Source organism: Phalacrocorax aristotelis, chromosome 3 (assembly GCF_949628215.1).
Source record: "Phalacrocorax aristotelis chromosome 3, bGulAri2.1, whole genome shotgun sequence".
Taxonomy (NCBI): Eukaryota; Metazoa; Chordata; class Aves; order Suliformes; family Phalacrocoracidae; genus Phalacrocorax; species Phalacrocorax aristotelis.
Window position 1 is genome coordinate 115286813 of NC_134278.1, and position 138438 is coordinate 115425250.

A 138438-nucleotide genomic window follows, 5' to 3' on the forward strand; every position below is an offset into this window, starting at 1 on the left:
CCATAGTACAAACGTAAGGGGGCTTTTTGAAAGAAAAGTGAAACACGCTAATTAGGTATCAGTATTATCACTCCTTCTATGACAGACATCTGCATTCCTGGCATTCTAGCAAAATTTCAGTCAGCAGAGGGTATTTAGCCAAAATGAAAATTCAGTCTGTGTGTCTAATAAATGCTGCTGCTGCCCAGCCTTCCATTTTTTGGTCAGCAAACAGCTCTGCTGTTCTCTGTCATGTAACAGTCCTGTCCTACCCTGAAGACAGATGCACTTGAGTGGTGTTTCTTTGCTTTTTCTTTTTTTTTAAATACAAGATAGCAGTGTTTCTAAAAAGCTTTCTTGGGTCAGGACAAATGCTACTATGCATATATAACGCTGTGATTAGCATCTTGCAATGAATTGGCTAACACACACAAAGTGCTATCTCCTGGTAGATCAAACAGCTGGCTTTTCCTGCAGCTGCTTTAGCACAGAACTAGTGTTTGGGAAGTAAGCCCCAAGGACAACCTGAAGTTCTCGGTGGTTGTAACGTACAGCAAAACAGCGGCCCTGTCGGTGCCTTGCTTTTCTGAGAGATCACCTTCTTCCTAGGTGAGCCCAGGTCCCCCGCAATGCAAGAGCTGGCCTGGAGCGGCCTGAGCAGCGCAGGAGCTCAAAGCAGGGTCGAGCTGGCTCCCCTTGGGGGAAACCCAACTGGTCAGTACGGATTTGCCCTCTGACAGGCCCAGAAGGCACGCCCGGCCGCTCTGAGGGGTGGAGGGGCAGGACAAGGCAGGCCTGGGAGGGGCACAGAGCAGCAGGCCCCGCTCAGGCTGCCGCTGGCCACCCTGCCGTACATCGTTGGCTGTCTTCAAACCGTGGCAAAACGCGCTCACACGGCCAGAACCGCCGCCGCTGCCATCCCCCGGCTGCCCCACCGAAGAGGGCCGGGCTGAAGCGCCCTCACCAAGATGGTGGCCGCCTCACAGCACAGCCCCTCACAAAGATGGCGGCAGCCGTGCGGACGTGGCCGCGCTCGGGCGATGTCGCAGAGCGGCTGCCTGCGCATGCGCGGCTGCAGTGGTGCCGGGGACCATGGGCAGGAGGCGAGGGGGGCTGAGCCTAGCCCGGGAGGTGAGGGGGGCTGGCGGCGGCGATGGTGATGGTGCGGGGCATGGCCGGGCTTGGCAGGGGCGAGGTGGCCGCCACCGCCGGAGCAGCGTTTGCCTGGAGAGCGGTGGGTGTCGGGGAGGGCCGGGGCAGCGGGGGCTCAGGGGCGCCGCAGGGGCCAGGCTGTGCTCTGCTAGTGCTGGGCCCGGCCGCCATCTTAACGTGCGACGGCAGCGGAGGCAGGACGGCCTGTGCCGGGCCCTCGGAAAGCTTGGCGCCCCGCCCTCAATCCCAGGCCTTTGACTGAGAGATGGTGTTTGGTGCCCTTGCTCCTGAGCCCTTGGGCCAGTGCAGGGGGAGGCAGTGAGTGCGTGTGCCTGTGGGAGGGTGCAGTGGCAAACTCTTGGCACTGACTGGCAAATCTGTGCACAGCCTGGCTTGTGTGCCTGTGGTGGTGAGGGTCAGCAGTGTGCTGGGCACAGGCTGCTGCTTTTGAGGAAAGCAGCGATAAACCAGCATGTGAGGTGCCTGTAAATCACAGCAAGAAGGGGAAGAGACTGGTTTCTGAGAATATGCCTTTCTTATAAAGCTGCCTTTTTTTTTTTGTTGCTCTTGGGTGTTTTGTAATTTCCTGAGTGGCACGAGGGCTGCTGGTAAGCTTTGTTTAAGCTTTATATTTCTATTAACAAAGTGGGGCATGTTAGTGAAGGTCTCTCAGAAGCACACTTCATTCCAGGTCCTGCACTGAACGGTGCTGTCTGGACTGGATTGGAGGAGTCAGTGGAGAGCCTGTAGTTCAAGTCATAGAATCATAGAATGGTGGTGTGGATACTTTAGGGATAATAAAAGCCTGAACCTTCCTGGCAAATGGCTAAAATGGGGCAGAATCAATCCAGTGAACCTCACTGGTCGCCTCTCTGTCCTGAAGTCTTTGACATGAACATATGCACAACAGACCAAGATAGAGTAGAAAGGCCAGGGAAGGGAGTTGGGGCTTGTCATATATGCTTCATCAGCCAATAATGTAAGGGTGAGTGTCCTGCTGTGCCATATGAATGGGAGTTAAGTTTATAGTAGTCTTCTGGTCTATTTCATCTAGTTTGGCTTTCATTAGAGAAATTGACATTTCTGGGCACTCTAACCCAAATATAACCACCAAAGGGAGTTGAGAGTGGAGTGTGCTGACTGTCCAAGCTTCTCTTCAGTGAGACTGGTGGGGAGAGTAGAAATAATGAATTTGTGGTGGTTGTCGTTTGAGATGCAACAGACAAGGAGAGATGAGATGGTAGAATCTACCTTGCAAAAAGAGAGGTGGTAAAAAGGGTGAGCCCGTCAGGGACCTGCTGGTCACAGAATGAAAAGGGACTGATTTTAGCTGTCCACAAAATTTTTGTAAAATGTCTGGGGACTTGTGGTAGCTTTAGATTTTTTTTTTTCAAGTTGTCATGATAGAACACACTACTTTCGGAAGGATTGTAGAATTACTCTTCTTTGGTGTGTTATAGACGAAAACAACCTCTCAGTGCAAAGATACTACTAAAAGATAAAATCCCTCCCCTTTGCAGTGGTGAGAGAGGTACTGCCCCCTTGCAGTGGTGAGAGAGGTACTGAGCAGAAGTTAGGGATGAAAAAAACAAAATCCTTTAAACCAGAGGAAGAGATGGCGGTGTTTCAGGTGTCAGAATGCATGACAACTAAGATATTAATTTCATAATACAAACTTTTATTCAGTTCAGTATTACCTTCTGAACTGTTATGATTGTAAAGAAAACTTTACAAATAAGGCTTAATATGACATGAAGCGTGGCTAGCTTTGAAAGGCCTAATCTAGGTAGAGTCATGCTTGCTTAACTGAAGTCATGATGCTAAATGAATGCAATTTTCTGTATGGACACTTATCAGATTAGCTTGCACTTACAAATTGCAGGTGTAATTGATATGACCTGGTTTAAACTGATATAAATGTGTCTCCATAATGTTGTGGTTGTTTAAACTCATGCCACTTTTCCTTTCATACAGTCTTTCAACAGGCAGCCCTATTGACAATGCTGAGCTGCATAGAACTTCCTTGAGAATGAGAAAATGCATCAGGAAAACGAAACTGGGAAGACTGTTCCATTTTGTAGCAAAGTAGTGAAAATAGAATGAGCTTAAAAGAGTGACAAGGATGAAAATGGAGTGAGCTTAGGAGAGTGACAAGTGTGGAAAACTTCTATTTATAAAACAACTGAGTATACCATGAAAACATGACTGCAAGGAGACGCAGTATAGGTCTATATCATCTGCATGCTATTTGTAACTTTAAACAAAGAATGACTGTTCACTGTCAATACAAAATTAGGGCTAACGAATGAAACTAGCAGCTGACAAGCTCAGAACAAACAGGAGGGGTTGGTTGTTCCCATAACCTGTGGCTGTGTTGTGAAGCTCCTTGCCAGAGGATGTTGTAACCCTTGAACACATACTTGTGACTCAGACAACAACTGAAGAAAATTCGTGGAAGCAAAAGAGTGGGACTATTAAATGCAAAGAGAACGCCCTGCGCTCAGGCAGTGCCTGAGCTGCAAAATGTCGAGTGTGCATTTGGCAAAAGTATTGTTACGTGTGTTGCTGTTTCTGACAAGGCAGTGGCTGATCAGTGTCTGTGCAAGAGCATAAAGAACAGGGAAAAGGTTAACCTAGTCTTTACTGAGTAAAGCTGTTCTTAACAGGATTTTTCAAAAAGCTGAGAGTGGTGTTGTGTGGTCACATCTGTGTGCTGTCCTGCAAAGCCACTGACATGAGCTGAGGCAGGGTGGGCTGACTAACTGGATAGTCTCTGCAAGGCTCAAGGAGGAGAGGCAGGTAGGATCCAGCCCTTTCTCCTTAACCAACACAGAAGGCTGATCTGCAGGATTTATCTTAGACTTTGCTGGTGGATCATCCTCTGTTGTGTAGTAGCTTGCCTGGTAAATATTGCCAAGCATGCTGTGGGCACAGCATTTGCAAAATGATTTGCCAGCATGCAAAATGATTCCAAGAGCGTGGTGAAAATGGAAATGTGTCCATGAACTGCAAGTTAGCATTTGAATTTAAATAAAACTCATCTCTGCTGGACTGATTTTAATAATCCAGCCAAATTTGTGGATGCAGGAACCACTAATTCTTCTGCGAAAAGAATGGCTCGAGTGTGCTAGCAGGTGACAAGGCATGAGAAGACTGCTTGGGAAAGTTGTGTGGGGTTTTTTTTGTCTCTACCTCTTCAGTTGGCTTTGATCTGTTTTATGAGGGTCAGAAGACGAAAACCTCATTACCTAACACTGTTGGATATAGACGTATGTGTGATATGGCTCTTTGCCAGTATCTTAATTAGGGAATTCATAAAAGCAGAGGGTGGATGCCAGTTCTTGAAAAGCGCTTTTAGCCTTTCTGCTGGAAAGAAAGCTTTTATTAATTCATTACAAAATGTATTAAAAGGGATCCAGCTCAACTCTGTAAGCAAAGCTGTGTCTTTTTCTCTTTTCCCTTTGTCTCAGCCTTCATGTGAACCATTTCGGGCTCCCTGCCCAAGATGGTCCCAACAAATGAGATTTATAATAAGCATGTAAGTCAGTTTGGATTGAAATCCGCTCCAGGTCTCTCTGGTTTAAAAAGGTCTCCAGATTGGGAGTGAGTGTTGCCAGAATTAAAAAAAAAAAAAACAAAAGGCCCAATGCCATGTCATATCTTGTGGAGCAAGGGAGGCACGTGGTCTTAGGTCCCTGTGTGCGTCCAAAGCTGCTGGTACTTGACTTTCTGGAGTGGCTCCTGAGGAGCAGAAGGGCAGCTCTGTGTACCCCAAGCTGCTGCCTGGATGTGAAGCACCTGTTTAACTTGCCCATTTTAACTGACACTACTTAAAGATGTGTCTGCAAGTGAAGTCCTATGTCCCTGCTACAGGCCACGTGAACCTGAGGACCTGTCATGTGAATGTTCTGCAAGCTGCACTCCAGCTCTGTCCCAGAGGATCCTTTTCATGGAAAGGAGAGCCAGAAAGAGCGAGGGTTTGTCTTTGCAACTTCTAAGCCACTGTGCTGAGATTGCCACTAGAAAGATAAGACAGTGTGAAGTGCAGTGATGGTTCAGCTAAGTGAGCTTGGCTCTTGGTTTTTCATGCGGGCTTACAGTAGGCCTCTGTACATACCCCAACTAACCTTCTCATGTATTAGTAGAAGGGAAAGCTTTCCATCCGCAGCTCAGGTGTGCACCTGCTTCTAGGGCTGCTCTCCTGGAGAGCTGCTGCAGGGAATTATGCCAGAGCTCTACAGGTTTTCATGTGCTACGGCTTTACAAGCTACGGCCCCCACTGGGAGTTTCCTCAGCAGCCCAGAGAGTAATCAGTAATTCCCAGGCATTACTCTGATTTCATCCTGTGCTTATTTTCTATTCTTCTCTTTCCTTTGCCCTAGAGTGAAGAGTTACTTGGGTGGCTGGGCTGCTGAGAGACTCCTAGCTTGCAGGAACAGATCCCAAATCCTAAGTGAGGCAATGGCACTGACACATTAAGATAGTGCTCTGCCCATACTTTGGGTTGGTGTCTGAGGCTCTTTGTGTAAATGAGACACCTCCAGGAGGCAGATGGTATTGCCCTGATCTATAAGTAGGGAAACTGAGGCATGGTGTAACATTTGGGATGTCCTTCCTTACAACCCCTAATGCCCCAGACTAGACTGAAGAAAAGAAATAGTGAGATTCTGGAGGAAAAATATTTTGCTTATTCAGCGATCTGTTCCTCCTTCCTGGCCTTTTTTTTTATTATTATTATTTTCTGTCCCTTGTGCCCCAGCTCAGCAAAGCTGATGGTGCAGTTCTAGGGCATTTGGTTTATTAGCAAATTACTGCTCTCCAGCAGGGGACCCAAACTCTGGTTTTGATTTAAAAGCAGTAAAACCACTTGAAACTTTCAAAGTATTATGTGGAATCTGGAGATTTTTAGTCAGCAGAAAGTAAAAGCATTGGCAGAGTTGGGCAGAATATCCTCTTGTTATGTCTCATGAAATGACGGAAGTATGGGCAGAGAACTAGTGAGAGCAACTGCAAACCGAGCAAAAGGAACAGCTCGGGAGGAGAGGATAGGAAGTGCAATGACATGGATAATTTAGTGGTGTGGTTGGCAGCTCACTAACCAAAGCTCTCATTAAATTTTATTATTTAACGTGATTTTTAAATGTGTTTCCAGAGCAAGCATGGTTCACTGTAATAAGCTTGCTGGCTAAGAAGGAGCCAGGTAACACATGCTGAAGTACCTCTTGCTGTGTGTATATGTGAGGTTTTCCAACAGATAAGGGAGCAGAGATAGAGTCATTTGTAAAATGGTAGGAACTGGTGAGGGAGATGGTCATTCTTAAATTGGACTGGACAGACACCCCACCTCCACTCTACTGCACTCTGCCATTAATTTAAACTTGCTCATAAGGGCCACTAAGTTGGTGAAGGGCTTAGAGGAGAGACTGTATGAGGAGTGGCTAAAGTCATTTGGTTTATTGATCCAGAAGAGGAGACTGAGGGGAGACCTCATCGCAGTCTGCAGCTTCCTCAGAAGGGGAGGAGGAGGGGCAGGTGCTAATCTCTTCTCTTGGGTGACCAATGACAGGACCCGAGGGAACGGCAGGGAGATGTGCCAGAGGAGGTTTAGGTTGGATATTAGGAAAAGGTTCTTCACCCAGAGGGTGGTGGAGCACTGGAACAGGCTCCCCAGGGAGGCAGTCATGGCACCAAGCCTGACAATGTTAAAGAAGCATTTGGACAACGCCCTCAGAGACATGGTGTAAATTTGGGGCTGTCCTGTGCAGGGACAGGAGTTGGACCTCATGATTCTTGTGGGTCCCTTCTAACTCAGGACATTCTATGATAAGCGTGGTCAAGAGCTGACTTGGGTGAAGCCCTTGGTTGGTCCTGGAGCAGACTGGGCCAATGCATCTCACTGACTAAGCTGTAGTGGATGACAGATAGTGATGAGCAGCTGGAGTTACCATTCTTAACTGGCACAGCTGGGTATAGAGGAGGACAATTATCTTTGCCCTGACCAAATGCATTTTCAGCTAGCATGCTTCAAAAATATCCATGTCCCCGTCCAGGCAAACTCAAACATTGCCAAACACAGAAATGCCATTCCCTGTGTTTGGGATCAGGTGATGGCCTTGTTGCTCCCCTTAGGCTGAGGGGAAGCTGTGTAGGTGCCTCTGGGGAGCTTGGCATATCAACAGGCCTGGCAGAGTTGCCTAATAACGAGGGACTTCAAAATTGCTATCTGGTAAGATGGAAAGATTTATTTGAGCTTTGTTATATGTGCCTCCCCTCCCCAGTTCTGCTGTGCACCTTGCAGTGAGACTATTCAGCTGACTGGCTACACTTTTCGCAGTCTGCCTTGTTCTTCCCTTTACATCAAGCCCCTTCTCCCATCCTGCTTATTTTTAATGCTTGCCTGCTTTTCCTGGGCAGAAGGTGAGAGATTGCTAATGAGTGCAGGACGGATCTCATCCCCAAAGCAGCAATAATTAGGGATCACTACCTTTGATTTTGTTTCCCATATCACTTTTTATGGGAGTGTTTGTGCTCTGGGCCACCACTGAGGCTGATGTCCAGGCAGCTAGTGTCTCATTCTGCCTCGGTACTTTATCCAGCACCGTGCTGCCTCTTAGCTTCTGGTTCGTGAAGGCTCCCACCACAGAGAGGCCATGCTGCCAGCCATCTAGCCAGCCTTGGCCTTGCTTGGAGAACCAGACACAGCATGAGTGTAGCACTAAGTAGCTAAAAAGAGAGGTCATTGCCACCGCAGGGCACTGAGACCATTTTCTTTCAGGCTAAGATGTTGTGTTCATATCTGATTAGTCCTATTGTTTCCCTGTTGGAAGCAAGCCTGAAAGACAAAAGTTTTCCAAAAGATGTCTGTGCTCTGGTTGCCAGGCAGAAAAGAGGAATGATTCCCAGGAGAACTGTTGTCCATGGTAGGCTTCCCTCCTGGGCAATCCATTTGCACACCAGTAGATCAACCCTCTTGTACTTACCCAGAGTTATCCCCTCCACAGGAAGACAGAGGTGGCTGTTAGGAAGCCTGATGAGGAGACACATGATGATCAGTGTTTTTCTGCATGGGAACATGTTGCTCCCAAAACTTGGTGCATGTCAAAGGTGTGGATGCAGTGGTGAACACTCTTGAGCATACTGTGCAGGTTGCTGTTGAAGATTTAGATGGGTAGAAGAGACAGTAGGAATCAGTGTTTTCCCTTTGTCCCCTCTTCACTCAACCAGAGAGCTGAGGGTGTTTTTAGTCATGTCCCATGAACTTCTGCATCAGTTCACAATACTAAATCAAGACATTGTCCCTCAGCCTTTGGCCAAGGCCAGTCTCTCTCATTTTATCTTTTTTTAATTGCATGAACATGTCTGTGATCACATCTTTGCTTGTGGAGCCACGTGCAAAGAAATGAGAACAGGCTGGAACAGGGTCAGATCTTAGCAAAACGGTGCTGGCCAGCCACACACGTGGGAATGTTAGAGTTGGCTTTGCTGTGTCTGGGATTACAATGTCACAGTTGCCTGGGGTATAATACAGGCTCGTCTGGGAGGCAATGGGCCCTCTGTGCAGTGATCTCTACACAGAGCTGGGGCTGTTCCTCCCTTGGTTTGGGGAGAAAGGAGGTGAAGTGGCTGAGCTGCCACCCCTTCTGAGTGCGGGCAGATCCATGTTAGCTGGGAAAGGAAATGACAGTGAGTGGTGTGGTGTTTTTCAGATTGATGGACTGGAGGAGAAGCTGGCATGTTGCAGACAGAGCATGGAGGAGGTGGATCTTAAACTGCGTAGGGAGAAGCTCAGCCCTGAAGGAAGGTATTGATAACCACCTCCTTTTACAGCTGTGGCTGTGTACTTCAGCCAACTGTCATTCTGAGCAAGGGCTCTTGAAGGGATGGGAATGGATGGTTTCCCATTACAAGACTCTCTTTCCCCAGCTTGGAGGTTACTTGGGGAACTTGCCAGGGTAAGATGTTCAGTGGTACATTGAGAAAGCTTTATCTTACCAACAGCCTCACTCTCCGTTCTGCACCACAACCAGCCAAGCAGTGCCTGAGACTTGCCAGTTCATTTCGAGAGCTGCCTCCTGGCATGCTAGGAAACAGCTTTGTGAGTCTGGCAAAGGTTCACTGCACACTGTTACTCGAGCCTTGCCTTACCAAAGCTGCCTGAGTTTAATCAGGGGAGATGTGGAGCAGCTACTACTGAGGGCCAAACCTGGGATGCAACTGCAAAAGGGGCTGAGGGAAATTGCTCTCTCTGTGCCTTTGTGGCAAATGTGTCTGGATGCAGGGATGCAGTGACACACTGGCTTTCCTTGGGAAAGGGAAGAGGGACAATTCCCCTGAAATCTGTCACAGACATAGAAGAGGCAACTGTAGGCTTCGAGAGCTGGGACTCAAGCAAGGACTTTGACCTGGATTTTGTACCAGACACAGGCAGAACCTGCTGTTTCTCTAGAGTGTGAAGCAAGAGATCCTAGATTTCCCAGCTGATTCTCCAATATCTCTGCCTGAGGATATTCTTCCACTCACCAGCATGCTGCTGCTCCTCTGCTCCTAGCAAAAAAGGCTAGGAAGCTCAGTCGCAGGGCCAGGGAGTGGTCCTGTTGGTCCTGGTGTCTGCTCTATCTCCTATAGAAACCAGTTAGAAATGATCCTAGCAGCAGTGACGTCTCCATGCTGATACTTACCAGTCTCAGCTTAACTTCTTTGTTCTTCCTTTTCTCTCTCTCTCTCTCCCCCCCGCTTCCCTTGCCTGTACTGGGGTTTGGACATATTTAGACAGGGTCCCATCACCTCCTGTCCCTTATCTCTCTAGCTCCTCATCTCAACAGTCCTTTTCTACTCCTAAATTCTTCTTATGTTTACTGTCTATATTCTTTATGTGGCACTTAAGTGGCCAACCATCAAACCTACAGTTGTGGTAACTCAACAGGATGGAATGTATCTGTATAATTTCTCCCTGAAATATAAGGCCTAGAGCAAAGAATTAGGAATAGGAATTTCTGAGCCTTTTATGAATCTTACAACTTGTATGGAGAGGGAAACAAATTCTGTTGCCCTAATCCAGACCATTCAAAAAACCCCGGAGGAAGGTACAATGATCAAAACTATTGATTCAGTGAGTACTACACAAAGGAGAGCTCGGCTTTCCCATTTTGAAGTTCAGTTGTCATGGTTTCTTCATGTCTCATTCTCAAAGCCTCTTCCCTTGACTGTCTTCACAAGGCAAGCTTCTAAGTAGCAGCTCAGTCGTGTTGGTAAATCTGTCTTCTCACTTCCTCCTGGCTGCATGCCACATTGCCTTTCCCCAGTTGCCTTTAAGAGGCCTTTCCTCTCCTGCTGCCCTGACGTAGCTTGCTTTCTTGCCATCCCTTACTTAACTAGCTGTACACATAGATTTAGATCTCTTTCCTCCTACAGGTTCTTGCTCTGCCCCAAGGGAACAACAAACTGTTACACTTACTGCTTTCTCTGTCTGCTCCAAACCAGGAGATAATTGCTAGTGCATGTTTATTTATATGCATACAGTCTGAAAGGACTGACCATGTCCTCACTGCTGTAATGGAGATGCTGCTGCTTTCAGGCAATTTGTTTTGCACTTATATTTTAAACTGTATATTAATTAATCATCTGCAGTTTAAGACAAGGGATGCGTTGGCCTGACTTACTCTTTATTATTGTTATCCTGAGTCTTCAGTCTAATAACAGGTTGTTTAACTGGTGGTTACTGGGCTTGGATTCGGCTTGTTTCCTTGAGTTGACCAATCTGTGTAAATTGGATACCTCTGGCAAAGGGATCCCAGCTTCAGTTGTTGAAAAGAATTAGCGTTCCAGCACTAAGCCAGATATCCTGGAGGAGCAGGGTCCTGCCCCATTCCATGGCTGTGGCAGAACTTCCTAACCCACCTGGGGAAACAGAGTAGGGGGCTCTGACACATAGACCACTTTCTAGCCTGCTTGTGTACATCAACACTGTCCTGAAAGGAGAGATATGAAGCAGTTTGGGGGAAGGAAAAAAATAACCTAAAACTTCTGCATCTCTTCTCTTGCATAGCTGGGGGTTTCTAAACTGTCACCTCTTCACAGTGAAGGGCAAGGAGCTCATTCTGTGAGCACATATCCCTGGCAGTGGGATAGTCTCTCTTCCATCATATAAGCAAAGAAATAGGCTGTGTTGTGCCTTGCAGGTAATGAACTCCTCTTCTCATTACAGAAAGTCACTGGAGAGAGAGAGAAACTTACTAATGACCAAAGCTGACAAGTATGGTAAGAGCTTCATTAAAAAATGGTCCCTCTGGGCTGGATGGGATCAGTGCTGCAGCTTAGCTTCGTCTTCAAGCTCCTGGCACCTCTGACTTCTGCCTTTGAATTTAGTTTCAACAAAAGGGAGCTAGGCTGAGGGAAATCTAGTCAGCATGTTATAACAGGAGTCTGGATCTTCCTGCTTGAGCTGTGCTATCAGAGGCAGAAAAATAATCATCAGCTAATGAGGGGGGAAAGATGTCCCTTTCACGTTCCCCAAATTACCAATCTTTAGATATTCTTGGCCAACAGATTTAGGGTGGCTCTAAACATCTCCCCCTCTTCCCCTCCTCCCCCTTTTTTAATAGAGGCTTGCTAAACAAGCTGGCAAGTGCTAACTGGAGTGTAGCAAAGTATACCTTCCTTGGGGAAGGTTCTCACTGCATCAGTTTCTGGGCCTGTTCAGCACACAGGCATAGGGATTCACGCTGATGTGCTGCCTGCAATTCCAGAGAGCCAGGGTGTCGTTGCTGTAAGTCATGCTTTAGACAGTTAAAATGAGAGTCCCTCTGAGCTGCTGCACATTTCACAGCACTTCCATTCCGCTAGGGATGCTGCTTTGCATGTCTTCAGGCTCCTGGTGTTGATCAGTGTGTTAGCTGCTTGACAGCACTCTGCAGCAGTGCAAGCACCAGAGCTCACACGAGGGAAAGAACCACAAGTGTTCTTTAGGCCTGGAGAGTTGAAAGCTGGGGTATGGCCAGCAAATCTGTAATTTGAACTCATGTTAAAGGACTGTTTCCAGAACACTAACAGTTACTTTAAACAGATTCAAAGCTGTTCCCTAAGGGCCTCGCACAGGAGACAGCAGAAGACTGCATATCACTTGCCACCCTTTTACCAGCAGTCAGACATCACTGCTAGCGTTAACAGCACAACCTGACAGGCTGCTCAGGCAGCAGCAACAGCCTCACCTAATGGTGATGGCTGCTCCTCCTGGCACAGGACAGTGAATGTGCATGCAGTCTTTCTAGATCACTGCCATGGCCTCTGGGTAAATCTGCTTATTCCAGCTGACACACTTGAGGCCATGAACTGCAGTTGCTGACAATGGCATTACTCCATCTGTTTAAGCTGGCAGAGCAGTCCTTGGGGTCATGTGACCTCCTGCCCCTACCACCTCCTCTCTAGCCTTGTGGATTCAAGCCGTTTGCTCTGTGGTTGCATGAGAATGTACTAGATGAAGAATGGAGGCAGAAAGAACAGCAAAACGCCTCTTGATACCAGCATGGGTTTGGGGATCTGCAGCACCAGGGCATTCCTGCTGGAGGCTGCTAGTGCACATTGTAGAGGCAGTAACGTGTGCAGTCACTGCAGCTGCATTCAGGAGCAAGAGCAGTCTGGCACTGGAGACAGTCTGCACCCAACCTTGCCCTTCAAAATAATTATTGCTGTTTGGCCATGCAACGTGTAATGCTGTAGGCTTGACTTCTTGCCTATACCATCTAGCAAAGTCTTGTGGAACAGAACCAGAGAGAACAGGGTTCTCATCTTTGGTAAAGGGAACAGAACAGAAATGGACAGCAGTAGGACTCCATACTTTTGGTAGCCACTTCCTCTCTCTGCACCTGTGTGGTTTTTTTTTTGTAAACCAGGGCCAGAGAAAGTGACCTGTCTTTAAAAAGCTGCAGACCCCAACAGAATGAGTGTCCAGGGTCAGACCTGTTCCCGACTCATCCTTCTGGGGCACAAGGAAATCCAGATTCTGCAACATTCAAAGATGGCCACGGTTATATTTAAGCACTAGGAAAAGGTACCAGGCTGTTACATCTACAAGACAGTAGAAATAGCTCTCTACCCTCTGTCTTCTTCATTCTCTTAGGGAACAAGCAATTATTCTAATGACCCGTTCTGTCCTTAGCAGGGTCCTAGGGCAAGGTCATTTGCAAACTGGAACTGGCCTGACACTGAAGCACTCCCAAGTACAGCCACTGAGATTCACAGGATAAGAGTTAACAAAGGAAAGGGTGCTTGCTAGTTTACTTCCTGTTCACCACTTCTTATAATTGGCAGCTTTGCATACTGATCCCAAAAGAGCTGCCTGTGGCCAAGGTAGTAGTGTGCTTTTAAGATGGTTTTGAAAGATGTAACTGCAACACAAAACATTCACAGGCAAGCCTTCTGTTTGTTTCCCAGAGAAAGAACTGAGTGTGCTTCATAAGGAAAATCGCAAGAATGCTGCCCTTGCTGTGGCCATGGGGTTGCTGATTGCTCTTATTTACACCTGCTGGACGATGTGATTGCATTCAAGAGTTCTCCCTGCTGACCAAATGACTGTCCTGCAAGGAGCTCTTTCTCCCCTCACCACTGTGCCTCCTCCAAGGGTGAGAATCAACATTTCAGATGGCTGTTCTTGTGTATCCTCTCCAAGCCTCATTGTAGGGAAGCTTTTTCTCTGAGAACTGAGGGGGATGGGAGACAAACCAGAAATCACAGCTCATTTGTGGTTGGAAGTCAGGTCAAGCAGAGCTCAAGGTGGTGCTGTCTCACCCAAAACACAGTCAAGGCCATCAAGCTTGATGCAGGAAGGCAATACATCCTTGCTTCTGAAGAGGACCTCTGTGGTTGCAGACAAGTGCTCTCTGCTCAGCCCAGTTGGAATACATGGCACCTTCTTGGTTCCTGTGACTCAGCCATAAGCTGAAGGGACACCAAGCTCCTTGAATCAAAGGGTAACTTGGGTATTGTGACCTAAAGGCTCCACCTGTTCCCAGAGGTGAGATAAAGATGTTTCCTCCTCCATGCTGACTTACAGGACCAAAGGAATCCTACCTCCACAAAAACGGGAGGAAGGTATCTTTCTGCATGCAGGTTGCATCCAACTTCAGATCTGGGTGCTTGGGCTTTGAGAAAATCTACCTACCCCTCCCATGCATCAGAGCTTAGTAGCCATTTTGCACCTCTGAGAATCAACACTTGAGAATTTACTATCAACTCCCAGGGATGGAAGTGCCTCTGCAGGGCTTAAATAAAATAATTTGACCTTTTAACGTCTTGTTTTTCTTTTTTTCCTCTTTTGTAACATGCCTCAGACACTGCTTTATCCTCATCCTACCATCTCCCTGCTGGCACACACTGGACCACAGTAAGCCTAGACTGGTTAGGCACTTAACATCCCTGGTCAGCAAGGTCTCAACAGTTGGTGACCTGGGATCTGCTTGAGTGTTTGCTACCTTTGAGTGGAAAAGCAGCCTAGTGTGCTGCAGACTGTCCCCTGTAGTACCCTCTCATTCTGATGCAGTGACATACTCTAGGTCGCCCTCAGCATGCCCTAATTTGCCAGGAAAGCCTTTAAAAGTGGACTGCAGAAAATTTAACTGCGCAAGGTATTTCTCGGTCTCCATGCTAACACACACACACTGGCCAGAATTTTGTGGGAAGCAAAGTAAACAAGGACTGTTGTGAACTAAAGGGGCTGTATTGGTAATAGACAATGAAAGCAGAGAAGTCAACACAAAATGATACACAGCCTAATAACAACACATTGTGCAATTAATGTACATAAACATTTCCTTCAGCAAGACGTTCTTCAACACCCCCCCCTTCCCAGCATAATCCCTTTGTATTTATCCTGCAGCAGGGAAGCAAGTAGCATGGCAGCTTATGCTTGCCTTCTTTAAGGGGGATTCAAAATCAAGGTTCAGTGCATCAACGATAAAAATAAAAGCAAATTAAAATCAGGAGGAGCTAGAGGCAACTAGTAAACAAAAAGTATCTGTTCATAAAAAGCTAGCCTGCAGGCTAACCAGGTTTTCATGTACCCTTTTGTAAGAGGCCTAGACTCAGCCTAGTGTACTTCCTAGTCACCCTCTGTCTGCCAGCCCGCAGGAGACCAACACCCTGAGTGGAGGGGACAATGCTTAGCAAAGGAGCCTGGCAAAGGGAGTAGCATGCTTTGCTGGCATTGGAACAGCCTCAATGCAGTCCAAAGCAGCACCAGAACTGAAATTACTTGTTTTAAAAAGCCAACTGCACATAGGCCTGGAAACTACAGATTTGGGAGGTTCTTTATTTCCCACTGGGAGAGATTCCCCCTCATTCCCCATGGAAGTGCCTTTGCCAAAACAAAACTGCCAGTGACAGGCCTCTTGTTCTTTGGCTAGGGAAAGGCCACCATTTCTTTCATACATGTTTTACTGATGCTTGAGAGCAGAGTGGGTCTGCAGGTTAGCAAGAGGCTGCATTAACTGCTTTGGTAGACCTGTCTGGGGACTAACAATCACCAGAGTGGAAAAAGCAGCTCTGACCCACTTCACTTTTGGCCAGAGCTTGAGAAGAAACAGAATAGCTCCCCTGTACAATATTCAGGGCTACCTATTTGTAAGCCAACCTCCCATCCACTCCTGAGCTTTGCCTCTTCCAGTTTCCATTGACCAACAGACTGTGCCAACTCCTGTGCTGCTCCCTTAACCAGGGGCATGGGTCCTGCAGTGATCAAGAATGCATATAATTTTCTGTGGTGCAAGAAGTTGCAGGTGGTAAGTTCATTTATACCAAACTGTAGAGAATTAATACATGGTTACATGGAGACAGTTTGCTTGAAGATATGGAAGTGCTCCAAGCTCAGAGAACAGAGCTGACTTGTAGGACGAGATTCAGCTGTGTGCTGCGAATGAACACAAAACCTACAATTGATTCTGTGGGCTTTAGAGGGTGAAGGTGGGACTTCTACAACATGCCATCCTTGTTCTGGCTTCTTCGGGTAGGCTGCAGGGCACCCATGCACCTACACACCTACAAGTGAAAATTTCCATGTCTTGCTACATAAAGCTTGTTCAAATCGTACATATGGGCGTGGAGAGAAAGAAACAAGAACTTAAACAACCGCTATAGATTCTAGAACTATAGCTTTCTTTAAGGCACAGTTCAGTCAATCCCTAAAAATCAGCTTCCTCCCTACTGCCAATCTGTCTTTAAAAACAAGCCAAGAACAACAACTAAAAAAAAGGGGGGCAATTTTGCTGCTTGACCAAAAGCAGTCAACTGTGTGTTATTATCTTCTGATTTATATGGAAGACCTGGCAAAAGTGCCACGGAAGCCAGAAGTGAAGTAGAACATGCAACAGAAGACAACTTTAAGCCCAGCACAGAAGTGCACGGAGAAATCTGTTGACACACAAATACCATGCCAAGAGTTTCACAGCTCTGTGCCTTCACCCCAGATGCAGTTCTGGGGCCAAATGAGACCTGGAGGGTTTCAAAGCCCACTCTGACACATTTAAAAAGGAAAGTCTGGTAACCTTTCCAGTGGGCACAGTCAGGGGACGGGATTTCTTCTGATTAACCAACATGGTCAAAGTCAAGATCTCTTTTCACTGAAGTCCTAGAGTTTTTAAGTCAGACGACACTCCCATCATTGCCTCCAAAGACCTCCAGCATCCCAACTTTCCTGTGTCTTCCCTCCCACATCTGCTTTTCTCCCTGAAGATTTGGGTAATACTGTAGAGTACCAAGAATCAAAGCACCTTGGTCTCAGAAATACCACAAGGCACAGACACGTTCACCAGTTAACCCCAGGCTGCTGGCTCAGGATCAGTCATGACCTGGAAAGGGGAAATCCCTGTCACAGCAGCTTCTAGAGGTCTGAGAAATCCCTGGCACTGAGCACATCAAATCTGTGCCAGGAACTCTACTCATCACCTGTGTTGGCCTTTGTCCAACAGGATACTATCACATCAGAATTGCCAGTGGCCAGCCAAGTGCCTTGATAAGCAGAAGTGTTGGAGACACCAACGAGAATACATACTTGCATCCCAAAGCTAGCATTCCCCAATGAGTTAACACCCTCCCCTCCACTGGGTAGTGTGGGCCTTTGACAAGGCCCAGGAGACAGACAGCTGCCAGGAACGATGCAGGGCTGCTTCAATGTGCTGTTGTCCAGCTCTGCCAGCAAGACATCTCTGCTCCTTCCCACACAAGCCTGGAGAGTTCTGGCACACACAATGCTCCACAAACCTCACTGAATATTTGAACAGGAGCGAAGAAAGCTGCCAGCCCCTTGGCCTCATGCATGCAGTCAAACAGGACAAAAGGGTGTTAGGCCTTGGCTCCAGGAGTCACCATGGGTACTCTGGCAGCAAGCGCTACCTGGGCTGTACTCTTATATACACTGCCAGGGCAGGGCCTTGTCCTGTGCCTTCTGCATACCAACTCCTGGTTCGATCACCTCCAGGAAATCAGCTCTGGAGAAGACCAGGATAGAAGTTGTGGAGCCTCCCCAGTCTCATCAGTCCCTGAAGAATCCAAGCTGGGCTCAGCCCCCCAACCCCCTCAGCCCCCCAACCCCCCCACCCCTCAAGAGAGCAGGGTTAGGGGTAGTGCGCTTGGATGAAAGACAGGACATCCTCCTTTGATAGCTTCTCTGGATCTTGCCTTTTCTGAGAGTCGTGCACTTTGACACCTTCCCCCCACTCCCAGAAGAGGCGGCTGTAATGGCAGATGCTGTGGGCAGAGAGGAGAGTAAGATTAGTTTAGCAGGGGAGGGGAAGGAAAACACTGTCATCCTAGCCGCAAGGTGCGCTACAGAGCCAGCTGCCCTCAGCAACGGAAGCCACACAGATATTCTATCTAAAGGCCAGTGCATTCATTCACCTTACAAACTCCACAGCCCTTAAGGTACAGCAACTTCCAAGCCTAAGAGATTTCCATGGAAACAAACTTGTTAATTCTAGCTTCACTCAAGATTCAGTTCAGCATTTGCTGGAAGGAGACAGGGCATTAGGGAAAAACCTACCTCCCCCCCCAAGTTTTTGAGAGGATGAAACTGTCATTGCAGGCAATGGAAAGGCCTTAGTGAAGAATTGAGAAAGTCTGCCAGCAGCAGCAATCTAACCACTCACCACAAACCTACTAGAATCAGTAACAGCTGTCCTATGGCGCTTTGCAAACAAACAGCGCTTCACACTGTATGAAAGCGGCTAGGATCATCCCCTCTTTCCCCTCGTGTGAAGTAACCAATCTCCACTTGGCTGCTGAGAGTTCTGGTCCTACAACGCCACCTCTCACTCCATCCATCAAGCACAGCCTTCCCTCGCTGCATCAACATAGTCCCAGCCATAATGAAAACAGAGCTGCTAATTACTGCCGACACAGCAGCCTTTAGTTTTGTCAATTACTGACACTTAATATTCATAGCTTATTTAGTGCTACTGTTCTAACAAAGCGGTACTAGCACAGCGACAAAAGCACACGTCAGTGGCTAATTATAGGCACATTAGTACTCACTAACCACAACACACACATCCCTTCTGGAGTCCCACACAAGCGCTCCCTCTACCTCCTCAGTTCAAGCAGGTTCATGCTGGCCTAATTCTAAGTACATAGGCAGAACTAACCACATCCTGACAGAGGGAGGGAAAACACATAGTGTGCCTCTGCTTTTTAAGCCTGTTCTTTCATTTTTAAGAATGCTTAAGCTTTCCTTAACCAGCTAAGAGCACTGCTGTAGGGTATGTAAGGAGATGCAAAGTAAGAAAATCAGGAGCCCTATTTCATATCAAGCTCTTGCTCACAGGCACGGTCATGGGTAGTGGTGGTGGAGGGCATCTCTTGAGACTACCTGAGGGCAGTGTGCGCAGAAAACCTCCACACATGAGCCCTGAGGTGTCACACAGACTCAGAATTACTTAAAATGTGGCCTTAGCACTCAACACACACAGATGGGGGTCAGCAGCTACAGTGTTAATGACTGTCCAATGACAAGCCACTCCATCCTTTCCCAAGGAGCTGCTGCTTTTGTCTCTCACTCTTTAAACAGCTCCCAGCTGCCTACAGCCTATTCCAGAGCCTGGGCTAAACAAATTGGGATTTGCTTTTAAATCAGTAACTTCCAACCAAGCATCTTAAAATACAGAGATGCAGCAAATTACAGCTGCTTGGCTCGATTTCCATTTCCCTGTGTGCAGGGAGGTTCAGTAAGTTGTATTCTGCTGCAGACAAGGGAACAAAGTTGTAAGATGTGTGTTATTCATAGCAATTAATTGCACAATCCACAAATCCAGATCAGCAGTTTCCCGAAAGTCTGAGAAGGTGCCAGCTTCTGCAGCACACCCTGGTGACCAAGCTGCACTTGCACTGCAAACAACTGCAAGAACATTGCACAGCGTGCCTGAATGCCCTTCCAAACACATATGCAAAACCAGACACATATGCAAAACCAGACACATATGCAAAACCAGACACATGCACACGCAAAGGAAAACTCACACACAACTATTCTTCCATAGCCTCAGCTCTGGCTTGTACTCACTGAAAGGGTGCAATGGATTCAGAAGGGAGGTCGTATCTCGCTTCCTTGGTCATTTTGTTGAAGAAGAATTTCCTCTTGGAGTTTTTGCTGTATGCCATTGTCCAGGGATCTTGCAGAAGAGTCATAGGGTCAGACAGAAAGTGGAAAGGAGAAGAAAAGCACAGTATAAATACAGATACAGTGCAAGTAGGGAGGAGGAATCTACAAAAGTAATTGTGATCCTTCTCCTACTCCTTTTTCCTTCCCTCTCTTAAGACCACCTGCTTCCCAAGCTCTTCTTTATTCACTGAGAAAACCCCCTTCTCCCTGCCTTTAAAAGCTGACATTCCAAACAGGATATTTCCATGTACTGTTACTCTGGAAAATATCTTATTGATGAAAAATTATCTCATTAAGAAAGTCATCAGTCATGTAAATAAATGGAGCTACCCACAAAATAGCTAATCAACCCACAACATAAAAACCTATTGTATAAATACCCTAAACCTTATCCAAATCCAAGCTACCCTCATTACCTGAAAACAGTCACTCTCTAGTCACTGGAATACTCCCATTTATTTTTACCAAGTTAGACCAGGGGCAATCCTGGTCAACACTACTTACTTGAAGATACAAAAAGAAGTTAAATAAGAGCAGAGACTGTCTCTTCCTACCATTCACAGTCCGTACAATGTAGAGTCCTGTGGGCACAAAGTGCCGGTCGTCTCGGCCAGTGTAAGATAGCCGAGGTATTCCTCCTGAACTCTTGATGATCTTCATCTCTAACCTAAATGTTAAGAGAAGGCAGTGATAGAGGGTCCCTGTTTCTTCCTTTACCATCCTGGTGCACACAACATGACACCTGCACACCCACTCCGGAAAGTCACAGTGGAAACTGACAGCTCTGCTCATGACAGGACAAAATCATCACATCCTGGAGAATTCAGTCTCTGGCCTCCCCCACATGGCTAGAGAAACCAGCCAGAGCTGTCTAGATCAGGCAGCAAACTGAGTGTTGCAATGAAAGATCTGTGATGATCTACCACACAATCCAAATGAGGCTCCCATTTCAGGTATGAACTCTTAATCTTTCAAGCCACTGACACTTCTGCACACAAACTCAAGCACCATTACTACTATTCCTCTTGTAAAGCACATTGGCCACATCTACAGCATTAGAACTCAGCAGGATGATGCTCTCGGTCAGCAGCATTTCTGAAACAGCAGCCACCAGCTGCCCGAGCTCTAACAGCTCTTTCTCCAGGACTCCTCAAGCATAGATCAGCACATCCCTCCCATTCCTGTCCATTGGTGGCTGACAACCTCTACGGGCACCGAAGTCTCTCATTTGTGCCAGCCACTTACCTCACAAAAATCTTCTCCATTTCCTCCAATCTGTACACTTCCTTCACTCTGGGGGGAAAAGACAAAACTGTGGTTTGTTTTTTTTTAAAAAAGTTAACTGTCCTCTTTTTATGTCCCAGCTACAGGGAGTGGCCAAACAGTTCATTTTGTACAGCATGAGGTGGTCAGGCATGAGTGAGGTTCACCCTTCTCTCCTCAATCTTCTGCTCCAGTAATTTATTTCTCCTGGCTTGAGAAAACCTGACATGACACCTGCATGCTCATGGCTGGGTTGCTGTAAGCAGCATAGAGGCATCTCACTGCTAAGGAAGCTGTGCATTTTTATCTCAGGCTGAGTATACAGAAGAGGAAGAACAATGGAAGTCAGGTGTTTTTGCTTTACAATGAGGTGAATTCACCAAGGTCAGCGCCAGGCAGGTTCTGGCCTCAGTATGCTGGCCTCAGAGTAAAACTAAACTGCCTGATCTTCACCGTTATTACCCTCAGGGACACCACAAACTTGTTAGTTACCCAGAGGTAAAAACAGCCTTTTTTTTTTTCTTTTTAAATCAGTGAAGAAGTTTCAGTATCATCATTCTTCTTATGTCAAGCTACTTCTGGTTTTGCTGTTCTGAGACACAGAAAGACACAACTGGGAAGCTTCAAGAGCACTGCCTCTGATCAGACATCCCAACCACTCATTTGCCACATACCACTACAAGCATCAGGCTTCAAAGTACACCATTTGCACACCTGTTCACAGAGCAGTAAAGGACCCCTCTACAATCTATTTCTACAGCTCTCCTTCTCCCTTCACCTTCAGCCCTCCCCAGTGCTCCAAGCTCCTCCAGTTATTGCAACTACCTGTTTGTTTTGAGTTTAGTTGAGATCCCACTTATTATCTTTCATTAAACCACCAAGCAGACCATCCTTTTTCCCTTTCTCCAGCTTCTCTCACAATATCACAGTGCTTCTGGCCTCTGAAACAGAGGCTGTTCCGTCCACAATAACTGTCTGATACCCAGCACAATGATGATCTTACACTCCACCATAGCAGAACTAATTAAATAGAAGGTCAGGTGGCAACCAAAGGTGAAGCCCTTTGTCAGGGATTTTCTTGGGATTGTAACTTAAACCTTCTCCTCAGGCTAACCATTTGGAGACTGCAACTGCTGGTCAGCACTTCATTTATCTACTAACAGTCAGCATCTCTCTACTGCTTCTGACCCTTCAGGGCAGATGAGGACACAGAAGTTATTAAGCTAACTGGGTGCTAGACCTACTACAGCACATATCTGAAACTGGAACCAGCCAATCCACCTATGATGAAAACATGACTGATATGTGAGAGGAAGGCACAACTTCTCCACTATCAACCTTTATCTTAGATATATAAAGGGCTTTTAGCCTCTTTCCATTGAACATAACAGAACTATGAATTTCAGCTTGAAATTTAACTCTCCTTCAGCTCCTTATCTTCATCCTCCAACACACACCAGGCTGAGGAATGGAGTCATCACTCACCGGATAGGGTTCATATCTGGCCGGCTAGGTTTAGAAACAGCTTTGACAAACTTCTCCGCCAGCTGAATCCTGAATAAAAATGGAAGGGGAATCCAGCAATTTAGTGAGATCTTTGGCACAAGAGGTAGGTAACAGTTTAATCAGTTATTCTGCTGAGACGCTTCAGTACACGCAGACTGCCACCACTGCTAGCCAAATGAGTACTGAGCAACACTTTTTTTCACCCTGCCCTCCCAGTTTAGTGCCCAGTGATACTGGCTTTTATCCATTAAGAATGGGTCTCCATAACGTTCCTCTGCAAGCCCATATGCTGCTGAACACATTGATTTATTGGCAGGTAAGTAGGACTGGTAGAGACATCATGCCCCTGAGGAAGGAAAGAGGGGCTCGTTACTTCTCCCTTAGCCAGTTATCAGCTACACTCATTCCTATTCCCAGGACGCTCAGTCTATCCAGACTGTGCCTGGCTCACTCCAGACTAAGAAAGAAACTAGACCTGCCCTCATAAACAGAGAAAGTACAGTTGGAAAAGGCTATATGCACTTCACTTCAGAGCAGGTTCATTCACAGTTCATCTTTATAGCAGTGTTTCAGCTGAATGCACTTGTCTCCCCACGCTCATCATTCTGCTTTTAGTGAGCACTGTTTCCCAGTCACTCCTATTCATGTACAAGAAAGAAGCTTCTCCAGACCCTACATACCTCTGGTTGAAATGCTGCTTTCGAACATCATTGCCATTCAGCACCAAGACATCAAGGATGTGGATGGCACTGATTTTTCGCTGGGCTTTCCCCTAGGGAGGGCAATACAGAGACTTACTACTCAGACTGTTGCTATTTCAGCTTGATTTATAGCCTGTTTTTTAATAGGACATCATGTTCTTCTAGCACGAAAGCACCTTTCCAGCTATTAGAAACACACAAATTCCCCGCTGCCCATTGTACAGTAACATGCCATCCTCCAAGAACTCATGTATCTCATCTACATGGTTCTGTCTCAGGGGAGGGAGGGGGAGAGGGCAGGAGCACAGCTGCCATCACCAGCTCTCTGTGCCTTACCAGGTACCACAGCACAAAGCCCAGTGCACTACAGCATCCTCATCTGAGGATCTGATCTGCCAAACTCCCAGGCAGCAATACCTTACACTGTGAATATACCACAAGAATCTTCTTCCCAAGGCCTGCAATCACTACTGAGCAGTTATCTACCCATGGAGCCACAGAACACATTAAGTCATGTTGGCAGTGTCATCTGCTGCTGCCCATAGGACAACAGCAGCATGTCAGGTCCAAAGTGTTTTCAAAACAATGTTAAAAGCTCATGCCTCTAGCACTGGACAGAAAGAAGGAACTTAATCCAAAATAGTTTCTCTAAAGATCATATAGAAAAAACCTTGCACCTGACACAGATGGGACATTTATTCTGCAATATCTTATAGAGAATAGGCAAAATGGCTCATTATATTTGCAGCCACTTGGTAAGGGAGAAAATAGCCTCCTACCTCTCCTTTCAGCTCATGAACAATCTCCACAGAGAGAAGGGTATCTCGTGGCAGCTCAGTTTTCAAATCCAGCTTTGTCCAGCGATCTGACTGGCGACCATCCCAGGTGTAGATCTGTGATTTCTGTGTGTAGAAGGCAGAGTCAGATTCAGCCAAAGCTTCATGAGGGCAGGGGTGGAGGAGAGACCTCTGACTAACTATAGAGCAGCCCTCAGAGAATCTTTTTGTCCTAGGCTGTCACAGGCAGTTTCTTTGTCAGAAGTTTTAAGGAAGTACCTTAATCTCTACAGCAAATGAATAAAAACATACTGATTCTAATCTGCCAGTGACTTCATATCCACACAAAGTACCAGAAATAGAATGCCTATAGAACACGTTTAAAAGGACAGTGAAGATAATTAGAGACACTAGCAAGAGTACAGGTCTCTGTGTAGGCTGCAACTACAAAAACAGGGTTAATTAGTGTGAAAAGCAGTGAAGTCAGGTGAAAGAAACATAAAATAACTAGCAGTCTCAGGGACTGCTGATGGGGATCCTTTCTGGTCTTTAACGACAGGAAAGAATGGAATGAAACTGCAAGGCAGAATAGCAGCATTGAAATGAACCAGCAGAACTCCCGGACTGTTCTCAGCACTTACCCCTAGCCCCAAGAGGAACTTCTGCTCACTTCCAGACACCATACACCGGTAATCTAACACTTGGCGGATTTTCTCTAGTGTACTGGAATTCAGAGGAGTGGGTTTGTAACTGAAGGTATCAATGTCTGTGCCCTAAAAAGCAGTCAAAGTATGGAAAAGACAAATTAGACACAATACATCAATGAGTAGGTAAATGCAACTTCTACATGAAACAATAATCCAGGACAAGCTTCTTCATCCCTTAATTCCTATGGGGAAAGTTCTACTTCTGTGAAAGGACTCGGAACAAGCTTCTGGGTAAAGTCTCACCTGGATGAGCTCAAAGAACTTGGACTTGGGATCTGAAGATGAAGGAGCAACACGAGCCTGATCAGGAATCTGGAAACAAATCCAAACAATTGATAATAAGTGTTATTTGGGATGTTCATAGGAACCTCTCTGGTTTCAATACATGACAGAACATCCCGCCCCCTGAAACTCCTGCTCTTAGGATTACAGTCGCTGGAGAGGTCATCTGGGAAATAAAAGATCTCACGTGTTTTGCAAATTTAATGTAGACATACCAAGTGTCACAGGAAGAAACAGGTAACTTCAGAAAGTTTCCGGCTAAATCTTTGATTTCATGCATGTTTCGATAAAATACTGTTTCATCAAAGACACACAATTAGCCTATGAAGCTGACTGCCATACCTATGGCCCTACTGCAGTCAAAAGCTCAGTAAGAAAGTACAGACTCATAAAACAAGACCTTTTGGAGAGCTCCTCTGCTTGGGAACTAGGTGCTGAGTTCACTCTATGTACGACGGAATATTCTCAACTGCAGCAAAGAAGCCTGCTCGGTTAAGTCATACACATGATTAATCAGAAACATCCTGTTTGCTTACATAAACAACTTGAAACAGTCTCTGACTTTTCCACAGGACAACGTATTAAGCCTCTGGCTAGAAAGTCCTATCTGTACTGCAGCTCCATTCTTGTTTCACCACAGCGAGGACACCTTCACAACCTCCCTGCCTGGCAGCTTACTTACCCCCCATAGCTGGAGACACTCCTTTCGGATTTCAGCTTGCCGTGGCTCAATCAGTGTCCTAGAGAAAGACAGCAGACTCTTAAGATGGTGAAACCTCCTTCCTCTTGCAGTATCACATGTCCCAGCCCTCTGAAACTCACATCTTTCAGTGTCTGGCTTGGGAATGACAAACACATGCTGTTCCTCAACGGGTTACACAAAAGAGGACGTTGCTTTCCCTTCCCACCCTCCACCCATCTCCAATTCCCATGTTTAGCTTTGTTTCATGGTCTGCACTACTGATTAGCAGCCACCGCTCCATCCCATGAAAGTACCACTAGGCATTAATATTTTCAAGAAGTTATGTATTAGTATGAACTTATGCTAATCTCCAAGAGCTGGGTACCTAACCCTACTTAAAAATGAAGACCTGCTGAAGGCCACACAAAAGAAAACTCAGCATCAATGTTAGGATTAACTCTTAGATAATTCCTGGCTACCACTCACTCAACTTCTACTACAAATTCTCTCTGAATGAGACATGAACAGAAAAGTCACGCCACAGAAACAGCTATACATTGCAATGACTTTAGGTTTACACACAAAATTCACATCATAAGCTTTAGGTAAGGATAGGTATGTAGATTAGATGCTTTGAATTGCCCCTGGAAAATGGAGAGCTATGAACCACACCCAGCTTAGATGGTTACTGTGGAATTGAACATACCAGCTGGGAGTTACTTTTCTGCTTACATTTCTGCCAAGGAGCAGGCCCACTTATGGTAATCAGTAATAGACCATCAACTTCCAGGACTCCTCCAGCCATGCACAAGTTTCTGCAAATAACTCAGGCAGACACACTAACTGAGCTACCTAAAAGCACTATTCACTTTCCTGACTCCAAAGGCCAAGCCAAGTACTTGCTCAAATCAAGAATACATTAAACAACAGCAAAGCCATTAATTTATAGCTCAGTCCTCATCAAAAGCCAGAAGAATATACTCACGTGTCTTGAACAAAGGCACGAATTTTGGCTAGTGCCTTTATCTGAACTTTGCAGTGGCTGAAAGAGAGGACAAGTTTCAGTCAGGGAGCAAGTTAATCGCCAAGATCATTCTATTGTTCAAAACAAGGAAGAGTGCTGGGACAACAGGAAGAAGCCAGTTTGATCCTCAGAGCAGTGATGGATCATTGCCAACAAGACTCAAAGTGACAGCAAGACCACTGGAAAGAACTAGGCAGTAGCATCCTTTCCTTTCCGCACAGTACTCAGAGGCCGAACAGTCTCTAACAGTATACAGCATCTCCCTCTGTACAGTGTCCCTCTGCTCTGCTAAGCCTCTCAGAGAGCAAAAGCAGAGCAGTGTAGCAGCATCAACAAGTACCTCCATGAGTGCAAGAAGCTACAGCTGAAAGCCATGTTGATTGCCTACAGCCAGCAACCCTCATTGGCCACGGGCACTCACTTTTCATTGGACTGGACAATGTAATCGCAGAAATCCTGGTCGCCTTTGATCACATTCAATGGGACGACAAGATTCACATCCAGATCAGAGTTGCGCAGCTGGTTGAGCCTGATGTTCACCATGAACAGATAGTCCCGCACGTCATCAATCCCAAGCTTTAATCCTTTGCATATCACGTACCTGCAGAGCAAGGCAGGGAGATCATATGGATTCAGTTCTTCCACACAACCAACTTTCCTGCCACACTCCCATTATCAGGACAGTTTGCTAAATCCCAGGAATTCTTTTCTCCTGGGTATTCCTAGGAAGGTCATTACACATTTTCTATGCTCTGGAAAGACTGGAAACCCCACTGATCTCCCTCAAGTAGTAAATCAATTCTGCTAAACTTAACAGGTACAACGATAACACATATAACATGCTCTAGCTTCATCGGAACCGTAACTGTGTCACGCAAAATAGAATTTGTTATATATTTAGTTCCACTGCTTTCTCCCAAGAGGGTAATTCAGCAAATATCAACTTTACCTTGTCAAACGTCATAATTTGCTAAGCATCTAAAAAGTTTCCTCCTCCAAGACAGTTGCCAGTTGAGGCAGGTCACAGAGCTTCCACTAGACTTGCCCAAATCCATTTATCACTGTATTTAGAGGACAGGTTTCTTTAGTAGTCCCTCAAGCACAAGATCCTCACCTCTCTGAGTTAGCAGGGCGGCTTGTCACAGGTTTAAAAATGCACACTCGCTCAAAGCAGCAATATAGCAGATAAACAAGTCCCACACTGAATGGAGTAAACAGGTCAAAGGTTTTGCAGACAAAATGTCCTCCTGAAAAAAAAAAAAAGAGAGAGAGGAAACACACCAATACCAGCAGATTATAAGGAAAAAAGGACATACTAGTCATTTCAGTAACTTCATCTTCTGCAGAACTGGTAAGAGTGGTTTTGTAAAATTAAACAGCATCTAAAACACATACATAGCAGAAGCCAAGGGGACTCCATGAACTCTCTTTCCCATATCTCTGCAGCAAAGAGAAAAGCATTTCCCTGACCAGGATCAAATCAGTATGTCAGTATGCATTCTATCTCACTAACAAGCCTTCTATCCACCCTCCTTCCTCCCATTCAGGCCCAAACTGTGCCCTATGGCATGGCAAGCAAGTTATGCAAAAGCCTCAACAGAAGAGGAGCTCTCGTAGGTGCAACAAGAAACCTCAGGCTGGAGGAGAAAACTAACAGATGTTACCTAAACAGAATAACTCGCCACATAGAAAGAAAAGAGTCTATGTCACCACTTGCTTTCAAACAAGATCTCTGATTTCCCCAACCAAAAAGCAGTTAGTCTTACAGAGCTATTATCTGCCCACACAGGAAAGACTTAAAGTTGCTCCTTTTACCATATCACATCTGAGACTAAAGAGATCATTGCCTCAGGTACTTCTAAACATAGGGCACAAGATAAATGATAACCTAATGAGCCTTTTTGTCTTCTGCCACAGTGCCAAATGCTAACTAAACTCAGGGGAAGAGAGGAGCCTTCAAAACCAGATAGAGTTGTCACGTCCATCATTTGGCAACAATGAGGTACAGCTAAGACAATGTGAGACATCATCTTGTTCTGATCCCAGACATGGCCAATTTAAAGCAGAAAAGCCAAAAGTTAGAAAGAAGGAAGAACCGGACAATCACCACACTGTTCCAACCAGCCTGCTACAATATTCAGGAAGCTGTTTGTCCAGCTAGTGCCATAAAACTCAGGTATACTGTCCAGTTATCACACTGGTGACCTTAGCCCAAGACAGCTACATAACATAACACATTGTAAGAGCTTTAAACTAATGCATTTTACCTCATGCTTTTAGTGAAAAGCAAAATAGACACAGATAATCTTATTTTTCTGCCACAGTTCTCTTAGCTTCGTGACAATCATCTCAGGATGTATGCATGCAGACTCAATTCTGTGCAACTCAGCCTCACTGCAGAGCAGACTTCTTGGCATGTTAATAAAAATTGTACAGCATCCTTCTGCAATGCTACCCACAGCTTAGAGAAGGAGGAATATTCATGGATAAAACATACCTGTGCGAACAACGGACAGTGCTGTAAGGAACTGGCAAAGCATGAGCTGTTTGCTTAGAATTTCTTGCAGATTCTCCTGACCCTCCACTGAGAAACCCTGCAAAGCACATAGCGTATCATTAGTGTCTGCACAAACCCATTGGTTAGCAAAGGATTCTGTACAGCTAAATCATAGAATCACGATAATTTGTTTCTTTAAGATAAAAAACACTGCCACCAGGTAATTTAATGGCAAGCCTTGAAGAATTTCACATTTTAACTACAGAAACATGCCAAATATCCTACGGTATACAGATTGAGGTATCAGGTTTGGTCATTAGGTTTGGTCATTAGTGCAGGAAGAAAAATAAATGGACCAACCCCATCAGCCATTAAGAAATGCACTCCCTTGTGATCAGTATTGTCCAAAACAAAATTCCGGAAAGCAGTAATGTTCTCTGGCCGAGTGATGTCCCCATCTCCATCAATCCCTCCCTCTCCTAAGGGGAAAAGAGGAGACCATTACTAACATGTTTGCAAGTATGGACAAAAAAATTAGTATGTGCAGGTGATCTATTGTATTAATCAACAGTCAGAAATTACACAGAGCTTGATAGGCAAATAAGCATTAACACATTCCCTTGTTCACCACCAAAGTTGCTTGTTATTTTAGGAAAGTTATATAAGAGTTCACGGTCAGGTGTCAAAAGTGGCAGTCAACAGGAGTCAGAGCAGTCAGGACTAAACAAAGCCGTATAATAAACATGCTCAAATGATAAGTTGTACATTAGCCTCAGCAAAAGACAAATCATTCGGTGCCCTCCCCTGAGACGAGAACGGACTACATAACATAATAGTTTCATCCAAGTAGGAACAACACATAGCTGAAGCTACTAAAAATGTAAGGTTCAATCTCATTGCACAGCTCACCTGTTAACAATGTTTTTACAGACAAGGCAAAATTATTTACATTGTGCATTGGCAACCTTGTACTAAGAATTCAAATCAAATCCAAAGAAACACAATACTCTATTTCCAAACACAATGCAATCTGGAATTTAAAAACACAACCCCCAAAAACCCTGCAAACAAGTTTGTAAAGAGAGTAGGAAAAGGGAAATAGGGTCTGCGCATGAGTGTTCATACAGTTTTCCCATATGGCTCTTTTCAAAGAGAGATACATTATCCCCCAGGTTGGTTGTCTTAGAAAGCTGATCTAAGGTGTATTCTAGAGCTCACCAGTTCTGACTTCGAAGAAGCCTGAACTTCTATTTGGTATTAGTCCCTATAAATCTTCTACAACTACAGCTTCTATTAACTGAACTGGAAGACTACAAAGCAGCAGAGATCAGGATGCATGATAGTGCTTTGATAAATAAATTCCTCATCAATCATCCTGTCAGTAAGTGAAGTGATGCTAGAATTTGTTACCATTCTTCACAACTGTCATGGTTTAACCAGCACCACAGAGCCTTCATTGCTTACTCGATCACTTCCCCCCACCTACCCTGTGGAATGGGGGGTGAAAAAAATTAACTCAAAACCAGCAGAACACAAATATCACAGCAGTTTGCTTCCTTCCCATCACTGGAAAAGAGTCTGTACCCATCTCACTAGACTTCATAGCGTAACACTGAAAGGGATCAAGAAAATGCATCAAAGTCATTGGGCTATTTATTTCTCCAGGTGTCTCCTCCTCTCCAGGAGGACACCAGTTTGCAGTGAGTTATGAAGATCCAAATGCTGCAGCCATTAGAACAATGTGTTCATCTGCCTTGCTGCCCCTGCCATGAACCTTCTCTTAAAGAGATCTAATCCTGAAGCACTAACCATTCTCTAAGAGTTCATAGTCAGATGTCAAAAGTGGCAGTCAACAGGAGTCAAGGGGGGGGAAGGGTGGGAAGGACAATAATGGAAAAGCAAACCTTCTTCTCTACAAGACCATCATACTCAAGTTTCCTTCATACAGTCTGAAGTAAGAAGCAGAATACTACCAATCCTTGTATTTCCTTTCCTATTCCTAGAGGCTATGCATATATCAGCAAGCTTAACAAGCTACCATCCATGAGGTGAGATGCAGCACTTGTCTGCGTACACCTGCTTAGTCTGTCTCAAAGCAAGGTAATCCAAAGAAGTTTAAGCTAACATGTTTTAAAAGGCTCAGTCAGTCACAGTGATTCAGATACAGCCTCTAGCCCAAATCTGGTTTATTTATCTTTACTAAGAGCCTACAATCAATTTATCAAAGCAGAGCTAGGGAGGTCTGATACAGAAGCATACTGCCAGTCAGGCAAGTAATGTTTCTATCTCTGGCTCTGCTAACAGACCTTTGGGGAAGTCAGGGGGTTGGACAACCTCCCCTCTATGCGGACATGCTGAGAGAGCTGAGGTTGTTTAGCCTAGAGAAGGCTCCAGGGAGACTTTATAGCAGCCTTCCAGTACTTAAACGGGGCTTACACAAAAGATGGGGAGGGATTCTTTATCAGGGAGTGTAGAGATAGAACATGGAGTAGCTGTTTTAAAGTGAAAGAGGGTAGATTTAGATTAGATATTAGGAAGTTCTTTACTGTGAGGGTGGTGAGACACTGGAACAGGTTGCCCAGAGAAGTTGTGGATGCCACCCCCACTCCCCGGAAGGCCAGACTGGATGAGGCTTTGAACAACCTGATCTAGCAGAAGGTGTCCCTGCCTACTGCAGGGGGAGTGGAACTAGATGGTTTTTAAGGTACCTTCCAACCCAAACCATTCTATAATTCTGCGATAAGTCATCTCATTCACTGTGTTTCAGGCTGACATCAGTGAAGTGGGAAAAATAGTGTAGCGATCTTAAAGGACTCTACAGTTTTCACATAAGCAAAGCACTCAAGTATCAATTATTACAATGGGACACATATTACCAGGGCAGATGGGAAGTAAGTGTGGAAACATGACTTGATATGCAAGCTCACCAATATCAACCCCTTTGTCAGATGACAGCCCCCTTCTACTTTGCAAAATGGTTCCCTATAAACATGCTTCTCTTAGATTCCCATGCTGGTATCAATACTAGCCCCACTCTAGATACAGAGGCTGCAGCATAAGCAAAACCATCAGGTAATGCTCACACACGCACTACATACCATAATAAGGCTCAAAGAGCTCACTGGAAGCGGAATAGAAGTCCTCTAGTTTAAAATCATTTGGTCCTTTCAAGGTCATACCAAATCCTTTTGCATGCCACTTCCGCCTCCACAAGACATACTCAGAGAAGCCTCCAGGACCAGCACACACATCAGCAAAGTAGAGCAGCTCTGCATCTCGCTCCTTTATCAAGGGCCTCTGCAAAAGGAAATTGAGGAGATTCTACTGACCCAGTAACAGCTCCCATCAGCCAAACCAGAGACACTATAAACTGTACTAGTCAGCCAGAGAAGTCTCTTTCCAGCACTTGTTTTCTCAGCTAGGATCCCAAGGACTCTCCTTTCTCCCCACATTCTCCATTCTCTGAGAAAGCACTGCTGCTTGAAAGTTAAATAGAGGCCCTTACCCCATGGAAGTCCTTAGGGTTTGTAAACATGTAGTCAAACACATGGTCCATATTTGCCATCTTCATTGCAGCCCTGTGAACACATAAATAGGGAGCTATTAAGTTCCAACCTTAGCTCCTGAGGCTGAAAGTGGACATAAATGGGAAAGGGCCTACACTACCAAAAGTTCTGCAAACCTGTTCAGGAAGAAAACTCCACGGATCATCTCATAGGGGTTAGATCTTGTTCGGGCTCGACGCATTTCTTCTCCATCCAGCTCATCAAATACACTCTGCACAAACAGAAACAAAATTGAGCCAGACCTGGCACAGGCTTAATGGATAGGTAGGCATAAGCATTTCCTCTCCTCGTGCTTCTCTCTCCTTAGACAGCAAACTCACTGCAAGGTTTGGTTCACCAATACAGAATGTTTTTCCATCACAGCGATATTCACTCTTATTCCAAGCCATTCCAGTTCTCAAGCAAATTTAGTGACACTGAAGAATTCTGTACTTGTACCCCCACCTCCAGAGCCTGATAACATGGTTAGCCACCTCAAAAGCAGTCACAGCCTACAGTCTTTCTCTCACACATACATACACACTCACACCCTACTGCAATTTACAAGGGCATGATAAAACCTAGGAATGAAGATGGAGCACACAAGGAAAGAAAGTGAGCTTATCTCCTTAGCTTATTCAGGTCTTCAGCCTTTCAGTTGAACTAAGAAAGGGAGACTGTTTTCATTAATGTCTTTGAAGGCTGATGTGCAAAACAGGTTGCTGTACAGACAGTAACAACCAGGATGCTTGGTCACACTAGTGGCATGGAGGTAAAAGAGGATGTTCTGGGCTCCTGACTATCACCTAAGTAAACTACTCAATCCCCCTCAATAATTTATTACACTTGCTTCCCCAAAACTTCAGTTCCTCTCTAAAGAAGAGGACTCACCTTGCACTGCAGGACATTATGTAAAAGCTCTTCACTGCAGAACTCTGTTTCATCTTCAATTACCATCTTCCTCTGGAATAGGATGAGAACACAGATAATTAGCAAACATGGCATCAGTCATTTCAGAACGCAACATGTACCAGTGATGAAGGTTGCCAACCACATACTGGGCTCTATTAGCAAGAGCGTAGCCAGCAGGCCAAGGAGTTATTCTCCCCTGTTCGGCATCTTGAGACCACATGTGGAATACCAAATCCAGTTTGGCACTCCCCAACACAAGACAGACATACTGGAGCAAGCCCAGCAAAAGGGCCACCAAAATGACAAGGGTGCAGAAGCACCTGGTCTATGAGGAGAGACTAAGAAACAGTTTGTTCAAAATGGAGAACGGAAGAGCCTACTGCTGTATACAAGTACCTAATATCAGGAAATAGAGAAGATTGATATAGACTCCTCTCAGAGGCAGACAGCAATAGGACAAGAAGCACTGGACACAAGCTGCAACACGAAAAATGCTAACAGCTATATACAAATTTTCTTTTGCCAATGAAGTTAACAAGCACCGCAACAGATGCCCAAACAGGTTGCAGGACTTCCATCCATGGAGATACTCAAAACTCAACCAAACAAGTCCTTGAGCAATATGATCTGGTTGGACCTGATTTCAGCAGGAAGCTGCACTAGCAGTCTCCGGAGGTTCCCTAAAGCCTAGGTTATTCTATAACTCTTTGACGAGACGGAACTGGTAAGAAAGAAAGCATCAGTACAGGCAGTGGGGTGCGGCAAATGCCCAAACCCCTCTCCTGACGAAAAGGTAGGTACCTGCATGAGGTGTGCACAGGTTGACGACCTGGCTGAACTGCAGGAAACAGTTAAGAGGCTGCGCAGTATTAGAGGAGCTGAGGCAGAGATAGACAGGTGGTGTCAGAATCTTGTTCCTGTGGCAGATGACTCCGAGAATGAGGCACTGTGGACGCTGGTTACTCACAGAAGCAGGATTCCACATCAGCCTGCACCCTCCGCCATCACAATCAGAAACAGATACGAAGCCTTAACGACTGAGGACACCCATGAGCAAGATCTGCAAAGTCCCCTGCAAGGGGAAACTGTACCAGCAACATACAGCGGACATCGTAAAAAGAAACAACGAGTGCTCGTGGTGAGTGACTCTCTGTTGAAGGGTTCTGAGGCACCCGTCTGCCGACCTGACAGGGAGTCACGAGAGGTATGCTGCCTTCCAGGAGCCAAGGTCCGAGACGTTGCCGAGAGGGTGCCACAACTCATCAGGAAAACAGAGTACTATCCACTACTACTATTTCATGTAGGCATGAACGACACTGAGAGCCGTAACCTGGGTAAAATCAAGGAATACTTCTGAGCCCTGGGGGAGCAAGTGAAAAACATTGGCGCCCAAGTGATCTTCTCTTCCATTTCGCCAGTTCGAGGGAAGGGAGCAGCCAGAAACAGGCGCATAATGTATATCAACTCCTGGCTACGTGGCTGGTGCCACCGTCAGGGATTTGGCTTTTATGACAATGGGGCGCTCTTCAGTGACTACAACATGCTAGGGAGGGATGGAATCCATCTGTCTAAAAGGGGTAAGGGAATCTTCAGCAGTAGGCTGGCTAACTTGGTGAGGTGGGCTTTAAACTGAAGGACTTGGGGGTGGGATCCTTTGCAAAAATGCTCACACCAGCACGTCCAACAGGGGGGTAAGTCAGGCCAAGCAATGTGGTGATAAAGGTTCCTTAGCTTTCTCCCAAGAGGTGAAACAGAATAGTAATCACCTCAAGTGTATGTATACAAATGCACACAGTCTAGGAAACAAACAGGAGGAGCTGGAGCTCCGTGCCCACTCAGAAGGGTATGACATCATAGGAGTAACTGAAACATGGTGGGACAACAAAAATGACTGGGGGATCGCAATGGACGGTTACAGGCTCTTTCATAAGGACAGACGGGGTAGAAGAGGTGGAGGAGTTGCACTCTACATTAAGGGAAACTTCAAATGTATTGATGTCAACTATGGCGATTGTGACTGCTCTATCGAATGCCTCTGGGTTAAGGGGTCGTCTCCAAGCAGGACCTCACAGTGGGCATCTGCTATCGACCTCCTAACCATGATGACGATGCCAATGAAGCGATATTTGGGGCACTAAAGCAAGCTTCTGGCCAGCAGAACCTGGTCCTGATGGGTGACTTCAGCTACCCAGACACCTGCTGGAAGAACAATACGGCAGCTCGCATGTCATCCACCAAGTTCCTGGAGCGTAGAGAGGACTGTTACCCGATACAAATGTTAGGTGTGCCAACCAGCAGTGAGGCACTGCTGGACTTGCTATTCACAAACCAAGAAAGCCTGCTTGGTAATACCTCGGTTAGTGATAGCCTTGGCTGCAGTGACCACCATATTGTGGAGTTTGGGATCCTGCTGAGTGTGCCGAAGGTCAGCTCTAAGACAAGGGTTCTGGATTTTAGAAGAGCAAACTTCAGTTCACTCAGGGCTCAGCTGGGAGGGATTCCATGGGAAGCTTCCATGGAAGACAAAGGAGCTAGTGAGCGCTGGGAGTTCTGCAAGAACTCTCGATTGGAAGCACAAAGCCAATTTATCCCCTACAAAGGAAAGGGAAGCAAGCGGAGCAAGAGGCCCCCATGGCTCAACCATGACCTCCTGGGTCTACTCAAATCCAAAAGGGAAGCATACCAGAGATGGAGAAGTGGAAGATTATCCATCGAGAGCTACAAGGGCACTGCCACAGCGTGCAGAGATGCAGTTAGGAAAGCAAAAGCCCAGCTTGAATTGAAACTGGCTGTAGATGTCAAAAATAACAAGAAACGTTTCTTCAGACGTGTCAACCATAAGCACAAAAAGAAGGAAAACATAGGCCCACTGTTAAACGGAAAAGGAGAGCCAATCACCAACGATGCTGAAAAGGCAGAGGTCCTCAACACCTTCTTCACCTCTGCCTTCACCAGCACTGCTGGGTCCCAGGCTTTGGGAACAAAATTGCCGGTTGATCCAAACACCGACCCACCATCGGTGAAGGAAGAGTTAGTACATGAATGACTACGGGAGCTTGACCCCTACAAATCAATGGGCCCTGACGCCCTCAACCTGAGGGGTTGAGAGAGCTGGCTGACATCATCGCAAGGCCACTCTCCATAATCTTCGAGAAGTCGTGGAGAACGAGGGATGTCCCAGAGGACTGGAGGAAGGCAAGTGTTACCCCCATCTACAAGAAGGGCTCGAGGGAGGATCTGGGTAGCTATAGGCCCATTAGCCTTACTTGAATCCCTGGGAAAGTTATGGAATGAATCCTCCTGAGGGCCATCACAAGTCAAATGAAGCACATGATTGGGAAAAGCCAACATGGCTTCACTAAAGGCAGATCGTGCTTGACAAACCTGGTGGCCTTCTATGACAAAGTGACTTGCCTGGTTGACAGGGGGCGGGCAGTGGACATTGTCTACCTGGACTGCTCCAAGGCCTTTGATACGGTCCGCCATAGTCTCCTCCTGGAGAAATTAATGCATTATGGCCTAGACAAGTGGCCTGTGCAGCGGGTGGGGAACTGGCTGACAGGCCGCACCCAGAGGGTGGTGGTAAATAGCTCTTTCTCAAACTGGCAACCTGTCACAAGTGGACTCCCCCAGGGATCAATACTGGGCCCAACGTTATTCAATATCTTCATAAGTGATCTGGATACCGGCATCAAGTGTAGCCTGATGAAGTTTGCGGATGGCACCAAATTGAGTGGGGAAGTAGGCACTCCAGAAGGGAGAGCTGCTTTGCAGGAAGATCTGGATATGGTGGAGGAGTCGGCCAGTAAGAACCTTATGAAGTTCAACAAGGACAAGTGTAAGGTCGTGCACCTGGGAAAACATAATGTGGGAGTGCAGCACAGCCTGGGATCCACCTAGCTGGAGAGCAGCTCTGTGGAAAGGGACCTGGGGGTCCTGGTGGAGAGGAAGCTCAACATGAGCGAACAGTGGCTGCTGCGGCCAAGAAGGCCAACAGGATGCTGGGTTGCATCAAAAAGGGCATCACCAGCAGAGAGAAAGAAGTCATTATCCCACTCTACTCAGCGCTTGTCAGGCCACACCAGGAGTACTGGGTACAGTTCTGGTCCCTGCTGTACAAAAAGGATGTGGACAGGCTGGAAGGGGTCCAGAGAAGGGCCACCAAGATGATCAAAGGACTGGGAAGCCTGCCGTACGAGGACAGGCTGGGAGAGTTGGGTTTGTTCAGCCTTGAGAAAAGGAGGCTTAGAGGGGATCTCATCACCATGTACCAGTACTTAAGGGGTAGCTAAGAGGAGATGGAGACTCCCTTTTTACAAGGAGTCACACGGAGAGGACAAGGGGGAATGGACACAAGTTGCTCTTGGGGAGATTCTGACTGGACACAAGAGGGAAATTTTTCACAGTGAGGACAGTCAACCATTGGAATAATCTCCCCAGGGAAGTGGTTGACTCGGCCACATTGGACACCTTCAAGAGTCATCTGGACAGGGAGCTGGGCCATCTTGTCTAGACTGTGCTCTTCCTAGAAAGGTTGGACTAGATGGTCCCTGAGGTCCCTTCCAACCTGTGATCTGTCATTCTGTGAAACAGATGCCCAAACAGGTTGCAAGACTTCCATCCATGGAGATACGCAAAACTCAACCAAACAAGACCTTGAGCAATCTGGCTGGACCTGCTTTAAGCAGGAAGCTGCACCAGTAGTCTCCGGAGGTTCCCTCCAGCCTAGGTTATTCTATAACTCTCTTTGACAAGGCAAGTGTTTCAGGCGGAGTAGCCCTGCGTCTTCTTAGGCCAGTAAGTACTGGGATCTAAAAAAATTACCTTCCCCACAGTCATCCACTCCTTCAGCTCCTGGGCATCAGGGATTTCTGTGGTACACTCCAGGCACCAGTCCACCTCCTCATAGGCACTGGGCTGCAAACAGAAGACATGGGAAGAGTCAGAGGCATTTCTGATAGCAAAAACAACTGATTGCTCCCAAAAATTTGCTTCCCAATCCTAGCATAAGGGGTTGTGCCATGACTTTAAGGCCAACCATATAGGTTTTTTCCTCCTATTCTAACAAGTCTTATTTATTTGGATTAAGGAAAAAAAAAAAAGACCACTACCACCAAAAAAAACCCCATACCATTTCCATCTCATTAAAGTCTGATGAATAATCAAGACATAAAGCAAAAGCCTAGTACTCTCAAGGTACATTTTAGAGACATTGCAAGAGACAGCTGCCAAAAACTCATGCTTCCTGATGGTGCTTTGCACATCCTTTCTCCCAGTTCTTTCCAAAGGGCCCCCTCATTCCATAACTTATTTCAGGCTTCCAACAATTTTTATAATCTTGGGAAAGAATTGTTTTAGCAGTTAAGATCAAAGTGTGCCACTCCTCCACAAAGAGAGGCTGCCAAGCCTACTACTAACCTTCTTATATTTATTATAGTAGTATCATCCACAAGGGTTAACCATACATAACATTTAATTGCTGTGAAATGGCTGTAGAAGCACACTGCAGAATGAGACCTAAACCAGTGAGACTACAGAGTTGGTCCCAAATCCCTGGCTCTCAAGGAATAACCTCTGATACTATTTCCAACTGCTGAAAACAATTCAAGGAAAGGAGAGTGAAGTACTAGAACGTGCACCATATACGACTTGATAAGCATTGTTTGACTAACAATGGCTGGGATCTTCTGGCTTACTCTCCAGCTGTGAGATCCCTAGGATTTGATGCTGTGGTTTATTTTTTTTCCATTTTAAATACAACATACAGCAGCTATTTCTCACTAAATAATATCAAAACTGGGCTTTACTTTCCTGACAACATCTAATCTATTTCCCAATTTTCTTCTCTGTTGAAGAGCTTGACGAGACACAGGAATAGAACATCCAAGTGCTTTATTTGGGACTATTCAACACACCCAGAAAAGATTTTTCAAAAATTACCTATACAGGCATGGGAAATGACACACAAAATAAAAATGGTAAACCCAAAAAAGCTCGATAACAATTTTCAATCACATTCACTACTGCAAACTTCGTAACAAATCCTGCAGACCACAGCAACAACCTGTCTGAAATGAATTTTGTGCCAGAACATTAATACATGTGACAGAAAACCAGTTTTTCCATGCTATTCTGGGACAAAGTAAGGCATGAGTCCACCCAGCAGAGCTACTTGATTGGTAGCCGGTTGTATCAGGCAACACTAAACATCATTCCCAGAGGGCAAATCCTGAACACAGCAAAAAAAAAGATTAAAAATAGGAAGTACTTACCTCTGGCTCATCCTGCCAATCAATATTAAGCTCCCCATCAAATCCTTTGAGGGTCAGCCCAAAGCCTCTCCTTCCCTTCTGATTGGAGGCCTCAACAATATCCTTCCTGCCTTGGCCATATTTTCCCAGACCTTCTCCTTCCCGGAAGCCCATCTTGGCCTAAAAAGAAAGCAAAGGGAGCATACTGAGGCAAATGGACTTGAGTTTATGTACTACTACTGAGATCAAAGACTAGTAGGGAAAATGACACATGACCCTGAAGTGACTTGAAGGCACTGAGCATTTTTAATCTCAGTTGTGGGTTTCAGGACTTAATACTGATTTCACTTCACTGAGGCAGGATGCAAAAGAACTAGATCTAAAGAATGACATTTGAAAAGACAGCAAATTACAAAAGGTTCAGTAATGCAGGAACAGCCTGCTCAGAGGCAGAAGCAGCGAGGACCCTGGAGCTATTCATCACTGTGTTCAGTGAGCATGGAAGGTTCCTAAAACAAAAGATCCTGGCACAGGATAAAAAATTCATGTTATGATGATATTCTTTGTTGTGAACATGCAGTCACATACATTTCAAGCATCAGTTAAAACTTCACCTAAAACTCAGAGGAGGAATGCAAGACACTGCTCCTGAAACACGTTCCCATCTCTTAGGTTAAAAGAAACATGTTCATTAACTGCTACTTTTTCAGGCTTTTGTCTTCATAAATTTTAGCAACAAGAGAACAACAATAAAAAGCATGAATGCAGTGAATTTCACTCCCTCCTGTATTCAACTGCAAGACAGTATGTAATTAAAGAACTTAATCCTTAAGTTTCACTTTGAATAAATAAATTATCCATATAGTCCCTCCTGTAAAAAGTAACAAAACCATTGTTTATTACCAATCAGTATGAGAAACAGAACAAGAGTATGAAAAAGGTTTTATACAAAGGTACATGGTGTTTTCCCTTTGCTACCTGGCTCTGAATCAGACTTTGAAATATGTACACCAAACACGACAGCCACTGAACCTGTTACACACTGATTTTCTGAGGACAGAATTTTGAACATCTAGTAATCAAGGACTATTACTTTTATTTACCTCATGCTACCAAATCGTTCAACCAGACTTGATATCACATCAATCTTTATATACAAATTTATGAGGCCTTTCAAACAAAAGCCTCATGAATTCCATAGTAAAAGGTCCTACGCTGTGGTGATTGAAAGCACATATCCCATTTGGCTCAGGAGAGGACTCTCCAAGTGAAAGATAGTCTTGTGCTAGTATCAGAAAACTGCATCCCAGTGCCAAAAATGCACGTGGACAGATTCTGAATGATCAGAAACAGGATTTATCTACAGAGAGGCACAATCAGCAACTATCAGCCTCCGGATCCCATTGAGTTTTGAATTCAGCAAGAGATGAACATTCCTCTTCCATGTAGAGGTATGATCCTGCTGTCTTGCATTGCACCTACTTGAGAGGCAGTATCTCCCTGTTCCCACCCCTAGCAGCAACTAGCACTTCCCAGCTTCTAGTAAAAGACTGAACTTCTGACTTGGCAAAGGCAGGTACAAGCAGGCCTACTGCCACGGAAAGACTGCTGACCCCTGCTCCTGTGAGTACAGCACCAGCACATAACAAAAGGAGACCTGAGTTCAGTCCCCCATTAAGTCTCAAACTTCCTGTCGCATTTCAAGTAAAACACAACTATACATCTCATCTTCTCTGCTGCCCTTGGAAATAACATTTTTGTTTCTCTGTTATCAAGAACAGAAATTCTTTCAGGATTATAAGATACTTGTGATACCACAGTGACAAAGTTTGCTAAGGAAATAAGTCTGCATGCACCAAAAGAGACTCCTCTTCTCTATAGTCTACTATTGCCTTTAAACTCAGGAACAAGTTGCCAAATTTGGGGTTACATCAATGACAGAAAATAATTTTCTTAGAACTTCCTAAAAGTACTTTATTCCCCATAGTAACACTGTGCAATCATGGGGCTGGAGATCACCTTCAAAGTTTAGTTGTCGCATTTGTTACAACTCCCTGCCTTTCCAAGGAATTTCTGGCCTTACATAAAGCAGAGTGGCACTACTTGAAAGAAAAAGAAATACCTTAATAATTAAGGTAATAATTCTACAAGGGTATGCCAGCCAGCCTCCAAGAACAAACAAATTAATGTCAATCACAGGACCAATTAAGGCTTTTCTTACAAGGCATTTGTTAACTCAAGCATTGCAAAATAACACATGGTAGGACTCTTTTTGAAGCTCAGCAAGCTGCCTGACCCAGAGACTTTTCCCTTCACATTCACCTCCCTGCTCCTAGATCCTGAACATGAATCAACTTTCTTTTTTAACAGATCCTCTTCAACCAAGCTCTCTCAGTCTTCCCCAATTGCTCAGTAGCTGGCTCAAAGAAGCAGAGAACCCTGCTACATGAAGGATCAGAATCAAAATCTCTTAAAGAAGATTGAACTTTTCACTTTGCTGTCACCAGGTCTTAATACTTTGGTCCAAAACTATTTTGACCTACCATGAGCTTTTGGGAGACACTGTTATACATTGAGTAGCGAGATGAAGTACCCTCCACAAGAGAGTCTTGTTTGAATTCATTGCTGAAGACTGGTCTTTTTTCATCATTCTCACTGTCAGACCCACTGCTACTACTGGAAGACTCTGAAAACAAGCAAAAAAAGTAAGAAAAGTGAGTATGAAAACAAGAAAATGGAAGAAAGACATCTCAATAATCACAATAAGAACTATACAGCGTGACTCATTAAATACTCTTAACACACATAGCGAGGATGCTTCAGTATCTCAAACATGCTACAGGAAGCATGCAGATGTAATATAAAATACCCCATGGAACCAACATCTGGTTACCTGCCCCTTTGTCTCAAGGATGCACACATCCTTTCTGATCCAATGGATTCCAGGCCCCTCAAAGGGCCGGGCAAACCCCATTACAGCAGCAGAGCAGACCACAGCATGACCATGATAGTACACTGTGGTGTGCCTGACCTTTGCAATGATCCTGAGGAGCTGAGAAAGTTCACAGAGATTTTTCTCCCAATAACAATGACAATTACTGACACCTTGATAAAACATACTGGATTTTCCTCAGTCTCCTGCCTAACTACAGGTGTAAATGCATCCTTAGCTTAACCAAAAATCCATATCAAGTACACAGGTATCTACCAAATGGCCAACACTGCAGAAAAAAAAGAGTATTGAATTCTTTAGTCCCCATATTAAACTTCAGTTTGACTCCACTACCCACCTCAGTAGCAAGAATCCACAAGTTCACTATAGCAAATGAGACAGTTTTTCACCTCTAGAGTTTACTGATGCATACAAACCCAAGGAAAGATAATGCCAGAAGACCCCAATCTAGTTTAAAAAGATGAAGGTTTGAGGAAGAAGTTCGTCAAGTCAATGGTCCAATCAAAATATGTACCACCACACAGAGCAAGCACTCAAAATAAACTTTTGTCACCTGAAACTGATGCAGCAGAGCCCTCACTGGCACCAGACAATTATGTTCTCTCTATTCCCAGTTCCACCCTGGGATCTGCTTGGGAAAAACCTAGGTCTGTATGATCTGTATAGTCCTCTCTGTTGCTCTACAGTTGAGATGCCCAAACCTATTTGCTCCGGGCTGGATGTAACCACGATGTAGCCCAGAAGGCCAACTGCAACCCGGGCTGCATCAAAAGAATTGTGGCCAGCAGGTTGAGGGAGGTAATTCTGCCCCTCTGCTCTGGTGAGACGCCACCTGGAGTACTGCATCCAGCTCTGGAAGCTTCAGCACAGGAAAGGCATGGACCTGTTGGAGTGGGTCCAGAGGAGGGCCACAAAAGTGATCCAAGGGCTGGAGCAGCTCTCCTGTGAGAAAGGCTGAGAGAGCTGGGGTTGTTCAGCCTGGAGAAGAGAAGGCTGCAGGGAGACCTTACTGCAGCCTTTCAGTACTTCAAAGGTGCTTATAAGAAAGATGGGGACAAACTTTTTAGCAGGGCCTGTTGTGATAGGACAAGGGGTAATGGTTTTAAACTAAAAGAAGGTAGATTCAGACTAGATAAGGAATAATTTTTTTACAGTGAGGGTGGTGAAACACTGGAACATGTTGCCCAGAGAGGTGGTAGATGCCCCATCCCTGAAAACATTCAAGGCCAGGTTGAGTCGGGCTGTGAGCAACCTGATCTAGTTGAAGATGTCCTTGCTCACTGCAGGGGAGTTGGACTAGATGGCCTCTAAAGGTCCTTCCAACCCAAACCATTCTATGATTCATTTGTCTTATGGCCTGCTCTGTACCAGGTGGGTAGCAAGGGAGGCCCTACAACCCACCGAGTCCTTCCACTTCTCCTGTGGTAGTGTCACTATGAGGATGAAGCAATGGCACAAATTTCCTTCCTGAAATTTGCTGAGCACCTTATCAGTCATACTACAGTTAATGCTGTGGGGCAGGCCCTACAGACAACGGTACGAGCAATCCACAGCAGGCACAGCCATGCTCTTCATTGGACCTCTGCTTCTTGAGCCTCCCTTGTTTGCCGAGTGCTAGAAATCATTCTATGCTACTTCATACAACTAGGAGAAGTTGAACTACATAAGTTACCCCGAGATAATCCAGAAAACTGTTAACAGAGTTCATCTTTTTCTGTTTATCACTTAGAAGTAATTATTTAGCTCCACAGAAGTGTTGAAAAAGAAACATCACAATCACCTAGAAAGGAGGACTGAGTTTCTCCTATGTTTTTCTGATTTAAGAAAAAAACCCACAGATTATTTCTCTCTCAACTCACAGATCTCTATTTTCCTGTTACAGAAAACTGAGCATCAGTGAAGTAACAGGAAACAACTGGATAATTAGTAAAGAAAGGCCATTACAAGAAAGTGAAGTGAAAATGAAAGACACCATAGTGAAATACACTACTGTAGTTAAAATCCTTTCAATGTGTGCTCAACCCTTGTTGCTGGACTATCAGCTTTTAAGATTCAGGACTTGTGTCCCCACATAACTGCTATGCTACAGTTTTACAGTATCAGCCTCTGAGGCTTTCAGCTCAAGACAAGGATGGCTATGGTTTAAGTTGTGTTTGCAATATTACATACCCATCTTGGTTTTCAAACGTCTGTCACACAAGCTACATTTCTCTTTCCTTCACAAAGTTCTTGGATATGAACAGGATCACAAAGGATTTTGCTTTAGGGACAGTTACTGCTTTCTGTTTCTCCAATACAGATCTTCAATTAACTTGCTGCCTACCTTTGAGCTACGTCTTATTTTCCAGAGGCTCACAATGTGCCTCAAACACAACACCCACTACCTAAATCTCAAGAAAATCCCTTCATAACTCTTCTTGCTTTTAACATTTACTAGGCTGTGCTCAGCCGAGATCAGATCTCATATCACTTTCTCTCCCCAACCTTCTTTCTTTCATCAGAAACCACCGTGGGTATAACAGACTACTAAACAGTTAACCCTATCCAAAATGTTGTCCTTCAACTGTTGTCCTCCCAGCTTATTTCTTAAACATTAAGACTCACAGCCTATTTTGACCCATATATGAACTCAAAATGGAAATCAAAAGGAAAAAAAATTAAAATATTGGTTTGAATTTTTCCGTTCAGCCCTGAGTGCAGAGCGCATTCCCTACCCCAGCTCTCACATGCTGCACCTCTAACCACCTCACTCACCTCCAGCCTTGCCAGACGGGTCCACACACCATACCCTCTCACTACAACTACTCCCAAACTGATCCACTCATCTTCCATACACATCCCCTTTCATTTACACAAGGTGTGTTCAGGCCCTTTTCACTAACGCTTTATGACTATGGGAAATCTGAAGACCCAAAAGTAGCAGGCATGACCATGGGGCAACTTGAAACACCATCCCAGGAGAGTGTGAAGTGCCCTGCAACAGCGATACCAGTTGTGTAGGGCACTTGCCTAATCTTTGGTATGCCCCAAGCTCCAAATAAGAAAGCACACTCGAACTTGAAAAAAAGCAGACAGTTAATTTATTTAACTCTGAAACAGTTTTTCTTTCTGAAACCAAACACCTGTGAGCTCTCACAACTCCCCTCTCCCCCCAGAAATCCCACTGAGCCAGGAAAAGAGATGGCACTACAATGTAGGGGCCCCAATCAACCTGCCCTTTGATTCACCTCAATATCTCCCATGTGCAAAAAATGTGATAAGATTACTGACTTCTTTTATTTTTTAAAAAATGAGGGATCATGATGTTTCTTTAAGGCACAACACCCACAACTCCTCACTACTGGAAGTTTCCAAAACAGAAAATTAAAAGATTAATGCTGCTCATATACTACAAGAATCTTTACACTTTGGACCATGCACTTATGTACTTCAAGTTCTATTTTCTACATCTCAATTCATACAATTCTGAGACCAAACTGTTCACATAAGATTTTAAAAGAGCTTAAAAAAAATTCACACCAATCCAAGTTTGTGAACAGAAATAATGCAATTTTTCTCCTAAAGAAAGAGTATGCCCTTAAAGTTCAGGCTATCAATTAGGAATTGGGAGATGTGGGTTTAATTCCCAGTTATTATTTAGATTCCCTGCAGCAGCGTATTCCTTATCTCCAACCTTACCTTGAGTAGTACGATTACTAAACTGAGTTTCGTCATCTGAAGTAGAACTGAGAGTCAACCCCAAATCTTCTATCCTCTTCTGCTTCTTTTGGGGGCTGCTAAATTCAGGTTCTGTCCTCCTCTTCATTTTTGCTGAAAGAGATGATCACACTTGGTAAACATTAAGCAAATTAACTTTCTCCTGCATACTGAAAGGTAAGGTGCAGCAGCATGGCGGCGTAGATCATTTTATGGACTATTCAGTATTATACTTCTCAACTTAAGTTTGCTCTAGGTAAAAGTATTGCCTCCTTTTGAACCTACCTTTTTCAATGGCTAGTCTAACCAAACAAACAAGAAATCTACACAGAAACTTCCCTATTACCGATTACTTGAATTTCAAATAATTTCTACAACCTACTTACCATTAATGCTAGCAGATTAAGACAACCCAGACGTCAATACTTAGGTAACTTAAATATATGACAGTTGCTTACTAGTATTGAATCAAAGATTCATTTTATCCAAACACTCCAAAATATGAGGGAATAAGACCAATCTAACAGAGAACACACAAGGCGGAACCTATTTCTCACAAGAGACTGAGGACCTCTGACCTCAACTCTGCAAATATTAATTAATAAAAGAGCTTTCTTACATTACTTCAATAGCAAAACTTTATTAAATATGCGTGCCTAAGGTGGGGGCTGTTTGTGTTTTTCACCAGCTATCACTGGCAAGATATCAAGTTTCTGGATGTGGCCAATAAAGTTTGCATAAACCCAGAAAAAGTATTAACTCTTAAAACGGAGTTAATAGAAGCCAGCTAGGAAGGCCTGCAGAGGACAAGGTCCAAGGAACAGGAAAGCAGGTGAAAATTAAAAAGGCACAGATGCCTAGAGCAGTACCTAATCCTCCCTGCTATTGATAAAAAGCAATAAAAAACTATCAGTGTTTATTATCCTACACAGGAACGCTGGGCTAGAAAAGATGCCCCAGGTCACCGATTTGAACCCTCTGTTATCCAACCTATTCCCACAAACATATCCAGGACACCTTAAGACCAATTCCTTTACTCTCCCCCACGACTCTGACTGCAAAATCACCCCACGAGTTCACTGCGCTATGGCTAGGACACCTTTTCACTTCCACCAGAAGTTCGCCTACAGACAACTCATACTCATCTACTCCTGTGTCAGTTCAGCAGGTTTTTTTCCCCTCACTTGCTCATCTCTAACGAACTGAGAGCAATTTTCTGTTTCTTCTGAGATACCCTCTTACTCGGCTGACACACTCCTACTTCGCCAGCTCCCCCTGAAGACCCCCACCCTCCCAACCCACCCCACTAAGGGTCCCTTCTTGGTGCATCCGTCTTCCTGCTCGATTCCGACCCGCGCCGAGCGAGCCCGAGCTCAGCAGCACCCCGGCCCCCGGGGGAGCAACCCCACGACCCCCCCTCACGGCCCCAGCCCTCCCCGCTCCGAGGCCGCAGCCCGCGGGCCGCTCCGCCGCCGGCCTCCCGCTTACGAGGGTGAATCCCGGAAGCCCCCCGGTACCGGAGGCGGCGCAAACCGGCGGCGGGCCGAGGCGCGGCCCCCCCCAGCGCCGGGCGGGCGGGCAGGCAGCCGGCGGGAGCTGCGGCGGCCGCCCGCGGCACCCACACCGGCGCGGCGGGACCGGGGCCCGCGGCACGGCTCTGCCGGAGCAGGCGGCACTCACACGAGAGGGGAGGTGAGGGGAGGTGAGAGGGTGGCGGTGGGGCGCGGGCAGGCGGGCCGGCTCCGGACGGCTCCGTGTCCCGAGGGCCCGGCGGGGGCGGGGGGAGAACGCCGGACACACACACGGGCCCGTTCCTGCCCCGCCACCGGCGGTTTCGTTTCCCCGCTCGGAGGCGCCGCCGTCACCGCCCCCGCCCCGCCCCCTCCCCCGGGTCCTCCCCGGCCCGCCGGCGCGCGACAGTGACGCACCGCCCGCGCCGCCACCCAGGCGCGCGGTGGGCAGCCCCAACCCGGAAGTGGGCCTGGCAGCCCCCTTCGGTTGCTAAGCAGCGCCGGCGCCCCAGCCTCGGTCCTTCCCGGTGCAGGTGAGCATTGGGGTGAAAATATACTAAAATTCTGTGTAAAATGTTACCTACATATACTTTTTGCAAATATATTGCATATAAAAACGTATGTGAAGTGTATTAACGCACAAATAATTCACTACCTACCTTAAAAGTGTCACTTTCTAAGAAAAACAGGGGGTGTTTTATGCTCCTGAAGGAGACCTTCACCAGCAGCCTCGCCGCTCGCAGCGGTGACCGCAGGCCGGCCCCGATGCCCGCTCCGGGCCCTGCCCTGCCCTGCCCGTGGCATCGCTCCTGCAGGCAGCACAGGCCTCCACAGGAAAGCTTGCAGCCTGCTCACCGCGGGCACTTCGCCATTAACTAACTACAGCTCCGTTACTTGAGCCGAGCCAGAACAGGTTTTGTAAGGCTGGTGATGATACATCTTTTCACACAATAAAAGCCTAATGCATATCTACAGATTTGTCATGAGGATTTCAAACACTAATTGAGCCGTTTTTTGCTTTGCGTTAAGCTTGAAACCCTGGGGCGTACAGCTCAGTACACAAGCACAAATGCTTCATCTTAAAAACCAGAACGGTAGCACCAAAGACAGGAGTATACTATATGGGAAGTGTAGTTCATTATTATCCAATTGCTGCAAGGTATGTGTCTGAATATTTGAAGTTACAGCAAAAGGGAGTGGCAGAAGGGAAGGACGAGGAGCAGGATGCAAAACATTGACTAGTCAGAGCCTATCTTTGGAAAAGAAAAAAACACTTAAATGGGGGGGGGGGGGAAGGGGAGCACATGGCTGGATTATTAAATTGCCGGTTACATGTTCTGCAAAGTTAAATGACAGTCATTGCTAAGGCTCACCGAGCACTAATGTGGTAGATTACATGTGCAAGAGAAAAGCCATTGTCAGACTGATCTTGGAAGCCATAAATCTGCGGGAGCTAAACAGCACACCATCCCTCAGTGATGGTCCCGTTTCACAATCCATTGGCACCCCTTCCCAGCTCTTCCTCTGATGTTGATAAACAATATGTTGCTCTGAAAGTGTTTGATTATCACACCACATGACATTTATCTTCCAACAGAAAACAACAAGCCTCAAGCCTGCACCAAGCCTGCTGTGCATCAACTGCGACGAGCCTGGAGTTGTAACTTCAGTCCTGGATGCAAGACTGAAAGTGCTTGATGCCAACCTGAGACAGGTAACAGTTCAGAGCATGACATATCTAAGGGGACATTCAGGTGTACAATCAAGTAGAAGAAAGGATCCAGACCTTAGACCAAAGAGGAGCACAGTATTAGAAATATGGGCATCTTCTCCAGAACCTCAATAGTTTGCCTGGCATTTCTGTATGTCTGGTCATCAGCTCTGTATCTGATAGTAGTTTTACTGAGGAACTTCATGAACTGCTTTTGTCAGTGAAATGCTTTTGCAAGTGAACAGTGTTATTACTTAACCTCTCTCCTTGGACCTTTATACACTACACACCTGCCGGTAACAGTGGAAATGGTTCAGTTCTTCATACTGTAGTGAAGACACACTCAGAAACCACACTGAAGAACTACTCTGTTACTAGGAGAAGCACTATCCTTCTCTGCAATATGCACAAACACCAACATAACAAAATAAATATATTTAGCAAAATGAAGCAAGCAAGAAAAGCACAGCACCAGGGAAGAGACACACAGTAGAAGAATTTGCAGTCCTAGGTAACCAGAGTATTTTCCTCCTACTCCTCTTCATTGGGAATGCCTGTTCCAATGTGAGCCTATTTCACAAGCATTTTGAGGAACCCACTTCTCTCAGACATCCTAGAGAGCATATATTCACAAAACAACCTTTCAAAAGCACATATAGAAAATGAACATTAAAAGGGTATGAGAAGAACTCAAGATGTAACAACTACCTCAGAAAAAAACCCTTACACTAGGATATTAGGAAAGTTGCCTGGTCCACAGATCAGGCCTACCTCCCCCTGTTTGAGTCCTACCAAACAGATCTGAGAGAATGCACTATTTCCTTAGGACAGCATCATCATTTGCACACCTCTTTAATGGGATCTTTCTTTAGTGGCAGAAGATAAGAGGTATGATTGTATCTACTAAATTACTGTTAGGGTAGCCACAGGCTTGAAGAGTTGGGTTGTCTTTTACCAATTCCTCAATACACAAGTCTTTCAAATAACTTAAAAATAGTCACACTGCTTACAGCAATCAAAACATGAAACGAAGTCCTCAAAACGAGATAGTCTGTGTTTTCTCAAAAAAATCTAAGACAACTAGGAGGAAGACATTCATCTCAGTGGTTGCACCAAGGAAGACTAATGCAGAAATGGATTTATATTTTCCTTCTTAAACAAAATAAATACAGAAAGTACATACAAGTAGCCAAAGAAATATCACAGATGAGAAAGGCTTCCCCCATCCTCTTCTCACAGTGTAAAACAGTCCTTTCCATGTAACAGCTAAGTCAGAAGCATATGCCACTGAGAATGGAACTTCATAGACAAGCTCATGACAGGACAAAGCAAGGTTTGCTCAGTCTCTTAGGGATCAGTGATTTGCTGTGAGGGTGATACAACCCACGGCTCAACAGCACTGTTTTGTAAACAACAAAACTAAATGCTTCCTTCTGTGCCGTGTGGCTGCCCACAAGTGCTGCTTTCCTACCCTGCCAACAGGACATTCCACTAATTCAGATAGCAGCACTTCTGAAGAAGCAGAGATTCCTCTCTGCTGCTGACAATAACTATATGTGTTTCTGAAGTCATTGCTGATAACTTCTGATGTGCCCTTCCCAATTCTAAAACCCTTTATGCAAACACCAGAAGAGGGAACAAATGACAGACATTATATGAAAAGAGCACTAGCTAAGAAATTCTGGAAAATTTAATCTTCTCCATCCCTATCTAACAGAAAATGAGTAACATCAACAGAGAAAATGGATGGCCAGCAGCTCAGCGTACAACGCTTTTAAGCATTTAAGACTGATAGGGTCCATAACCCAACCTTTGTTACCTTTACTGCCGGAGGCCTGGGATGACTCTAGCCACTCTGAAATTTGAGAGGAAAACCCACGTTGGCACTTTTTGCTGATATACCTCTACTGCCTGCTGGTGATGGCGGCCAAGTTCTCAAATAGCTTGGGCCATCCCTTCTGCTGCCTGAAATAAGGGAAGCTGATGTACACATTTAAACGTGTCATTCACTAAGGAAAGGGCAGTGACACATACAAACTGTTACATGACACCGAGCAGGTCACAAGTGATCATGGAAGCCTAGGCTTTGTATGTCAACCATCTAGCATAATGGCAGCCTGTTCTCTCACAATCCCAATTTTGTTTGAGATCAAGCTTCTCTACATTCATCTTAAAAATAAGGGAATTCCAAATGCTGCTAGTTCTCAGCTCCCACGTCTTCACAGAGTCTGTCCTTCCAGATGTCCAGTCCACTCGTCCAGCAGCAGTCAACCAAACACCATTAGGCTGGTTCTGGGCAGCACATGGGCAAACAGGACTGCAGTAGCAGTGTTTAGATAATGTAGTAGCTTTCACGATAGTAAGAATCCTCCTCAGAGTCCTCACTGTCACAACTGCTCATCGACAAGATGGAGTAGATGGAAGAAATTACACTGCTGTCATTGTCTGTGGCTGGTTTCACCAACACATTCTGTTTCTCTGCATTCAAAACACACAAATGCAAAAGTTAGCGGTGACCACTGTACCCACAAATGCTACATTACTAGTTCTCTTTGAAACTTATAGCCCTTCACTGTCAGTTTTCAATAGGTCTTTGAAGCTGCAGGGCACAGGCCTTTTTCTTTTCAATTTTCAGCGTTAAAAGAACAAAGGGTTGGGGTTTTTGTTTGTTTGTTTTCTTAAGTTTCCTGTATGTCTCTTCCTGTTACGATAGCACAGATGAGAAGGTGACATTCTCCATCCCTTTGCTGGCACATAACTGGCAATGGAAGTAGCTAACTGTTACAGTACTTTGCCAGGTAAGAAAGAGGAAAGGAACAAAATATGGTAAGGAGCTCTCAAACAAGTAATGGTTATTCAGGACACTTACAGCCTCATCAAAACCTCCATACACTTAAGACTGCAAGCTTACCTACTGGTATCCATTCTACTAAGGCTCTTGGAAGGGCTTCTTGGGAAGCTCTGACTGAGGTTCTCAAGTGCCATTTGCATCATTACTTCTCTTTCAGCTGTTTTCTTCTTAGGAATTCATGTTTAAATAGACACGTGGTTATCTTCACCTCAATCAAAATGTTTCCATCACTGATTAAAAAGACTGCACAGAAACAATTCACCCTTCCTCCTTAAGTGTGTCATGTGTGTCATGGTGAAGCTAAATGATTTCCTAATAGTCATTTATATAATTAGAGCATCTATCACTTATGATAGGCTACGAGCTTATTTCCTTTTTGTTCAAACAAGCGTGAAGACCACAGGTTTACCATACAGAAATGAAGTGGGCTCCAACGAAGGCACCACTTCATCTCATCACCATTAGCTACCTGATGAGATATTTCAGTAGTGCTATGGCATACTCTGCAGCTGCACATGTTACACAAGAGCAGTGTCAGTTCTGCAAAGGTTGAGAGCAATTCACAAAGCCGAGCTGGGCAGCCTCTGTACAGCATAGCCTTTCCTGAGGGAATCAGACTGAGTTGGTTAAGTAAGTTATGATTTCAGGTTTGAACTAACACTGCTTAGTGACATTGTTCTGTGTCACCATGGAGAATCGGGAACGTTTCAAAAGCACCTTTCATTAGGTAAGAGGCTTGACACATTGCAAAATGAAGGATCATGCGCTCACCTCTATGATGGGAAAACAAGACAATTACTTAAGGGAACACAGCAACAGAAATTTATTAAGGGGTAGTAGGAAAAGACTTCTACATTTCAGCACCTAGATACCAGTGTCAAGTGCTCTAGAAACAAATTTGGAAAAGGGAAGCATAACAGGAACACTCCATACCGGAGTTTTACCTAATGCCATGACTTGTCAGGCAGTCTTTTAGCTACAGCTAGGCAAGAGGTCATGCATTTAAGCACAGTGGCTTTAATTCCACAAAAATTAACATGGTAGAGCAACTGCCAGTTCAGCGATACACTTACATGACACACCAATGTTCCCTTCAGAGATTTACTGCACAAATCTAGCACATAAAAGAGAATTCAGAGTTTCTCATCAGGCACTGCTCTGCTGAGTTTTTGCAATGATGTAGTCAATAGTTTAATCAAAAGGTGCCTGGTAATTTTTTCAAGGACCATTCTGTATAGTTTTGCTTTTATTTAGTGATCTCTTTGAAACAGCATAACCTTTAACACAGTAAAATTGTCCCGCTGGACTGTGGAATTCATACCAAAGTCTTTTTCCAAACTTTTTATTAATTTTATTTTACTGTATAATAAAGCGAGTTACACAACCTATCTTAAAATTGATTTTCTAGTGCTTCTGCTGCATTCCTCGAGCATCTCCTTGGTATATAGGTGCCAAAGAAAGTTGTACAAAATAGATGGAATGAGAGATTGTACTCATCATGCCACATCCACCCACCTCTCACCTTTCCGCTCTCTGATAAGGGTCAGGCGATGCTCTTTCATTTCCACATCCAGGTTTTCTACCATCCTGTCAATGCAGTTATCCAGCACCAGAGAGCGTGTCTTTGATTTGATCTCCTGCCTGCAGATAGGGCATTCCACTTTGCGTTTCGTCCACTCATTGATACAGTAGGAACAGAAGCTGTGCGCACAGTTCAGAGTGACCGCCTGTGGAACCCAAAGGAAGGAAACTTATCAGAGCATGCTCACACAAGCATTGTCAGAAAAAAAAATACTGAAGTCAGAAAAACATCAGATGAACGATTCCTGCAAGGGAAGGGTGGGAAGAAGCCCAAAGCCTGTTTTCTTTAGCCTTTTGTAGGTGCTACTGTCCTGGTTCCAGCTGGGATAGAGTTAATTTTCTTCACACTAGCTAGCATGGGGCTGTGTTTTGGATTTGTCATAAAAACAGTTGAAGATGTGGAGATGTTTTAGTTGTTGCTAAGTAGTGCTTACACTGGTCCAGAACTTTCAGCTTCCCATGCTCTGCCGGGTACACAGGAAGTTGGGAGGGGGCACAGCCAGGACAGCTGACCTCAAATGACCCAAGGGATATTGCTTACCAGGAAGAGGGGACTTTTGGAGTTACAGCATTGCTCTTCCCAAGTAAACATTACACGTGAAGGAGCCCAGTCATCCCCAGGAAAGCAGAACACCTGCCTGCCCATGGGAAGTAGTGAATTAATTCCTCGGTTTGCTTTGCTTGCATGCACGGCTTTTGCTTTACCTGTTAAACTGTCTTTATCTCAACGCACAAGTTTTCTCACTTTTACTCTTCCAATTCACTCCCCCATCCCACTGGATGATGCTTAGTTGCTGGCTGGGGCTAAACTACTACAGTTACACACAAAAACTCTCCCATGCCAGAGTGCAGACAAGTTTTACAAACTGGTTAATGGATTCACCGTAGATCATAGCAAGTCAGAAACACAGACAAGAAAAATTAAATCTATAATAAGTTTCCCTAATTTGAAAAGGATAAATTATTGAAAACCTCAGATACTGCAGAAGAGCATCTTCAATTACTCAGAAAACAGAACCTAAATTTTAGCTGGCTCTTCAGTCATTATAACACGGCTAACATATCAGGTTTCCTGTAGTAGTAATGGAAGTAATGAAACTGAAGTTCTACCAAACACAAACAGAAATCACAGAATCACAGAATCCAGGTTGGACCTCAGGGATCATCTAGTCCAGCCTTTCTAGGAAAAGCACAGTCTAGACGACTCTTGAAGGTGTCCAATGTGGCCGAGTCAACCACTTCCCTGGGGAGATTATTCCAATGGTTGACTGTCCTCACTGTGAAAAATTTCCCTCTTGTGTCCAGTCAGAATCTCCCCAAGAGCAACTCGTGTCCATTCCCCCTTGTCCTCTCCGTGTGACTCCTTGTAAAAAGGGAGTCTCCACCTCCTCTTAGCTACCCCTTAAGTACTGGTACACAGTGATGCGATCCCCTCTAAGCCTCCTTTTCTCAAGGCTGAACAAACCCAGCTCTCCCAGCCTATCCTCGTACGGCAGGCTTCCCAGTCCTTTGATCATCTTGGTGGCCCTTCTCTGGACCCCTTCCAGCCTGTCCACATCCTTTTTGTACAGCAGGGACCAGAACTGTACCCAGTACTCCAGGTGTGGCCTGACAAGCGCTGAGTAGAGTGGGATAATGACTTCTTTCTCTCTGCTGGTGATGCCCTTTTTGATGCAACCCAGCATCCTGTTGGCTTCCTTGGACACAGCAGCACACTGTTCACTCATGTTGAGCTTTCTGTCCACCAGGACCCCCAGGTCCCTTTCCACAAGGCTGCTCTCCAGCTAGGTGGATCCCAGGCTGTGCTGCACTCCCACATTATGTTTTTCCAGGTGCCTGACCTTACACTTGTCCTTGTTGAACTTCATAAGGTTCTTGCTGGCCCACTCCTCCAGCCTATCCAGATCTTCCTGCAAAGCAGCTCTCCCTTCTGGAGTGCCTACTTCCCCACTCAATTTGGTGCCATCCGCAAACTTCATCAGGCTACACTTGATGCCGGTATCCAGATCACTTATGAAGATATTGAATAACGTTGGGCCCAGTATTGATCCCTGGGGGAGTCCACTTGTGACAGGTTGCCAGTTTGAGAAAGAGCTATTTACCACCATCCTCTGGGTGCGGCCTGTCAGCCAGTTCCCCACCCGCTGCACAGGCCACTTGTCTAGGCCATAATGCATTAATTTCTCCAGGAGGAGACTATGGCGGACCGTATCAAAGGCCTTGGAGCAGTCCAGGTAGACAATGTCCACTGCCCGCCCCCTGTCAACCAGGCAAGTCACTTTGTCATAGAAGGCCACCAGGTTTGTCAAGCACGATCTGCCTTTAGTGAAGCCATGTTGGCTTTTCCCAATCATGTGCTTCATTTGACTTGTGATGGCCCTCAGGAGGATTCATTCCATAACTTTCCCAGGGATTCAAGTAAGGCTAATGGGCCTATAGCTACCCAGATCCTCCCTCGAGCCCTTCTTGTAGATGGGGGTAACACTTGCCTTCCTCCAGTCCTCTGGGACATCCCTCGTTCTCCACGACTTCTCGAAGATTATGGAGAGTGGCCTTGCGATGATGTCAGCCAGCTCTCTCAACCCCTCAGGTTGAGGGCGTCAGGGCCCATTGATTTGTAGGGGTCAAGCTCCCGTAGTCATTCATGTACTAACTCTTCCTTCACCGATGGTGGGTCGGTGTTTGGATCAACCGGCAATTTTGTTCCCAAAGCCTGGGACCCAGCAGTGCTGGTGAAGGCAGAGGTGAAGAAGGTGTTGAAGACCTCTGCCTTTTCAGCATCGTTGGTGATTGGCTCTCCTTTTCCGTTTAACAGTGGGCCTATGTTTTCCTTCTTTTTGTGCTTATGGTTGACACGTCTGAAGAAACGTTTCTTGTTATTTTTGACATCTACAGCCAGTTTCAATTCAAGCTGGGCTTTTGCTTTCCTAACTGCATCTCTGCACGCTGTGGCAGTGCCCTTGTAGCTCTCGATGGATAATCTTCCACTTCTCCATCTCTGGTATGCTTCCCTTTTGGATTTGAGTAGACCCAGGAGGTCATGGTTGAGCCATGGGGGCCTCTTGCTCCGCTTGCTTCCCTTTCCTTTGTAGGGGATAAATTGGCTTTGTGCTTCCAATCGAGAGTTCTTGCAGAACTCCCAGCGCTCACTAGCTCCTTTCTCTTCCATGGAAGCTTCCCATGGAATCCCTCCCAGCTGAGCCCTGAGTGAACTGAAGTTTGCTCTTCTAAAATCCAGAACCCTTGTCTTAGAGCTGACCTTCGGCACACTCAGCAGGATCCCAAACTCCACAATATGGTGGTCACTGCAGCCAAGGCTATCACTAACCGAGGTATTACCAAGCAGGCTTTCTTGGTTTGTGAATAGCAAGTCCAGCAGTGCCTCACTGCTGGTTGGCACACCTAACATTTGTATCGGGTAACAGTCCTCTCTACGCTCCAGGAACTTGGTGGATGACATGCGAGCTGCCGTATTGTTCTTCCAGCAGGTGTCTGGGTAGCTGAAGTCACCCATCAGGACCAGGTTCTGCTGGCCAGAAGCTTGCTTTAGTGCCCCAAATATCGCTTCATTGGCATCGTCATCATGGTTAGGAGGTCGATAGCAGATGCCCACTGTGAGGTCCTGCTTGGAGACGACCCCTTAACCCAGAGGCATTCGATAGAGCAGTCACAATCGCCATAGTTGACATCAATACATTTGAAGTTTCCCTTAATGTAGAGTGCAACTCCTCCACCTCTTCTACCCCGTCTGTCCTTATGAAAGAGCCTGTAACCGTCCATTGCGATCCCCCAGTCATTTTTGTTGTCCCACCATGTTTCAGTTACTCCTATGATGTCATACCCTTCTGAGTGGGCACGGAGCTCCAGCTCCTCCTGTTTGTTTCCTAGACTGTGTGCATTTGTATACATACACTTGAGGTGATTACTATTCTGTTTCACCTCTTGGGAGAAAGCTAAGGAACCTTTATCACCACATTGCTTGGCCTGACTTACCCCCCTGTTGGACGTGCTGGTGTGAGCATTTTTGCAAAGGATCCCACCCCCAAGTCCTTCAGTTTAAAGCCCACCTCACCAAGTTAGCCAGCCTACTGCTGAAGATTCCCTTACCCCTTTTAGACAGATGGATTCCATCCCTCCCTAGCATGTTGTAGTCACTGAAGAGCGCCCCATTGTCATAAAAGCCAAATCCCTGACGGTGGCACCAGCCACGTAGCCAGGAGTTGATATACATTATGCGCCTGTTTCTGGCTGCTCCCTTCCCTCGAACTGGCGAAATGGAAGAGAAGATCACTTGGGCGCCAATGTTTTTCACTTGCTCCCCCAGGGCTCAGAAGTATTCCTTGATTTTACCCAGGTTACGGCTCTCAGTGTCGTTCATGCCTACATGAAATAGTAGTAGTGGATAGTACTCTGTTTTCCTGATGAGTTGTGGCACCCTCTCGGCAACGTCTCGGACCTTGGCTCCTGGAAGGCAGCATACCTCTCGTGACTCCCTGTCAGGTCGGCAGACGGGTGCCTCAGAACCCTTCAACAGAGAGTCACCCACCACGAGCACTCGTTGTTTCTTTTTACGATGCCCGCTGTATGTTGCTGGTACAGTTTCCCCTTGCAGGGGACTTTGCAGATCTTGCTCATGGGTGTCCTCAGTCGTTAAGGCTTCGTATCTGTTTCTGATTGTGATGGCGGAGGGTGCAGGCTGATGTGGAATCCTGCTTCTGTGAGTAACCAGCGTCCACAGTGCCTCATTCTCGGAGTCGTCTGCCACAGGAACAAGATTCTGACACCACCTGTCTATCTCTGCCTCAGCTCCTCTAATACTGCGCAGCCTCTTAACTGTTTCCTGCAGTTCAGCCACCTGATGTAACAGGTCGTCAACCTGTGCACACCTCATGCAGGTACCTACCTTTTCGTCAGGAGAGGGGTTTGGGCATTTGCCGCACCCCACTGCCTGTACTGATGCTTTCTTTCTTACCAGACCTGTCTGGGTGGATGCGACTGACATCTCAGGGGCTTTTCCTGCACAAACAGTGGTTTTAGCTCTGAGGCATGTACCCACCATTTCGCCAGAGACCAAAGCACTTGCCTGAGTTGTAGACCTACAAGCGGGCTGCGGCATCCCTCCTGCTCACCCTGCCTGCACGAACTGCCACGCAAACTGCCACCCCATGCCCTTCTGATGCACCATGCTCCGTTTGCCCATCCTGGTCCCTCGTGCTCCCTAGGGCTTGTTTAAACCTCCCACCGTTGCTTCTGGCAACACCCCACACTGCGTCAGGTGCACATCAGCCTTGCTCACAAGAGCTGCCGGCTCCTGACGGGTCACTCTGCTCACCCTCAGGCTTCTCAGGTACAAGGAACGGCCTTGCCTGCCCCGATCTAGCACTGAGCCACGGGACTTGCCCTTGCTTCTGCTGTGCTCCTCGCCGACAAAATAACAGTTGTCTTTTCAGGCATAGCCTACCACTTCTAGAATCAAATGAAAGCAGGCCAATTTCTCAAAGAAAGAGTTTATCTGAGCAATAGAAATGGTTCAGGACTTGACTGAACACTGCACCTCCCTTTCCTAACTTCTTACTATATATAAAGCTGAAGCAGTCTAACCCTAATTCACTTACAGCAAGGTCCACTACAAAATCATTCTTCCCCAAGCAGGCTGGCAGCAGCAGCTCAGAGCACCACTTCAAAAACACCCAAAACTGATGCAAACCTATATGCATTTTAGGATTAAGCACTCATCTCCATGCAGGTGGAGACATTAAAGCTGAACTTGCTGCCCAGAAGAGTTAGGGCAGACAGAATGGATTTCTGGACCAACCCTCACCCACAACTCACTGTGGGTCTGTTCGGACTGTTCAGCTAGCAAAGTAAAGAAATAAGCTGGACTATTGTTTTAGTAGAACTAGGGAAAGCTTCTCAAGTCTCTTCTTCACTGGCTATCCCATACCGGTTTAAACTTACCTCAATAAAGTGCTCAGAACAGATTGTGCACTGCAACTCATTCTCCAACACATCATTCATCTGATTCAACACCTCTTCTTTTTGGGCTCTCACCTTTTCCTTCTCCTCCTAGTGGAAAAGTACATATGGTCACGTATCAGCACAGAACAAGGTTTTACTCAATATATAATTGGCAGGAAGCGTGTGTGCAGAGGAAGGTAGTACAAGTAGAAAACCACACAGGTACAAGTCTCCACATGTCAAGTCTGTGTCTATTATATACCCAGATCTGTAACCTCTCTCCTCTTTGTAGTCAAGGCAGTATTGAGAGTACTCCCACCCACTGTAGAGAACTTACAAGCAAGAACAGCAACCATTACCAAAATTCCCTTCAGCCTAAAGAAACTACCAGCTAGATCAATCTTTGCAGAATCTCTTTCAACCTCTTCCTGGCATGCGTTTGGCTTAAGTCAACAGAACAGTTCTTTTGATGACTGATGTAAAGAGCAAAACACCCAACAGACAAAATATCTCAAATATTAAAAAAATGAAGCATAAGAATTTAAAGTGCTTACTTGCATTTAACTGCCCAGTATTTTTTTTTTTTTGGAGTTGAATTAGGCTCCTAGGTATCTGCTCTATCTTCTAAAAATAACAGAAACTCTTCCAACTGAAGCTATACTTGAAACAGCAACAGAGGTACAAAGACAACATTAAAAAACCATAAAGCGAACAGCTAGAGGGGGATAATGTAATAATTTCCAAGAGTAAGACAAAGGAAAGGCTCTCTTAATTATTTTCCACTCATCACCTTATGTCAAGGATAGGAAGAAATGTGGCTTATCTCATTCATTATTCAAATTCCACATTGTTTCAGTCCTACGCTCCCTTGTAGGACTGCTGGAACACTGCGGTTTTACTTGAAAGCACTCTAACTGAAAATGAAGAACCTCACTTTTCAAACACACCCTTTCTTGTTTGTTTGTTTAGAGTAAGGGTGGAATGGGGTCATTTCTCCTGCACACCACATAGTTCAGGTGCTCTGGGCTTTCTTTATGATTAAGAAAGATCTAATAATGACTATTCAACACTAATTTATGAACAGGGCAAGGTGTATCCTCCCCCAGTCCTGGAAACTAAAGTCAGCTGCCACCTCAAAATACAGGAGCTTTTCACTATGGGACACAAAGTACAGTCAAGACAAATGTTAAATAAACTATTTCCTCTGCTGGAACAGATCATGTTTCACTTATGAATAGAACTGAGAATTCAGTTATTTCTTACCTTGGTTTCTTCCAGTTCTTTATTCATGGCTCGAATTATGTCCTCAAAATCTTTTTTACTACGGCTCAGTTCTTCCATCAAAGCATGATGCTATAACAATACCATCCCAGAAATTACAAGAGTGCCATCATAAGCTATCCTATTAAATATACATGGGCATAATCATGAGATTTAGCATACCCATTTCTCCTAATCTCCTCCTAAAAGAGCAACACATGTCTATATGAGTTGGGGTGCTAAGGCAGTTTAGCCTTAACTTAAAATTGGAATGTCGTGCCAGTTTTTTATGACCTTCCCAGTGTCATGGAAGTTCTTATTCCCTCTCCTAGGTTACTCTTTCATTTCAGTTAGGTTTTAGGTCACCATTTTGAGCACGTTTGAGTATCAAGGGGTATTTGACACATAAGGATCACAAATACCTATCACCATATGCAGGATTACCTGAAGCTGTTTTCAGATCAGCTGTCCAAAAGGAAAGGGCTTTGGAAAAAGCCTAGGAAACCTAAGTGTGTGGCAGTCTCTCTCAAAAACATTCCTAACCAAGAGTGAAATTTTTTTCATTTAATTAAAATTGCCAAAACAGCTTTCCCAAAACAGATGCCCAGCACACAGACCTCACAAAAAAGCCCACCAGCCCAAGGGCCAAATTCACGCGGCAGGGGGTGGGGGGGTGGGGGGGTCACTGCAGCTACTTAATGCTTTCAAAGTGAGTGCATATTCTCACAGTATTTGCTGGCAAATAGCATCTCCCACAAAGCGAGGTCTGCCACTTTCTGACAGAAATTTGGTCTGTAGATGAAGATCATCCAATCTGCACCTAAGGCAAAGTCCTCATCTTCTACCAAGAAGCCACAGCAGTAAGGAAGATTTAAATATCTGAGTTACAGTTAGACCAAACCTAGACTCATAACTACTTGCCTCTTGCAGGACCTGCGCCAGTTGCTCCTTCAGATTCTCTTCCCCATGTTGCCACTTTACTCCCTGGGGGAGGAAGGGGAAAAAAAAAAAAAAGACTTTAAGAAAGCAAGGGACAAAAACTGACGACTTTGCACGTTCTCTTTAGAGGATATGTTTAAAGAAACAATGCTGGTTTTTAGCAAACCCTGAGATGTCCCACTCTAGCATTACACATGTATGACAGAAATTCGAGCTGTCATTTACTGTGAAGAGGTAAAATGGATATATCAGTTACAGCACATACTTGGAACACCTCCATGTTATTCTAGCTTTAAAGGCACTGGCACGTTCATAGAAGCAAAGAGGTCAGCAACAGCTTAAACATGAGAAAAAGCTGCAACTCTATCTCTGAGCACATTCAAAGAGGTCAGGCATTCCGACGGCTCCAGCTGAACTTCCCATCGTGCCTAAGCACATGACTCCAGACTTTCTGTACTTCTGATACAGGTATCTTGCCTTTAGCAACAGACTTTGAAGGAAGTAACTGATGGATTATGAAACTCACTCCACGATTAATTCTTACTTCCTTTAAACCACATTTTGAACAACCTCAAATAGAAAGGCTTCAGTTTATCTAAAAAAGCTATTTAACACACACATACTGCTTGAAGACACTTACAGATTGCAAGAAAGGGTTTGTTGAAAATATGGGGAAAAAAAAAATTCTCCCTCTCTCCAGGGATTAAGGCATATGATAATTCACTTGCTTGGAAAGGGAATGGATTTGCCATGCAAACTGGCAAATTAATTCAGCCATATACCAAGAGAAATTCACACTTAAGGTGAATACTTTTCAGCTTGTCCTCTCTGTAACCACAGGAGATCAGGCAGAGACTTATGATTTTTTATTTAAAACCATGCTTTTTTACTAACCGACATGTTTTACTATCTTGCTGTAATGAACTTCTTTGCAAAAGTATTTTTAAAAATTATTTTGCACCTTTTTCCTAATTCCCCATGCAGCCCCAATCCCTTCTGTCTCTGCGCTTTCTTTTGGTACACATGCCTGGAAGTGAAATACTTCCATGACAATTTTAACAGGAGTAATTCACACAAACATTATTTGTGTTACTGTATGGTTCAAGATCTTATTTTGGATCAATGTTTTATATCAGTCATTCCATAAAAATGAAAAGATGCAGGCCAAAAAGATTACCACCATTATACCTCTACCTTCTGCTGCTCTTCAGAGAATGTCCTCTCCAGCTCTTCCACCTGCTGCTGCTGATGCTCTTGTTCCATGTACAGCTGGTCCTGCAGCTCCTGCAGCTCCTGCTCCATTGCCAGGATCTCCTTCTGAGCACACTTCCTGCGCTTCTGCTTCACATTCAGAACTGCTGTCTGCTTCTCCTGCACTTTGACCTTTAACTTCATTATATCTACTAGAGTTTTCCTCAGCATTTCCAAGCCAGTCCATGACTGTGCAAGACCAGAGCCTTTCTGGTCCTTACGGGGGACCAACACGGCTTTCTCAGAGTGCACAGGGCTACTACGCACTGGACCGGTATCCTCCTCACTTGGTCCAGGAGAAGGCAGTTTGACATCCATCTTCTCTGTTAACTGTTTGGCCTCTTCTACCTGTCCCCATGATCTACCCAAATGTTCATTGTCACAGGACACCCTGTCTCTTTTGTATCTGGAGTTTGAAGGGCCTTCTGATCCAGATGTCTCTGATTCCTCCAAAGCAAATTTACGTTTAGTTCTTGAACTCTTAGCTTTCGCCAGGTCATTCCTTTGGGCTAAAAAGGGTCTGATTTTCTCCCACTCCTCTTTAATTACTTCATACTCATATTCAGCAGTCTCTTTGTTTTCCAAAGGCACTCCCAACTGGATACGGTCTCCTTCAGTGATAGGATAGGCTTTTGAGGGATCCAGGCGCTGTTTGTTAAGCCAGACTCCATTTAGGCTCTGCCAACGAACAGAGATTCAGCAAAATTTAATATGCAGTTACAGAGTCCTCTGCAAGTTATTTCTGGCAACTGTAAACATATCCAACCTCTTCAGTGTTGCAATCAGAACAAGCCACCTCTTTAAATAAACCTTGCTATATCCAATTTATTGGCCTAGTGTTCCATTTATTACAGTTATTGCATTATATTATTTACTGTGCATTATTCCTGCATTACAGATTTTGTGTATAAGCACTAAGAACAACATTAGCATATGCGCTTGTGCAGCAGGAGAAGAATGAACCCTAAGGGGAAAAAACTGCCCAAAACCTTCAGAAATAAGAACTAACCAATAAAAAGAAAAGAGTCTGCAACAGATCATCATCAAGAACACAGAATATTGCAGTACTTACTCTTGACAATGTCACCTGAAATTCAAGAAACTAGAAAATAAAAAGGAACACAGCTTATGCTGCTTAAAGAAAAAACAAGAGACAGTTCTCCATAAATACAGGGAGAATATAAACAAGGAGAATGTTCTTCTAGAGAGAATGTTCAAAGCAGAAAAAGGGTTTTTAAATTAGACACTAGCTCAAGAAATAGTTCTGAAAAGACAGCAAAACTGATCTGTGCTCAAGATGAGCTGCAGAATCATTAATAACCAATGTATCTCAAAGAGATTCAATAAACCAACTTGACAAAACAGTAGCAGTGATAACACAGAACAAGTGTTAGCAGCTAATCTACTATAAATATTTCCAATCATGCTAAACCTGGTAGTCTTCAAGTTTATACAGGTACTGCAACAGTTTTGTTTAAGAGTAGTGTAATTTTAACAGTAGCCACTCCATTCCTAACCTGCTGTTGATCCAAACATCCTTCACAACTGCTCAACACATTGAACATTTCTGCTTTACCAGTGCTGTTTTAAAGCAAGTTACTGATTCTAGTTTTGGGCCTAAATGAGACAGTGGAGGGACCATGATATAAGACCCAGATTATTGAAGTCAAAGTGAGACTCAGCTGAGGACGCTGACATCAACACTTCATTCTAATCAGCTGAGGAGGACTTTCAGAAGACACTCACTTGAACGTAACATGAAGCGAGGTTTTTCTAACAATAGATTCTTGCTGTAGGTGATTACAATTAAAGCAATTGTATCACTACAATAAGGAGTATCAGTTTATCCTTTCATTAGCAATACAAGAACATTAACATTACTCTCTTGAATACTGCCAAAATTCATAGGCTTTTTTTTTAAGAGAGTAACACAAAACAGGTTCACAGACTGCAAAGTTCCCTTGGCAATACTACACTTGCCTGAAAAATGCTAAACCAAGAGACAGATCTACATGAAGCAATTTGGTTTGCATCCCAATTGCAGCAGACTGAAGCTTCCTGCTGTAAGTGCGTAACAGGCAAGACACGTTCCCACGGACCTTCTACCACACTTACACTGTGTTATATCACAGCCCATACATTGTTTGAGCCCAAACAGGGCATTCTCTTCAGTGAACCTCAGAGTACAATGTCTGTAATCAGTCTCTGTACCTTGTTATCCTTGACAGTCCACTGCCCTTCTGCATTTTGCTGGAAAACACAGTGCTTACGAGAGATCATCAAGGGACAGGTTTTTGACACCAGCTGGTACGTGAGATCTAATCCTCGGCCTATAGTTACCTAAAAATAAAGTAGTTTAGTAACTGCAATCAGCAACGACATGGTAAATTCAGTTTATACAGTTTTGATTCAAGTACAGAAGAAATCTATCTAGATTAGCGTCTTAGAGCTATTTCCCCAAAGAGTTCAGCATAGTATGATTATTTTTTTTTTGCATCTAAATTCAAGAGTAGATAGAAAATTGAAACCTACAAAGTTGGAATTATCATCTTTCTCTGCCACCGAGGAAAATTTGATTGCTCTAAGGCAGGTTACAGCCTTGGTTTCATGGAAATCTTCGTCAGCAGCAAAGCTGCTCAAGGCCGCTCTCAACCCATCCATGTCCCACCTTATTCATTAATTAACTAAACACCGTTTTTTCAAACCAGTACAACTGCTCACAAGATTACTTCTTACCTCCTTCTTTTGCTAGCTGCATCTGTTCAACTGTCTGTAAACAGGAAAGATGCAGGGAAAAATAGCCCAGAAAATTGCCATTAAAAAAAACCCACATTTAACGGTGCTTTAAATGTGCAATACTTTTGTAAATCACGCCGTCAATCTTAATGCTCAGAAACTAAGCTACGTGCAGTTCATAACCAGTAGTGAAAGTGATCTAAATAATTTGATTAGACTCTAATAGCATCTTTGGATGAAGGGGCATAATTTAATCATACCGTTCTACAGTATCTTATTAAATCTGATCTAATTGTAGACTCCCATTTAAAGCACAGCTCTGCTCTCCCTCCCTCCACTGCCTCCTTTGCAAGGTCTGATAATCACACACAATTTTCTTATTCATCTGTGCATGGCCCAAGTTTTCAGTCAGCTTATCAAATCATTAGACAACCGCATGGATCCAATGTAGCCTTAGATGAAGGCTGCCCTCCTTTTCCCCTGCAATCCCAACTCATTTGCATCACACCTTCCAAATATTACAAAATGGCAAGATGCTGCAGTGAAGAAAATTCCGTTCACTACACATTACGTGAGCAGGTCTCACATCTAATTGAAAGCAAGAACTCGGACTCCCATGTCATACCAAATGCAAGGAAGCAAACTAAGATCATGAAAGCAAACTTAACCATATTTGATCCCTGCCTCTTAAATGCTTCATACGTATTAGCATTCTGTCAACACAGATTGCAGACGTAAGAAGTACAGAGACTCTGGCAGATTCAGTTATAAACTCAGCTTTGCACTTGTACCTGAAGTTGCAACAGACATGCTGAACTGACATGAACGGTACTTGGTGCCCAGTCACACACGTCCGCGCAGCCTCCTGCACTAATACCAGCAAGACCAAGTTGGGCCAGTCACAAAACTTCCCCTTGATCCACTTCATTGAGCAAACTGCATTGTGGGGCTGAGACATTACTACTCACCCGCTGGAGTTCGCTGCTGCCCAGCAGCAGTACCAGCAGGCCACAGCGTGTCCCCGCACCTCAGCAGTGCAGTTTGGCTCTGACATTTAAATCCCCAGTGAAAGCAGTTTGTGCTAACAGACCAGCCTGTGGCCTGGCACGCCTGCAGTGCCAGGATGCTGTCAGTCCCCCTGTTGCCTGTGACAAGGAATGTAGGGCTGTGCAGACAATCGGAGTAATAACACCTTCAGTGAGATTGCACAATTAGCAGAGCCCTGGCTGCACATTTTGCAGATGTATTAACTCAGGTCCTTCACTGATAACATTTGCACCCCTCATGGCTTCAAATCCCTGACGGGAGGGCAACAAAACTACACATTTGCTTGAAGAGTTGCCTGGCACCAAAAGGTGAGTTAGGAGGGGTACCTTTTGCAATGCCTAAGCCCAAAGTAATAGAGAGAGCATGAACCCACAACACCTGACTTCCTGATCCTGACCACCAGAGCAGCAACGCTCGCGCAGCACCCCAACCTCAGCACCCACTTTTGCCTACAGGAAAGGAAGGGAAGCGCACACGGACCCCTGTGGGCTAAAAATCACAATCATGGAAAAAGGGCTATCCCTGTACCATGCCGAAATGTGACTGAAACAGATTCAGAATGTGACCTCATTTACACCTGAATGACTTAAGCCACAAAACTGAAATATGTTACGTAGTTAACCTCAACAAAGCATCACCTTGTTAATTAGGCTGAGGATGTCCCTCCCCACCACTTACGTTACCATCACACAAACAACTCCAATTTAAATACAAGGCTTCGTTAAATCAGATTAACAACCAAAGACTTTGCAAAGTTCTCTTCTCCCAAGTCACCAGCAATAGCACGAGAGGAAATGGCCTCAAGCTGCATCATGGCAGGTTTATATTGGATGTCAGGAAAAATTAATTAACTGAAAGAATGGTCAGGCACTGGAACAGGCTGCCCAGAGAGGTGGTGGGGTCACCACCCCTGGAGGTGTTCAGAAAACGTGTTGACGCGGCACTTCGGGACATGGTTGAGGAGCCATAGTGGTGTCGGGTTGACGGTTGGGCTTCATGATCCTAGAGGTCTTTTCCAACCTTAATGATTCCGATTCTACGAATTAGGCTCAACCGCTCGCCCTCGCCCTCCACTGAGGCCCAACGCGCCCACCCTGGCCGGGGCCCCCCGGCCCGGTGCCTGCGGGAGCGGCGGCTGGCAGAGCCCCCCCGGGCAGTGCAGGGCCGGGCCGGCTGCCCCGGACGGCGATCGGCGGCCGCCGCTCGTTAACCGGGAGTGGGCGGGGCTCTTCCCTCTCGAGAAAGCCACTAAGGAACAACGGGGCTCCGAACAAAGCACGCCTTGGGCCGCTCGCCCCCGCCCCGCGCGGGACCGGGAAGGCGCAGGCCACCACCGGGCTGCGGCGCCAGTAACGCTCCCCCGCCGCCCCGCCCCGGGCGGCACCAATGGCCGAGCTCCGGCCGCCCACCCGCCCCCTCGGGGGGCCCGTCCCGGCTCACCTGGGTGCCGGCCTCCAGCAGGAGCCAGCCGCCGCTGGCCCCGACCCGCCGGAGGCACCACGCCAGGCGCGAGGCTCCCCGCATCGCCATAGCGCGCGCCCGCCCGCCGCGACAGGCGGGAGCAATCGCTGCTGCAACGGCGGTGGCGGCGGCGGCGCCTCGCGAGAGACGGGTGAGGGTGACGCACTGCACAACAGTCCGGCTAATCGAACCTGGAGCGCAGGAAGACTCTGCGCATGCGCTCTAGGGCCTAGTGAGTGAAGTGGCCTTGGGCAGTTGTGCCCCACGGTGGTCCTCCGCGACCCCGTCAGCTCCGCCCCCTCCGGAAGCCGCTGTGCTGCCTTCCGCCCTCGGCCAAGATGGCGGCGCCCGGCCGACTCTGGAGGCGACGGTGGCTGGTGCTGCAGGTGGTGCCGCGGGGCTGCGGCCCCCGCCGCGGGGCTGCTAGCTGCCCGCCGGCGGGGCAGGTCCGCGCCGCCTTCCTCCGGTTCTTCCAGGAGCGCCACGGCCACTGCCGCCTGCCCTCGGCCCCCGTGCGGCCCCGCGGCGACCCGCGCCTCCTCTTCGTCAACGCGGGCATGAACCAGGTGCTCCTGGCGGCTCCGGCTCGCCCGCGGCCCGGTCCCCAAGGCTTCCTCCGCCGCTGGCCGGCCCCTCTCCCGGAGGGATCCCGCCTAGGCCTGCCGCGCCCCCCTCCATGTTTCTGGGGCCCTAGGCACAGCCCCCGGGCCGGGTGGCCTCCAGCAACAGCGGGTGTGTCTCTGCCCTGATTTCTAGTTCAAGCCCATTTTCCTGGGCACGGCGCACCCCCGGAGCGAGCTGGCGCAGTACCGGCGGGTGGTGAACAGCCAGAAGTGCGTGCGTGCCGGGGGAAAGCACAACGACTTGGAGGACGTGGGCCGAGATACCTACCATCACACATTTTTCGAGATGCTGGGGAACTGGTCCTTCGGGGATTACTTCAAGGTGAGGCGATCGGAGCGAAACGGACAAGGGGGAAGCGCAGCCTTTCTTTCAGAGCGGTGCTGTGGTTCCCTGCTGTAGGGCCATAAGGCTGTCTGCAGAAGGCATTTTGGTAAGCTCCAGATTACTTCTTGGGAGTTCTGTGGCCTGGAGCAGAGGTAGTCAGCCGGTGTACTGAATCACTAAATGTGCTCTGCAGGCTCTCGGAGCGCTCAGCCTTTCAAGGTTGTGAGCAACACATAAAAATCAAAGTTCTCTGTGTGAACATCAGTGTTGACTATTTAATATGGTGAAAAAAGGTTTCCAGTTTATTTGGTGCTTATTACTAGAAAGTTTGAAATGGGAAGAAGGATAAAAGATGCTGGTTGTTTTGCTAGTGAATACATTTTTTCCTTGGAAAGAAAATAATCCATGTGATTTTGCTGGTAAGCACATGGGGGCAGACCATGCTGTGATCCTGAAAGTCTCCTAACAGTTTAGTAATGTCAGTTTTCCACAAGCAGCAGTGAGCTGTCTCACTTCCCTGACCCTCATCCTGCTCTTTGCAATACACCTTAAAACTGGAAAGGAAGAGAGCAGCTGAAATGAACTTTGGTGTTTGACTCTCATTCTCAAGAGCCTTCTTGCATTGCTATGCATCCTGGATTACTGTGCTTTGTTTATGTTCCCTGCCTTCTCAGGAGGAGGCATGTAGCATGGCCTGGGAGCTCTTGACAGAGGTCTACGAGATCCCCAGAGATCGTCTCTACGTCACCTATTTTGGCGGAGACTCCTCGCTGGGGCTGAGTGCAGATGAGGAGTGCAGGGACATATGGCTCCGCCTAGGGTAAGTCTGATAGAGAAGAGGTTCTGAGCAGCAGGTGCTGACGTTTCTGTCTGCATAGTTTCCTGTTTGCTCTTTAGTTGATGGGGATCAGAAGTAGGGGCCAAAAGTTGTGTGTTAAACTCATTTTGTTTCTGGCTTGATTGGGTTGTTAAGTCACCTGGGCTCTGAGTGCTCTGGGGCACTTCACCTTTAAGCTGTTTCTCAGATATTATCAGTCTGGGGGGCTAAAACTGGCTGGCCTGGATGAAGTGTGTGAAGGATCTCTATCCTTTGCTTCCTCTCTATTGTGAGCTGCAGAGAGTGCATTCTCCTCTGAAAGCTGGCAATGGTTGCTTTAGTATGAGGACGAAGCCATTGCAGAGAGCACTGCTGTGCCTTGGGTGCTTGTTCCAGGCTGTACGTGGGCTTTGGACCCAAGGCAGCCAGCTCTGTGCTGCTCTTGGTGTTCAGCCTTGTCTATTGTGATCAGGCCTTAGCTATGCTGGAATTCTCTCCAAGGAGGAAGGCAGATCCACAGACCCAGTGGAGAGCCTGCCTCCATCAGCAGGAGCCAGACTCAGTTTGCCAGCCAATGTGGGCAGTGGGTAGGATCCTGTCTGGTTTGGTCTAGCTTGTTCCTGCTAAGGAGAGTAATTCTGTGTGAATAGAAGCAAAGGAGTCCTAATGTGTTTGGTTAAGTTTGTAGCAGTCAGAAAGGATTCCTCCCTTCCAGCTTTCTCTGTGATATAGGCTACTATGTGCTTTCTATGTGTGCCCCTGTGCTGCCACCTGTTTGCCTTTCTAGGGTGCCTGCCAGTCATGTGCTTCCTTTTCCACTGAAGGACAACTTCTGGGAGATGGGGGACACAGGTCCCTGTGGTCCCTGCACAGAGATACACTATGACCACGTGGGTGGTGGCAGAAATGCTGCAGCACTGGTGAACCAGGGCAGCCCTGATGTAGTGGAGATCTGGAACCTGGTCTTCATGCAGTATAGCAGGTACCTGGCATCTGGTCTGAACTCCAGAGCCTTCCTCCCTTGCCTGACTCCGAAGTCATACATGTATATTCTTAGGCATCTCACTGCTTTCCAGGAGGTGGCAGTACAGGAGCAAGAGGGAAGCTGTGGAGATGTGGCCTCTGTGACTCTTGGTCCCCTTTGGTCTATTTGTCCTCCTTCATCCTCTGCTGCCTCTTCTCCCTCACTGCCAAATCCCAGAGGTCTCCTGAGGTCTGCAGCAGCCTGGAGAAACCTGCAGAAGGAGGAGAAGGCCTTGGGCCCCTGTTCAGGGAAGGCCTTTTTCCCTACGTTGCAGTTTGTCCAGACTCTCTTGAGGGTCAGATCCTGGCTGCCTGACAGGGTCAAGGCAGGCTGCTGTTAATCTTGTCCCTGAGCTTCCTTTTGTTGGGTCACCTGCTGTTTCCATTCCCTGTCACTCTCCCATTCTATTTGACTCACCTCCTTTTCTTTGCCCCTGAACTGACCTTTGCTTCTTTTTTGCCTTTTATTTTCCCTGGCTGGCTGACAGAGAGGTGGAGGGGAATCTGCTTCCCTTGCCGCAGCACCATGTGGATACAGGAATGGGCCTGGAAAGGCTGGTGACAGTTCTGCAGAACAAACGTTCCAACTACGACACAGATCTCTTCACTCCCATCTTGGATGCCATTCACAAGGTGACGGTGCTTCTACTGAGAGCCACAGCTAAGCAAAAGCTTCTTGGATCCAAACTGCTTGCCTGGTACCATAGTAATACCTTCTCTACACATGCTACCGTGCAGTATTTTGAGACAGGAGGTTTGTCCAGCCAGGTCCAGAGCGGCATTCTTGGGAAGCTAGGGAGAATTCCAGGTTGGAAATTGCTGGGATATCAGCACTGCTGATCGGTTTTCCTCCAGAGTTTCCTAAATTCCTCAGTGCCAGGGCATTGGCTGACCTGTCTTAGTTATGGAAGTCTTGGTATGTAATGCTCTGGAAGGCTTTAATGAGCACATCTTAGATGTACAAGGTTCGGTGGTAGTTGAGAAGCATGATGGCAAGTGCAGCTGGCTGCCTCTTGCTTTGAAACTTTTCCTTCTTTCTTTTTCAGCCATTCATTTCTCCTTACTGTCTCTTCTAGGGCTGCGGGGGGCCCAGATACCAAGGTCTGGTTGGGGATGCTGATGTTGGACGTGTGAATATGGCCTACCGTGTGGTGGCAGATCATGTGCGCACCTTGTGCGTGTGCATCGCCGATGGCATCTACCCAGGTCTCTCTGGAGCAGAGTAAGGACACAAGGAAATGGCATGGGGTCAAGGGAGTTGGGCCTAGAAAGGAATATGGGCAGCCAGAGGGAGAGGTTCTGGTGTGAGCCCAAGATAGGGAATGCATGAGCTTTGGGAAGGCAGGAAGGTGAGAGCCTGGAAGAGGTTCCAATCTGCAAGCTCATCCTTGGATGTGTGTAGAGTGTGGGGAGCAGCTGGCCTGTGTCAGTAATCAGGCCAGAGGAGCTGTGTCAGGCTGTGCTGGATGTGGGAGCTGGGCAGGGGTGCTTACATGGCTGCCTGCAGAATCCTGCTCTGCTTTCAGGCTGGTGCTGCGTCGGATCCTGCGCAGGGCTGTCCGCTTCTGTTCTGAAGTCCTTCATGCTCCACCTGGGCTCCTAGCCTCCCTGGTGCCTACCGTAGTGGAAATGCTGGTGAGTAAAAACTGTTGCCTTGGGTGGGGAAAGAATATCACACATGTCCCTTTCCTGTACACTGTCAGGAGACAATCTTGGATGTGAAGGAGCTCCAGGAGGGTGTATCTGGTGCTATGCATCACAGCAGTAAAAATCTCTTATCTCCTGATCGTTTGTGATTGAAGGGAGGGGGCCTAGTGTGACCGCCGGTACAGTTAGCACAAGCGTGTGTATAAGTGTATGCAAGTGCATGTTGTTGTTTTCCGAGGGCAGCAGCTTCCAAGCTGTCATATCTGGTTAAAGCCATCTGAAATTGGTCCCTGTGAGTACTAACAGCATCCTAAAAGACAATGCTTTCTTCCTATTGTGAATGTGTGTGCTTGCCAAGAGATGCTGTGCAGGGGCTAGCAGAGGTGGGTCACAGAGAGATAGCCAGGAGATGGCAGCTCTAAGTCCATGTGTGATTCTTCCCCTGCACTTCTGTCCCTGTGGCTCTGCATGGGGTCTGCTTTCACACTCGCCTGCCAGAGAAACCTCTACAAATGCTCCTGGCATGCTGTGAGATCCCTCAAGGAAGATGTTGAGGAAGTTATCGCTAACTGAGGCTCACTCCACAGGGGGATGCCTATCCAGAGCTGATGAAGAATACAGACCAGGTGAGCAACATGGAATCTGCTGGAGAGAAACCCTGTCTCATTAGCTTTGTGAGGCACTGCAGAAGTCAGCCCTTCCTTGGGACTTAGCTGGAGGAGTTTGCATAGCCTCCCCCATAACCATGTTCTCATGGGCAGGCTGAGATGTGCTGGGAACATGTTTGTATCGTAGGCACGAGAAGTATCTCTGGCAGATCTCTTTGTGGGAGCTCTACTAGATCTGTACCAGGGACTGCATGTCCTGGTATAAGGCAGCTGTTGCTCTAAAAAAGCTAGGATAGCTCTTTTGTTGAGTGTAAGTACAGGCTGTCCTAGCCGGGGTACCTTTTGTCCAAAGCAGATTGGCGATTTAAGGCTAGTCCTGACTTGCTTCTGCTGAGAGCAACTGTGAATTTCTCTGGCTGTTCCAGCCATGCAATTTTAATCGGGTCACAGACATGAATGACCAGGAGTATTTGTCAGCCTCCAGCCTTCCGCAGGTGGATGGTCAATATTTCCTTGACAGGAATGGTGATAGGAGGCACAATGACTTTGGCACTGTTTCATATTACATTGCAGCCATGTTGTGATGGATACTTACAGGACAAAAAGGCTGGTTCAGGCAGACACAGCACCCCCGTTAGACACCTCCTTCATGTGTTTTGAACTGATTGTAGCAGGGAGCCCCGTGGTAGCAGGGCTGAGCTGAGGTGGGAAACACCCTGAGGTGTGTTTTGGCTAACCTTTCTTCTGATCCTTGGGCAGATCATGGATATCATCAATGAGAATGAGGCTGCTTTTCTGTCCTCCCTTGAGCGTGGGAGGCGCATCATAGAGCAGACAGTGCAGCAGATGGAGCCCTCCACAAATTTCCCGGGTAAGTCTCCCTCCTCTGACAAGCTGCACTTAAATGGCTTGATCCAGGTCCTTGCAAGCATTGCAGTCAAAACTGTGGTGGATATCTGCCTCTCCCACATGTTTTCAGTGACCTTCTAGCCCCAAGCAGAGGCGCAAATGTTACTCCTTTCTTCAGATTGCAGTTGTTTTCTAGTACTTTGTTCTCACAACAAACTAAGCACCAGGAAAGTTAGAAATGTTCCCTTGCTGCTTTATTGACTGGTTGACTGGGTCCTTACAAGACACAGCTGAAATAAGGAGTTCAGTCCCAGCCAGAGCAGCTGCCTGTCTAGATGTGCTCCACTGAATTTTAGCAGGAAAGGGGCTCTGGAGCGTCATTAATACTCAGTCCCATACAAGAACTGCATAGTTTCTCTTCCCTTTCCCAATACCAGTGCAGTTCCATGCAACACAGGTGAATCCAGTTACCAAGGCACACACTAGATTGGTGTCATCAAAGCAAATCTTGAGATGCCTTTGCTTGCTTTCTTCACTCATAGCTGATGTCCTTCTTTTTGTCCTACAGCTGAAGTAGCCTGGTCTATCTATGGAAATTTAGGATTCCCTCTGGATCTGATTGACCTGATGCTTGAAGAAAAGGGAATCAGTTTGGATTCAGCTGGTTTTAACAAACTTGCTCTGGAAGATGCAAAGGTAAGAGGGAGACTCATATTGCCAAAAATTCAGAGCCTTCCCCTCTCCTGTGAGTATGGAGGCAGAATTCCTTTCACTACTAAGGCTCTTCAGATGCACCAAGGGCCATGTGGCCCTTCCCTGAAGGGGAAGGGGTTTTGAAAGAGCAGCAGGGTCACAATGCCTTTCCTTTTGGGTATGGGACTGAGAAGTACTGGCTGGTGATTCTCTCCAGATCAGTAGAAGTCTTTTATGATGCTGACTGTTGCTAGAGTGGAGGTTATTATAAAATTATATAGGTTAGGAGTGTCCTCTGTCAGTCATGTAGTCCAACTCCTCACACAAAGCCCAAACAGCAAGCGATTTATGAAGTTTATAAAATCTCCTCGGTCTCTGTACTGCTGGAAGACTTGCACTTCCCACCCCGTGCAGTAATCGGTTCAAGGCCTTGCTCTCCTGAACTTTAATGGCCTGGAAGTTTCACAGCTACACAGCAAGCTGTGCTTGGGGGGATTGTGTTAGCTGTTGCTTATCGCCTGCCTCAAGGCTGGCGATATTGAGTGCTTGTGGGGTTTGAGGGAATGGGGTTGGTTTAGCAGCAGCTTCCATCAGCCTGGATCTAAACAAGCCTTTTCCAGGAAGGTGGAAGAAGTTGTTCCTAGACTTACAGCTCCAGTTAGCGATTTGAGTGCCCCCAGGCATCTCCCATCTAACTGTGTCTTTGCTCCGCTGTAGCGGAAGGCTGGTGGCCCACAGACAGGAAGGCTGAAGGACATAAACACGTGCCTTGATGTGCACTCGCTGGCTCAGCTGCGGAGCAGCAATGTGCCTGCTACTGATGATTCTCCAAAGTACTCTTACACGCTTGGACAGCGCGGGCAGTACGGTAAGTGGCCAGGTCCTGTCTGTAAGGCAAGCTCTGCCTGAGGGCGCTGGAATCCCTCACAAGACTGCTTTTACTGCCTGACCTCATGCATGCAGAACATGTACTTTGTGGTTCAAACCTGCCCGCCTTGTTGCTGCATCTTTTCTCTGCCCCTGTACCTCATCCCAAAGTAGGTACTTTTCTTACTGCTGTTGGTGTGTCCCCAGGAAGGCTCTGGGCTGGTGACAAGGCTGGGTTGGTATTACTGTGAAGTGGTGAAGCAGGAACTGTTGATTTCTGCTAGAGGTAAGTCTGTCCCCAACAATTAGGCTTATTGGTGTGAGTGCTAGGGAGAATGAAGAATAATTACGCAAAGCCTTTAGGTAGTTTAAAACCGTGCACTTGCTATTACTTTGGCAGACCACTAGGTGGCAGTGCAGGTTTTTGTTTAGGATAACTGGGGTTGCTGATGCTTCAGGGAAAGCATAAAACTAAACCACAAAAAGTAAGAGGTGGTGTGGTTGTCACAAACAATTAGAGATAGCTGTGTACAGCAAGCTCCCTCTTACCCAGTGTGCTAGGGGCAAACCACATTAAGCAGAAAGTGAGGCAACTCAAACTATATATACTACAGCAAGAGCATAATGGAGGGAAAAGAACCTAGCAGCGACACTGGCTGGAATCTCAAGCTAGCACTGTCCCACCTCCTCAGTCACTAAATCATAGAATAATTGAGGTTGGAGGGGATATCTGGATATCCAATCTCTTGAGCAAAGGAACATCAACTTCACAATCAGATCAGGTTGCTCAGAGCCTTGCCCATTTAAGTTTTCAGTATCCTTAAGGACAGAGATCCCACAGCTTCTCTGTTCCAGTTCTTTATCACTCTTAGTATGAAAAGGTATTTTTGCTTATATACCACCATAATTTTCTGTAGTCTACATGTAGCTTCACAAATCCTAAAGAGGGGTGAATTGCTACTCCTTGACCTGCTGGCTATGTTTGTGTTCATACAGCCCAGCAGGCGGTCAGTATTCCTTGCTGCAAGGGCACCCTGCTGACTCATGTTCAACTTGCTCCTGAGGATCCCAAAGTTTCTTTCAGTCCATTTCTGTAGCCTGCTGAGATGCTTCTGAAAAGCAGCCCTGCTCTTCAATATATCAACCAGTCCCCAGAAATTTTTGGCCATACACAAACAGGATGTGGGTACATCCCGTCTTGTCACAGATGGTCATTAATAAAGATGTTAAATGGTTTGGGCCCTAGTATCAGCCACCAAGTAGCTCTACTGGTAACTGAATATCAGTTGAATGTTGAACTGTTGAGCAATTCTCTGTGGGGCCAGCTGCCCAGCCAGTTATTCACCCACCTGATGGTCTACCTACCCAGATTATGTCACCCAAATTTGCCTTCAAGTAGGCTACAGGAGAGCATGTCAGAAACTTGCTACATCAAGGAAGGTGACATCCCTGTCTTCTTGTCCACCAAGCCAGTCATAGCTTCATAGAATGCAGTCAGGTTGGCCAAGCATGCAGTGTAGCAAGATACAGACAGGTATGTGCCACATTTTGCTCTGTCAGGCTGATGTGGACCCAGAGGTGGTTACCTGCTACCCAGCAGGTCTGTCACTAAGTGAGGGGTGACTTGGTTCTAAATAACAGATCCATTGTCCTTTATGCCAATAGCTGCTGTTCTCCTACTGAGGCAAAGGAAGTTGCCAGCTTTCAATATATACCTGGTGTTGCATGGGGAAGTGACCCCTCCTTTCATGTTTCAATCTGACAGGGTGTATGCACTAATCACTGTCATATTTTTCTCCCTGACAGAGTTCAGCCCATGCCAGGCCACCATCCTGATGCTGTACAGAGATCAGTCTCTCCAGAAGGAGGTTGGGGCAGGGCAACGCTGTGGTGTCATCTTGGACAGGACTAACTTCTATGCAGAGCAGGGCGGGCAAGCCTCTGACCAAGGCTACATGATACGTTCAGGACAGCAGGTGAGACCCTTTGGTGCCTGAAACCAAGGCCACTGTGGATACTGAGGCCAGACAGACTTTCCCAAGTGATGGACTGTTTTACTGTGTTAATTTGCAAGCTGCTGACTCGTGACAGTTCCCTTGGCTTTGCCTTGGGGTTGGTGGAGTGAGGGAGAAGTAGCAGTAACTTCATGGAGGTGGACTTGCTTCTCTGGTTGTCTTTCTGAGCCCTTTGCAATTTCTTCTTGCTGGGGAATACTGGAAAGTCGTCTTCAGTGTGCTGCACTCTTGCCAGCTGGGGCTGCAATGCAGAGAGAAGGCAATCAATGATCAGAGAGCACAGAAGCTGAGTAACCTGTCTGGCCAGTCCTGGATGACTGCAAGCAGTGCCCAACCTGAAATTTAGTGCAAAACCTCTTATCCCTCCCAAAAGCATAAGGGAGGACCTCCACCTCTGCAGCACGTTCTTCAGCCTTGCCAGAGGGAGAGCTTTTACCCCTCATAGGAAGTTATGTGGGGTGCAGCTTTTTATCCTTCCCACATTCCAGCTCTTGAGAATCCCCCCTGGGCATCGATGCCACGTTTTTAGCCTTGCAGAATGTGGTAGTGCCTTGCTCAGCACTTCTCAAGCTGAAGCGGAGATCAAGTTTCTCTTGCCAGCCTAGTGAGGCAGAAATGGCACCTTGGATGTCCGAGACCGGCGCCTTGGCAGCCGGTGTCCATTTTCTTATGGACGAGCACCCTTGTTAGGAAAATTCCTCAGCTATGGGTGGTGTTGCTGCCCCTCCACTGCAAGCTGACAACCTCAACATGTTGTGCAGCGAGTGCCTGGATGCAGGGTAAAGCCTGAGGCACTCTGGTTACACTGGCAGTAAGTTTGTCCCTGCTTTTCCCACCCCAACCCTTTCTTTGAGAGATCCGTGTAGGTTGTGTTTCCTAGTCAGATCAAGCAGGTGTCTAGCACAGGTCTTTGAATGTTCCCTGTGTTCTAACTCATCTTTCTGTCTCTCTTTGCTCAGGACATACTCTTCCCTGTAGAATCCGTTCATCTCTGTGGTGGTTACGTGATCCATGAGGTCACTGCTCTGGAAACCCTGCATGCTGGGGACCAAGTGCAGCTTTTTGTGGATGAGGTGATAACTCCCTGCTCATAACCTTTTCCTAGCTTTGCCTTGAGAGTCTTCTGATGTCCTGAGTAACCCGGGCACAACAGAACCTTGTTCCTTGTATTCCTGAGACTGCTTTTCATTGTGATGTGCAGTGGGAAGGAGACCTCACAAGTCACTCTGTAATCTTATGTGAGCTATTGGTCTGCCCAGAAGTATCCAGCCTACCCATTTCTGCTCTACAGAGGTGATCCCATGGGAAAAGTTAAATCTGCCCTAAATTCATAATTTCATAATTATAAATGAAATTAATTAGTAATTTATTGTATATTTGTATTATTGTGTATTATGTGTATAATGTGTATTATGTATAAATTCATAAGTGACACAAATTCATCTGACACCTGTGCTATCCGCTGTTTTTCTGCTCCATCTTGTCCCGTCCCCTTGCATGCAGACTTTCCCATATCTCTTCATACCATCCTCTGGTCCCCCAAGATATGGAGAACCAGCTACCCACTTGCCAACTTGTCTGTGCTTTCAGGCCCAGCGGCTGGCCTGCATGACGAACCACACGGCTACCCATGTGCTGAACTTCGCGCTCCGCCGCGTCCTGGGTGACAACACAGAGCAACGAGGGTCCCATGTGACAGCAGAGCGGCTGCGCTTTGACTTTGATACCAAGGTGGCTCTGGACTTCTGTTTTCTTGTTCTCAGCAGTACCAACATCCTGGTACTGGCCTTCTCTCCAGGGCTTTTTCTCCTCTCACCATAATCACTCCTTTAGAGACAGGTCACGTTCTATATGAGCAATGAAACTTGGCCTCCTGGACATAATTGGCATGACTTTGCATTGACCTGACTCTGAGCAGGGCTTGCTGATGGGATGAATGGGGGTCAGAAGGGAAAGGACTTAGGTCAGTCCCATGGCCACTGGTCTTGCTGAGTAGTGTAAATGGGTCTCTGAGAGATTCACCAGCTTGACTATGGCATGTATCTGATGTCTTTGCTGGTCATCCAGGTGAGAGGGGTTGGGAACTGAAAGCTATTGGGTCGGGCTGAGCACTGGCCCTGGTAACCTGTCGGTCGTTGCAGCATTTTTCTTGAGTTTGGTTAATGCTTTTGGATCGAAAGTCCTTATCCCTTGTAGGAGGAGGGGGTGGGAGGGCCATGATGCTCACAGTTTGCTTTTATAAGAAGCGAAGATGAGACACAGGGGAGAGTGGTGTGCCCAAGCTGCATTGCCTAGGGACCCTGCCCCAGTTCTCCCTCCTTTGTTTTGTACTTCTCAGGAAGCTTCTCCATAAGGTGGCTGATTTAATTCCTCAGGGCCCTGTGACTGTGGAGCAGCTGCAGCAAGTGGAGCAAGTGGTCCAGGATGTGATCAAACGAAATGAGGTGGTTCATATGGCTGAGGTGCCCCTCACACTGGCAAGAAGAATTCAGGGACTCCGTGCAGTGGATGAGGTATGACAGGATGGCAGCATGCACTTTCCTGAGCCTTCTTCAGCAGGAATCATCTGGGTCACAAGAGGTGTAGATGCAACAGGTTTCTGACACCCCAAACTCAGGAAGGAAAATAGGACAGAGGTGAGATCTCAGGAGCACCGTGTTGTAAAACGTGGAGGCTGATGATGCATAGGCTTTCTGCTCATTTCTTTAGACCAAAAGTTTGTAGTGTCACCCAATTATTTGTTTCTTCCCAAGGTGGCTGGTTGCGAGGGAGAAGCAGTGCTGCCCCTGGTTCTGGGGCTACACCGGAACAGGGGAAAACTGAGGCAGCAACCCAAAGCCATGTAGTTAGTCTGTAAGTGCCCCTGAAGGACCATGTTGTTAGCTGCTGATCCCTGTCTCCTCTGTCAGGGGTATCCAGATCCAGTGAGGATAGTATCCCTGGGGGTCCCTGTGGAGAATGTGCTGACCTGCGACTCTGAGGCTGCAATGCAGACCTCTGTGGAGCTCTGCTGTGGGACGTAAGTGACTTTTACTTGTAGTTAGAAGGTGTGTTTGTGGGCACTGGTGGCTGAGGTAGAGAGAGTCTTGCAAGCTCCGCTCCCTGTCCCTCTGCAACTAAGTTTCTTCACCGGAAGGATCTCATGAGGATAGGGTGGGCGAGTTACAAAGCTTTGGAAGTCCCAGGGTGAGAAACATTTACTGAAATGCAAAGCATTTCTTCTTGCTTCATAGTCTGAAACCAACCTGGAAGTTGCAGGGTGCCAGCAGAATGTGGGAAGGGGGTGTGTGGCCTGTCACAAAAGGGCTTTGGCTTTGGGGTTGCAGGAAGGCTGGGGACGCAGCAGGAGACTCTGAGGTGGTTATGAGATCTTGAGACCACTCTGATTATCTTAGTTATCTTCACCCTATTCTGCTTTTAACAGTAATGAGAGTAGAAGAGTATCAATCTTAGGACAGTGCTGACACAAAAAAAAAAAGAAAAAAAACCACGAACAAATTGGCCTTTGAGCAGATAGAGCTGAAAATGAGCAAGTTTCTAGTCATGAGATCATTCTTGTGGGAGTAGTGGGACAAGAAACTGCATGGGAGTGGAGGTGATCAGTTCTTGTGAAGCTGTCTGAAATGATTACTTGTGGTAACAGAATAGGGAATACACAGAATTGTATAGGTTGAAAAAGACCTTTAAGATCATCAGGTCCAACCATAAACCTAACACTGCCAGTTCACCACTAAATCATGTCCCTAAGCACCACATCCAAACATCTTTTAAATACCTCCAGGGATGGTGACTCAACCACTTCCCTGGGCAGCCTGTTCCAATACCTGACAACCCTTTTGGTGAAGTAGTATTTCCTAATATCCAGTTGAAACCTCCCCTGGCACAGCTTGAGGCCATTTCCTCTCATCCTATCGCTTGTTACTTGAGAGAAGAGACCAACAACTGCCTCATTACAACCTCTTTTCAGGTAGTGGTAGAAAGCAGGAAGGTCCCCCCTCAGCCTCCTTTTCTCCAGACTAAACAACTCCAGTTCTTTCAGGTGCTCCTCATAAGGCTTGTGCTCAGGACCCTTCACCAGCTTTGTTGCCTTTCTTTGCACACACTCCAGCAGCTCAATGTCTGTCTTGTAGTGAGGGGCCCAAAACTGAACACAGTACTCGAGGTGCGGCCTCACCAGGGCTGAATACAGGGGAATGACCACTTCATTAGTCCTGCTGGCCACACTATTTCTGACACAAGCCAGGATGCTGTTGTTGTTTTTGGCTACCTGGGCACACTGCTGGCTCATATTCAGCTGAGTATTGACCAACAGGCCCAGGTCCTTTTCTGCTGGGCAGCTCTCCAGCCACTCTTCCCCAAGCCTGTAGCGTTGCATAGGGTTGTTGTGGCCCAAGTGCAGGACCCAACACTGAGCCTTGTGGAACCCCATACAGTTGGCCTTGCCTACCAATGCAGCCTGTCTAGATCCCTCTGTAGACTGTTCCTTCCCTCAAGTAGATTCACACTCCTGCACAACTTGGTGTCATCTGCAAATTTACTGAGGGTGCACTCAATCGCTTCATCCAAATCATTGATAAAGATATTAAACAGAACTGGCCCCAACACTGAGCCCTCGGGAGCACCACTTGTGACTGGCTGCCAAGTGGATTTAACTCCATTCACCACAACCCTTTGGACCCAGCCAGTATTTTACCCAACAAAGAGTACACCTGTCCAAGATGTGAGCAGCCAGTTTCTCCAGGAGGATGCTGTGCGAAATGGTATTAAAGGCTTCACTGAAGTCTAGGTAGACAACATCCACAGGCTTTCTCTCATCTAAGTGGGTCACCTTGTGATAGAAGGAGACTAGGTTTGTTAAGCAGGACCTGCCTTTCCTAAACCCATGCTGACTGGGCCAGACAACCTGGTTATCTTGTATATGCTGCATGATGGCACTCAGGATGATCTGCTTCATAACCTTCCCTGGCACTGAGGTCAGACTGACAGGCCTGTAGTTCCCTGGATCTTCCTTCTGGCCCTTTTTGTAGATGGGTGTCACATTTGCTAATCTCCAGTCAACTGGGACCTCCCCAGTTAGCCAGGACTGCTGACAAAGGATTGAAAGTGTCTTGGTGAGCACTTCTGCCAGTTTCTTTAGTACTCTCAGGTGGATCTCATCTGGCCCCATAGACTTGTGTGTGCTTAGGTGGTGTAGCAGGACACTATCCATTTCCCCTTGGATTATGGGAGCTCCATTCTCCTCCCCGTCCCTGCCTTCCAGCTCAGGGGCTGGGTGCCCAGAGGACAACTGGTCCTACTATTAAAGACTGAGTCAAAGAAGGCATTAGGTACCTCAGCCTTTTCCTCACCCTTTCTCACTATGTTTCCTCCCACATCTAGTAAAGGCTGGAGAGTCTCTTTAGCCCACCTTTTGCTGCCAGTATATTTATACAAGTACTTTTCATTGCCTTTTACAGCAGTAGACAGATTAAGCTTTAGCTGGGCTTTGGCCCTTCTAATTTTCTCCCTGCATAGCCTCGCAACATCTTTGTAGTCCTCTTGAGTTGCCTGCCCCTTTTCCAAAGGTCATCATGTCACCCACAAGTCCTCTGTGAACAACAGGTCTAGCCTCCCCTGGTAGGCTCACTTACCAGCTGTGTCAGGAAGCGATCTTCCACGCACTCCAGGAACCTCCTAGACTGTTTCCTCTCCACTGCATTGTATTTCCAGCAGACACCTGGTAGATTGAAGTTCCCTACAAAGACAAGGGCTAGCAATCATGAGGCTTCTCCCAGCTGCTTGTACAATAAATACATCTGCCTCTTCACCCTGGTTGGGTGGTCTGTAACATACTCCCACCATGACATCTTGCCTTCCTGGCCTTCCCCCCAATTCTTACCCATAAACACATAACCCTATTGTCACCATCATTAAGCTCTATACAATCCAAACTCTCTCTAACATACAAGGCTACCCCACCACCCCTCCTGCCTTGCCTATCCCTTCTGAAGAGTTTATAGCCGTCCATGGCAGTATTCCAGTTGTGTGAGTCATCCCACCATGTGTCCATAATGGCAACTACATCATAGTTTTCCTGCTATCCAATGGCTTGCAGCTTCTCCTGTTTATTGCCCATGCTGCTTGTATTTGTGTAGAGGCACTTTAGCTGGGGTGAACCTGAGACACTGTAGTTGTTTTCATATCCAGTGTTGAATAGCCAAGGAGGAAAGGGGAGGTTGTCAGTGCCCTGTGACTGCATGACCACCCTGTGACTAGAGTCTACTGGCCAGTCTGTGAGCTGGCCTGACAAGAGAGTGGTAGAGTTGGAGGAAAAAAAGTTACTCTACAAGGTTCATTAGTAGCTGAGTAGAAAAGAAAAATCCCAGTTCATCCCACTGCTGAAGGAAAGGAGAGAAAAGCAAGGCAGGACTTGGCTGTTATGCACCATTGGACATCAGCCTGCTGGGTAGGTAGCACAGGGGTTCCTCTGGAGTAGCCTCAACCCTGCTGTCTCTTGCCTGACAGGGTACCATCAGGGTTTTAGGGATGGGAAGGGATTGAAGCTATTGGGATTGGGGAGGGGCTGCTGGGCTTGAGACTTGTCTAAAATGAAAGTAAGCTTCCTGATTTCTGTTTCCAGGGAGTAGCTTGTTTTCTTTCCTGTTCTCTGCTGACTTTGCAGGCACCTTCTACAAACAGGAGCTGTGGAAGATCTGGCCATCATCAGTGAGCGTCAGCTTGTTAAAGGGATTAGCCGTGTCATTGCAGTGACAGGGGTACAAGCCAAACAGGTAAGAGAAGGGGAACTTAGATTTCTGCCATGTCAAGGCAGTGCCAGAAGGACCCAACTTTGTAGGTTCCTGATTAGACAATTAGCTTCCCCCTGCTTTGGTTGGAGCCTCCCCACTATGCCTGATCTGGTTTCCTCCTTCACCCCTGGAGCCAGCTCTGCTGCTGTACCTAACTGTTCACCTCCACTCCCCCCATCCTAGTTTCCTGTCTCCTTGACCTTCATTCCTCCCCTCAGACACCGTTTTCCAGGACAAGAACTTGGCACAAAATATCAGGAAGTCTCTAGATCCTTTGTGCTTTGATCTCACCTCCTGCCTATCACAGTTGGATTAGCACTTTATGGTTACTGGGCTCTGGCTGCATTCTTACAGCCCTTTTGCTTCTTTTCTGTAGTCTTTTTCCTGCTAAACTGTGGTTCTGGTCTGTATGGGTCTGTATAGAAAGTAAGCAACCTATTATTGTGTCCATGAGATCACTCTGTCTTCGGAAAATCTGGAAGTATCGGGGGCCCTGCAACCTTGCCTGCTTCCTTTAAGGCTGGAGTCAGTGTGACTCACTGTCAGCAGAACTGGGAAGACTAAAGTCCACCCCTACAAATCTATTGCTTTTTGGCTGGCCGTCCCCTGTGCATCTGTGTCCCTAGCAAGGCTTTTCTTGGTGCAGAGGAGTGAAAAGCTACAGGGCACAACTGCAGGCCTTGCTGGAAGTGCTGACCTGGATAGCCCCCAAGAGGAGCTGTGTGCATGTGTTAATCAGACAGGGGAGACTGCAGGCATGAGGGAGTGACTTGAAACAAGGGATGTGTATCTCAGCTAGGCAAAGCGGTCCTCACTGTCCACAGCTTTTCTTACATTCTCTCTGCTGTCCCATGCTGAAGTCTAGCAGGACCGTCATGGCACAAAGATCTGGCAGAGAGGAAATGCTCCAAATCGTAAGGATTTTCACTGATGAAAAAAGCTCATATTAGCTTTTTTTATTAACGGTATTATTGGTGTTGGGCAAAGCAATAAGAATTGCACCAAGAGCAGCTGAACTGGTCCTCAGGAATTGTGCTTGAACAGCTAATGAGTTTTGTTTAGTTTTAGTGTTTCTTTTGTTTCTTCAGTCATTGGTTTCAACATTGCACTTGCTAATTAAAAAAGAGCACTAAGAAGTAAACAGGGCTCCCAAGTTTTTTTCATTGAAATCCTGATCATTTGGTGTGATGTACTGAGGAAACATAAAAGCACGACAATTTGGTCCCCCGGGTGTGACCATCTAGTGTTGGTTGCAAATCTAGAGAGGAATGTTCTATTCCAGAGTCTCTTGAGGATAATCATTCTTAAAGCCTCTGTCTGTAGGTGTCTTCCCACTGGATCCTGAGCAGTACTTCAGTGGTTATGAACCTGCTGCCTTCCAATTTCTTCATCCCTGTTCATTCTTTCTATTGCTGCATTTGAAGCATTCTCTCCCTCCCTCTCCCCAGGCCCGGGAAGTAGGCCAGTGCTTAGCTATGGAAGTGGACTCTGTCTCCCTACGAATGAAACGGAGGAGCACCTCTATTCCTGAGATGCAGAACCTCTCCAAAGAAGTGGGCCAATTGACAAAAGTAAGGATTACACTCCTGTACAGAAAGATCCTAGTGTGGGCTCTGTACACTTGAGGCACATGACTGCTTCCCTGCCAGCTTTGCATTTTACCATGGTCAATAGCAAGGGCATGTTGCTACCTCCTGGTGCCACTTTGGTTGCAAAGATTTCAACCAGTGTCTAGGTTGCCTCTCTTGCAGATGACCTACTGCCACAGGGAGTGTGAGAGAAGATGGTGGGGAGGGTAAAACAGTGAAAAAGGGTTCCCAGCTTTAGATCCCCAGCTGAAAACAGAAAGCTACATGCCACAGTGTAGTTACTGGCTGGCCTGATCACATAGGGGTATTGGAGTGTCTGGGAAGGGGCCAGGCTCCAGCCTGACCTCCCAGAGAACTAGCGGTTTATTTCTAGGTACAGTTTAGTGTCCTTATACAGCAAATTGTCTTGCAGGTGGTGGCTAGCACTGCAATGCCCCAGTGGCAAAGAAAAGAACTACAGGCTATCCTCAAAGCACTACAGCGAACAGCCAACACAGCCATCAAGAAACTGGAGATGCAGCAGGTACTGTGGCAGCAGCACACTCACTTGCAGCCTGCTAATAGCACTGTGTGGCATACACCGGTGGAACTGGTGTCTCTGTCACACTTCACAGCCACTCGGTCACTAGGGTCCTGTTGGAAGGCAGAAGAAAGCAGGTACAATCACACATGGTGTAGCACAAGCCCTGTGTTGGATTGATTTCACTGGCATTAACCAGGGACATAATTTAAAATGCAGTGAATGACTGAGCTTTTGGCACCTGCAGTATCCCTGTGTGTCTCTGCCTGTGAGGATGAAGAACCCAATATCAGCACTTTTGGCAAACAAGAGCAGGTGGATAGGTATCGCTTTGCTGTTTATGCAGGGAGGTGAGGTGGCCCTGAAAATGGGCTTTACAAGGTCACGCAGTAAGGCAGTAGCAGGACAGAGTCTTTTTCCCAGCAATACGGATATTGCTGTAGCTTCCCACTGCATTTGTGTCTTGCTAATTTATATGACTACATTAAAAGCCCTTTGGAATTGCTTACTCATGGCTTAGTGTTCTAAGTGAGAACTATGCTTAAAGTAGAAGCATATTGCCACAGGAGCCTGCCTGAGACATGTGGTAATATGTAGATCCAGGGGAGAGGCTGGGGACTGAACAGGTCACTGCCTATTCTACTTTTGAAAGGGGTTCATCTCTGCTTGCTTTTGAGGAAGGAGAGTTGTACAGGTCTGCATGTGGAGACTTCAGTCTGTCAGTCTTACTTCTGCTAACATACATCGCCCCCTCTATTACACAGAGCAGCACCTCCATTCCTTATGTACATATGTTACATACGTATATCCCTATCCAGCCCACCCTGTGCACCTGTAGCCCCTCAAGTGCTTTGTGTTTCCTCCTCCAGGCTGAAGAGAAGGCCCAAAGCCTGCTAGCAAAACATTGCAACCAACCTGTCATCATTGATACAGTCCCAGCTGCGTCCCTTTCTGTGAGTAATCCACATTATTTGTTGCCCCAGCAGTACCTCAGGTGCTGTATACAGTAAGGGGGAGCTGCTGGGCGTGTTTGCTGCTGCAATGCCAGTATCCTTTGCTGTGGCCTGACCCCTCTTCTCTCTCCCCCTCATAGATCCTAATGAAGGTAGTGAACCAGCTGTGTGACAAATCTCCTGGCACATCAGTCCTGCTGCTCAGCCCTCAGATTTCTGGTGAGGTGCTGTGTGCCTGTCAGGTGTCCAAGGTAAGCAGAACCCTGATAGATACATGGGTACCTGCCTGCAGGGGGGACTGGACCTGCTTTTGAGGCTTTTCCTGCGATTCTGCCCAGTGTTGGTGGTTAATTGCACAGGGGTAGGGCGTGAGATGACCATACCGGGACCAGATAGGCTTTCATTTTTTGCTGGGCACAGATACCCCTGGATACTCCAGGCCGTGTTTCCCCATGGGCAGGACAAGCATTAACATGTAAGCTCAGCCTTTGTGGTCCTCCCAGTCATGACTGACTCAGGTTAGTGAGGGCCCAGGCTGGGTGAGGAGAGAACATTGTTGCCTTTCTTCTTCCACACTGCAGAGTGCTCCACAGTCCAAATTACATTGCTCTGTGTCTCTTCCACAGAATTGCCTCCCCGTGTTCTCTGCTGCTGACTGGGCCATGGCTGTCTGTACACAGATGGAAGGGAAGGCAGGAGGCTCTCCTGTTGTTGCTAAGGGCAGTGGAAATGCCAAGGGCATGCAGGGAGCCCTGACTACTGCACTGGAGTTCGCTCAGAGTAAACTCTGAAATACCTGTGGTGCTTTGGTGGCAGGACAGCTGTATGCAGCCCAGCTGCAAGCTGCGTAGGCACTTGATGCAGAGCATGTGTTACGCTCTGATCTGAAAGGTTTAGCAGCTCCTGCACTGAACATTGCTGCAACCACTGCATTGGAGCATTTGGCTTCTGGTCATCAGGGATCAGCAGAGACCCTGCTCCTGATCCCATTGGCAGAACGATGCTGCCTGTTCTCAGCATGGACATTGGGAGTTGAGCCTTGGAAAGCCCCAGTTGCAGCAGCAGATCCTACTTCTGGAACAGTGCGGTTCTTGCCCCAAGACCAGCACTGAGAGGCCTCATGAGAGCATGGGGAGATGGCACAGTGTTATCCTAAAGCCATTAAAAGGTAGAGAGTGTTAGATCCTCTGATGTTGCTTGTTAGCTGCACCTTTTATTTTTCTTTCTTTCTTTCTGCTCTGTTCTGGCAAAGGGTTTTAGTCTTTCTCTGCAGCCCCACAAGTCAGCATGCACTCTTGTAAGCAGTCCTGTAAGTAGAACTCGGGACATTCCTCTGATTACAAATGCTACTATAATTAAGAAATGGGGAGATAAGTTCCCCCAGTGCCTGCAGGCTCAGCTTTTTCAGCCTATGCTTGTTGGGCTATGCAACAAGTAGATCTAAAGCAAGTCCTCAGTACTGAATCAAGGAGGGAACAAAATCACCCCAGCCTCTACCTCTTTGCTTTGGATGAATGTTCTTATCCTTGTTTCCTCCTGCCACTCCCTTGTAACTCCTTCCTTCTCACACTGCCTCCTGGTTTCTTACTTACCAGCACCTACCTAAAAACCGTCATGGATTTGGTGAGTTGTGAGAATGGCGACTGTTGCTGTGTTGCAGCATGGAACTCCTTGCAGCAGGACACTTAGCCTTGAGGTGAGCAGGTCTCCCTCCTAAACTGGTCGCTTTTCACGAGCACTAGCAGACCTAGCAAACTTAACTCATAAAGACATTTCAGACTTCAGTGTTAGAGTGATGTCTAGAGCTCTTAGCCAACGCACCATTATTTTAGATAACCTGTTGACCTAAACAAAGAGAGACCACAAATGGTAGCTGATGCAAAGGTGCAACAGGGTAGTGATACAAGGAGGTTTCACCCTGTGAGCAGCAACAGCGGCCTGACAGAGATGAATTTCACCAGCAGGTAGGTGTGCCTGGCACCATGCAGGGAGGTAAAGGAGGCAGTAGCTGTGTGCTTTTGGGGAGAGGGGGAGGAGGGGTGGAAGCACAGTGTTGCTGATGGATGTGGAGCAGGAAATGGCTGTCACATAGATAAGGATTGGTTAAGAGGATTTAGTGGAGAATGGCCCAGTCTCCTAATGAGAGACTTCTTCCACTTTTCTTAGCTGTCTGCATGAGGGGGAGAGGGTGAATAGCTGCTGTGAGCATAGTGTCCTCTGCTTTCTCTTTTCAGTGAACAGATCACCTGGGGAAAAAGGGAGGTTACTTACAGGCATGACCGGAGGACACAGGGTTTTTTTCCATAATCCCTGGCTGTCCAGCCCAATACCTTATATGTGGTCCCTAAAGCTTCTCATCTTTGCAAAGTGCCAGGAAGCTGGGTTTGTGCTTGGCTAAGTGCCTGATATAAATATAGGGGCTTGGAGACAGAAGGAATGGGGAGCCTTTAGGGGCTGGTGGTGCTCCCCGCTATCTTTCTCTGCTCCCCCAACGTGCTGACAGCTACAGTTGCAGCAGGACTGCAGACCTTACTCGTTCAGTAAATGCTACTTCCAGCCAGAGAGCTTAAAGCAGGTCTTGTTGCAAAGGGGGTTATGAGCCAAGGTACCTGGGCATCTGTTCCTGCTGCCAAGAGTTCAGCCACCAGAGGGGTGCACAGGCCTCTTTCTTTCCTCACCCTGCCAGTGGGGCAGATTGCTGCTTATCGAAGACTCTGCCTGTGTTGCCATACGCTGCAGCAGAGCAGCTCAGTGCTTTCTCAAATTTCTTTCCATTTCTGGATGCAGAGGTGCTGCTGGTGCTTATAACATCTCTGCAAAGAGCCTGAGCACAGGGGAGAGCTGGAACATCCAGCCCAGCACTTCAGGGACCTTGTGATGAGGCTGGTAGAGTGCTGGAGAGGGTGTATGGAGTCCCAGGGGATGGTTCATGCTGTCAGTTGAAAGCAGCATTAGTGCCCAGTGTTGCACAGCTCCTGTGTTTCACTTGGGCCATAGGGGTACAAGATGTAGGGAGGGGAAGGGGTCCTCTGTCTTACCGGGGAAGTGCTTTCCTGGGGTGCTTTTGTGTTACTGTACTAAGAGCTGCTATAGAATGTGATGGCTCCTTTCAGTATTGGAGAGTAGGTATGAGCAGGAGAAGAGGGATGCTGGGCTGAACTGCTCCTGCACCATGCTCCAAAAGCAGAGCCTGAGCTTGTCAGCAGCAGCCTTATGAAATTAACCTACTTTTGGCCTGACTTTAGCTTAAAACCCACTGAATTTTGCTCAGCCCTTTAAGGGGCAGGGGTCTGTGTGCTGACCTTCGAGGTAATGCCTTTACTGAGAGGGAAGTTGAGCTTCCCTCATCATTCCCCTGGAGGCCCAAGGGCTGTTGCTGCAGAGGCAACCGGAGCGGTGCCCCTTGGGGCTGTTGGAAGGAGGTCCATCTCCACTGCAGAAGCTGCTGGGCTCTTGGCACTGTGCAGTGAGTGAGCAGCAAAAGCCTGATGGCTCAGCACCCCAGCTCTGCTCTCTCCCTCCCATGTCCCATGGGAAAGTGGCTCCCTGCTCTCATCTCAAGAGTGTCAGACTCAGCCTTAGAGTGAGAAATAAGCCCCCACCCCCCAAGCAGGGACACTACGGGAAGGCTTAATGTTCCTGCAGCCAATTCCAGGACATTTGGACCACCAAAAGGTGTTGGTTATATGACAGCAGTTACAGCTTGGCCAAGGAATGGTGGAAGGTGGGCGATGGGAGAGGCCCACCACAGCCTTACACTGCACAGATGTCAGCCAGCAAGGGTTATAGGGCTCCTAAAGCAGAGTAGGGGTGTCGATCTGGCCATCCTCTGTGCCGTCTGTGGGTGGTCTTGAGTGACTTCTGCAGCCGGGCTTTCCAGAAGGCAGCCCAGAGTGGCAGGAGGCTGCTGAGGACCAAGTCCCACAGCTCATCAAACGGCTCTGGAGCTGGTAGCAGCACACCTTTGAGCAGGGAGCACTCAACCACCCAGCTTCTCTGCCCATGGCTGCCTGTGGGGTCAGCTGAAAGACCTGCTCAGGCTGGGGGAGTTGCTCTGCAACAGCCACACAGACCATGTGGTATCAGGCCAGTCCTATACCATCTCCACACCTGTTTGGTATCGGTGTTTCCCAATGTTTGCACCTCCAGCTGGAACCACAGCCCCTTCTCTGAATCTGCAGCAGCTCTAGCACCCCCTGCACCCAGGGGTGCTACATCTCCTGCACTGCCTTCCTATAAATGTTAAAAACCACCTGGTCAGTGGGCAGGGCTGCAGCCTCCTGCGACTGCACTGGCTCTTCTGCCTCAGCCAGGGCAGTCTTGGTCTCCAAGCAGGAAGGTCATCCTATTTTCTTTCTCCTCCTTTGCTGCTCTTGGCCTTTCTGGGCATGAAATTCAGTATTTCCTTTCCTCTTTCTGAGCCTGCAAGGATTTAAGTGGGTCATCAATGAGGTCACAGCATAACCAAGTCATGATCTTACTAGATCCTGTAAGTCCAGCGGTACTAAATGTGCTCTGTAATTGAAGGAGAAAAACGAACTTATCCTACAAAAAAATACTTTTGATGAGGCATCTGTGGTGCCCATATAACCCCAGGCCAGTAGAGTGGGTTGCTGCAGTAGAAATGCTATTTTTTGAGCCATGGCGCTGCCAGGCCATTGCTGATCCCAGGAGACAGCATTTCCTGCTGTTCTCCTGGCGAACCCCCAGTGCACAGACTTATGTCCCATCTTCCCCTTTCCCTGGCACAGAAGGGCAACACATGCAAGTCCCATGCTGCAGCCACATTACCACCACGTTTCAGCCTGAGACGCTCCATTTCAGTGGTGGGTCAAGCAATGCTAAGCTGGAAGAGCTTGGGGGAATGAAACATGAGTTTTAAATATAGCTCTTCAGCCAAAATAGCAGCCTAAGTTCACTTACAGTCATCAAGGAGCTAAGGTGTGAGCAGTACCCTGGGCGCATATTTGTAACTCCAAACACGTGCACACAGAGGGATGGCAAGAGTGGGAAACTAATTAGAGATGATGGGTTTTTTTGCTGTGAACAGGTGCTGTCAGGTTGGCAACACCTCCGTAAGTCCAGATGGACCCTGAGGTCTCTTAAGGACACATGCAGTGCAAGGGCTCGCCAGTCCCAATCCCAAGCAACTACCTGACTTAGGCAAAAAGGGAGCAGAAAGTACACATTTGTCCCTTCTCGCCCACTTTGCTCCAGGAGCTTTGCTCTGGATAGCCTGGGCTGCAGGGTGAGAAGCTGGCATGCAGCACCTGCGAGAAGCCCAACTCTCTGTAGGCACCCCTGCCACCCCCAGTCCTGGGGCTGGCTGCTGTAGGGACCCGAGGCTCTGCACCCTGGGTCCCATGGGACTCCCTGCAGGAAGGTGCTGGGGTGATAGTAGTGGTAGCAGAGTAAGCCACACAGAGGATGCCAAATGCATGCTGAGCCACAGGCTCAAAAGCCTTGGGGCTTGGTCCCTCATGGCTGGAGCTGAGCATCTCCTGGAGACACCAAATGTAACACAGCATGTCCAAGCCTGAGCACTGCAGTGAGGGGGAACAGCTCAGTGGCTGGTGCAGGGAACCAGGGCACAGTTCCTCCCCTACTGGGACACCTCATCCCTGCCACCGGTGCCTGCAGGAGATGGCCAGTGGGCACAAGGAGCAGCTGGGGTCTCCCCATCAGCCATGACTACCTCCCCTTGCTCTGGGGATAGCAGCAGTAAGTGCTCTTCTGGCTCACAACCGAGCATGGCACTGAGCCCCCAAAGTCTGCAGGCTGAGGCACATCCCCAGGGACAAGCCCACCAGCAGGCAGAAGCAGCAGATCCCCTACACGTGCAGGGACACCCTCACATGCCTGCACAAACCTGCCAGGCACCTGCCTGCACTTACTCAGGTCTCACATCTCATGATTTCAGGTGTAATTTCCCTCCTGTCACCTGGCAACACTGGAACAGGTTGCCCAGTGAGGTTATAGATGGAAACTTTCCAGGTCAGATTGGATGGGGCTTTGAGCAACCTGATTTAGTTGAAGATGTCCCTGCTCGCTGCAGAGGGGTTGGACTAGGTGACCTTTAAAGGTCCCTTCCAACCTAAACCATTCTGATTCTACATGCATATGCGTGGGTTTCTGGGTTACACTTGTAGACTCTCACCATCACACTACTCCCCTGTGGGTTTCCCCGCTCCCACAGCAGCCAGGCACCCACACCAAGCAGCACCCACGGCGCAGGCAGCTGCTGCACAGCATGCAGAAGGCTGTAGTGGTGAACCCATGAACCCAGAATATTTGTGGCAAGGCAGGACGTCCCATACCTTGGGAGGTGCTCAGGGCCACCTTGAGCTGGTGCTGCCACTCATCTTCTGCATCCCAGCTGCCTGTGAAAGGAGGTGGTGACCCTACTAGAGGCATTCAGCTGAGAGACAGGCAGTGTGTAGGGCATGCAGGCTGGGCAGGAGCAGCCCCTGGGCCTGGCAATGAGGGGCAGGAGGTCTCTGAGTCCCCAGCTCCTAGAGACTATTGCCAGGGAAAGAGCTGGCCTTAAACCACAGCAGAACACCACCCGCAGCAGCGTGCTGCGAGCCCACGGAGGCAGGAGAGGCATTTCACAGGGAATCCCAGCAGCTTGCCTTTGCTGCCTGCCCTTCACGGCCAGCCGGTTCCCTGCGTGACAGCGCTGGCACCTTGCAGTCAGCTCCTCAGCTTGGATTGCAGATGGCGTTTCCCTGCTGCTTGCTGAGGGAAACGGTTTGCTTGGCTGCAACCAGAGCTCCTCTCTCCTCCAGAAAGTGCTGGGAAAACCCATGGGACTGGGAGAAGGACTCTGCTCCCCCTCCATCCTCCCCACCACCAGCATCACCACCATCCAGCCCACCATCAGGAGCACCCTGCTACTGAGCCCACCCTCCTGACAGGGGTGCAGCCCACTGGAGGGAAATCAAAGGATGAATTTTCATTGATTTGTGCCATTCTGGGTCTCTAATCTACCAGAGGGTGGATGGTGGGAGCCCAGGATGTCAGCATATAGAGTGTGCCCTGAGGCTGTCATGATGTTACCTTGTCTGCATCCAGATCCACTATCCAAAGAGCCATGAGCTGTTGCATCAGCCACACACTGCTGAGCCACTCACCCTGCTGTCATGCAACTAGAGTTCCCAGTGGGAAGATGAGCAAAGCTACACCCACAACCAGCCCCAGGCACTGGGGTGCTGCTGCCCACCATGTGTAATGGTCCCCCTGAGACTGGAGAAGGGGATACAAGGAGACCCTGTCCTGCAGGGTCTGCTGTGGGGGAGACTGGAAGGAGCTCCATCTCACCCGGGTTCATATTGCACATGGTGCCTCTCTGTTGCTCTTGCAAGCTGGGGGGCTTCAGAGTAAGTTGTGGAGTCCTACCACCCACAAGTATTAAAGACTCCCTTGGAGGCTGTCAACTTTAAAGTCCTGCTGTAATTCCAGTCCAAATTCCTTCCTACGTTTTCAGCTGGCTGTGTGGTCCCTGTCCTAGAGCTACTGCCATCAGATAGTCTGATCTTTCCAAGACGCTCCAGCCTGAATCTGCTGCAAAAGTCCCTGAGGCTATGCGGCCACTGGGTTATTATTTGAGTCCCCAACCAAGATCCCTGCATCGCCTTCTAGTCCTTGCCCAGCCTTGTCTCATGCACTTCCGTCTTGCTTTGCATCAGAGGTGGCCCGGGCTTGAGCTCCAGAAATGGGAAGATAAATCTAAGCCTACGTAAACCTTCTTTTCACATGGTGAGGAATTATTTACACTCGGGTTGGGATTTGCTGCTCTACTAATTTTGTTGTCTCGTTTGCCTGTTTGTCCCACATTTCAGACAGTGTTCCCTCCCTCCCCCTTCCTTCCCTGCTGCCCCCACTTGTAGGTGCCTTTCCTCCCTCCTCCTCCTCTTCCCAGCTGGCTGGGTTAGGTAGGTGCAAGATGAAGCCACGAAAGGAAGATAATCCATCAACTCAAATATCACCAAGTTTTAAAGAGAAAGGGGAAAAAGATGCAAAACTAAATGACCTTTAAAGAAAGCAAGCTCTTAGGTTCCCTCCCCCACCCAGAGGCAGCTCCTCTGCTCCGCTGTGACCTTCTCATCCCTGTCCCAGCATTTATTTATAAGCACCATCAATAATTAAGAAGCTGCCTGCCTGCCTGCCTCAGCTGCCGTGTTGACAGAGACATCTCTGACGTTTCCTGGCTCAGCCTGGCTGCATTGCTCACTTGGGATTTTAATTGTCTTCCCCTGCCTTGTTAGAAACACAGGAATCACCCACCTGGAATAGACCAAAGGCCTGGAGAGCCAGGAGAGCTCCCTGCAGCAGGCTGGTCACCCCGAGAGCGACCCGAGAGCTACTAGCCCTTGCAGCCCCACAGCAGCAGCAGAGGGTGGGATGTCTGGGGTCTCCCTTCTACGGGCACCACTACTCCCTACCAGAGTCAGGCTTCAGGAGAAGAGACCCCTTATCCACATCCAAGGGCCAGGCAGCTTCCACACTGGTAGCTACTTGCTGAGAAAATGGCAAGCAAAGGCTCTGTGGAGGGAGCCCCCAGCCCCAGGGGAGCAGCATCACCCTGGGCACCCAGCCCTGGGCACCCCGCCAGGGAGATGGAAGAAGGAGAGACCCACCAAGCAGTGCAATCAAAAAGCACAGCCAACCAGGATGGGTTGGCCCTGGCAAGTGGAGCTAGGGGCCTTACAGTAGAGGGGTACAGCTGGGCTTAAAATTCAGAGATGGAAGGCTTTACACTGGCCTGGAGGAAGCACCGCTGGGCATAACCCAGGGACAGGCCAGACACAAAGGCAGCAGTTGGGCTTGGCACTTGGGAACATTCTGGTTCACTTCTTCCTGGGTTCAAAGGCACCCTGCAGGGATAAGGCAAGCTCTGGCCCTTGAACAAACCCTCAAGCATGTGGTTTCCAGGCAGCATGGCTCAGCAGCTACAAGCATAGCCTGCAGCATGCCAGGGCTGAGCCCAGGCCCCTTTGCCAGTGCAATCCCGATGTGGCGACGGGCACAAGAGGGAAGCCCAGTGGTTCTCCCTGAGCTGGCCTGTGCTGCTGCCAGACGCGGCAGAGACAGGCAGACAAGCAGTGGCAGATAGCTGCAGCTGGAGGCGTTTGGCAGCGCGTACCCAGCACACAGCGTGATGCCTCAGGTTCCCCTGCTCTGCCAGATGAGGCCTGAAAGGGAATGCGAAGGGGGCTGGGGCTCTGCCGTGGCCCCCGCACCCTGCTGCAGGGCTGGGGAGTGCCTGGGAGCCAGGCGCAGCAGTTGTGGGAAGTGGATCTGTCACAAAGCGTGTCTCTGGAGGGACGGTGATGGCAGCCGGCAGCTCCCCAGCCTTGCCGGTGCCGGGCTCTGCTGGGGTGGGAAGAGGGCACCAAAGGACAGTGTCAACTCAGCAGCCCTTGGCGTGCAAGCTCCCAGGCTGTCCTGTCCCATCAGCGTCTGACTCCCACCACAGTGACCGCCCCAACATTGTCCTTGCTGCTTTCTGCGACGGGGTGAACGGGGCCCCGCCTTCTGCCTCCCCCAGGATGCCTCACTCCAGACCCTGCAACTGCTGATGCAGGGTGTGCAGAGCTGCTGCTGGGGAACACCAACAGTCTGAGAGATGGAAAAGGTGCCTCCTTCCCCAGGTGCCCCCACCTCCCCAGCCCACACAACCCAGCTGTCCCGGGGTGCTGGAAGAGCTCACCCCCTCTGCACTGGTCTCCCTCTTCTGTGTGTCACTCTGAAGAGTGTCCGCAGCCTTCAAGGGAAGGGGTGTCCCTCTGCAAGGGGTATCACAGCCAAGCTGGTCTTGAAGGTAAATAAGGCAAGCAGGGACGATGCCTTCATTTCAAATATAACAAAGCCCCTGGACTTCTGAGCTGCTTTCTGGTGGCCACATGAGGGAATGATGCTCCACTGCCAGCACTGGGCTTTCCAAATCTCCCTGTGCACCACTTGTGCTGTAGGACCTGAGCTCCCTCCACATCCCTATAGAGCACTTACCCCTCTCACAAGCATCTTGGGTTTATCAAACCATGGCACAACAGGGAGAGGTGGAAATTGGGGCAGGGAAGGGAATGACACAGAGTCACAAGCTAAAATACAAAGCATGGACCACCCTGGGGAAAAAAAAAAGACCATGCAAAACCAACAGAGTATCTCCATGAGAGTGCTGGAAAACAGCCTCCCACTAACTCTCATCCCCAGCCTGGGAAGGGAAAAGCTTCACACCTGATATGAATGTCGTGAAGGCTGCAAAAAGCCCAGACGGGAATAGAAGTTACTAACTAGATGCTTTCCCGCCTCCAAGTGAAAATGCAGCCTCTCCCCTCCCCTCCCCTCCCCTCCCCTCCTCTCCTCTCCTCTCCTTGTCCCTCTCCCTCCTCACAGCACCCCAGCAGCCACGGTGCCAGTACAGCAGCACACATTTCGTCCCAGCTTGGTTCACACACCCACTGCCAGGTTTGTCAAGTGAGGTGATGCCATCCATATCGGAGAGCACTGCAGCCAGTGGCCAAGTGTGCAGGGCAGGGCAGGGAGGAATGTGGACAGTGTGGCCAAGGGGACCTGGCTGCATCCGGCACCCTCGGCAAGGACATAACAGCACCCCATTTCACAGGAGGTGAGGTGCAGAGGATGAGGGCTATCAAAAGTGTTCCGTGACCAGTGTTATTTTATTAATTATTTCCTTCATGGCCTGACCTGCTGCAGCTAGCCCTGTTTCTGTGCATGTCTCCTCCTGGTCCCTACTAAAGGGGATGTCTTCCCCATTCCCTCCAAGGAGATGACTGGCAGCAACCTGGCAGTGAGGGGATGCATGCTCCAGGGACAGGAGCCATGGGTGTTACTGTGACACAGTAGTGACCGTGGAGACCCTAGAGCTCAGGCAATGCTAATGGAGATGCCCATCCCTAGGTATCAAGAAAAGCCAGCAGGAAGTGTCAGAGTCCCTCCAGGAAAGGAGGGATTGCTCAAGGGGCCACCCAGTTCTGAGCCAAAAGCAGCAGGCATTGCACTAACACAGCCATCTGAAGCAGAAAGATTGGAAATATCTGAAAAAATCCTCCAAGAGTCCCTTTTGCTGCCCAAATACAGCCCCATGCTCCCAGCAGTGCTCACAAATAGGACGTTTCTGCTGCCCACAGCCTCTGAGTGATGCTTTCTGGCAGGGTCGTTACTCTGCTTTTCCCCTCCTCCTCCTCATTTCAATAAGGGGGAACTAGGGGTTTGTCCTGCCCAAGAGAAGCTTGCTAAACCTTCAGACCTGTAACTACCTTTGCAGGCAGTTACCCAGTGGTGGTGAACAACCCTAGCTGAACAACACATTTTCTAACAGTAGGGAAGGAAGCAGGGGCAAGGGAGCATGGAGGAAGCAGCGGCTGTGGTCACGTCCTAGGCACTACTTGTTATTTATAGCATAGCTTGGGAGCTGGGCACAGGGGAGATCTTCGGAGCAGGTCCTCCCTTCCCTAGCACCCCTTGGTCTGCGGTTCTGCCAGCACCTCCCACATCAATCCCTCTGCAACTGGGGCTGAAGACCAGGGAAGCTGGAGCAAACACGGCAGCCTGAAATCTGGCAATGCTGGTTCTCCACCTCTTTTCTGTAGATCGAAGGGTGGAGAGAAAGGGAGGGGAGCCTGGCACAGCTCCTGTGTGAGCCTAGTGTGCCATCTGGCATTTTGATGCAATGCAAGGGGCTGAGTGGGAGTCTGCAGAGGAACCTGAGTCTTCTGGCCCGACACTGGAGGGGCCTCAGAGAGAGGGACAAGAGACGGCTCCAGCAGCAGGGAGAGAGGCATTTTCAAACGGGAGCCAGTAGGCCCCTGGGTACAAATCCTGTCTGCAGGAAGGTTTTCATTATTCGGTCAAGAAAACATACCATCTGGAAAAAAAAATTAAAAACTAAGTAGAGGGAAATAAACTGTCTTACCTGGGGAGCTTCAGCTTGGCAGGATGAGGCAGTGTGTTGCCCTTTTCCTCTCACCCTGCTACAAGAAGCAAGGGTCACTGAAGGAAAGGGGTTCCTGCAGTGGAAAGTGTTACCAGCTGCTGAGCTGAACCAAGCAGGGATAAACCCAAAGTTTTGGGGAGCAGCAATGACTGTTGAGACACCATGGCTGTTCAGATGGTCAGGACAGCAGAGGTGGAGTTAGCAAAGCACAGCCTTAGCAAGCTTTTTGGGCAAACACTGGGGCCAAGGATGTCCTGCCCCAGAGCCAGAGTTTGGGATGTATATGAAAGATTTAACAGCCATACACCTTTGCCTCCATCTTCCTGGGACATGATTCCTGGGAGGCACAGTCTCAGAGGATGAAGAAAACCTCCCACACTATTTTTGCACCTGAGCTAAAGTAACCTGGGTGAAAGAAACCTTCCTGCTTCAGAGGTCAGGACAGAGGTGGAGTGGTGTAAAAAGGGAAAAAATAACCCCCTTAGGCAGGTCGTATCCTGACTAACCCCAAGGCAGCTGGGCTCTGCCCCATGGGAGATGGGGGACAAGTCCAGGTTTATCCTGGGGCTAGCTTGCACCAGCAGCAGAGGAAGGATGCTCCTTTTCCCAGACCTTGGATGCAATGCGTGGTGGTGGAGATGCCTATCATAACAACAGGTCAGATCCTGTGACTATTTCTTCCTCTGTCTTGTTTCTTTAATTAATCCCAAAGAGAGAGTGTCCAACCCACCTGCACCTTCAGGCTCTCATGGGATCATTTGTCTCACCCCCCTGCAGGGCTCCTGTGTCCCACTGGAAAGGCCAGGGTGAGACAAGCTCCTGCAGCCTGCCAGCTGGCAGGCTCTGCCTCCTCCTCTGTGCCCAGCATCCACCAGCAAGGCCTGCGGGATGTCCTGGGGAGACAAGCCTCCGCTCCCGCTGCTGAGCCCTGCTCCCTGCAGAGCCAGCGCAGGTAGCAGATGGGCCAGTCTCTGCCTGCCAGCACAGGCAAGGGGGCTGGAAGGTAGGAGGTGGAACCAAATCCAGTCTAATTAAGGGTGATTACCATTCATTCCAGGAAGTGGTAGGAGACAAAACCCACATTCTCCTCATGTATTAATAGCTGCCAGCAGCTGCACAGTTCCTGCTGGGACCCAGGGAAAGCAGAAAGCTTTGGGAGGAGCAGCAGCACAGAGAGCATCCTGCTCCCTCATCCTTCAGCGCTGGCTGTGCAGGGGGCTTTTTACACCTTCCAGGATGCTGTTTCTTTTGCCGCTTCTCCCAGGACCCCAGGATGTGCTGGCTGCTATTAAGCAGTGTTTTCCAGCAGGAGCTGCAGGGAGCCAGCCTGAGGAGGGCCTGGAGACAGGGCTTTATAGCCAGTCTCCGCTCCTCAGCACCCTCAATTTGCTGAGTCCCCCCCAGTTTTGGCAACTTCCTGTGCTCCTCTGAACTTTCCACTGAAAGGGTAGAAGCCATCCACATGAGAGGACTCCCCTGGGGCCAAGGACAAACCCCACCGGCCCCTGCCTTAGTGAATCCCTTCGGTGTCAGGCAGACATCAAACATCAACTGCCTTCTCTCAAACCTGACCTTCAGCTGTGCCCGCAGTTCTTCCCCCCCAGAGAGATGAACTGCATCTGACAGATAAGGGGTGCCTTGCTGAAGGCATCAGCTAGAGAAGCTGCCCCATATGGCGTAAAGGACTTGGATAAAATATGTTCTGAATCAGTATGGTGTCTTCTGACTGTCACAGCGTGATGTGAGGACAAAAGGGGCTGTAGGAGATGCACTAGCAGAGCTGACCTGGAGGTCAAGTGCATAGAGCTGGGTTTTTTTCCCCCTTCCACTCCTGCTACCTCCAGCTGCCTGTGAACAAACAGTCTGCCCCTTGCCATGGGCAAAAACCTCACCAGATGCATTTGTACAGCCTCCAAGGAGGCTGCTGGTGTCATCCCACCAAGGAGAAACCGAGAGGCAGATCAGAGGAGAGGAGGGCTGCTTGGCTGCGTGTTGTCTTGGTGGCCAGGCAAAGCAGGCTGGAGGAGGGAAACACACCTTTCTGTGCCTGGGCACTACTCTGGCAATAGTCCCTGTCCCAGTGACACCCAGCACAGCTTCACTGCTGGTGCTGTACAGCTGTCAGCAATCCTTGTACTCAGCACTGCTGGGACGAGGATCCCGTTGGGTGCCCTTCTCTCAACTACTCACCTTGAAGTGGAAGATGCCTGGATTGAGAAGGGCTGCATCCAGCATCTTTTTTCAGAGGAGCAAGGCTCTGCTTCTTCCTGGAGCCTATTACTGAAAGAAACCAGGACAGCAGCAGAGAAGGGAAATATAAGAGCAGAGGTTTGGGTCGAAACAGGGAGCTCCCCAGGCCAGCCATGGATGGGCAACTTTGCCTTTAACTTCTGCAGGACCCTGCAGCACACAGGCTGCATACAGGCCACCAGTCTCTTTCCCTGGATGATCTTCAACAAACACAGCCTGCGGTGCTATGAAAGACCATTTGGGGATGGAGCAGAGGTTTGGAGCTCTCTGACAAAGCCTGAGCTTCTGATGTCACAGCTCTGGAAATCACGCCTAACTGTGAGCTTAAGTCATGGGCAGATAAAGTAAGGTTTTTCCCTTCTCTCCCCTTCCCAGGATGACATGGTGCTGCCTTCATCCCTACTTGGCTCATCTTTCAGCAAGTCCTTACAAGCACTCTCAGCGAGACAAAGAAATCAGAGCGGGAGAGGCCAGGCAGGATAATGTGTTTCTAGTCCACCATGTGTGGGATGCTTACTTAAAAACGTTGTCACCCTACAGCTATAGCCCTGTCTCCAGAACAGGACCAGAATCTTCCCATTAGCAGCAGAAGATGCCCTGTGGGATATGTTCCACACACACACACAAAGCACTGCAGGACCTGGCTCCTCTTGTATTTATTTGTTATGATATGAGGTTCGGCTACTGTTACACTGTCCTCAAACTCCAGGCAAAGACAGTAGAGCTGATAATGCACAACACCACCGTAGGCACTGTCTGGGGGAAATCTGAGCCCTGACAGCTGGAGGGTTACAGAGGGCAGCTGGGGTTTGCTGGTAGGATGATGCTCTAGTCACTAAAACCAGGAAGCAGAGCCTTTCCCAATCATCCCCTTCAGATCTGGACGGGGGGGTGGGAATGGGAATGGGAATGGGAATGAATGGATACAGGTGTCTCACCCTCCACATAGTCAGCTACTCCGTAGCATTTGAGGAGCAACTGCCACTGCACACCTCACTGGAAACACATGCTTATGGCTAGAAGAATGGAAATAAATACTAAAGTAGATAAAGAGCTAACCCAGCCATATTTTTTTTTTTTTGTACCACTACTTGTTTTCCACATATGATTCAACACCTGATTGCATCCAGTTCAACAACTGACTGCAATGCTTGGGCAATATTGTCTCTGGGATCCAATGACTCTGGGCAGATGCGGCTGGATTCCGTTGAACCACAAAGTCTTCAAAACATGACATTCGCATTATATTAGCCACGAGGTGGGCTAAAGACTTCCCTGTTGCTGTTCGCAATTGGCGGAGACAACTCAGGGGAGCTATTTCTGTGGATCAGGTTTTGCTATCTCCTTCGCTATTCAGAGTCAAACTGAATTCAGGAGTAAGTGCATGGAAAGCAGTGCAAGAGAAAATATCTTTGGTTCTATATTGCCCTCATTCCTGCCTTTCAAGATCTCAAAAACCCTGAAGATGTGCTGCCAGGAATAACATGGTCAGTGCGGGGCCAGCGTCTGTGAAGGGCTTGGCAAGGCTTCTGACACCCCCGCTGTGTTAAACACCAGCTTGACTCACAGGCGGTGTCACTGTCTTCTGGGGAGTTGAGTGACAGAATCAGGCCACACCTAGAAAAGAAGTACATTGCTGCCAAAGTCTAACTCCCCATTGTTGAAACTCACAAAGGAGGCCTGAAAATCCCGATCCTTTTTTTAATCTATGTGTCTTTGCATGTATTGTTTTGTTGCTGAGCCTTTCGGGTAATCTTGGATCACAGTTGTAACATCTTCTCCACGACCAGGAGGTATATTCTATGTGAAAGTCAGTGCAGCTTCCTAAAAATGCCAGCTATCATCGGACTTGCAGAACTACCATGAGACCTGGCACCAGTATTGCATATGCTCCCACAGGGCACAGGCTGGCTCCGTTCATCATACACCAGCTACCGAGTGTGTCAGCATTTTGAAGGAACGAAAGAAAGCCATGTTTCAATCTGAAAATCTACTGGGAAATACTGGCATGCTTAGATCTGAGAAATGAGAAAGAGGAGATGCACTTTTTCATCCCTTTGTTCACTCTCACACCATTATTTGTGCAGTCACTGCCACGCAGAGGATTCAGGTCTTTCTCCTGCTCTACAAGGGGGTGCTCACTTGCAGAATGAAAAAAGAGCTGACCGAGGAGGAGGGAGATGGGTATGCAGCAGATGGACCAAGATCTTGCTGTTGGTGGAGTTCTCAGATTTGCTTTCCTCCCCCTTGGACCTGCCTGAAATCTGTCATTCAGGAGTAACAGACCCAAAATGTGAGGCCTTGAGGCAAGCCGGTTTCGGGCACCAACAGCGTATCTTTAGGAGGGAAGATGTTGCAAATACTGATGAGCCTTAAAATACAAATGTGCAACAAAACAAGTATCTGGAGCAGAGCAAAGCATTCACCTTCGGAATACTGGTACCTAATCATTCGCAGAGCACTGCTTGCCCCGTTCCTTCCACGCTGCCGAGGTGCCACAGGAGCTGCCACCGCGGGAGCGTACGGGACCCGTGCCAATGTCTCCACCAGCACCCCTGGAGCAGCTCCCTGGGCCGGTGCGGGGTGTGAGGGACCTCGTGGTGAGCTCACACGCTCCCGGCTCGGCAAGGCCCCACCCGCCACCCCCGCCCCCGCCCCCGCCCGGGCTGCCACGCGTGCCCGGCCCGGGAGCGGCTCCCCACGCCCCGCCCCGGCAACGGCCGCGTCCCCGGCGACCGGCGGCGGGTGGCGGGTCGGCCGGGCCGTTCGTACCCCGTTCCCCGCCACTGTGGGCAGGGGCAGCCGGCAGAAGCGGCGGGCGAAACCCCCTGGGCCGAGGGGGGCGGAGGGGCTGCCGGCGTCCCCCTCCCGCTCACCTCGCGTCGCCTCGGCGGACCCGCAACGACCCCCGCCCCCGGCACTTTGCAGGTCATCTCCGTAACCAAGCGGCCGGGCTGAAGAGTCCCTCTCGGGGACTCTGGAGAGGGGCTTCGCCGGGAGGAGGGAGCCTAGGGTCGCGCCACCGGCAGGTCAGGGCGCTGGGCTGCGGGGGCTGGCGAGGGGCTGGCTGCATTTAGCAGCAGCCAGATGCTTTCCTCGCCCCCCGGGGGTGAGGGGCTCCTCTCCCAGTCTCCGGGGGCTGACACGGCCGGGCCAGCTGCGCCCAGTGGCGAGGGCTGCGGTGGGTGATGCTCGGGTCCAACAGTGCTTTCGTGTTTCTGGCATCCCTTTGGGGCACTGACCCTTACCTGGTCCTGCCAACGGATAGCCAGGGCACAGTGTTAGCCCTTCGCACTGCCTGGATTACAGTGATGACATTAACCATATTCCCAAATGGCTGGCTGGCCTCATTCTGCCCAATCTCCTGTTACAGACAAATTCTATTATATCTGAAGCTAAATAGATTCTGCATTTGGCATGCCATTTTTGTTTTTAAACTTACTTAAAGCCCATTGCAGAGACTCAGCCCCTTGACGAGCCTGCAATGTGCTGTCTTAATGCACACTTAGCAAAGCCTTTCAAAATGCAAGGGAGCATGTCAAGTCTCGGCAGATAGTGGAGGGATCAGCGGTGTTAGCCAGCACTAGGGACCGCTTGCCAATGTCCCCACTAGCCTGCCTGGAGCAGACGTGACAGCTCAAAGGCCAGGACACCTGCAGAACAGCTGGCATTTTCAGGGTGCTGCTGCAGTGACCTGAGACCTTCCTCCATTTCTGGGTAGACTGAGCTTCAGTGCAATTGTGATCTCAGATGGGGCATAACGACTCTCAGAAAGAATTTCTCCTGCACTTACAGACTCTCCATTAAACGCAGTGTTTACAGTTGCTCCATTTCTTGGATTACGGTACTACTGGTAGGCGGCATCAGGCAAAGGTCACTGGTTTCCATGCAACTCTTCTTTTTTGGTCTCTGTGGGCTTTGGTGTGAATCAAAAGAGCAGAAATCTTTTATTTCCAGATCAAAACAGGTTCAACTGAAGGTTTGTTAGGCATGCTAGGTAGCAGCGTAAGTTGGCTGCGTCAGTGGATTTCTGAAAGATCAGCTTCTTCCTGGGAGAGGAAGTGTGGTTTGGTTTTTTTAGAAGTTTTAGTATCATTTACCTTTCAGCCTAACCTGGGTGTTAAATGACATAAACTGGGAATTTACTATGTGACCCCATTCATTGTATATCTTTTAGTAAAGCCTTCTTAGCGTAGGTGACTGATGTGTGCGTAGAGTGGGTGGGAAGGAGCATGCGTTAACGCTGTTGACTTGGCTTATTGATACTGAATTACAGCGCTTCTCTGGTGTTTAAATACATGCTTAGCAAACCCAGCTGTGGGAACTGGCTTGATGTGTTAGCTCTGGCTGAGTGAGACTCCTGCAGCCAAGGTGAAGGGGATGCAGCGGTGAAAGATTTGCCACCAAATCCCCTGGTGGCAAGCACCCCTGGGGTATGCTTACCATGCTGGGTGGTGGGAATGGATGCAGTGCGAGCGGTGACTCAGCGTGAGACTCAGCCCCCCCCTCCCGGCACTGCAGTCATGGGGTTGATTCAGTTACCTTGTGGGCTGGCTGTCGCATGCCGGCAGCCTTGCTCTTGCTGGCTTCACAGCACCGTGTGCCGAGTAGGGATGGCAGAGTCAGCTGAGCTGACTTGTTGTGGAGCTCAGGTCTAGGAAAAGCTCCTCAGCATCCCGGTTACCGACACCCCTAGCTGCCTGCCTCTTTTTTGGGGCCACGCAACATTGGGGCTGGGTAGCACACACCAGCTGACCTCCCGCTGCAGGCGAGCTTCGCTCAATGACCTTCATCCAATGTATTGAGGGGCTGCTCTGTTTTTAGAGCTGAGTTTTGTCTCTGCCTGAGGGCAGCAGTGTCTCCTGCTTGGTCTCCAGGAGCCCCTTTGGCAGTCCCACATGCACCATGGGTTACGTACCCTCTAAAAATCAATCTGCCATCAGTAAACTGGCAATCAGATCATCTGCTGGAATGCAGCCATGAAATAATCCTACGCCACCAATGCTAGTGGCTTTCCCCAACAGCTGGCCTTTAACGATTGCTTCCAAAAGGTCAGGAAAGCCATCAGAAGCTCCAATTAGCTGTGACTGGCCTGGGGGACAAATGCTTTTTGGATAGGGCAAAGGACTGAGCAAGGAGAAAACATTTTTTCCAGTCACTCCTCCTCTATTAATGCCACCTCACTGCCATCCGGCTGTGCTTTGCTCTTCTGCTGAAGTCTATCAGGCACCAAGAGCTGGGTTTCAGCTGGGTCAGCGTGCTGTGGAGAATCAGGCCTCTTCCCTTCTCCTTCAATGGTGGCCCACCATCACAGCACCTTCCTTTGGAGGCAGGGAGCTTCACAGAGAAAGGACTCCCAGTCCTCACATCTGCCTGTCACCCATTCCTTCTCCTTCCACACCCACCCTCCTTCAGACCTTTTTCTACAGCCTTTGCCTTTCTCATCCACATACCAGTGCCTCCCAGGAAACACAGCTTCTCTGCCCTTGGCATCCTTCATCCTCCTGCTTTGTACATACTGGAGGATACCCTGCCACTGCCATCCCCGCCCTTTCCTCACTCTCATTCTGAAATGGTTACTCTCTTCTCAGACCTGCTTCAAGTGCATCTGCAGAAGCCTTTGCTGACATATTTGCTGCAGTACAGCATGAATCATTTTGCTGCCCTCCTCTAGTTCTCGGCATTTCACAGATCTCCTCTCTCCCAGCCTTTGTCAGTTCCTTTGCAGGCCCTTCCTCAGATGTCTTCTGGAGGGGGAAGGAGCAGATGGAAGAACACTAGCAAAGCCAGCTGCAAAGCTTTCAGGGAGAGGGGAGCCTGTGCTGACTGAGGCAGCACAAACTGGGAGGGCAGAGGAGAAGGGAGCAGCCTGGTGCAGGGGAAGGACACAAGACATCATCTGGGGAGTACTGTCTGGCTCATGGCCTTTACAAGGGAAGAACTGATTGGGATCAAAGCACTGTTCAGCTGAGGGATGTTGTGGCACAAGATACTACCTGGCAGTTATCTTCTGTGCAGGATGTTACCACAGGATCCTTTGGACTCTGCTGTGGTGCAAGGTCACCTTTGCCCTGAGACATCCTCTTAGTCTTTCACAGAGTCACAGAATGGTAGGGGTTGGAAGGGACCTCTGGAGATCATCTTGTCCAACCCCCCTGCTTGAGCAGGTACACCTAGAGCAGGGGGCACAGGAATGTGTTCCTGCCAGAACGTGTTCTGGTAGGTTGACCCTGGCTGGACACCAGGGGCCCACCAAACCCACTCTATCACTCCTCTCCTCAGCTGGACAGTGGAGAGAAAACACAACGAAAGGCTCGTGGGTCGAGGTAAGGACAGGGAGTTCTCTCAGCAGTTACCATCACGGGCAAAACAGAGTAGACTTGGGGAAATCAGTTTAATTTATTACCAATCAAATCAGAGTAGGATAATGAGAAATAAAACCAAATCTTCAAAACACCTTCCCCTCCCCCCCAGTCTTCCCATGCTTAATTTCACTCCCAATTTCTCTACGTCCTCCCTGCCAGCAGTGCAGGGTGACAGGGAACGGGGCTTGTGGTCAGTCCATCACATGCTGTCTCTGCCACTCCTTCCACCTCAGAGGCATGACTCCTCACACTCCTTCCCAGCTCCAGCATGGGTTGCCTGCCGCAGGAGACAGTCCTCCACAAACTTCTCCAGTGTGAGGGCTTCCCACGGGCTGCAGTGCCAGCACGGGTCCCCCACGGGGTCACAAGTCCTGCCAGGAAACCTGCTCCAGAGTGGGCTCCTCTCTCCATGGGTCCACAGGTCCTGCCAGGAGCCTGCTCCAGCATGGGCTTCCCATGGGGTCACAGCTTCCTTTGGGCATCTGAAGGTCTGGGAAAGCTCCATAGAACTAACAGGACTGGGCATCTTACCTTCCGCTCCAGGCTGGTTCTTTTAGCTCATATCTGCTTAGGCTCAGTGTGGTCTGAACAGGTCTGACCCACCTCCCTAGTTAATGGATGTTTGGAAGGAGTTCAGCTGGTGAGTAATTGCAAAAAGCAGAAAAAAAACCCTGAATACACTTACAGTGTATTAATCTGTAAAGCATCTGTCTTTGAAGAGCCATAAGAACAGGCATACTGGATCAAACCAGGGGATGGTGTCACCCAGTATCCCATCTCTGACAGTGCCTAGAAGCATATGCCTGGACAGGAGTAGAAAAACAATGCAAGTATATGTGTTTCTTTCCTCCAGCACTCTCCTTCCCTCCAGCTATGTTCAACTCACACTGAACTAGATGCAGTTCCTGTGCACTGAATCATTCTCAGTGGGTTTCTCTTCCACGGACTTGTCCTGGAACTTGCACAGACCCTCAGCATCCACAACACCCTGTGGCAAGCAATTCTCCAGTTCAACTGCAGACCGTGTGAAGAACCACCATTTTCCTTTGCTTTAAACCCAGCTCCTGCCAGCTTCACCTATTTCTTTTATCAGAAAAGACAGTAAATAATCAATGCCTGCCCGTCCTCCTCAACAGCACTCTGAATTAACACCATGTTATTATCTACTTAATACACATGGTACCTAGAGACCTCTTTGTACAGGGCAGTGTATAAAGATAAGGCTGAATAATAGTTGTTTTGCTGTAGTGCCTCGGGTCCAAGGAGAGGAGGCAGGCAAAGGGCAGCGGCCAAGTGCATTACAGGAGACCAGTGTGAGCAGACCATTCTTATCACTGGTCTCTTTCTAAAGTTACCTTTCTCTTTTGCAGGCAACCCAGCTGGAAAATGTGGTGGTGACTCTCAAGCAATTTTCACCTTGCTTCTCCTGAAGGAGAAGTGGGTCCTCAGCAGGATGCAGCAGCCAGCAGCCCGTGGCAGGAGCACAGCCACTCCCTCGCTGTATCCATTCCAGGACAGATTTGCTGCTGGCTTGAACTATACACACCGCATCATTGAGGATCCTGAGTGGACCCTTGCCACTGTCCCCCATCTCACTGAGCTCTGCCTCCAGAACATTGTTCACAATTTCAAAAGTAAGCAGGAGCGCGTTTTCCCTGGGGCACACGGAGAGAGAGAGTCAGTCCCAGAGAGCGGAGGGTCAACAAGGCAGGCAGATGCATCTGAAAGGCAGAGTGTGGTAGCAGCCCTGCCAAAGGAACAGATGGGGAGGAATATCCCCTCAGGCAGCCAGTTAAACAAACTGTTTAGTTGTGAAGTATGTGCTTGCACACTCCAGGGATGGCTGTAGTCCTCCGGGCTCCTATCCAGGATGTGCCTCTGTCCTAGCCTTGTCCTATCGTTTCTTCTTCCTTCCCTGCCCTGCTGGACTCGCTTACCGACTCGCTTACCTCAACCGTGGCTGGGGCTGTGGAGTCACTGTTTCCTCTTGACTCATGCATGCATTACGGTAGCACTTGGGGATGGAGCCCCGTTGTGCTGAGTGCTGTACAAAGAGATGGAGAAATGCTCCCTGCTCAGAGGACTTACCGTCTCAGCATACATATTATGCTTACAGTCTCAGGCCTTCTCCACAGCTTTTGGTGGTGATGTGGCAAGTTATATTCTCAGGAAGGGAAGGTGCTTTTGAAGCAGGTGGACTGATGAAACATAGCAAAATGGAAAAAGCATGTGTCATCTGGGAACCGAGTGGGAGAGGGAAAGAAAGGGCCTACCTGTCTTTTTGGCCCACTCAGTGAAGTGGCAAGGGCCAAAAATAGGTCTAAAGCTGTGTCCATATTGGGACTGTAAGATGGTACCGCGTTCCTCAGAGCTGCCTTACACCAGGAGCTGATGGTACTTGGGAGTCTAAACTGGGACACCCTTGCACCCCTATCAGCCTGGTCAGTCAGGCCGATTCCAAACAGATTGGACCTACGTTGTGCGCACATAAAAGCAGTGTGCTCGGTGCCTTGGGGACCCTTATGCTATTACCTGAGCTGTGCAGCTGCATCTTGCCCACTGCTGTGGCCTGAGTAAGCCCAAGTGAAGGTAGCATAGTTCTGCCCATACATGTCCCACATCTGCTTGTGTTGTGGGACTTTGCAGAGAAGGTCACTGCAGTGCAGCTGTAGGACACTGGAGAATAGACTCCAGGAACAGGCTGTGGTAAAACCCTGGGTGTCGTTAGGAAAGAAATGCCACCATGAGAGGAAATATAAAGCTAACCCCATTTTGTGTCTCAAAATTGGATTTCCCGTGCTCAAATAGACCTCTCCACTGATTATTTCTGTTACTCAACACTACTGCGTACATGGTACCAAACATTCATGGTATGAGTATGCATGGCTTTTCTCTGACATTCTTACCACAAAGAACTTCCACCAGACAGAAGCCAGCTGAGACTTAGGGCGAGCATCAGGAAAGAGACTAAGAGGAGAAAGCTCCTGGGAAAAGAGAACTTTTATTTAAACAAGGTGGATCTAAAGGCTAAGAGTGTGTCACATTGGAAAGGAACAGGAACCAATTTGGTGTACGACAGACAGAATTAAGATTAAAAGGCACAAGGACTTGCATGAAGAGCATAAAGACAGTTGTTCTCAAATATCATCCTTCAATATGCTTAGAAACCAAAGGGAGAAAGTTCAGTAAATGACAAGCCAAGCTTTCCCATTGCTGTAAGCCTGAACTAGCTCTCTTGGGAGCAGAAGTCCTGCTTTGAATATAAACTGCATTCAAACTAAATTTAAACTGGGATCTAAGTTTCTGATGCAGTTCTAAAACATTATGGGAGTAAACCCAATTACGCTCATGTTTTATTGTAAAAGTTAGAAATCCTACACAGAAATGTAGATTAGTCCTACATATTTTCTGCCAGCTTAGCTCTCTGCACCAGCTTCTGGCAACTGAGAAGAGAGCAGAGAGGAGGGCATGGGCACACAGCTGGGAGCCCAGGCAGAACCACAGTGCCAGCCATGGTTCCTACAGCCCAGACCAACCTCTCCTTCTCTTCATCTCCTCCAGAGAACCCTATTTTGGACCGTCTTCTGCCTGAGCACCAAAGGAAGGTGCTGGACAGGCTATCCACTGGCCTTCCACTTGCTGTGACTGCCAACCTTATAAGTGATGAGGACTACTGGAAGAGATGCTGCATTGAGCGCTGGCAAGTGTGTGACATCTCCAACTATGGAGACAGTTGGAAACGGATGTTCTTTGAACGTCACCTGGAGAACCTCCTGAAATGTTTCATCCCTAACACCACAGACCCCAACCAGGTGCTAGAACTCATCCCCCTCTGCAAAGACTATGTGCGGAAACTGGAGGTTGATCAGTTCCTGCCACCAGTGCAGGAGGATCAAAAGGAGGAGAGGGATGACCTCTCTGTTACAGGGAGTGATTTTGGATTTGGCGAGGTCTCAATGCATCACTATGACCTGGGAGACCTCATTACTGCTCTCCCTCACCTTGAAGAGCTTCATCTCACTTACGGCGTAAAGGACTGTGGCATGAACTTTGAGTGGAACCTCTTTAACTTCACCCACCAGGACTGCAGCAACCTGGCTGTCGCTGTGAAGATGTGCCACAACTTGAAAGTAACGTATCCCAAACTGAACCTTCCTTCCTCAGTTAGGTCTTCAAATTGCCCAGGGATAGAAACCCAGGAACCAGTTTTGCTTGCTGGCAGCACCCTTCCTTTTGCAAGTTGCAGTCTGGCAGAGAGCAGAGATGTTAACTTGCTGGCCTAGTGCTGAGTATCTTGTTCTGCATATGTCCTTGTTAGAACAGGTTGTCAGAGGGTCGGTGAGAAAAATAAATTGTTCCCACAAAACATGTTCCTTGTAGCGCAAAAGAAAGCAACAGTCCTGTTTTAACTCCTCACATAGTTCTGGGAAGGAGAGAAGCACAGAGAGAGCTTTTCATAAGGAGTTTTTGGTAGTTATGCTCAGTAAATACATGTCAACACGCCCCAGAGTAGCAGAGAGCCCCAGGAAGAGCATGGGGTCTTCCTTCCTGGCACTAACACCATCTTCAGTGCTGTGGCAACTTCAGTGCAGATACTCAGCCCCTCCAAAATATCAGCAGGCATTGCTATCCAGAGTGCAGCCAGAGCAAGCTGGCTGAACACACTCTCCACAGATTGGCATGCTTTGGGAAATATTTGTCTGCTTGGCTTCATAAATAACCTTCATAAATTACCTCTCCTGTGGCTATTAAGGTGCCCTGGCCATGGAGGACATTGCCCTTCACAGAGAGCACTGAGGTTACCACCAGTGCATGTGCTCATTCAGTGTTCGACTGTGATTTGGGTGAGTTCTGCTGTTGCTCTGTAGGTGTTTGGGCAGCTTCATCTTGTTTTAATTTAGCTTCCTGTGTCAGAGATCCCATGGACTCAGAGCAGAGGAACAGGCATTTCCAGGAGATGAACCATTTCTCCCTAGAATAGGCATGGGACATCAGTGGCATGCCCTGCCTGCTAGAAGTATGGGCCCACTGTAAAAGCAACTACTTGAGCCTATTGGCTAAAGGTGTCTGAAGTGAAGGGAGATGAATCCTTTCTGTTGGACCATGGGCTTAACTCCCTTGACGTCTTGTACAAAGCTGGCTGTTTTAATGCCCTGTCCTTTATTCCCACAGGTTTTCAAGCTGACACGAAGCAAAGTGGATGATGACAAGACCAGGCTGCTGGTCCATAACTTGCTGGATCACCCCTGCTTGGTGGAGCTGAACTTGTCCCACAATCTCATCAGGGACAAGGGGGCACAAGCTGTTGGCAAGCTGATCAACCACAGCAGATTAGAAACCCTCGATCTATGTAACAACCAGATCCATCACCTGGGGGCTCAGGCTCTTGCTCAAGCCCTGGCTGAGAACTCCACCCTGACCTCCCTGAATCTGCGCCTCAACTGCGTGGAGGACAAAGGCGGGGAGGCGATCGGCCGTGCCCTGCTGACCAATACCACCGTGAAGTCCATCCATCTGGGAAGTAATAACCTGTCAGAGCCAACTGCTATGCTTTTCTCCCAGGTCCTGGCTCAGAACACCACCCTGACAAGTATCAACTTCTCATGCAACCATCTGGGGCTGGTAAGAGAAACCCCATCTCCCCGCAGTTTGTGAGCCTGCACGGTAGCCTTGCAAAGCAGATGCTGAGCCTGCCCTGCCTCGAAGCTGCAGAGGCAAATGCATCCCTCACTTTCTAATCTTACTGCGATAACAATCAGTTGCGAGCAGGGAAGAGTCTCTAGCAGACAGAAGGAAGCAGAAGGACATCTTCTGTGCATGCACACGCATTTATCTCACTTGTTACATCTAGCTCTGTTCACAGGGCTGAATCTGGCTTCCAGGCTTTGGGCTTTTGGGCAGAGAGGGATTTTCCTCCCAGAAAACTGAAAACCAGGGAGTATGTCTGGGAAAAATCACAGCCACTTCACACACGTGGGAGTAGATACTAATGATAGGCGGCATGAGACAAGGGCATAGCCTCTGTGCTTTGGATCTGCTGTGCCATCTGTCACTCAGCAGCACACAGACAGTGTCACCCTTCCCAGAAACTCTCCTGTCCGTCACACACTCAGAAGAGATTGTTAGAAAATTGGCTTGGTTGCTGAGCTCCTTTAACTCACCCTGCAGGTCTGGAGCGGTGCAGTAGGTCAAAACTGTCATGTCTGGGTGCTTGGAAGTGGCTCCTAAACCACAGGCTTACATTTTCTAGGAAGAGAAGGATCCACAGATCTTGCTACATCTCTAAGAGCTGCAGCACGCAACATGCCCACAAACCAGACCACTTCTCTTCTGCTGATTAAAAAGAGCTTTAGAAATCTGAAATTAGACAGCCAAATGCAATCACGCTGGCTTTTAAACTTTCTGCGTTGCCTCAATTTTTCTCACTGCCACAATAAAGAGACAGCAAGACCAGCTGTCCCTGCTGGCAGGAATATTGGCATCAATACGTTTGACAATGGTTTTAAAAGGATTTGATGGCAGAAAACCTTTTGTGAGTTCTGAGTTTTATGATCCTGGACGTGGCATACCATTTGAGTTAAATGATATAAGGGGGCAAAGGTTGGAGAGGATAGAAGGGTTTTTGCTTAGTAAATAATAATCTCTATGCCTAGCATCTTCCTTCTGATGAGCTCTCCTATGATGAGCTCCTTCTGATGAGCTCTTCCCATTTGTGAACCTCCACAGCAGCCCAATATGTGGGCCGGTAGTATTACCTTTGGGGCAATGGGGGTCTTTGCTAGAGATACATCAAATTCTGACCTCTGTACCCCATTTAAAAAAAGTCTCCTTCCTGGTCCTTTTTGCTCCGTCCTTTTTGGCAAAAGGTCGAAGAGGCAGGGCACTGGGATGAGGGGACTGCTTGGACGGAGGAGATGGGGGCAGGAGTTGTATTTGGTACCTGAAAGAGAATAGCTGTGGGGGAAAAAAAAGGCAAATTGTCACATCCCTAAAAACAGTGCTTCAGGTAAGGGAGGGAAATGCCCCGAAGTCAGTTGCCCCCATAAGTCTATCTACATCGCATTTGCTGTCCCATACAGGCTGGACTTTAGTTTCATGAATTGCTCCCCGCAGGAAGGTCAACCCAACTTGGGAAATGGCGTCCAGGCAGGAGGCTTCCAGCACTGGGGCTCTCGGCACTGCCAAGATCAGCTGCAGTGCACTAACCACAGCGCTGTTTGCCCCCACTCAGCAGTGAGCTGGGGACCAGGGGACAGAGGAGAGCAGAGATTCCTCTCAGGTTATCATTGCCAGCTGTGCTAATTAACCAGTGTGAGCTTGAGGACTCCTGACACAGTACCCAGAGGGAGTCACTAGCATGTGTCATATCAGTGAGTGCTGCATAAGGTTACACTCCTTCCCTGTGTACCTCTCCTGTATGCAACACTTTGGGCTTGGGTGAAGGCCTTCATCCCTTTTGGAACTATCGCTGGCAACACAAGTTGCCCTGGGGAGGGGGGAAAGGGAGCAAGACGTTTCACTTTTGGATATCCTCCTTTAATCTCTGCTTCTCACCCATTTGCAGGATGGTGGGAAGCAGCTGCTTGACGGGCTGGCAGATAACAAGGCTTTGACTGAGTTTGACCTCCGCCTGGCAGAGGTGGGCCAGGAGACCGAGTACCTCATTCACCAAATTGTGCGGGCCAACCAAGAAGCTGCGAGGCTGGGGTCTCTGCAGCAGCCCCCCGCCAAAACCCTCTGAAGAAAATGTCCCAGAGAGCAACAAGCTTTGCAGTGCAGTGTTGGAGATACTTCACTTCAGAGGCTTATTTTCATGCGTATTTTTGAGAAACACTCAACTTGTGGCTGCCACTGCAGCCTTTCCCAGATCCCCATCGTCCAACCTGTGTCTTAAAAGGAGGCATTAGACCTCATGGGACTGCAGCAGCACCACAGAAGCAATCTACCTCTTGAGCCCTCTCTCCCACTGCACCCAAGACTATATCTCACCTCCTGTAGTGTTTCTTTTTTTTGGCTATTGCTCTGCTCAAGGATTTATATGTTTTTATAACAAAATCTATCTGGAGTCTCAGATATGGGTGATGAAAAGCAAAAAACCTAAATTCAATAAATGATAGGTCTCTCCACCATGGCTTCCTGCTGTGGGTTGCTATGCCTTTGATAAGTGGTAGCCTGCTTTGCAAACAGGTGAATTCTTTAGAACCAGATGCTTACCTTAACTAGTAGTGCTCTTCTGTGCAAACCTGTCAGAAAAATCTGTGTTTTGCATAACTTCAAGCTAGAGGGGTCCCTGCAGGACTGCTGTCCACATGGCCCACAGGGTTGAAAACAGAGCAGCTTCCTTGGGCTTGGAGGAAAGTGGAACACCTTCCTTCTGCCCCATGGGCTGTGGCCACCTGAGGACAGGACAGGGCATATACTTGATTGCCTTGGTCCTTCAGCCGCCCCACTCAGGAAAGGCCAGCAGGGATTTAAGCAAGGGGGTTGACCTCCCTCCCCTCCCGCCCTCTGAGCAACGCAGGGGCTTCACATGTCTCCCAGCCCTGCCTGGCACCAGCGCTCACAGACCCACCGCTGGCAGCCACCTCAGTGAATCATCTGAAACTTTTATTACACCGATTTGGTTTACAATCTTTGTACTTTGATATTTCCAACAAAAAAGGCAACATTGTGATATACTCTTTGTACATATATAGAGAGACAGACAGAGCTAGATCATATTGACAGAGTTGAAAAGTAAAAACTGTTTCCCAGTGTTCACAAAAGAATTTGTTTGCCACGTACCCGCTTCTGCCTTGCTCTGCCTGATGGATTCAGACGCCTGTGGTGCCACGGGCCACCAGCCCCCAGCTGACAGGACCTTTACCTGCGCCGTGTCATGCCCTTATAGATCAGAAAGGACAGAGTGTGAGGCTGTCCCCAGCAGCGGTGGCTGCGCGAGGGGTGCCGACAGGGCTCAGCCCCAAGCCCTCTCAGGTTGCGTAGCTGCCTTCCCAACTATTTACAGATGCTCCAGGGGCTACATCTGCAAGAAAACTTAACCAGTGGCAGCAGCTGTGAGACCTTCTCCACCCCGGCATCTCCCACTACTTGTTTCCCATCCTCGAGTCCGAGGTATTGAATAGATTTATTTCTTTTTATTTGCATTTACAAAATATTTCCACCGAATGACACACCTGAATGAGATGAGAACTCTTGTTCAGAAACAGCAGAAACGACCCAGATCAGCATCAGGCTGATGAAGGAACAGCTCCAGCAGTGAGGGTGGGGTGGGGGCTTAACGGAGGTGGCCTGGTCCTGGGCAAGCCTGCCTGTAGCTCCAAGTACAGGGCTGCATCTGGTCAGCCAGTTGTGCAACGAAAGCTCGTGCTGGGAGGGCAGCAATGAGCTCCCTCAGACATGCTAGCAGACACATGAGGAGGAATTGGCTGCAGAGCCAGTGAGGAACAGGAATGGAAAGAAAAGGCTTGGGAAAACATATCATCACCAGAACAACAGCTGACTTGCTTTCCAGGATACTCATAGCTCCTCTCACTGCAAATGGCCGAGACAACTGTTAACACCACCTGAGCACCCTCCAAACCCACTCCTGGGCTGCCACATGCAAGACCGCCTGGACAGGCAGCTGCTGCCTGGAGAATGCTTTGCCTTCCCTCCCACCAATCTCTTGGCCAAAGAGCAAAGCTCAAACCAAGCAGCCTGCTCCACTCACCCACACCCAAGACCAACAGTCCACTATCTGCCAGTTGGCAAGAGTTGAAACCATTTCAAATGCCATACACATTGGTAAAAATGAAAGCCCTGACAGCAACAGCAGATTGTCTGAGTGTGAACGCTCCCACCGTTGGTGACTCACTTGGCAGCTTCAGGTCCAGTTACTGTAGTGTGGGACTGCCTTGCAGAGTGGTAACTAGCAGGTCACTCTGTGCCGGAAAGGGCATGTGCCAGTGCCCAGCCAGTACAGACCCCACAGCTCTCCCAGGAGATCCATCCCCAAGGAGTACTGTGGGGCTTTGAGAAGGGGGGTCAGATGTGAGCCTCTGTCTGGAGGAGGGAACAACCTCCAGTGCCTTGCCTGGGGAGCTGCTCTTCCCTCCCGCCACCATCCGCTGATGCAGTGCCAGCAGCACTCAGCAGCCGAGGGACTCCAGCCAAGCTGGGAGCATCTCCCCCACCATGAGTCTGAGAGATGGGGGAAGACAGTGGAGTGGCTAGGAAGTAAAGGAAGGGGAATGACACAAGGGCTTGCACTTGCAGTACACCAACGGGTGCCCTATCGGGCCGGAGCAAGGGCGCCCAGCTGGCTCCCTCCCACAGCAGATGGCAAGCCCTGCTTCCGCTGCTCTGAGTGCAGCTCATGTGGCAGCAGGAGCCGGTGGCCGGCTTCCCAAACCTGGCGGCTTCTGCTTGCAGCAACCCAGGCATCAATTTGCAAGGTGTCATGCTGGCATATGTCATAAACAGGATGGCAGGTTGATTTCAAGCACTGACTGGGAGTGGAGGAGCAGGCTGCTACAGGTCTGGGCAGAGGCTGCACATAGAAATGGTTGCTGCATTCAGCCTCTCCTTGATCCCATGGAGCTGGATTTGTCCATGCTGAGCTTCTGTCCCTGCCTGTCAGGTACCTGCTGGCCCTCTACACCCCAGACAACTGATTCAAGCTCTCCAGATTGCTGGGGACCCACTGCTTTACCCCATCAGCACCTACACCACCCATTCCCTGTGTGCAGCAGCCTTCCTCCAAACACCCTCGTCAGCTAGCCCTGGATGGGCCCATGCACCACCTGGCTGACAGGGCACTTCTGGCTAACCTAGACCCAATCCTGCTTCTGCCTTTGGTCGCAGTGAAGAGGGATGAAGCCTGAGCTCATGCATCTGGGAAGCTGGGGAGCAGTGCAGATCCAAACCCTGCAGATCCAAGCCCTGCAATGGCTTCCCTAGGGAGGGGGGACAGCTCAGAAATGAAGCATTCCTCCTCCCTTCAGGCTATGCCTGAAATAGCAGAGCCTGTCAGATCCCCGTCCCCAGCTGTGATGGATTAGCCTCTCCAAGGCACAAGGCAATTTATTCATTAGTGACATTTACACCTTGTGGCTGCATTAGCCGTTGCGGTTTGGTGACACGTGCTCAAGCTGTCAGTGCTGGGCTTGGAGGCAACATCGCAGCTCTGACAATGCAGCAAGGCTTGGCCTGGGCACCTCAGCTTGGAAATACCTCCTGCCTGTCTACTCAGCCAGAGCATGCACAGCCTGCTTTGAAAGCCTGCTTTGTTTCCAGGCTTCTCCATCAAATGCTCCGCTCCCTCTGTTTCCCTCCCAGCCTCCTGGCCTCACAGCACCACTGCTCCAGCACAGCAGCCTCCTGCCCTGTCTTGTCTCATGTCTTCCACAAAAACCACCGCATCTGCAAAGCCTTTTACAGCTGTTTTTGTACAGACCCTCCTCTCCACATGTCTTGCTGAGCATTTACACACTATTCTACCCTCCTCAGCTAGCTCCTCCATCAGCTGCACCTTCTTCAGCCAAAGAAAAGCTGCTCTCAGTCCCAGTGGAGAAGCACAGGGCCCATGTTTCGAGACTTCCCCAGCAGACACGCTGCTTTCACCACATCATCCCCTGGTCCCGCATCACCAGAAGAGCCGACCTGCTTCTCCTCCCCAGGGACAGCACTGAGGCACTGGAGATCAGGACCACCATAATGTCAAGGACTTCTGTTTTCTAACTTAGTCTGTCAAACTTACCCTGTCTACAAAGGCTCAGAGAAGTGCTGTGAAATTCTCTGGGAAAACATAAAATGATGCCAAAGTGAGACCAGGATGTGCTGCAATGCTCTGCAGGCTGTGACATCTCGCCACCAAGCATGAGGCAGGGAGCATCGTTGGAAGGCCATGTGCAGGCAAACCAGCAGGTTACAGTGAGGTCTGGTCACCAGCATGCCTGAGGTCATCACGCGTCTGCTGGTGTTACATGGCTGGCCCACAGCGTCTACCTGGGAAAGGACCAAAATGATGGAAATGCATAGCCTCGGCGGAGTTCAGAGGAGGGGGGTGCTTTGGCTAGCTCAGAGGAATACCATTGGGTTTGGGGAGGGTGAGGAGAGCTGGAGAGTGTTGGCCAGGGAGCAGATCCAGCAGCTCTCCCATTTCAGGCAGCCAGCAAAGGATTAGTTCGCTTTCAAACACAGCTTGCTCCATGCTTTTATTCCTGCTCCTTGCCACTCACTACAACAAATGTGACACTTCACACCATCTCCTCACAAAAAAAAACAGGTCATGAGTTTCCTCTCATGAGGAACAAACAGTGCTCTGTCACCTTGCAAAGCCCTCACCATGAGGATGGACGGGTGACACCAGACCAAAGCCACAAACACACCAACCCTTTGCAGGACCGCGGGTCCTGGCCGTACACACGGGCATGCAGAAGCATGCCCTGCCACACACACATGCTTGGGTGGACAGCCAGGTCACACCTCCAGGGCCAGAGGAATACTTTAAACTCTAGCCTCCATTCCTGATCAGCCTACCCCACTGCGAAGCCACAGGGCCACCATCCCAGTCGTCTTTGGGCATTTTTTTTCCACCAGCACTGTGCATTTCTAACAGAGCTAGCTGAAGTGGAGTGTTTAAACCCACCTGACCATCAAAAACTAAATTTTTAAAGCAAGGAACAGTAACCTGAAACACTCCTCTCAACTGTAAAGGGCTTTTAGTCTCATTCCAGTTTGAAAAAGCCATTGGCATTTCCAAAGTGAAATCATGTTATTTTGGGGTCTAGTTATCAACACTTTATTCCTAACTGGCTGAATGGTCCTGTGCATGCTTCTTCCTCAGAAGCTCCATTACTCTCATTCCCTTCCGCTCAGCCCCTGGGAAAGCAGGTGCAGCACAAACAGAGCCCACCAGCTTCTGGCTGGGCTGAACAGGAGGCGACGTCTGCCTTCAGCTGATCCTTTCTCTGCATCTGCTTCTGGAGAACTTAGGCTTGGGATTTTCCAAAACTTTTCACCCTGACCAGTTCATGGGCTGACATCCAAATTCCAAATTCACAGCACAGCAGCTGACAGTGCTGCTAATGGACATTAGACCACGGGACTGATACTAAGTCATCTCACCACATTCTAGCTAGGCTTTTTCTTTCACTAATGTGAGTAGCTAAGATTGCAGAAGCAGCTTGTGCTGATGGAGAGTGAAAGAACCTAGTGTGTCTGTGTGTGGAGTTAGCTCTACAAAGTCTGCTGAATTCTAATCATAGTAGGTGACCCATCTGTTCCTGAAGTTTGAAGGACTAAGGAGGGTTCAGGATGGGCACCGATTTCTCACAAGCTTCAGTTCCCCAAATAAAATTTACAAAAAACAAGCGAACGAACAAAAATCCCCAACAAAAACAGTCTTCCTTGGGAGGAGGGGAGGAATAAAACCCACTTAGCTTTCCAGCAGCCGCTGTGCTTATTCTCAGTGCTGGATGGTGACGCTGCACATTGTAATGGGCTCCTGAAAACTTGGCAGCTTCTGGAAGTGTTGCATAGGTGGATGATGTACCTGTCAGCAGAGCCTGGTTATGAACTACAGGAAGAGGAGCTTGCTGAACTCCACAAAGAAACTGTCCCTCCACCAAAACAGACAGACGAGGTGAGGAGGAAAGAAGGAAGGGGAGGCCATGAGGCCATGGGTCTTGAGGTTCAGTTCTGTCCTTGGGACCTCTTTTACCTCATGTGCAGAAAGGCTACAGTCCTTTGGGAGAAGGCTCCTCTCCAAGGATGGTGGAGGTCAATTGGATTGTTAGCTTGCTTTTGAGGGAGTTGACGAGATCACATCCATGGGCATAACATTTCCCTTGGCGGAGCAGCTGTGATGGAGGCAGTAGAGCAGAACAATTCAACCCACTGCTTGCAGATACAGTAGGTATTCAACATTAATTCATGTTGGCCAAGTTCCAACATGAACTCTATGCATCAAAGCAACACTGTGACAGATCAATTTGTCTGGACTCAAGGACAGACCACTCTGAGGAGCTGCTAAACCAAGATCACTGGCTTCAGTAAAATTACACTAGGAATTAACATAGCCCCTTAATTTCCACCCAAAATATGACTGAGCCCCTTTCCCAAGAATGACCACAGAGAAAAGAGCCCTCAGCAAGCTTAGACTCCAGTCCCACTGGGCTCCCAGGTCCTATGAACCAGGCTTTGGTGCCCACACATACCTGGCTCAGTGGAGACTCTAGGCCCCTGTGGATCACAGGAGGCAGTATTACCAAATAGTGCTACCACTTAAACCATATCCCATTTCTGAGATGATCCGGATCCAGGTCATATTCATATGGACCTTATTCTAACCACCGAATATAAATGAAACATGATTAGAAGCACATATCACAGATTGAGACTTACAGCTCTTTGGTAACACAACATCTTGGTTGTGGTGTAATATATCAGACCCATACCCTATGGCTACTGCAGCAGAGCAGGAGCACATTGCAGCAAGGTTGTACCCCGCTAGAAGTAAGGCAGCATCCTGGTGATATTAGACAGCAGTACTGAAGCCATGGTTGGGAAGGCTGGAAGGAGAGCTTAAAGGGTATTATTCTTCCCACAGGCTAATCAGGAGGCATTGTTTTACTGACATCAGATGCTACCTAACTTTCTTAAACTTCCACTTAATAAACCTCTTCCTGCAGTCCCCTCCCCAAGGGCATGCATCAGAGTTACTAAATAGCTCTGCAGCCTCTTGAGCATGAGCGGAGAGACAAGAAAGAGGGGAGGGACATGCTGGGTCTCTGACATGTATTTTATCGGGAGCAGAAAGGGAGGGGTATGTGCTTGTTTGAAATCAGAAAGACAGCAGCTTCCACAGCGCTAATCCTGAGTATTTGCCTGGTGTGTGACTCCGGAAGGCTTGGTGTCAGCCACAAGTTGAGATTTTCTCTCCCTATTCTAATGAATGCCGCTACAGTTGCTCAACCTGAAAGCCCTCTCTGAATCCCCCTCCTTGGCGTGGTCTGCATGGCACACAGTGGGCTCAAGAAGTATCACCAGGCTGGTTGGTATCACCACCTGGTTCTGCATGAGCAAACTGCTAGGCTTCCAGTGGGTGCTGAAAGATGGATAAAAGGTCTTGGAGATCAGCTAAGCCAGAGCTTCTCACACACTCATTCTCTCTTTTTTTAGTTCAGAAAAGCTGGAAAGCTTTTAAGTACCCAGCAAGTATACTGGCAGCAATGGAAAACACCAAATAGCCCAAAGTTATTGCCCAGCGATGCAGCAGTGATGACTATCTCTCTTCTAGGGATTAATTAGCACCATTAAGGGCCAAGAAGAGAAGCTGGCAGCGTTCCTGCTTCACTTGTCCCAGTATGCGAGGAAAGCCTGCTGACAAGTGCTGTGCTGAGCTTGACTCCTGGCCCATGGAAAGCTGCAACGGGTGAGTGATGTATGGAAAAAACCAAAGCCATCTGACTGTGGAGATCCTGTAGCTGTTGCCCCCTCATACTGACAAGCACACGCCTTTTACCTTCGCAGACGGTGACACTGGCTGTCCTGCTTTCCCTGTGTAGGGGACCAGCAGCTCTGTGTATTTTCATAGAATCACAGAATGGTTTGGGTTGGAAGGGACCTTTAAAGGTCATCTAGTCTAACCCCCCTGCAATGAGTAGGGACATTTTCCACTAGATCAGAGCCCCGTCCAACCTGACCTTGAATGTTTCCAGGGATGGGAAATCTACCACCTCTCTGGGCAACTTTGCTCACTTTGAAGAGAACTTCTGCACCAGAATTGAGGACACAGCCACCCTGACAGACAAGGCATTGCTTGCACCTTTGGCCCTCTCCTCTTTGCCCAGGCCAGGCTCAGAGCAGGGAAAACTGCGCCTCACGTAAGCCAGGGTTTGCCCAGTGAGATCCTGAGGGAGAGAAGACCCTGGGACTGGTGAAGGGAAGGCTGCAGAGACCAGATAACACCCGCTTGTGTTGGGAAAGCCATGGGGAAAAGGAGCAGAGCCAATTAGACTCGCCAGTCAATGGAGGAGAAGTAATGGGATTAAGATACAGCAGGGAAAATTCAGATTAGATATAAGGGAGCAGACTATCATGAGAGGAGCAGACTGGGCCATCGAATGAGCTGCCAAAGGAATCGTCATCACGGACACAGACACGGCAGAGAGCAGACACAAGTCTGCAGGAAGAGCAGGCGCCTGACTGCTGCTCAGCCTGGAGCTGTGGCAGGTGGATGTCTGTGTGCCGGGGGAGATGGGACCACACCACCATGGAGAGGCTGTGCGCCAGAACAGGGACAGACCGTCTCTGGATATCTGTGCTGATAACCTCAGCCGCAAGGAGAATTAAATCAGCTGCCCTTTAGCCAGCATGCTGAGGTTTCTTGCCAACACTTAGGTGGAAATCTGTACACACACACCCTTTCTGCTGACTGCATCCCCTGCTGGAGGTGGGAAGAGAGAGCCCAGTTGTCTGCCATGAACTTCCCTGCCGGGCTAGACATGCTGCCCTGCCATTGCAGGCAAGGAGGAGCGGGAACAAACCCCCATTTTCAGTCTGTCCTCTTCAGCTCTACCAAGCCACCAGGCAGCTCCTGTCCCCCCTGCCTAGTCCTGCTCCCCTCCCATGCCTAAGTACGCCATCCCCCTTCCTGAGCCTAAGACAGAGCAGGAAGGTCTCCAGCCTGGCAAGAACTGAGTAGGCTGGACCAAGGGGCAGCTCCACCAGGTGCAGTGGGGTAGCAGGGCCAAAAATATGAGGAAGAGATCTCTGCGAAATCCTGGTGTGCAGCAGGTAGCACTGACTAGAGAGGTCCCACTTCTCCTCAGGGTGCTGTGGGTCTGGCACAGCCACAGACTGTGGCACTGGGACTACATCTCGGACCTGGCTGCGGCTGGCACTATGTGCATGAGGAAGGTATTCAGCAGCAGGCAGACTCTGCATGGATCCTGCAGGCCAGTGCAGCAGCTGTGCCTCAAAGATACATGTGTCTACCTGGACAGACCAGCTCCAGAATAAGATTTCATGAGTGAAAATGGGGCTGGGGAAATGAGTTGAGTCAATCTTATGAAAAGGCCCAGAAAGAGTCAAGGACAAGGTATCTGAAAGCAGAACTCTGCTGCAGGTGCTAAAGGACAGTGGCACAGAGACCCTACTAATCTGTCCCTATTCCAAAGACTGTCTTTGCCCCAAGGAGCTAAAAGGTCTGCCAAATCTTAGATAAATCCATCTGTCCAAGGCACCTTGGAGGCTGGAGATAGAAAGACGAGCCATCGCAGCCTAATCTAAGCGATGTGTAGGAGATTTCAAAAAGAGTATGTTGGGAAGGACAAGTGGACCACATTCCTCACTAATGATCCACTGCAACTCCACTGACGAACATCTCCTGATTCACCAGGACATACAAGCACACATCATTATCTCCTCAGTCACAAGGACCCTCAGCATCGGCCTTGGCTTAGATTAGGCCCTTGGAGAGAGAAGCACAAGTGCACAGCAAGCCAAATGTCATCACTAAGGCAGGAAATCCCAGGGCAGCCAAGGGGGCTGTAGCCGCTTTCACCCAGCCTGAATCTGTGCTAATAATGAGAACAAAATGCAGACAGGGATGTGCCTGCACTGGAGACCTTATGCTTCTCTGTTCTCAGAGGGACCCTCTTACTTAAGCCAACATCTAGGTCTGGTAGCAAGAGGAAGGGCAGGTGATAAGACAGAATCATAATGGAGTGAGATTTTACAGGACCTTCTGTTCAAACCACTATTTTGAGTCTAGCACTTGAGATCCAGGAAGACACGCTGACTTGAAGGGCAAGAGATGCTAACCAGGACACAAAAGGCACAAAGAGCAGAAGAACAGACCGCTCTGGGGGAGGAACTAAGCGGAGCCTCACAATGCCTGCAGGTGCTGACTGCTCCAGGCTTGCCTGAAACAGATGATTTTCAAGAGGACTCATGTGTTTGAAGGGTGCATTTGCAGCCTCCCAAGACTTGGGAGGTGAAGCAGTACAGCAGCATAACTAGAGAAACAGATTCCTTCATTAATAAATTGGCAGGAGGAAGACCGGCTGGACTAAATACAATGCCTTACTGTTTGCTGTTACATCTTGCCCTTCTGAGATGGATGCGGAGACAGACACCAAGCTCTAATGCCCAGGTCCTAACGGACTTGGTCTTGTGACCCAAGACCTGCTGCTCTCAGCTGCTGCTTGCCCCAGCAGATGAGGGAAGCGTGGTGAGGCTGAGGAGCAGTGCTGTCTGGAGAAATTGGTGGCTCATTTGGCATGCGCTCCCCCGAAGACCTGACTGAAGAGGAGACAGCTTTTCTGAAAACAGGGACACAAAAGATACAGGGATGTGTTGACAGAGCAGGAAAAGCTAGGTGTGTGCATGCTGCAGCCACTGGTGCAGCTTCAGTGACATGAAGGCTTCTTGCCCAACATCTCCAAGATCCCTTCCAGCAGGACAGAAGGGGCAGCACAGGGCTCAGAGCCGGCCAACCTGCCCTGACAAAAGCAAGGCAGAGGAACCCAGGGGCTAATGGCCTGCACAGAAGCCATCTCACTTCTCACCAAGCCTGACACCTCTCTGCAAAAACCTCTGTAGTGCAAACCACTGTTTTAAGCAGGCTCCCTTCCAACACATCCCCAGCCTCTGTTCTGCAGAGCATCCCTTATGGCAGATGCCTCCCTGTCTCCCAGCTGTGGGTCCTGCACTCACTGCGGAGGTCCCATAAAAAGGGAATCCCCATGTCCCTCATTTCCACAGCCCAGGTTCCCAACGCTCCATCATGTTTTTGATATCTCCCTCCCAGCCCCTCAGAGCTCTCTGCAAAAATCGGGCTGCCAGGAGCCTGCAGTTCAGAGTCTGCAGGCAGAGCCCAGCCTGATCTCATGCAAAATTCACTCTTGCAGACATGCACCAACCTACTGCTCTATTATCAATAAGTGAACTGCAGATGAACCTACCAGAGCCTTCCTTGATGCTTGTCTGAACCAATTAGGACATACTTCAAAGCCAGGAAGCGACACCAGCCACTTGACGCACTGCCTATTACCATGCCTGTCCCAGTGCCATCCTCTCCCCCTTCCTCAGCTCTCCGGGAGCCTCCCATTTTCTCTTTCCAGCTGAGCTCTCCTCCAACAAGGAAACCAGTAGCACTGCAGATCTCCACTCCATCTGGGTTTGCACATTCATCCTTTCCCCAGTGCTGCCTGCCTGCTGTAACCCCAAATAGAAAGCCCTTTACCTAGGGGATGCTGACTCTCAGAGCTGGAGTGCTGAAGCTTCCTAAGGAGCAGAGCCTGGGATCCTCTGGAGGCAGTGCCATTCCCAGCAGTGAAAACAGAGTAACAGTCGGAGCATGGTCTAGAAAAAAAGTGGGGAGGGTGGCGAATGGTCGGGGGGAAGGGGAAGAGCTGGATTTGTGGCTTTCAGCCATTGCTGAACCTGCCGCTTAGCTCCACGTGCCTGGATGCCCCAGACCTTTAGGCACAGGAAGTTACATGCTGCTCCCAAAGGGCCCATTCCCCTCCACCCAGCGAGGGGTCTTGCTCTAGCATGGGCAGCAGGGTGGGCAGAGGTGCAGCAGGGCGCTTTCTGGAGGCTGCTGGTTCCTTGGAGCATGAGCCAGCCTGGAGCCAGGGCTGGGAGGCAAAGCTCTCTGCATCAGACCTGTCTTTTTATCACCCCCTTTGGATCTTGATGCAATGAATTATGGTTTTGGGGGTGGTTTGGTTGGGTTTGGTTTTTTATTTTGTTTTTTTTTTTTTTTGCATGTGGTGATCGGTCTAGAGTTCTGTGCCATAGCAGAGGGAGCATCAGCACTCACCCCTCCGGGAGGTCAGAGTCACGGTGGGGGAGCTGTCACTGGCTGCCGGAGCAAGATGCCGTGTCATCTCCATCCTGATGTCCTCCTAGGCCACCTCCTTCCCCTGCGCTCCTCTCCCCAAACCCTGCACTGGCTTGGGCCAGGCAATGGACAATGAGATCTCACTGCCCTCTGCTTTCACAGTGAGGTCTCCACGCAGGACCCATTGCGGTGGAGGTGACGGTGGTCATGGTTCAGGCAGCCTTCATTGCGGTGCACGATGAGGATGGGGAAGTAGAGAGCATCCTGGTAAGGAGGGGGGTCTTCCTCCTCCACAGTCACCTGGCTGGAGAGGCGGGTCTGCTCAGTGGGGCAGCTCTGCTCATTCAGGCTCCCACTCCGGCTCTGCCAGAGGCAGCTGCGTCGCGAGCCATACAGGCGGCCCAGGGAGAAGCGGCTGCTGCTGAAGGGAATCCTGGGGCTGCCATTGCAGATGCTCAGGGCACTGCGGGAGAAGATGGAGGAGCTGCTTATAGTCCTGTGGCATCGTTCACAGTTCTGTCGGTAGCCCCCATACCGGCAAGCGGAGTAGCTGGTGCAGCTGGAGAGCCCCACCAAGTCCATCAGGACTGCTTCTGAGTAGCTGGGCACCAGCTGCTGGTTGGATCGGATGTGCCACTCCAACTCAGTGCTGTCCACTGTGTTGACACGGGGCATCCTCCGACAGAAGGAGCGCTCCTCGGCTGGTGTCACTGCCACATAGTCGAACCCAAAGAGTTTCTCCACGTGGTAATGGACGTAGGAGGTGCGGTACTCATTTAGCACCCGCAGGGGCCAGGATAGGGTCAGCAGAGCTGCCACCCAAAAGACATAGTGGGATACATACCAAGGCAGGTTGTCTGGGTCGGAAAAGGCCACCATGTATTCCTTGAAGTCCACGTTTTTGAGGTGCATCCCCTCCCTGGCTTCCATGTAGTCATCCAGGCCCTCATTCTCTGTAAAGAAGCGGGCCCGCTGGGTCAGGTAGGAGTTCTCCGACTCCACGTTGGCAAAGCTGAAACACTTGGTGAAGCGGAGCCGTGTGGCCGGGTAGCTCTCCAAGTCAATGAGGTCCTTGGAGATGTCCTTAACTCCACAATTGGAATAATCAAACTCAGCCTCTGCCACGTGGGTGTTGACCCGCTCATGATACACTTGGGTGGTGGTGTAGGCGTCCCCATTGCGGTAGCGGGTAACCTGCCGGGTCCTGCGGACGTAGTGGTAACTGATGGCCTTCCACCAGATGCAGGGGGTTGCCTGCTGCATCCGCTGCACGCGCTCGTGCACGCTCTCCACATCCACTTTGTACTGCAGCTCATTGCGGGTGTAGCAGTGCCAGCACTCCACCAGGTACACCACGTAGAGCATCACCAGGAAGGCCAAGGGGATGTAGACGTAGCCATTGGAACAGGGGCTGTCGTGGTACATCATGGACTTGCCCTTGTAAGCGCTGTCAAAGGTCAGGCGGGTCACCTTGGTGACGTGGCACCAGGTCATGGCTCCCATGCAGCCGTACATGAGGAGGGACAGCAGCAGGCATTTCCAGTGGGACTCTCGGCACAGGGACTTGCTGAGAGACTGCTTCACTGGCCGCTGCTGCTCCGGGGGACCGGGAGAAGGGGAAAGAAAACAAGAAAGGAGTCAGTAGGCTGCAGCAGCAGGGGGAAGGGGAGCATGCAGCAGGGTGCCATGGTGGTACCTGTAGCTCTGTGAATGGGGACAAAACGGCAGGTACCGTAGGCCTCCAGCCTCAGCGGGCAGGCCAGAGGCCGGGATCTCTCCCAGGATGACAGTCCCGTAGCATGGGCGGCTGTCACCCCCACTGCCCTTCGCGGTGCTCTGCCCCTCCTTGGCAGATGGCCAGAGTCCAGCTGGACATGGAGGAGAGCATCAGAGGACAACTCTGCTGGCCTGTGCCCCGAGCATCCCCCTTCTTCAATGGGGAGCAACCCCCTCCACTGCCACATCCCGTGGAGGGGTATTGAAGTGCAGCAAGGTGGAGGCTGGGGGATCTCCCACACACCTTGGCTTCTGCACCCATCCCATCAGCGCAGATGGGTTGTCTCACCTGAACACCTCACCACAGCTCTTCCCACTGCACCTCTTGCCCCTCGCACATGAGTCTCTCCTCCTTTCCCAGTAACATCCGACAGCAATATTCAGATTTCTCCTACCAGGGCAGCACAAGCAGCCTGCGGTGCCTGTGAGGCAGAGAAACAGACCTTCTGCAGCTGGGAAGGTCTCTGTTTGGTAATGGCGATTCCCACAACACTTGGCAGCCCAAAGGGCTCTGAAGTGCTTCTCAAGTGCTATACAAACCACACAAATGGGAAAGTACTTTTCCGCAACTGAAATGCAGCCACCTCTGGTGGGAGAGAAAGCAAATATGGAAAAACATCCTAAAAGGTGTTCAGGCTAGAAGAGAAAAGTACCCTACCAATTTGCAGCAGCAGGAGGGATGAGCGGTGGGTCATGGCTGCCAGCAAATATCCCTGCCTGCACTGGAATTTGGCTGTGACAGTCCACACTTCTGAAAAAACTGCTCTCAGGTCTTTCACGGTGAGGAAAGGGCAGGACTTCAGCAATAGGCCTTTCAAAAGAGACTGCACTGATGCCTTCACCACAGGAACTGTGCAGGGTTTCATAAAGACTCGGGGAAAAACCCCACTTAAGGAAACCTCTGTTGCTCTCTACAACACCCTCAAGTCTCACGTATTGATCCACTTGGTCAGTGAGACCTGAGAGTATCATACCCAAAGGGAGAACGTGCAAAGAGGTTATTTGCTGTCTTACGCAAAAGACTTCATCCAGCACAATACCATTCAACCCAGCAAAATCAGGTGCAAGCCGAGAGAGGGGGGCAAAAACCCCAGCGTGTGCAGATGCCACTAAACACACTAAGAGGCTTTCAGCTTTGCTTTCCCTCCCCAGCTGCATGCAGCATGGCTCCTGAGCTCACCTCCACCGCTGCAGGGGCTAACACCAGCTATAATGACACCACTCAGGGCAGTGAAGTCCAAGCCTGGCCCCATCCCCCCTCCATTCCTGAGCACACTGGGCTGGAGAGGGCTTTCATTCAGGGATCCCAAAGACCTTAATGGGCACACGCTGCTAGAAAGCAGGGGGGTCACTTTCACTCTTGCATGAAAAGGGAAGAACCAGAGGTCACAATGTCACTGACAGGTCTAGGGACAGATCTTGGCCTCTTCTTTCCTTTAAGAAATGCCCCTTGCTCTCCCTCAAGACCCCCTCAGTTCTGGCTTGGTCCCCTAGAGTCCCACATGCTCATCTTTCCTCCTGACACCTTCCCAAAGCCGTGTCCACCCCATGCCAGTGGGACTTCTGCCACTGCGATTAGCAGAGCTGGATCTGGCCCAAATCTCCAACAGAGGTTTCTCTCCCGAAGGCAAGGAGCTTCCCTTCCCACCCAGCAGCCAGCCTGCGACGAGCCTCTGCACATCCAGAGGGGTGATGAGGGGCAAAATGGCACATCCCACTGGGGGTCCCCAGCATCAGTAGTGCTAAGCCCCTCTCTTTGGGGCAACCAGCTGAGAGAGGGAGCTGGCAACAGAGACACAGAGCCCAGGGAAGGCAGGTGGAGTAGCGCTTGGTCTGCAGGCAATAGCGAGGGGCGCTGACCGGCTCTGCTCAGCAGCTCCAGCATGGACACATGTACACCCCAGTCTTCCCAGCGCAACCTCCACTGCAGCAGCCTCACAGTCATGGTGCAAGAAGGAAACCCCAGGTAAGAGAAAAGGGAGCGAGGAGAGGAAGGGGGGGACACCCAACAGGCAGAACCGCTTGAGCTGTGCCCTCCCCGCTCAGGTCCACGCTGAGGTTAGAGCCTGCCCAGATCACTCTGCCTTTGCTTGGCTGCAGCACAGCAATCCCACGCTGGGCTGCTGTGCCGCTACCCAGGCAGCTGAAGGTTTCCTCTCCCACAGCTGCCTTCTGTGTTGCAAAGCTTCCCTGGCAGTGGCAGCCCTTGCTGTGAGGCTCTGAGGGGACTTGCTCAGCCAAAGGAGAGCACGGGGGGTCTGAGCAGGAGATGCAAGGTACATGCTAACCCTGTTAGGGTTACCTAGATACCCCTAGATACCCTGGGGTGTCTGTGGAGTGAGAGAGCTCGCACAGAAACAGTGCCTTGTTTGGGGGGAGATCTGCAAATGGAGCACAAGGAATAAAGCAAAGCTCTCTCATTTGACAAGCTGGGGAAAGGGCACCAGGGAGGCAGGTCTTCAGCAAGGTCTATCTTGGAAAAGCAAATTCCACCTCCCAGATGCTCCCCGGCCCCTCACATCCCACACTGCCTGCATCATCCTGCTCAGGAAAGGGGCGATGCTGGTTGTTGCCCTGCGGAGGTGCCGGCAAGCCCCACTGCAGTTACCCACCCGGGGCAGGGAAGCAGGGAGTGCAATGCAACCCAGGCTTGGTTCCAGAAACTGTGTTAGCAGGGCTCTAGTCCACACATTAGTCTCCTCCTAGGACTACGCAGCATTTAGATACTGCAGTGCTTTTACAGGGTCATGTTAACCCCTACTGTAAACTGTTTACAACCCAGTTTTGTCCTAGGCTTTTGAGGTAAAACACATGCATATCCGCTGCACTGGTGGGGCTTCTAAAAGCTGAACAAGTGCCAATGACGGGATACAACCACAGCAGAGATGGAGGAGGAGCCAGCTGCAGAGTCTAATCCCAGTAGGAACTGCAGCATCCCTGCTCCTCTCCTGGGCTGCAAAGGGCTCGCAGGAGCAAGCAACCGGCTCCGCAGCTTCCCCCCACAGAAGCAGCTGAATCAGGTTGCCTCCTCGAGCTCTTAACCAGCCTTGGAGAAGTCCAGCACAGCAAACACACAGATGAAAAAGCTGGGGAAAGGGAAATCCTTTCTGTCCCAGAACAGTGCCACTGAGAGGAGAGCAGGCTCTGATATAAATGTCATCGTCATCTGCCTGCTGCAGTCTGATGGAATGAGGCGAAAGGCTTGCCCTACTTCACTGCAAACAGGGTTTCCCTCCATCACTGGGAGCCTTCCTCATTGCTGAGGCTTGAGCGTTGGAGGGTGGTAAGCAAATCCACTATTGCAGGTGCACCTAATGTCTCTGCAGTGCTAGGGGGCAGAACTGGTCCAACCACTGTTTGGCCAACCCCTTTGTGGGACCCCAGCCAACTCCCTTCTCTGTGCTCCAGTTCATTATGTAGAACACATGGGACAACCCTTACCAGGCACGTGGGCGCTAACTGTAACACATATCAGGAAGGGCAAGGGGTAGAGTGTCGCTACAGCCTTCCCTCCCTCATACATAGCGTTTGCCTCTGACGTTGCCCCTGAGGTGAAAGGAGATGGAGTCCCACACCTGCAGCTGCTGCTCTGGGATGGACAGGAAGCGATGGAGGGGATGACTTACAAGCAGCTGTGAAGCAAATGGAGATGCCCGCAATGCACAGAGCAGAGGGTAGAAGAGAGGACCCCCGTGACTTCTTGCATGAAACTCCTTTGAGATCTGGGGAATCCACTTCTCAGAAAAACCTCGAGGAAATAAACCTGCCCAGAGCCCCAGTGGCCAAGCACATGGGGCAAAATACTTTCATCTCCCCTGAAACATTGACCCTGCAACCCTGAACACTAAAGAACTCCAGAAATCCTTCAAGCTCTACAAAGCTCCTCTCTGAAACAGCCTGTCCCTGGCCCCATCTACCCTCCCTCCATTTAACAAGTGTTCCCGTGTCCTCACCTCCCATACCTCTCACCTGCTTCTCCCTGCAGACACCAGCCTGGGATCTCCTATTCACCCCCAGAATGCTAAACCCTCACTTTACAAGACACAGAGCAGGAGCCAGAAGGCCCAGGTAGCTCCTGAGTGCCAGGCTGCGGCAACAGTTTTCAGGGAACTCCAGTGGAACTCCTGAGCATCAGTTTCCATTGGCTCTGCCCTGCTGATCTGCTTACATCATGCAATAAATGAATAAGCCCTGTCCCCTTTGACCTCAAATCCCAGAACAAGGCTGGTGGGGAGGATCCAGTCATTTCTAGGAACTGCCACCATCTTCCAAGGCCCCAGGCAGACATCAGCAACTCCTGGTCAGGACGGCCCCAGCAAAACCCCACATCACACCCCATTTGCCTACCACCCAGATTCAGGAACTACCTGCCTAAAAGAATGAGCTGGCTCATCCCCAGGCTGCCAGCATTGCCAACTGCAGAGGAAAGGGGAAGGCTGATCATCTAGGAGCCAGGGAACCCTGCCACCCATCAGCTCCTGCAACGGTACCAAGGTCTCCATTTTACAGAGCAACTTGGAGGAGGACTGGTTCCCTCCATTGGATCCCACCAGAGCAGCAGGACGAAGACATTTTTTCACTTGTTTCCAGGCTGAAAAGCTTGTCCCTTGGCATTTCATACCCTCTACAGTAGAAATGCGTTGCTGAGTGAAATTCAGCTCAACGCCGTTAAGTGTAGGTGTATGCATGCAATGCCAACAGGGAACAAGGGCTCAGCCAGCCCACTACAGTCAGCTCTGGCCAGTAGCTCTTGCTATTTGCATTGCTGGGACAAGCTGAGCAGCACCTGAAGTCCTGCATGGCTCCGAGGCACAGCGACCCAAGGCATGTCAAGATGAGGCACCCTCAAACAGGACAGAGCTCATTTCCCATTTTACAGTGGCCAGACATCTCCTCTGGCTCCCTGCCAGCCCTGGCCAATGGATCCTTACAGGTGGGATTCAGTCACATTCCCAGGATGCTCAGCAGTGCTGGCAGCAGTAGTTGGTCCTGATGGAGATGAGGACATCACGCTGCCAGTACAGCCTTACACATGCGCTACAGGGGAGCAGGAACACCCTCCCCTCCTGATATTTCTGAAGACAAGAGGATTGCCCTAGGTCGGTCCATAAATCCAAGCTCCCCTTTAAGGTCTCTCCTCATTGCATCAGATGAGACACCAGCAAGCATGGCACTGTCAGGAGAGGCTGCAGCTTCCCTCTCCACCACCAGCTGCTTCACGCAAGTCTCTGACAGCTTCTGGCTGCAGAAAGTGTGCCCATAGCCTAAACAGTACAGGCACGGACTGCAGCCCTTCTGCCTGCTCCCACGGGGTAAGATTATACTGACACCCTAGTTGGCAGCCACCACGGAGCAATCAAAGCCCAGACTATCTTCTCATAAGCCCCATAAGGCAGGGGATACGGTAGGTTAGGGAAATTCACCCAGGCACTGCCCCTGCTACGCTTCTTTCATCCAAACTGGCTCTCGCTCTGGCACCTCTCAAAAGCCGCTGTGCTTTCTTGAACATAGTACCAGCACTGCCAGGGCACTGGGGCCAAGAGACCATGTCCCAGCATGGCACAAGCATGTCCTCACGCCAAAAAGGCGCCTCACAGTTTAGCTTCACTGGTCAGGATTTGTTTGGAGAGCCTAGGCTCATGGCACCAGGGGTTGCTGAATGGAAGCAGGAAGAGAGGAACAGCCGCAGAGCAGAGCATACGGTATTTGTACAGCTTCCCAGTCCTTGAACTTCAGCATTCCTCTCCCACAATGATTTATATCTAAATATAAGTCTGTATATATAGAATAGCCGTGCACAGGCATGCACGTTCTAAGACAAGGAGGCAGAGACTACCAGGATTATGCAGCACTTGCTAACCGCAGCTCCTCAACAGCAGAGGACAAGTGATGCACCATCTTATGAGCGACCCCCAAAGCTGCCCTTTAAGCTGCGGTCTCAGCAGTGAGGACAACCCACCATGCCAGGAGAACGCTGCCCTTCCTATGCTGCCTAGTGGCCCTCCGTGGGCCGCCAGCCCCATAGCATAAGATCGGTCTTGCTAGTCAGTGTGGTCACTTTCTCTCCTCTTGGGAAGCCCAAGCTGCAAGGAGGATCTGTGGAGGCAGACAAAGCGGCTCGTGCACCTGCCTCCCCGCGCTGCTCCCTATGGACGGAGCACCCTGCTCCTCACCCTTTCTGGTGTCTGCTGCCTGGACACAAGAGAAGTCATCAGCTGCGGGGGGAGGCACTGCAGCGTACCTGGCGGCAGAGCTGTGCTGGTACCCGGCCTGCCCCAGCCGGCAGCTCTCCCGAGCCTACCTCCAGCCGCGAGCAGCCACCAGCGACAACCCCGGGATCCAGCGCGTCCCTAAACCCTCTCTCCTGCTGCCCGCTGCGTCCTCCCTCGCAGCGCCCCCGGCAGCGGTGCTACCTCCCGGCCACCCGCAGTCCAGAGCGCAGGATGGGGAGTCTCCGTACCCATCTCTCCCAAGCGTTAACAACCTCTGCCCATTGCAGTAAGCACAAGCAGCGCCCCGCGCTTCTCTTTTGTGATATCCTCCCTTCCTCCTGCACGCCCGGCCCTGGTCCCATCTCCGGGCGGCGCTGGGGACGCCGGACGGGCTCGGGCTCCCCGCGGCGAGCTCCAGGTGATAGGCGAGCGATGGAGACGGGCCGCCCGCCGGGGACCGACCGGCGAGATCCCTCACCCCCCGCCGGCCCGCGCCGCGGCCCCGGGCCCGGAGGAGGGGAGAGGGGGTCCCGGCGAGGGGGTCCGTACCTGCGCGGGCAAAGCCCGTCCCGGCCCGCGGCGGGGCGGTCAATGAGCGCGCCATGCAAAGCGGGCGGGGAGGGAGCGTGGTTGGGGGCAGCCCCGGGCCGGGGGGCGGCCGCTCTCCTCACCTCCTCTCGGGCCCCCTCCGCCTCCTCCTCCGGAGGCACCGGCGTGCTGCTGCCTCCCTCGCTGGCGGCGGCGGCCGAGGCCGGGGGGGACATGGCGGCGGCGGGGGCGCCCCGCTGGCGGTGCCTGCGGGCTGGGCAGCCGCATTATCCCGCCCGCCGCCGGGCGCTGCCTCGCCGGTCGCCGGGCGGGCGGCGGGGCGGCGCGGCGGGCGGGAGGCGCGGAGGCATGGCCCCCAGCCGCGGCAGGGCGGCAGCGCCCCCCGGCCCCGGCCCCGGCCCCGGCCCCGGCCCCGGCCCCGCAGCAGCGCAGCGCAGCGCCGCTCCCGCGCCCGCGCCCGGCGCGGCGGAGGGCGGGCGGAGCCGCGGTGGGAGGGCCGCGGCGGAGGCGGGGGGGGTCGGGACGGGGATGGGATGGGATGGGATGGGATCGGATCGGATCGGATCGGATCCGCGCCCGCCCCGAGCGGGGCGGCGGGTGACCTTGAAGCGCCGGCAGCAGGCAGGGAGCCCAGTGCGGCCGCCCCTCGGGACCCCCACCAGGAGCAGAACTGCTCCCCGGGCACTGCCGGGCAGGGGTCCTGCTCCCAGCCCCACCGAGGGGGCGTCAGGCTGGCCGGGGCGGCCGGGTGGGCTTCGGTCCTGGCTGGGCTGCGTGGTGGGCAGGTGAGGGAGTCCCGTGGGTTTTCCTCCCCTCGGGATGAAGTGGGAGAGCTGGGAGGACCAGGAGCGCTTTACATGAGCTCCAGCTATGTTTTTCTAATCCGTAGACAGCCCCAGCTGGTCTGGGGGTAAGGCTCACCGTAAGCGCTAATGCCAGCACTCGGGAGAACCTTAGGTCAGGCAGTTTCTTCACAGCTATGATCTCCACCAGGCCCAAGGATGCTCAGCTAGCTATCACAGAGCTGACTGGAGCATATTACACCCATAGAGACCTAACCTGCTTTGTTGCAGGGACGAGTGAAAAAGTCTCTTCAGACCCTTCATCTAAACTCACAGTAGCATCCTCAGGGGACATACACACACAGGGCTCAGAAAGGGTCCAGACTCATCTAGGTCCAGATATTGCAGGTAGAGCCCAGCTTCCTTGTCAATCTTGGGAAAGCAGGTATCCCTGCAGGTACTTTCCCAGATCCAAACCAGGGAAAAGCTTAAGCTGCAGAATATGCTGGAAATTGCTTA

General features: G+C 48.9%; 6 protein-coding genes across 14 annotated transcripts; 3 read left to right on the forward strand and 3 right to left on the reverse strand.

Moving 5' to 3' along the window:
• The first annotated feature begins 982 nt into the window (after window positions 1-982).
• CCDC167 (coiled-coil domain containing 167) lies at window positions 983-14414 on the forward strand. Its single transcript, XM_075089159.1, is given in 5 exon segments — window positions 983-1006; window positions 1009-1110; window positions 8838-8932; window positions 11336-11388; window positions 13561-14414. Coding segments are annotated over 5 exon segments (378 nt in total). The 3' UTR covers window positions 13665-14414.
• Window positions 14415-14821: 407 nt separating this feature from the next.
• Window positions 14822-48414, reverse strand: CMTR1 (cap methyltransferase 1). Of its 3 annotated transcripts, none has more exons than XM_075089150.1 (24): window positions 48247-48414; window positions 46549-46680; window positions 42461-42603; window positions 39939-40097; window positions 38491-38583; window positions 33646-33717; window positions 32892-32986; window positions 32715-32787; window positions 32308-32506; window positions 29570-29688; window positions 29210-29306; window positions 27827-27959; window positions 27134-27313; window positions 26674-26730; window positions 25689-25746; window positions 24968-25036; window positions 24659-24790; window positions 24021-24143; window positions 23221-23312; window positions 22520-22588; window positions 21017-21064; window positions 20326-20438; window positions 19673-19781; window positions 14822-17865 (listed from the first exon to the last, which is right to left on the reverse strand). In XM_075089150.1, the coding sequence occupies exons 2-24, from the start codon at window positions 46673-46675 to the stop codon at window positions 17733-17735; spliced, it is 2493 nt and encodes an 830-aa protein (XP_074945251.1). In that variant the 5' UTR covers window positions 46676-46680; window positions 48247-48414; the 3' UTR covers window positions 14822-17732. The 3 variants fall into 3 exon arrangements, with proteins under 3 accessions (XP_074945251.1, XP_074945252.1, XP_074945253.1); XM_075089151.1 differs by lacking the exon at window positions 48247-48414 and adding an exon at window positions 48055-48136; XM_075089152.1 differs by lacking the exon at window positions 48247-48414 and adding an exon at window positions 46953-47040.
• A 2497-nt stretch (window positions 48415-50911) lies between these two features.
• Window positions 50912-69160, reverse strand: RNF8 (ring finger protein 8). 5 transcript variants are annotated; one of them, XM_075089157.1, is made up of 8 exons: window positions 68852-69160; window positions 65840-65968; window positions 63566-64306; window positions 62360-62422; window positions 61442-61531; window positions 60179-60286; window positions 54155-54366; window positions 50912-52266 (listed from the first exon to the last, which is right to left on the reverse strand). In XM_075089157.1, exons 1-8 carry the CDS (start codon window positions 68939-68941, stop codon window positions 52227-52229), a joined length of 1473 nt encoding a protein of 490 aa, XP_074945258.1. In that variant the 5' UTR covers window positions 68942-69160; the 3' UTR covers window positions 50912-52226. The 5 variants fall into 5 exon arrangements, with proteins under 5 accessions (XP_074945258.1, XP_074945255.1, XP_074945259.1 ...); XM_075089154.1 differs by having other exon boundaries at window positions 54162-54366; window positions 68852-69157; XM_075089158.1 differs by having other exon boundaries at window positions 63572-64306; window positions 68852-69070.
• On the forward strand, window positions 69084-89370 carry AARS2 (alanyl-tRNA synthetase 2, mitochondrial). The gene is made up of 22 exons (XM_075089149.1): window positions 69084-69438; window positions 69629-69817; window positions 70495-70640; window positions 71425-71619; window positions 72149-72293; window positions 72737-72882; window positions 73187-73295; window positions 73895-73933; window positions 74675-74786; window positions 75333-75460; window positions 76175-76325; window positions 78131-78300; window positions 79299-79412; window positions 79930-80070; window positions 80715-80852; window positions 81249-81358; window positions 85001-85109; window positions 86576-86698; window positions 87129-87239; window positions 88106-88189; window positions 88330-88440; window positions 88816-89370. Exons 1-22 carry the CDS (start codon window positions 69211-69213, stop codon window positions 88978-88980), a joined length of 2964 nt encoding a protein of 987 aa, XP_074945250.1. The 5' UTR covers window positions 69084-69210; the 3' UTR covers window positions 88981-89370.
• A 20767-nt stretch (window positions 89371-110137) lies between these two features.
• On the forward strand, window positions 110138-116914 carry DRC5 (dynein regulatory complex subunit 5). Its single transcript, XM_075089162.1, has 4 exons — window positions 110138-110397; window positions 112325-112893; window positions 113936-114385; window positions 116328-116914. The coding sequence occupies exons 1-4, from the start codon at window positions 110217-110219 to the stop codon at window positions 116502-116504; spliced, it is 1377 nt and encodes a 458-aa protein (XP_074945263.1). The 5' UTR covers window positions 110138-110216; the 3' UTR covers window positions 116505-116914.
• Window positions 116915-117349: 435 nt separating this feature from the next.
• Window positions 117350-137514, reverse strand: TMEM151B (transmembrane protein 151B). 3 transcript variants are annotated; one of them, XR_012659903.1, is made up of 3 exons: window positions 137260-137514; window positions 127998-130193; window positions 117350-122607 (listed from the first exon to the last, which is right to left on the reverse strand). XR_012659903.1 is itself a non-coding variant. In XM_075089160.1 (2 exons), exons 1-2 carry the CDS (start codon window positions 137350-137352, stop codon window positions 128757-128759), a joined length of 1530 nt encoding a protein of 509 aa, XP_074945261.1. In that variant the 5' UTR covers window positions 137353-137514; the 3' UTR covers window positions 117350-128756. The 3 variants fall into 3 exon arrangements, 1 of the variants encoding a protein (XP_074945261.1); XR_012659902.1 differs by having other exon boundaries at window positions 127717-130193; XM_075089160.1 differs by having other exon boundaries at window positions 117350-130193.
• Between the last annotated feature and the right edge of the window lie 924 nt (window positions 137515-138438).

Coding starts and splice junctions, on each gene's coding strand:
- TMEM151B (XM_075089160.1), bottom strand. CDS start 137,352: ATGTCCCCCCCGGCCTCGGCCGCCGCCGCCAGCGAGGGAGGCAGCAGC. Junction 130,194..137,259: donor CGGAGGGGGCCCGAGAGGAG/GTGAGGAGAGCG, acceptor CCCCCGGAGCAG/CAGCGGCCAGTGAAGCAGTC.
- RNF8 (XM_075089154.1), bottom strand. CDS start 68,941: ATGGCGATGCGGGGAGCCTCGCGCCTGGCGTGGTGCCTCCGGCGGGTC. Junction 64,307..65,839: donor GGACTGTCAAGGATAACAAG/GTACAGAGACTG, acceptor GTTCGTTGGCAG/AGCCTAAATGGAGTCTGGCT. Junction 62,423..63,565: donor AAGAGCAGCAGAAGGTAGAG/GTATAATGGTGG, acceptor TTCCTCCCCCAG/GGAGTAAAGTGGCAACATGG.
- AARS2 (XM_075089149.1), top strand. CDS start 69,211: ATGGCGGCGCCCGGCCGACTCTGGAGGCGACGGTGGCTGGTGCTGCAG. Junction 78,301..79,298: donor TGATACGTTCAGGACAGCAG/GTGAGACCCTTT, acceptor CTCTTTGCTCAG/GACATACTCTTCCCTGTAGA. Junction 85,110..86,575: donor CAGGGGTACAAGCCAAACAG/GTAAGAGAAGGG, acceptor CCCTCTCCCCAG/GCCCGGGAAGTAGGCCAGTG.
- DRC5 (XM_075089162.1), top strand. CDS start 110,217: ATGCAGCAGCCAGCAGCCCGTGGCAGGAGCACAGCCACTCCCTCGCTG. Junction 110,398..112,324: donor CATTGTTCACAATTTCAAAA/GTAAGCAGGAGC, acceptor CATCTCCTCCAG/AGAACCCTATTTTGGACCGT. Junction 112,894..113,935: donor AGATGTGCCACAACTTGAAA/GTAACGTATCCC, acceptor TTATTCCCACAG/GTTTTCAAGCTGACACGAAG.
- CMTR1 (XM_075089150.1), bottom strand. CDS start 46,675: ATGAAGAGGAGGACAGAACCTGAATTTAGCAGCCCCCAAAAGAAGCAG. Junction 42,604..46,548: donor TAGTAATCGTACTACTCAAG/GTAAGGTTGGAG, acceptor GCTTGTTTTCAG/AGTCTTCCAGTAGTAGCAGT. Junction 24,791..24,967: donor AGTTCTTTGAGCTCATCCAG/GTGAGACTTTAC, acceptor ACTGCTTTTTAG/GGCACAGACATTGATACCTT.